General features: G+C 36.4%; 4 protein-coding genes across 4 annotated transcripts; 3 read left to right on the top strand and 1 right to left on the bottom strand.

Moving 5' to 3' along the window:
* The first annotated feature begins 979 nt into the window (after positions 1-979).
* Positions 980-2,657, top strand: LOC117329670 (L-rhamnonate dehydratase-like). The gene has a single exon (XM_033887722.1). It carries the CDS (start codon positions 1,132-1,134, stop codon positions 2,410-2,412), a length of 1,281 nt encoding a protein of 426 aa, XP_033743613.1. The 5' UTR covers positions 980-1,131; the 3' UTR covers positions 2,413-2,657.
* A 2,394-nt stretch (positions 2,658-5,051) lies between these two features.
* Positions 5,052-17,387, top strand: LOC117329669 (alpha-N-acetylgalactosaminidase-like). Its single transcript, XM_033887721.1, has 10 exons — positions 5,052-5,067; positions 6,405-6,453; positions 7,101-7,257; positions 8,045-8,219; positions 9,420-9,594; positions 10,562-10,644; positions 11,376-11,537; positions 12,735-12,932; positions 13,258-13,353; positions 14,741-17,387. The coding sequence occupies exons 2-10, from the start codon at positions 6,441-6,443 to the stop codon at positions 14,903-14,905; spliced, it is 1,224 nt and encodes a 407-aa protein (XP_033743612.1). The 5' UTR covers positions 5,052-5,067; positions 6,405-6,440; the 3' UTR covers positions 14,906-17,387.
* Positions 17,388-50,701: 33,314 nt separating this feature from the next.
* On the top strand, positions 50,702-128,137 carry LOC117329668. The gene is made up of 7 exons (XM_033887720.1): positions 50,702-51,435; positions 106,635-107,190; positions 123,114-123,351; positions 123,994-124,226; positions 125,209-125,324; positions 126,658-126,792; positions 127,128-128,137. The coding sequence occupies exons 1-7, from the start codon at positions 51,365-51,367 to the stop codon at positions 127,282-127,284; spliced, it is 1,506 nt and encodes a 501-aa protein (XP_033743611.1). The 5' UTR covers positions 50,702-51,364; the 3' UTR covers positions 127,285-128,137.
* A 4,359-nt stretch (positions 128,138-132,496) lies between these two features.
* Positions 132,497-141,728, bottom strand: LOC117329667 (tubulin beta chain-like). Its single transcript, XM_033887718.1, has 7 exons — positions 141,486-141,728; positions 136,648-136,756; positions 135,968-136,078; positions 135,167-135,619; positions 133,980-134,222; positions 133,311-133,496; positions 132,497-132,710 (listed from the first exon to the last, which is right to left on the bottom strand). The coding sequence occupies exons 1-7, from the start codon at positions 141,540-141,542 to the stop codon at positions 132,529-132,531; spliced, it is 1,341 nt and encodes a 446-aa protein (XP_033743609.1). The 5' UTR covers positions 141,543-141,728; the 3' UTR covers positions 132,497-132,528.
* Between the last annotated feature and the right edge of the window lie 2,451 nt (positions 141,729-144,179).

Below are 144,179 nucleotides of genomic sequence, written 5' to 3'. Positions count from 1 at the left end.
GGATCGAAGATCATTGAAAACGTACAGGAGAATTATACCAGGTATTCCGCAGGAGTTAGCGTCTTCTGGTTAATCAACGACACCTGTCGTGTGACTCAGGTAAAACTGGGTATGGCATGATCTCAAAGTGAGAATAGAATACAACTCCCAATGAGACCATTGTACCATGGTCCCATACAACTCTCAAAACCTTTTCACCGACAGCAGCCGGCGTCTGTCATGTAAATAGTGCAGAACAAATCGTTAAAGCCAAAAATTAAAATCTTTCCATAGGGAACCAAAGTAGAATACCGACGGAAACGAAACCGAAACCATAATAGCTGGCGGAAAGAAAATCGTTGATATCTCTTTAATTACGTTTGGGAGAGCGAAAAAACAAAACAAATCAGGTATTTTTTAATTCATTTATTCATCTTGAGTTTCAATTCCCGGAAAACTGGACACATACTTTTCACATGAATATTATAGACCCTATGTAATGTTTTCATCTTCAATGACTGTCGACAGAAAAATCGTAACGAATAACGAGCATTTTAGAAGCGTTGGTAGCTTAGTGTATAGTATCAAATTCAAATTGAACCTATGGGGCATTTGTCCATTAGAAATAGGTGTTTTTGTGGGTTTTCTTAATGTCTTCGGTAGAATGCAGAATATACCGAAGTTATTTCAAATGCGTTTTGGATTATAGATTGAAATCATACAAAAATAGTATATCGAAAGTAAAAAATAATCGAAGCAATTAGCTCGATTCACAATTTCAGCCAAAATCTTCAAACTTTTGGTGAAACCATGAAAATTTAATGCGCCGAAAAATACAGTATTCGCAGTATACGGTATGCTATATTACAGTATCTACGGTACGGTATCTTGCAGTATTTACCTAAACGTAATCGTATCGTACCTAAGACAAACAGATCTCATCCACTGCATAATTATTTATATATGTAGGTGCTCAGGTCGTCGAATAGACTTGATAACAGGGTAGCATATTTATGCACAGCCCTTTATCGGTCAAGATCGTTGCTATCTCACGTCTTTCCGTCTAACAACTAGCTCATTCGGTCCAATTTGCCACCTGAGTCACTCGAGGAGACGCCAGTTCGTTTTAAACAATCTACCATCACGGACACAATGAGCAGATCCTTCCCTCGTATTAAGGCTGTCCGAGCGTACGTGTCCGAGGCCAAGCCCGGGGACCAGGGAGCCGACTGTCATGATGTTGACGATAAACATTGGATTAATGGCTACCCAACGCCGGTGGCAAATCCTATGTCTGTCCATCCGCAATACGCACCGTTCCGCAAGTCCTGGGGAATCAACGCCCTTGGTACCATGGTTGTGGAAGTGGAGGCCGAAAACGGCGAATGCGGGGTTGGAATTACCATCGGAGGCGAACCCGCATGTTACATTGTGGAAAAGCACTTGAGTCGGTTCGTTGAAGGCCAGGATCCGCGAAATGTTGAGCTGATGTGGGACCAGATGTTCCGTGCCACGTTAAACTATGGCCGAAAGGGGCTACCGATTCAGGCCATTAGCGCCGTGGACTTGGCTATCTGGGATCTACTTGGCAAACTCCGCGGTGAACCTGTGTACGCCCTGCTAGGTGGGAAAGTGAAAGAGCGACTTCCGGTTTACTGTACAACAGCTCGCCCTGACATTGCTAAGGAGCTTGGATTTGTTGCTTCGAAAGTTCCATGCCCTTATGGTCCAACTGCAGGAGAGGAAGGTTTCAAGAAAAATGTTGAATTTTTCAAAGGATGGCGTGAGAAGGTTGGTCCCGACTTTCCACTCATGCTCGATTGTTACATGGCTCTGACCCCTCAGTATACCGTAAGGTTAGCTAAGGCACTGGAACCTTTCGGCCTGAAGTGGATCGAAGAGTTTCTTCCTCCAGACGATTATCAAGGATACGAAGATGTGCGGAAAGCCATGATGGGGTCGAATGTCTTACTCACCACAGGGGAACACGAATATAGTCGTCATGGATACCAGCTCCTTTTGAATTCCCGATGTGTGGACATTTTACAGCCTGATATATCCTGGCTTGGTGGGATTACGGAGGCTCGTAGAATGGTTGCCATGGCGTCCGCACACAATACCATGGTCATACCACATGGATCTAGCATCTACTCCTACCACCTGCAATATGCATTCTGCAATTGTCCTGTGGCAGAATTCATTAATTTAAGTCCCAACGCTGACAAAATCGCGCCCTATTTCGGAGGACTGTTCCCGGACGAGCCACTTCCCGCCAACGGTTTTATTGACCTTCCGGACAAGCCCGGATTCGGTGTGACCTTGTGTAAAGACACACTAAGACGGCCTTACCAGAGGAGTGAGGACGAGAGCCGTAGACAGGCGGAGCTAAATATCAACTTTAAACCACCCGAAAAAGCATTTATGCCATTTTAGTTCAATCTTAGGGAGGATTATAAGCTAAAAGCGTTGTGCGGTCTATTGATCCGGAAAGACATATTACGGTATTGAACAGTTTTGTACGGTTTTGAGAATTGTTTTGACACTGCGAAAAGAAATATGTCTGTTTTCTTTTGTGATCGCTACATTATCAAGAATTTATTTATTGTCATTAATCAGAAAACATGATTACAGTACGCAAGAGTTAGACAAATATCAAAATAAAACATTATGGCTTTCTATATTGTGTTTCATCTTATGTATCTCATATAATTTTATCTTAAATACATGTTATCAGTCATTGAACAATATTTGCTCTGCGGCCCCACTAGATATGATTCTACCAAGCTCACTGGAAGGTAACGCGTCCATAACTTCCAAACATTTATTGTGACGTCATTATTACTGTTAATACTGATTTGTTCATTCATCATAGGAGCAAAATTCCTGAATATAGTCTTTAAAAATCGTTGTCAAATGGAAATATGAGCATTGAACTGCTAGCGCGCTTCATTAAATTTGCCTTTGTCCTCTTGGCATTCATCAGCCCATGATTTCCAACTGAAAGCAGTTCAATGCTTAACAACACTTGCTCTATACAATCGGAAGTTGCGTTTAGCTCAATTTCTGAGAAACTATTGCAGACCAATTATACCATGATAAACATACACTGTACATAGATCTCAGGATAATCAAATTCCGTTTTCGGTTGGAATGATAATTTTGTGATTTTTGACAAGCCTACCATTGCCAATAATTTTCACTTTTAATTACTTCAAATTTTACATACCATGCATGTTATTTCATTTATACATGTCACTGGCCTGTACTACCATACAATCATGGGTTGTACTGTGTGCAGGCATAGCAAAAGCAATACAGATGATTATAATCTGATTGGCCATACGATACTTCCATGTCCTATGTATCATAGGACACACATGTAATAGTACCACTTTTGTGACGTCATACAATAATGACGTCACATGATTGCCTCAGTAGTAAAAAACGTACTGAACGTATAGACATCCACATCAAGCGACTGATTTGAGAATGGTTGATTTGAGACTGGTCGGTTATATTCTCGTAAAAATCAGTTAAGTGATCTTTCAATCATGTTATTTTGATTTTTGTTTTGATTTGTTATTTTCATTAAACTAGTTATCATTTTATGAACTGATTGCCGGCTAGCTTTATCAATCATCATCATTGAACTCGTGTGATAAAAAGATTATCACATTAATGATCTATATATAACGTACATGTATAGGTATCTCAAGTACTGTATGATATACACTCAAGACATTTCTTATGTATAAGATAATTTATATAATTTCGTCATATTATTATTTTTGAAAGAATCATCATCATCATCATCATCATCATCATCATCATCATCATCATCATCAACATCATCATCATCGTCGTCGTCGTCGTCGTCCTGGACCTCACACACTGATATTTTGCCACAACAATATACGTGTAGGTATTATATCGATTCTAGATACATTCATGTGTTATTGACAAAGTATACGAAGTGTTACCATGTGTTACCATAAAACACTCGATCAGGGGAAGGGAGAACAAGGGCATATATCGCAGACCAGCTGTTATAGACGATCAGTCATACATATTGTCCATGTCCTAGGGCCACGAGGTCATCGGGGGAAAAAACACATGATCGGAAGGTAATTTGAAGTGTCCGTGATAAATAGTACGGTATATCTGGGCCGTGGTTCTGTAAACTTCTTTTGATTTTAATGAGAGATTTTAGTTAGGGAACTTTCCTTGAATTTTCTGATGCTTTTATGGATTTTTTTTAGGATAATGAAGTTCCTTAGTTTTAGGAATATATTGACCAGTAATTGTTTGTAAATAATTTGCGCAACTAAACACTAAAAATATTTTAATGTGACTGATACATATCGTATGTTTTGGAGTCCAGAGTAGAGGATTTATATATCCTGGCCTGGAAAATAAACTTAACTGATGAAACTTGCTCCAGATTTGCAACGTGGGGAATTATGTTGGGTGTACACGTATATTGACAAATGTCGAAAAAGTTATAAAAAAAATCATCAAAATTATGTTTCAAAAAGTCTCATAATTTGTCCTCCGCTTGCATCAAATTTGCTTTGTTTGTACATTGTTGTAAATATTTTTTGTACATCTAAGTCTGTGACGAGAAATAAAATAAAGTTTCAAAGTTTAAAAAAAGACAGACGAGCTCGAGGCGAGTGTTAAGTTGGGAGAGGTTTTCAACTAAGGGGACATAACTTGAACCTATCGAGCTATATATTTCATTATAACTAAGATTTTATTATAGATAACTGACGTTTAAAGTAACTCTGAATAAACTGATATCAATGGAAATAATAGAAAATTAAAGTAATTTAGAGCAAATAACTGTGCTTTATTGGTGCGTTCATGTACTTTCTTTTTTGCAGTATTTTACCAACACCACAAGTCGGAAAGACGCTTCAAAACATAACACTAGTCAGAGTTTGTTACAAGCACTTGCGTGACTAGTAAACATACCGGCTGCTACAGGTACATTTAGAAGTACATCACATGATCAGGACAACGACGCCCATCACCTAGTAAGTCTGCATTATGTGCCTCTATCACGCCCTGAAAGACAGGACAGCAAATGTGGGTTGTGTACTAGGCCTAGCCTCTTGTTCTTCTTAGTAAACACGGACCGGGGGTTCGTTACAAATAATATGATGTGTTAGATGGCGCGCACATAAATACAATGTAGATGTACAGCATCAATACGTGCAGTACATTGTATGACAGTAACACACATTCTGCCGTCTAAAGCTGATGTACTGCAGTATAATTACATTGCACCACTGACACTGTATATACATTGTACTATGTAGGCGTTTATTATAATCTGGCAAATATATTATCGTTAAAATAAAATATCCACAATGTACATTGGATTTTAACTTTGATTGTTAATAATATACTAGCCCGAGATTTCTCTGGCCCTGTCACAAAACTCGGGCTAATAATATACAAGCGCCTGTGATTGCACAGCGGACACTGTTGAAAGAATGTAATGTTAGGTAAAGAAACTTAGGTCATTATTTTATATAGCCTGAGTTTCCTCTGGTCCTAATGTTAACACCAGACTTTGACATTATGACAGATGTATGTACAATTTTGTACATGAAGATGCATCTGTAGATGATACTTTTGTAGATGTCTATATAGCACACAAGCTTATTAAGACATCCTTCTGTCAGAATGTCCGAGTCTGGTGTCAGGGCCAAAGGAAATTCAGGTTATATTTTGTACAATGTGCAACAGTGCATCACAACGACCATTAATTTGTCATGTATGAATGTATATTATTTTGAAAGGTCCTATTTATAGACATTTCTACAGGCATGGTCCCAACACTATACATATTAGATCATTGATGTCCATCGAAAGCTGGTGCTGGGACCAGCAGAAATACGGGTTAATGAGAATGGCTATACCATACACTGTAGCTCAAAGGCAGCCATCGTCCCAATATTGTGACAATATCAAACTATGAAGATAATGCTACTTTGACCCTACATTTTACTGTACAGTTATAAACACTTTTATTGGGAGTTATTTTCCTTGGATCATAAATAATTTGAGATAAGTATTAAAATTGCCTTTAAAGTCCTACATGTATATACATGTACATATAGCAGAGCAGAGCATGGTACAAATAAGCAGAGTTGCATGGTGGAACTGTCACCGAATGTTTGTAGATAAGATATGGCAAACAATGAAAATCGTCACATGATACAACTGTATTGTAACTCAGAAGCATTTGTCATTATCAGCAATTATCTACATGATAAAAACGCAGGGACTTGTATGGTGCTAATTTCCCAATTTCCATATTTGGACAGTGGGGTATAGGGAATATGTGTAAAGTGTCCAAGTCCCTGTGTTACACACTGTAGTCATTATATTGTTACATATGCATTGTGTGGTTACAGATTGAAGGAATTAAGCTGTGAGTCACAGGCTGGACTATGAAAGTTCAAGGTAAGATGGAGACGGTCATGGTTGAATGCTACACGATAATGCTAAAATCATTGATGCATGGTTCCAAAAATGGCTGGGGATGAGGTTGATTGGTTCCTTGATGGAACAATAAAATTTACAAGAATGTGCCAATATTTTCCTAAATGATTTGTCAATATTTTATAATCTGCATATTATAACCAAATTAACACCAACCAGGATGATTAAACATAAAACTGTGGACAAATCCTGCAATTTGTAATGCATCTTGCTCTTTTAATAAAAGAAAAAAAACAAAATGAAAAAAATAATGAAAAAGAAATAATAATATAAGAAAAATTAAAATTTTAAGATTGGTGGAGAAGGATTCCTTGATAGCCTCCTGGATATGGCGTTAACAAAAAGAAACCCGGGAAAAAATTCCAAGTAAAAAGAATGAAAAGAATTTTTTTTATTTGTTCTGGCTGAAAGGGATTTGTGAAAATACATCATGTTCATAAAATGTGTGTGGACAGTGTATTACATTTAGTTCGAGGAGGAGGAAAACACACAGAGATGGGTCCATTAGGTGACCTGAAACAGAATTTGTTTAGAATTTACATCTTTCTTTTAAGTAGTGGATGACAACAGGCTAGGACTTAACTGACACTTGTCAATATTTTTTCCAGGTACAGATATGATTCTCCCACTTCTTGTTCTTGTCATCATCGGCACAGTTTGGGGACTCGACAATGGGCTAGCCAGAACTCCGCCCATGGGGTGGATGTCATGGCAACGATTCCGTTGTATTACTGATTGTGAAAATGAACCAAAAAACTGTATCAGGTAATTAGAATTTAGGTGTTGGTGTCAGGAATGTCATTTTAAAATATGATATTGTTTTTTTCTTCTTTTTTTTAAATTCTAAAATATTAAATGAATTTCTAAAATCAAGAGGCCTGTTCTACTTACAGTTATGATATTTGACCAGTTGCATATTGGTTGAAATGACTGACATTTGTCCAAGTCATTCTGTCAATACTAAACATGTTAGGTTTTATGATCAATACTTGTCTGTAGCAGGGTGGGATGAAGTATTGTCAATCTTGTTTAAATAAGGGCACGTGATTTACCTCCATGTCACATATTGGTAGCAGATTTATTAAAATGAATTGCCTTGATCCTCTTTTGGTGTCATAGTTGTGAATCTGTTGAAATCTTTAAAAAAACAAAAATGAATACTCAAATGCCAGTCACTATTAATACTACTGTAGAATGATTGCTTCTTTCAAAATTTTCCACTGAAAATTTCGAGCAAAAGTAACAGATATATCTTTCATGAAAATAATGAAATTGGCTATAATTTTGCTTGTTTTTGAGAAAAATCTCATCAGAATTTATTTATAATTTTGATTAAATATCAATTTAAATAATGCATATCGAAGATGGTGGACATTATTCTGACATGGTGTGGGAATAATTACAATTGAGCTTCAATTCCTACTTTTATTTAACATGTTTTTCTCAACCATGTGAGGGGCCTTATATGTCGTGAAAGTGTGGCACTGAAAAAAGAAGAAGATATTTTTGAAAAATATACCTGATCTATAGATAACTTTATTTGTGTCTACAGTGAACAGTTATACAAGGATATGGCTGACCGACTGGTGTCAGATGGTTATGCTGCTGTGGGCTATGAATATGTCAACATAGACGACTGCTGGATGGCAAAGGAGCGTGATGCCAATGACCGTCTCCAAGCTGACCCAAAGAGATTTCCTAATGGAATAAAGGCTCTTGCTGACTATGTAAGATCCCTGGTCATTTCAGAACAGATTTAGTTTGGGACTTGACAAGAATTTACAATAACATTTTCTGTCCTTGCATTAAGATCATTTTTTCTGGTCAACATTTTATCTTTGAAGGCAACAAATTATTATACAAAGTTGGGAAAAAACAAACTAGTGTCCCTTCTATGTGTCCATCTGTAGACAGAAGTTAAACTAAAGTAAAACACTTTACTTTCTCATCTAGTTTTATAAAACTTGGTGCACATGATCAGTACCTAAATAGTTGTGCACTTGATTTTATCCACTATAATGATATTCCTGGGAGTTATGCCCCTTTGATTATATATATTTGATATTAAGGGGTTGATATATTTCCATTGTAATGATTTTCCTGGGGGTATTGCCCCTTTAATAATCTATATTTGATAGTAAGGGGTTTATATATTTTCATTGTAATGATTTTCGTTGGAGTTATGCCCCTTTAATACTATATACAGTAAACCTCCGATTAATTTGAACATGCAGATAGTTCGAACACACATTTTTTTCCTAGAAAAACAATAATTTTTCAGATTTACGATGGATGTGTGTTTGTGTCTAATGATTTCACTCTGCCGAGATTTTCGCCGATATTGACTCAAATAGTTCGAACTCACGCTTATTTTCTGAAGCATAATTTTGAATAATTCGAACTGGTTCGTCAATATTTATTTAATTTTGTTCGAACTAACCAGAGGTTTACAGTATTTGAGAGTAAGGGGTCGATATTGCTAGCCGTTGCCTTTTAATGGGATATGCTACACTCCAGCGGAAAAAATTTCAATTGAACATCAGACCCACATTTGAATATAGCTTGTAAAAGTTCTTACCCTCTGTGAACACTAATACATATTTGAAGTAGTCAGGAGACAAGTTGAGCTTTTGGTACCATGTAAATGACAGAGCAGCATAAGAGATAACTCTCTTTTATGGTTTCTTTTCAACCCTATGAAACTTTAGTGGACTCTGCCATTCATTCATCATTTGAAGTCCAATATGGTCAGTAGGGGTGAAAGGGTTAATAGTTGAGATGATGTGCATCAAAGTTTTACTTTATAAAGACACCATTAAACTGGGCTTGAAATGTGACAACAAATTTATCAACTTGATATACTAAAACTGTTTCAGCATAAAATAAAATTTTGATTTAATGTTTTTTTTTGTGTTGCATGATTCCAGGTTCATGGTAAAGGCTTAAAATTAGGAATCTATGAGGACTTTGGAACACACACATGTGGAGGTTACCCAGGTAGTAAGTTCTACATGCAGTTGGATGCTGAAACCTTCGCCTCGTGGGGTATAGACAGTCTCAAACTGGATGGTTGTTACACTGAAACAGCTGATATACCCATAGGTACGTAATTGTGGACTGGTTTACTCAATGTGTGTCTGTGTTATGTGTGTGAAATTTTTCAGTATTGATGCTGAATTCCGCAATTTGGAAATATTTTCCTTGTATGTATATATACATATAGTCTGTTGAATTTTCCCAATTCACCTATAAACATTTTGTACGTATTGCGTACAGATACCACAAATGATCATACTTGCCTGAAAATCACAAGGTAATTGAGGGAAGGATTAATTATTTTTTTTTGTACAGACATTTTAGATGAGACTTGTCAATTCAATATGTCAAATCTGACCGATGATTCCAATTAAATGTTGTAATGTAGCTTTGATAACTTACAGATTCCTATCATGAGTGCACATTATATGCGAATATTTACGGTATATAAGGCCCAGTTTCATCAACATTACTAAACTTGAAATTTTCCATTAAAAATCATGTATAATTTAGGGAAAAAGTTAAGGAATTATCTGTAACTTCTATAATGCTTTCTTATGTAAAAGTTTAACTTAGGGAATTTTCTTAAGTTTAGGCAAGGTAGAAAGATAACCTGGGGCCTGGTAAGTTTTTATTCCTCCCCAAACTGATGAGGTTATGTATCTAGACTTGATTTGTAGAACTGAACTCTATAAAATTATTTTGTTTTTAAGATTATATTACCTGTACAAATTTTAGAAAAACTTGAGACAGAAAGCATATATTAGCCAAAGTAACTTAAAATCTTCTTCTTCAGAACTGCAATCATGATAATTTCTCAGGTGTTTCCTACATAATTTTATAAGACTGATGTTGAAATGTTTCATTATTCCAATGACCCTGGCTGTTAATAGGACGTTAAACAAAACAAACCAAACCAAATTTCATTAACACAGATTAACACATGTATGATTTAATGTCTAGTAAAATATTTCTAAAAATATTTTTATAGTCTAGTAAAATGTCTTCAGACTGATAAAATTCCTATTTACAGGCTACCCCATCATGGAGCAGTTTCTGAATTTGACAGGAAGGCCGATTCTGTACTCCTGTAGCTGGCCAGCATATCTTCAGAAAGTAGGTATAACATTGTACATGTATATGTTACAAAAGAGGAAGTTTCGAGATTCCCTCAAATATATATCCATATCAAGAGGTAGAAATATTCGTTTAGAGATAAACTCCAAGTTATATATTGAAATGATAGATAATGAATGTTTGGAAAATGTCATAGTTGTCTTCTTATTCTGATAGTAGACTTAAACTGTAATATGGTTTTAAAATTCAAACTTCATAATAAATTGTTTTGTGGAATATGATTAAAGGGAGTTAATCCATTTCCTTGCATCATTATTGTATTCTAGAATAATCAAGAATGGACATTTAACATTAAATCACATTACCTGGTATGTTACAAAAGATATTAAAAAAAAAAAAACAAAAAACAAACAAAAAAAGAACAATAGAAATGTTTGTGTATTTAACAAATCTAAGCTTGTCCTGTGTGCTGCTTTTATCCAAGTCTTCTCAAATGGCAGATAATTGATACATGCACTTCAAAATTCTTTAATTAGCATATGACTTAAGTGTATGTACCTGGTATGTGCATTTAATACATAACTGTTTATATATTGGAATTCTGGAAAGTTAAAAGAAAAACACCTTCAGTACAGTTTGTATGTAGGTAAAATTTCATTTAATATATATAGAGGTAATTTAAGACTTCTAATTTTATTGTCTCACATATGGTGTAGTCTTTGATCGAAATTATGAATTTTGTATTACTAAAATGGATATTTTTTTCTCAGCCAACCTATCAGGCCATTGCCAAGAGCTGCAACATATGGCGTAACTATGGTGACATACAAGACTCGTGGGGTAGTGTTGAGTCTATCATCAACTTCTACGGAAAAGATTCTGGAAATTTTAGCAGTGTTGCAGGACCAGGAAACTTCAATGATCCTGATATGGTGGGTTTTGTTTAGAGATTCTTTGATGACTGATGTTTTTTTTTTTAATTTGCCTCATTTGAGTTTGTTATCTTTTTATTTTTCATGATATCTGAATTCTGGACCCATTTTCATAAACTTATATATATATATATATAATGAACTTTCGATAAGTGACATGTTTTGAATGTGTAGCTAGATAGTGCCACGTATTATTTATTATTACTCTGGCTTAACAATTAATAATTTGTGTACATTATTCATGAACATTTAATTTAGTAAATTTATTAAAAATATCAATTTTCATCTTCTCACCCTGATATCTCTACATCTGTCCCTTTTCCTTCCAACTATTTGCTATCTTTCTATATAAATCAATGTAATCATTTTGTGTCGTTATCACACTTTCTGTAACATATATTTGTGGAGAGGGCTTTTCTAAGTTGTAATAACTTGTGCCCGATCCATTTGTTTATAACAATAAAATATTTTCAAATCAAATCATCAACTAATTTTTCTCATGGCTTTTTCATGGGGCTTTTTTGGGCCATTAATGGGCCCATTCCCAATTGAAAATACATGTATTTCATATCTAAGCCAAATTCTCAAACTGTTCAGTTTACTCCTAAAAAATCTTCCCCAATTTACCAATTTTCTTCCTAAAATGAGACAAAAAGGCCCTTTCCCAAATCAGTGAGATAAAGCACTGTTTCTGTAAATCTCAGATTCGGTGATCAAGTTCAGTGTATTTATAGTCCTTGATTCAAGTGATAACAAAAAAAAAATGAAAATAAAAAAATAGTACATTGTGTAATTTTAAAACCAACATTTCTATGCTACTACAGAACTGCTTTATCTGGTAATAAGCCCACGGCAATAAAGGCCCACCAATGCCAGATCAGTGAAAATGCTAGCATTGCTAGCCAGTGCTGTTCCATTGTCTTCACAAAGCCCATCCTGTTGTATTTTCAACACTGTGCTGTCATATTATGCTTTGTTAGATTTCCTTTAAGGCCATTAGCTCATTTTATGGACCAATAAATGTTTCTACCTCTTCATTAATTGAAAGAAAGGTCTTGATTTGCATCTTTCATATTGTTATACTTAAAACATAGATGTATCCCTCTTTAAATTGCCACACCCTTTGTAACGTCAGCATCTTCCTTAATGGTTGGCGGTATAAGGAGATATTACTGTAGGAAATGTTCTATATTACAGCTGATCATAGGAAACTTTGGGTTGAGCTACAACCAGCAGCGTGTTCAGATGGCCATGTGGTCGATAATGGCCGCTCCTCTACTCATGTCTAATGATCTACGAAATATTCGGAAAGAGTCCAAAGATTTATTGCAGAACAAGGGTGCGATTTCGATTAACCAGGATCCGCTCGGAATTCAAGGAAGATTGATCCATACCGTACGTATCATATTCTTTTCTACATAAATTGCCTAACTTAATTTGTTGATAAAGGTGTCCGCATTTTAGGTGAAATAGACTATTGGGTTACAGGTGAAACAGACTGTATTTCTGTGTTACAGGTGAAATAGACTGTATTTCTGTGTTACAGGTGAAACAGACTGTATTTCTGTGTTACAGGTGAAATAGACTGTATTTCTGTGTTACAGGTGAAATAGACTGTATTTCTGTGTTACAGGTGAAACAGACTGTATTTCTGTGTTACAGGTGAAATAGACTGTATTTCTGTGTTACAGGTGAAATAGACTTTATTGTTGTATTACAGGCTGGTAAAATACAAGTTTGGAATAAACCAATAACACCACAGGGAAATTTTGCATTTGCAATACTGAATTTTGGTGATGGAGGACCAGGGTCACTAGTAAGTTGTTTTTGAATACCATTAGTAAAACTTACCATTTTTATCCAGCAATAAGTCCATGTCTGGTAATAAGTCCATCCCTGGTGATATGCCCATACCTGACAAGAAGCCCATGCCTGGTAATAAGCCACTGTCTGATTATAAGCCCATACATAGTATGAAGGCCATGTACAGTCAAACCTGCTCTAAAGGCCACCTCGAATAAGCGGCCACCTCCGTTAAGCGGCCAGTCTGTGGTCCGCCTGATAGAAAACAGAATATAATGAACCTTAAATAAGCGGTCACCTGTCTAACACGGCCAACGGCCACAAAAATCTCCCCCCGAGTCGTTGTATCGTCCTGTATTAAGCAGCCATTTTTTCGGGAAGTAGACATCCGCGATGATCACATGACCAGGTATTTTTATCAAATTCATCAAAACTTTGATCTTTGTTGGTTTTCATTTCAAAATACACTGTACATGGTATATTGTTATCAGTATCAATAAGTGCATTATAATATGATACTTTCAATAAACTGTTGAAAAAAAGAATTAGACATCAGGCCGTTTCTGGCCAACCTGGTTTGAGCAGCCACCTGTCTTAAGCAGCCAATATCTGTCAGTCCCTTGGGTGGCCGCTTAATACAGGTTTGACTGTATATATCAATAAGCCCATGCCTGGTAATATAACCACTTGTCTCTAATATGTCTATTGCAGTTTAATAAAAAAAAAGTAAATGTTGATTCATTGTCTTGCAATAAAAATACCCCCATCTTTGAGTCAAATTTATGGATTGATATGATATGTATTTATATTGTATCTACAATGAGATACAGAGTTATTTATTGACATATCAATATTCAATCAAATATATATACATTTTATTTAATATTCTTAATTGAGAAGGCTGGCTTCAATAGGCAAGCAACCACAGTAGGACATTGGTCTAATACAATGCCAGGTAATGATCTGAGAGGTACAGATTAATCCCTGTCAGTGACAGTTTGTGTTTCTCGGGAAGCTGATATCAGACCATATCTTCTACTGGTGTAGTTGTCCCCATGGTATTATAATGTAAAGACACTTTTCCCTAATTGCTCTGGATGGCATGCAATAGGCATCCTGTATGTTGTTCTTTGAGGTAGCCACCAGCTACTACAAGGATACCCACGTCAAAATGAACCCAACTGTTAACAGGGATATAAGTTCAGCAAGCAAACAATATTTAGAATTTAGAAAATGTAAATTAAATTGTAGAATTTCTTTGGTCGGTAATAATTCTATTTTTATTGATTTCATCAGTGAAAGAAATGTGATAAAAACTGAATTTGATAACATTGAATCTTTTGTTGTCATGCAGTAATTAATGTTGTATAAACACTCACAGTCAGTAAAATACATTGTAGATTTCCGTGAAGGGAGCCACCCTTGGCCTGGTAGATGATCGGGGTTACAACATCACTGATGCCTTCACTGGAGAGTACAGGGCTGCAGTCAAACCAAACTCATATTTCAACCTGACAGTGGTGCCTTCCGGTGTGTTCCTGGGTAAAGCGTACCTCCTGAAATAAATACCATAATTAGACATTTTCACTTAGTTTCCTGTAGAAATTTCTGTTAAGTAGAAATCTGCATAAGTTTGAGACTTAAATTATTTAACGAGAATTAAGATTATTTTGGATATCTTTTCAAATGTTCCTGGTGACTATAAAATTTGTGATCAGAAAAATTTGTATAATTAAAAAATGAAATCTCATTTGATTATGGTATTGATACCCAAAAGTAAAATTGTCCTCTTTTAATGCTAATTGATTTAATTAATTTTCTTCATCTGATAATTTCGTACAGCTACTCGTGAAAAAAAAAAAAGATCTGTCCCTTCTGATTGGCTGTAAATTTTATAAAAAATCCCTTTTTGCATAAGCGATCATTCCTGGTTCATTATATTTGGAACTTCAAATCCACAAAGCTATTTGTTTTGAAGACAATGACATATTGTGTATTGTCTCTTGTTTGTTGTGCAATACAATTTTCACAAATAAAGTCATTTAAGAAGATCTGTGATGACTGAGGCTCAAACGAAGAGAGATATATATACTATTTATCTTTTGTTTTATGTTTTGGGTCAAAGCAACATTTATTACTCGCTTGATATTTTTCACAATGTAGATAATGGGTCTGTCAGACAGATAGTGTGAGATTTTGTCAGGTTTTGCCATATTTGACTTTTCTTTATATAATATATTTATTTTTATATTATGTACCTTATTTGTGAATCAGAAACTTGCAATATGTCCTCATGTAAATCTGTTACTGGCTGGTCATACTTTTTTCCCTTTAGAAGTATTCATTTAATACGCTAATGTTAAACAGTAAGATACATACATCCTGAAAACAAGCTGTAACCTAATTAACACGAAGTGAGTATTTATATGAATGGAGTTGGGGTATAATGATAAACAAACAGTACTTCTAGTATCCGATTTTTAAATTAGTTCCAAAAGAATTATTAATTTTTAGTTAAAATTTTCATGTAGATGCAGCAAAAACCATTTCAGTGTCATCACAGGTATTTCAAATTATTTTGGTTGAGAATTCCGATATCTTAGAGAGAGTTGTCTCCCTTCACTCTGTTCAGAGAAAAGTTCTATCTAAAATTCTTTCTATCAATTATTAATTAATTGAAGCCACACAATTTACAAATATATCAGGATGATTGTGTTTTGACTGTAAAAGCTAATATAAATGATTCAGTAAAAGATATACACACGTGTTCCAGACCAGAAATGGTAAGTTAAAGGGACGTTCCTTCATTCAGACATCAAAAACATGCCAAATTTCTATTGATAAAATCTATGCCCCAATGAGGATTATATGAGTTTTAGTGCCTACCAGTAATGAAAGTAACGCTGAAATGTACAGAAAAATGATGATACGTACACAAGTACTGTCTGTCTTTGCTGTAATAAGTGATATTTCGGGTCGAATTGAGAATTTTAAGGATTTCATACTTGAAGCACCTTGGTCTCCCTTGAGATTAAAACTGCTGTACATGTATTAATGTAAAGATTATAACTTTTACTACTTGGGAAAAATACACATTTCTCATTAAGTTTCATTTTGGCGACCTACACTTTATTCAAACGAAAGAATGCCCCTTTAATGAATGTGAATACAAATGGTATGATTATTTATTGAAATTTACTGAAGTTGAATTTATCCATATGATGATTTATTTTTTGGTGAACCGTTTCATATTTAACAAATAGATAAAATCTATGGCTCTGTCCTCTAGATACAGATGTCTGTGCTCTAGGGGTTTGATAGACATTTGTCAATTTGTTTACTTGATTGTCAAAAGATTGCTTTATTTTAATTATCAATTTCCTTGAATTTTGTCCAGTACAAAAATGTAAAAGTTGTGCATAATCTTTACAAAATTTATCATGGACTGTGATCTGATTGTTCATGTGTGATTATGTCGACTACTTCAGTTTTATTTTGAAATGTTGTTATGGATATGTACTTTTATGTTTGTATTTTCTGATTACACTTCTGAACATTCCAGCAATTGGCATAGTAACTTAAAATTACTGACATCTTGTACTATGAAGCAGACACAGAGAGTGAAAGTCTTCTTATTCTCAAAATGTTCATGAAATATATGTATACATTTATATTTTCTATCTATGTTTACAATGAAATATCTTAGATATCATTAAATCCATTTTGTTCATTTTTTTTTTTTATTTTGTTAGTCTGGTAAAAGAATTATCAATATCTTAAACTTTGGCCTTTTATTAACCTTACTCTAGGTTAGTATTTTAATAGTTGGGTTAATAAAAATCCATGTTCACCTCAACCAAAGATAATAATTGTTTTATGTACCTGCCTTTATTATTTACTTAGTATATATGATCTGGATGTAGAATTTAGATCTGAAAAGAGGACCGTTGGTCCCTTGTATGTGTGGGTATGAGGTAAATAAATTTGTAAGAGATTTAAATCCATATTCTGTATTTTGTCTCCGCAATAAAATAATCTGGAAATTGAGCTTTATAATAGTCTTATTTGTATAAATATGAAAACTGGCTTCTGACTTTTTTCTGACAAGAGTTGTCTATCTTATCCTTGATACTTTAGCATGGTTGCACCCATCATAGGTCAAATACCAACTTCATTATTATAGATTGATCTGTCATTGATCTACCTTCTGTACCCTCTGGACCTCATGGATCTAATATATGTAGAAACGAGGATTTTCCTCTGAACCTCATGGATCTAATATATGTAGAAATGAGGATTTTCTCTGGACCTCATTGATCTATCATCTGTAGAACTATAGAAACAAGGATGTTCATTAGGACCTCATTGATCCTCCTAGGCTCATTGATGTACCTTTTGTAGAAATGAGGATTTTCCGCTAGGCCTCTTACTGGTTCAACAACACAATACTGTCATACAGGGCCACATGGTAGAGTTAATGGTTCACCACACAATACTGTCATACAGGGCCACACGGTATGTCTTTTTGATATAGAAATGATTGGCCGTTTAGTCTACTCTGTGGCCCATTACGGCTCTAGGGCACAATAAAGTCATACAGGGCCATATGATAGTCTTATAGTCCATCAACACAATAAAATCATACAGGACCACATGATAGTCTTATAGTTCATCAACACAATTAAGTCATACAGGGCAACACGACAGTCTTACGATCCATTTACACCAAGTCATATAGGGCCACACAGTAGTCTTAATGGACAATGAACATAGAACCACGCGATAGTCTTAATGGTTCATTAATACAATAAAGTCATACAGGACCACATGATAGTCTTAATGGCTGATCAACACAATAAAGTCATACATGGCCACCAAGTAATCTTAACACGATAAGGTATGGCACGATTGTCTTAACGGACTATCAGTGCAGTAAGATCCTACAGGGCCACACAAGCTTGGCTCTGTATGAACTTACTGTGTTACCATTTGGGCATTTATGACCTTTTTGAGTTGAGGGACAATTGAGACTACTGTGTGGCCCTGTATGTCTACGATGTGACCCTGTATGACAGTATTGTGTGGTGGACTGTTAAGTCTACAGTGTGACCCTGTATGACAGTATTGTGTGGTGGACTGTTAAGTCTATCATATGGCCCTGTATGAAAGTATTGTGTGGTGGACCGTTAAGTCTACCGTGTGGCCCTGTATGACAGTATTGTGTGGTGGACCGTTAAGTCTACAGTGTGACCCTGTATGACAGTATTGTGTGGTGGACTGTTAAGTCTATCATATGGCCCTGTATGAAAGTATTGTGTGGTGGACCGTTAAGTCTACAGTGTGACCCTGTATGACAGTATTGTGTGGTTAAGTCTACCATGTGGCCCTGTATGAAAGTATTGTGTGGTGGACCGTTAAGTCTACCATGTGACCCTGTATGACAGTATTGTGTGGTGGACCGTTAAGTCTAACGTGTGGCCCTGTATGACAGTATTGTGTGGTGGACCGTTAAGTCTACCATGTGACCCTGTATGACAGTATTGTGTGGTGGCCCTGTATGGGTACCGTATGGCCCTGTATGACAGTATTGTGTGGTGGACCTTTAAGACTACTGTGTGGTCCTGTATGACAGTATTGTGTGGTTAAGTCTACCGTGTGGCCCTGTATGACAGTATTGTGTGGTGGACCGTTAAGTCTAATGTGTGGCCCTGTATGACAGTATTGTGTGGTGGACTGTTAAGTATACTGTGTGGCCCTGTATGACAGTATTGTGTGGTGTACCGTTAAGTCTAAAGTGTGGCCCTGTATGACAGTATTGTGTGGTGGACCGTTAAGTCTACCGTGTGGCCCTGTATGACATTATTGTGTGGTGGACCGTTAAGTCTACCGTGTGGCCCTGTATGACAGTATTGTGTGGTGGACCGTTAAGTCTTCCATGTGGCCCTGTATGACAGTATTATGTGGTGGACCGTTAAGTCTACCGTGTGGCCCTGTATGACAGTATTGTGTGGTTAAGTATACCGTGTGGCCCTGTATGACAGTATTGTGTGGTGGACCGTTAAGTCTACCATGTGGCCCTGTATGACAGTATTGTGTGGTGGACCGTTAAGTCTACTATGTGGCCCTGTATGACAGTATTGTGTGGTTAAGTATACCGTGTGGCCCTGTATGACAGTATTGTGTGGTGGACCGTTAAGTCTACCGTGTGGCCCTGTATGACAGTATTGTGTGGTGGACCGTTAAGTCTACCGTGTGGCCCTGTATGACAGTATTGTGTGGTTAAGTATACCGTGTGGCCCTGTATGACAGTATTGTGTGGTGGACCGTTAAGTCTACCATGTGGCCCTGTATGACAGTATTATGTGGTGGACCGTTAAGTCTACTATGTGGCCCTGTATGACAGTATTGTGTGGTGGACTGTTAAGTCTACTGTGTGGCCCTGTATGACAGTATTATATGGTGGACTGTTAAGTCTACCGTGTGGCCCTGTATGACGTTATTGTGTGGTGGACTGTTAAGTCTACCGTGTGGCCCTGTATGACAGTATAGTGTGGTGGACTGTTAAGTCTACTGTGTGGCCCTGTATGACAGTATTGTATGGTGGACCATTAAGTCTACTGTGTGGCCCTGTATGACAGTATTGTATGGTGGACCATTAAGTCTACCGTGTGGCCCTGTATGACGTTATTGTGTGGTGGACTGTTAAGTCTACCGTGTGGCCCTGTATGACAGTATTGTGTGGTGGACTGTTAAGTCTACCGTGTGGCCCTGTATGACAGTATTGTATGGTGGACCATTAAGTCTACCGTGTGGCCCTGTATGACAGTATTGTATGGTGGACCATTAAGTCTACCGTGTGGCCCTGTATGACAGTATTGTATGGTGGACCATTAAGTCTACCGTGTGGCCCTGTATGACAGTATTGTGTGGTGGACTGTTAAGACTACCGTGTGGCCCTGTATGACAGTGTTGTGTGTTGGACCATTAAGTCTACTGTGTGGCCCCGTATGACAGTATTGTGTGGTGGAAAGTTAAGTCTACCATGTGACCCTGTAGGACAGTATTGTGTGGTGGACCTTTAAGTCTACTGTGTGACCCTGTATGACAGTATTGTGTGGTTAAGTCTACCATGTGACCCTGTATGACAGTATTGTGTGGTGGCCCTGTATGGGTACCGGATGGCCCTGTATGACAGTATTGTGTGGTGGACCTTTAAGACTACTGTGTGGTCCTGTATGACAGTATTGTGTGGTTAAGTCTACCGTGTGGCCCTGTATGACAGTATTGTGTGGTGGACCGTTAAGTCTACCGTGTGACCCTGTATGACAGTATTGTGTGGTGGACCGTTAAGTCTAACGTGTGACCCTGTATGACAGTATTGTGTGTAGGACCGTTAAGTCTACCATGTCACCCTGTATGACAGTATTGTGTGGTGAACCGTTAAGTCTACCGTGTGGCCCTGTATGACAGTATTGTGTGGTGGACCTTTAAGACTACTGTGTGGTCCTGTATGACAGTATTGTGTGGTTAAGTCTACCGTGTGGCCCTGTATGACAGTATTGTGTGGTGGACCGTTAAGTCTAATGTGTGGCCCTGTATGACAGTATTGTGTGGTGGACTGTTAAGTCTATCGTATGGCCCTGTATGAAAATATTTTGTGGTGGACCGTTAAGTCTACAGTGTGACCCTGTATGACAGTATTGTGTGGTGGACTGTTAAGTATACCGTGTGGCCCTGTATGACAGTATTGTGTGGTGTACCGTTAAGTCTAATGTGTGGCCCTGTATGACAGTATTGTGTGGTGGACTGTTAAGTATACCGTGTGGCCCTGTATGACAGTATTGTGTGGTGTACCGTTAAGTCTAAAGTGTGGCCCTGTATGACAGTATTGTGTGGTGGACCGTTAAGTCTACCGTGTGGCCCTGTATGACATTATTGTGTGGTGGACCGTTAAGTCTACCGTGTGGCCCTGTATGACAGTATTGTGTGGTTAAGTATACCGTGTGGCCCTGTATGACAGTATTGTGTGGTGGACCGTTAAGTCTTCCATGTGGCCCTGTATGACAGTATTATGTGGTGGACCGTTAAGTCTACTATGTGGCCCTGTATGACAGTATTGTGTGGTTAAGTATACCGTGTGGCCCTGTATGACAGTATTGTGTGGTGGACCGTTAAGTCTACCGTGTGGCCCTGTATGACAGTATTGTGTGGTGGACCGTTAAGTCTACCGTGTGGCCCTGTATGACAGTATTGTGTGGTTAAGTATACCGTGTGGCCCTGTATGACAGTATTGTGTGGTGGACCGTTAAGTCTACCATGTGGCCCTGTATGACAGTATTATGTGGTGGACCGTTAAGTCTACTATGTGGCCCTGTATGACAGTATTGTGTGGTGGACTGTCAAGTCTACTGTGTGGCCCTGTATGACAGTATTATATGGTGGACTGTTAAGTCTACCGTGTGGCCCTGTATGACGTTATTGTGTGGTGGACTGTTAAGTCTACCGTGTGGCCCTGTATGACAGTATTGTGTGGTGGACTGTTAAGTCTACCGTGTGGCCCTGTATGACAGTATTGTATGGTGGACCATTAAGTCTACTGTGTGGCCCTGTATGACAGTATTTTATGGTGGACCATTAAGTCTACCGTGTGGCCCTGTATGACGTTATTGTGTGGTGGACCATTAAGTCTACCGTGTGGCCCTGTATGACAGTATTGTGTGGTGGACTGTTAAGACTACCGTGTGGCCCTGTATGACAGTGTTGTGTGTTGGACCATTAAGTCTACTGTGTGGCCCCGTATGACAGTATTGTGTGGTGGAAAGTTAAGTCTACCATGTGACCCTGTAGGACAGTATTGTGTGGTTAAGTCTACCATGTGACCCTGTATGACAGTATTGTGTGGTGGCCCTGTATGGGTACCGGATGGCCCTGTATGACAGTATTGTGTGGTGGACCTTTAAGACTACTGTGTGGTCCTGTATGACAGTATTGTGTGGTTAAGTCTACCGTGTGGCCCTGTATGACAGTATTGTGTGGTGGACCGTTAAGTCTACCGTGTGACCCTGTATGACAGTATTGTGTGGTGGACCGTTAAGTCTAACGTGTGACCCTGTATGACAGTATTGTGTGGTGGACCGTTAAGTCTACTGTGTGGCCCTGTATGACAGTATTGTATGGTGGACCATTAAGTCTACCGTGTGGCCCTGTATGACGTTATTGTGTGGTGGACCTTTAAGACTACTGTGTGGTCCTGTATGACAGTATTGTGTGGTTAAGTCTACCGTGTGGCCCTGTATGACGTTATTGTGTGGTGGACTGTTAAGTCTACCGTGTGGCCCTGTATGACAGTATTGTGTGGTGGACTGTTAAGTCTACCGTGTGGCCCTGTATGACAGTATTGTATGGTGGACCATTAAGTCTACTGTGTGGCCCTGTATGACAGTATTGTATGGTGGACCATTAAGTCTACCGTGTGGCCCTGTATGACGTTATTGTGTGGTGGACTGTTAAGTCTACCGTGTGGCCCTGTATGACAGTATTGTGTGGTGGACTGTTAAGTCTACCGTGTGGCCCTGTATGACAGTATTGTATGGTGGACCATTAAGTCTACCGTGTGGCCCTGTATGACAGTATTGTATGGTGGACCATTAAGTCTACCGTGTGGCCCTGTATGACAGTATTGTATGGTGGACCATTAAGTCTACCGTGTGGCCCTGTATGACAGTATTGTGTGGTGGACTGTTAAGACTACCGTGTGGCCCTGTATGACAGTGTTGTGTGTTGGACCATTAAGTCTACTGTGTGGCCCCGTATGACAGTATTGTGTGGTGGAAAGTTAAGTCTACCATGTGACCCTGTAGGACAGTATTGTGTGGTGGACCGTTAAGTCTAACGTGTGACCCTGTATGACAGTATTGTGTGGTGGACCGTTAAGTCTACCATGTGACCCTGTATGACAGTATTGTGTGGTGAACCGTTAAGTCTACCGTGTGGCCCTGTATGACAGTATTGTGTGGTGGACCGTTAAGACTACCGTGTGGCCCTGTATGACAGTATTATGTGGTGGACTGTTAAGTCTATCGTATGGCCCTGTATGACAGTATTATGTGGTGGACCGTTAAGTCTACCATGTGGCCCTGTATGACAGTATTGTGTGGTGGACTGTTAAGTCTACCATGTGACCCTGTATGACAGTATTGTGTGGTGGACTGTTAAGTCTACCGTGTGACCCTGTATGACAGTATTGTGTGGTGGACCGTTAACCCTACCGTGTGGCCCTGTATGACAGTATTGTGTGTTGGACCTTGAAGTCTACCGTGTGACCCTGTATGACAGTATTGTGTGGTGGACTGTTAAGTCTACCGTGTGGCCCTGTATGACAGTATTGTGTGGTGGACGTTAAGTCTACTGTGTGGCCCTGTATGACAGTTTTGTGTGGTGAACTGTTAACCCTACCGTGTGGCCCTGTATGACAGTATTGTGTGGTGGACTGTTAAGTCTACCGTGTGGCCCTGTATGACATTATTGTGTGGTGGACCGTTAAGTCTACCGTGTGACCCTGTATGACAGTATTGTGTGGTGGACCGTTAAGTCTTCCGTGTGGCCCTGTATGACAGTATTGTGTGGTGGACGTTAAGTCTACTGTGTGGTCCTGTATGACAGTTTTGTGTGGTGGACCGTTAAGTCTACCGTGTGACCCTGTATGACAGTATTGTGTGGTGGACCGTTAAGTCTACCGTGTGGCCCTGTATGACAGTATTGTGTGGTGGACGTTAAGTCTACTGTGTGGCCCTGTATGACAGTTTTGTGTGGTGAACTGTTAACCCTACCGTGTGGCCCTGTATGACAGTATTGTGTGGTGGACTGTTTAGTCTACCGTGTGACCCTGTATGACTGTATTGTGTGGTGGACCGTTAAATCTATCATGTGACCCCGTATGACAGTTTTGTGTGGTGAACTGTTAAGTCTACTTTGTGGACCTGTATGACAGTATTGTGTGGTGGACCGTTAAGTCTATAGTGTCGCCCTGTATGACAGTATTGTGTGTTGAACCGTTAAGTCTACGGTGTGGCCCTGTATGGCAATATTGTGTGGTTGACAGTTAAGTCTACCGTGTGGCCCTGTATGACAGTACCGTGTGACCCTGTATGACAATATTGTGTGGTGGACCGTTAAGTCTACTGCGTGGCCCTGTATGACATTATTGTGTGGTGGACCTAAGTACAGTCCATTAGGAGCCATGCCTCAGGACACAACCGAATGGCAGTTAACTAACTGTGCTGGTATTGTACTGATAGAGTAGCGGCTTTGCATGAAATCAGGAGCTACTGTTTACCAAAACACATCACTACATAAAGGAGACGGCAAGCCCAAGATCTAAGTTAGTATTGGATGGTGATTGGAAAGTACAAATTCTCTTTAACTAATTTTAAAACAGATCAAGTTTTCATAAATTAAAAAAAAAAATTGACCAAGACAAAATCTAAAGCATAATATTTAATAGAAATCTACGTGCTCACAAATAACATTAGTATATACCCTATGCCTTCATTAGAAGGCTGCTAGGAAATATTAATGATTTTCAAAGCATAATATGTTTCAAGGATAAAAGCAAAAACAATGGTGCTTTGTAAACATGTAGCCGAAACAAATCCTCGTTATAATCTAGTTTCTTGTACTGTTTACAGAAAACTAAGGAATGGGATCAGAGTTAACAGAAAAGCTTCCAATTGAATGATAGATTTATAACACACACCTTAACCATTCCCAGGTGTGCGATATATACATTTATCGTAACACCAACCCAACCGGAAGTTCATTTCAGAATCGTGTTCTACCTGGGAGGGGTAGAGGTTGGAATTACAAAGGGTTTTAGATTGACTGTTTCCTTCTGGGTATCCTGTTTCTCATCTGTAGACTGGCACACCATTAAAAAAGGGCGAGATATCAAGAATTTACCATATATTTAGTTTTTTTTTCTATGTGGAATTCTATTTTTACCTCAAAATTGTTTTTGATGTCTTCAGATTGATTAAAGAAAACAGAAGCGATAATGAATTGTTTTGTTATCAAATTATCTGAATGATTGAAAACGCATTCATTTATTAAAGGATTGAACGCATTCCATACGCATTATTCAGTATTAATCTGGGCAAATTCATGGGCAAATGAAAAATATTCAATTTAGTAGGCATTGAGTGCAACTTCAGTAGAAACTGGAATATTGCATTTTACAATATTTTACAATAACTTGATCAAAAGACATCAGATAATTATGCAATTATTTCTAACCTTGGTAAAGTTTCGCCAAAAAGGACAACGCACCAGCTTCGATGATAAAAGTCAGATTGGAAGGAAGAAAATCAAACAATGCAACGTTACGGAACAGCAACATCCACGTTCTATAGAACTGTTCAGTCGGAAGGGAAGGGCAGTTTCTACCTTCCAAAACAATGGAATCCGAAAATTAGAGGTTCTTAAGATGAAAACGAATAGATCAGAAAAGGGAAGTTATATCAATTTTAACAATGACAAGATCAGAAGTTACTTGTAGAACAACCTGAAACTCGATGGTAACATCCGGCCTCGGTCGATATTGGTCATCTTCGCTCCATAAATCATCATGTTGGAAGAAAAAGTGCAATAACTGTTTAATTGCATTTCTGTTTAAAAGACGAAGCACAAAATGTTGAATGTTACACGACATTTAAACTGCATTTTATTCCATAATATTTAAAACATCGGCATCAATATCACATCTTTGATCAAACATCGCATTGCACTCTCACGAAACTTGGCCAATCTGGTTGACAGGAATTATGCAATATCACAGAACACTCGAGCGTGCAATTCCATGTTTTATAACTGTTGCAGAGAGAAATGTGATATTATATGTAATAACAAACGATCGCACGTGAAGCAATCAACATATGATACAAAACTGAAATTGAACAGAACATGTTACAGAGCATATCAGAGAAAAAGCAAACATAGCACAATAGCAAAAGAAGGGGCGCGACACCAAAGTAATACAATATAAGACAAATAGAACGGGGCGCCACACAGAAGTAACACAATATAAGACAAATAGAAGATGGCGCCACACCAAAGTAATACAATATAAGACAAATAGAAGATGGCGCCACACCAAAGTAATACAATATAAGACAAATAGAACGGGGCGCCACACCAAAGTAACACAATATAAGACAAATAGAAGGGGGCGCCACACCAAAGTAACACAATATAAGACAAATAGAACGGGGCGCCACATCAAAGTAACACAATATAAGACAAATAGAAGGGGGCGTAAAACCAAAGTAACACAATATAAGACACATAGTTCTGAAGCAATAGAGCAATATACAAGGAACACTATCACTTTAACAATATATGAATTTGAATATTAGAAGGGAGCACTTCCTCAAGGTTTACACTAGATGCAAAATCGTGCTGAACTTACTTTTAGTTTGCGCCTCACTAATTTTTAAAACAATTGCAAAGGAGGGAGGGAGTCCTACAGGAGCAACCAAAAAACCAAAATGAATGATAATAAAAAAAGTACAAGATCAAAATTTAAAAAGCAAAGAAAAAATTCAACGTGATTATTATGTATTGTGTCTTTATCTGAACTGACGATTGAACAGCCCACAATGCAATGATGCTGAAGGGAAACTAAGAAAATACTTAACAGATAAATATCTGTCTGCAATTCTTCATCGGTGTATCATTACTCATGTTCACTAGTAAAAATGACACGAGTTCTTTGCATAAATTGGGGGCTGTTTTTAGGAGTTATCAACTCTCCCATCCTGTAACGAAGGCTCCCCCTACTCGCGTCTAATTTACGTTTCTTATCGCCCAACCTTTACCTGCCTCCCGGGGACGTTCTATCAATATCCATGCAGAGGATCGTTATCAGAAAGCAAGGTTTACCTACATATCACGGTAGATAACTCTTAATAAATACACGAGTTCACCGCTAGGGGGCGATGTGGTGAACGCAATGTGAAAATCAAATTACGATTTTCGTCGCTGATTTTGTCGATTTGCCCATAGAAAAGACACCTTTTCTTTGCAAGGTGCGATTTAAGTGTTAAATTTGACACTAGTTTGATGGTATAATTTGCGCATGGTTTGTATTTTACGATGATCAGTTGAAAAAGTTAATGGCAACGAAGAAAAATTCACGTGAGATGTTTTGGGTACCTGTATGATGATGAGGGAGCCCAGGTTTTGCCTGAGAGATAGCAGATAAGTAAAGGATGCATCGATTGCATTACAAATGGCACTGGTGTGTTATCTGTGTAGTTTATGGAGCATGGTGTAATGTCAGGATAATACTCCAAGCCTTCTGGTTTCACATGCGGGCTTATTTCTGTGTGAGAGGGCGAGAACGGCAGAATATATATGACGGGGGTATATATTCCACTATTGATCATATCTATAGTTGTTACATAACAGTTGTGTTTTTAATCAGGGAGATTCCAAGATATACTTTGTTAAAGTCCTCCTCGGTTTTTATCAGATCAAAAATAATGTGCGTATACAATGTATAAAAAACCAAATGACGTCATCACTCAACGATTTCTCCAGAGCGAAGAAAAAAAAAAATATGGCGTAAAATTTTATGAAGATTCATTTTTCCCTTTAACATATATACATGCTATCAAATTTACTTCATAGTTTGAAAAATACACATGTACAAGTATTTAAAATTTTTCAGGCTATGTTGTTTCATTTCAAAGGAACCGTAAATAAAGCTTTTTTATGAGTGTAAGCCTAGCAGTAAGTTGAAAAGAAACAAGAGGCCATATGGGGCTAAACTGATATATGCCATAGAGACAAAAGTACGAGTATACATTTTGTATGCTTAGTAGCAGTATAATGGTGAAAATACTTTTGCAAAACTGTATACCGAAAATAACACTTAATCAGACAACATTGGGATAGTTCATGACAAGTTTCAACTAATTATCGCCTGTGGAACTGGGGAAGTTTAAAATGTGTGGTTTTTTTTTTTTTTTTGCAAGAATGTGGCCATGGCGATAATCTTGGATTTCGAACCGACCTGAAATACAACACTTGGTCAGAACAATATCAGGGTCATTTCTGGCAAGATTTAATCAAATCCCAATGTTGAAATTTGAGAAGAATTTGAAACTGTGAGATGAGAAGTTTACGCCACAAGGCGCATGCCGACATCAATGCCGAATGGCTTTATGTGTCAAATGACCTTAAAACTTCACACGAACCATCCTTACGTTCGTCTCGTTTTCAACGTTCGTGTGGACCGTACCGTCGCCATACGTGTTTTGTACATGTTTTTTTATAAAGACAAAGTGACCGTCATCTTCATCACTTCTATTTAGTCGGCTCCCGGAGGGATGCCAAATCGTCTTCAACATCTTCGTCTTTTGCAACTCCAGAAGCAACACAAAGGTCAACGTATATTAATAAGGTGCCGTACTTGTCCCGAAAGGTATATTTAGTTCGTACATTGAGAGTGCGTCCGTCTTACTCAGGACGCGCGGGAAACCTGCGGCCGACCTGCGTCTTGGACCACTGGGTTTCTTCCCACGAGCAGTAAAGAAACACAAGTTTGACCTTAGGTTGGGAGCACTGCACACCTGCGTCCTTTGCGTTTCTTGGGAAATCTTAATGTATTGCATTGTTGGGCATGCTCAACAGCCATCGTACGTGCCATACGGGTGATGTGCTTGTTAGAAAAATTGCAAAAAGTCCGTGCGAGGCCCGTAAGTTTCTTGGCCTTTTTTTCCCGCATTCACTCCCTTGGAGAGGAAGCACGGTCGGTATTGACTGAGGGTTTTAGCTCAGATGACCCTCAAGGTACCATGGGTTTCTTGTTATTTTAGCGAACTATTGCTGAATAGAATTAAAACTCAGTCCCTAGACATTAAAAAAGTCTATTCCAGGTGTGAAATGCCAAGATGCTCCCAAGGCATCATACAATCAATTGATTCATTACTGAAACACGCATGTTTAGGACAGAACGTCAATCAACTTACGCAAGAGTGCTGACGAGCACGTGCGATAGGCCTGGTTGACAGCGGTCGGATTCAGAGATGCTGAAGGGCCCTACGTCAACTTTGTCTTATCTGGGGTTGCCTTGAAATGTCATCCGTACATTAACGACAAGATATCCGTATACAAACCTCAACTTTGTACTTACCAATATCTACACTGGAATTTACAAATAAACAAACATAGCAAGACATATTATGATGTCTAACGAAACATATCTGGTAATTTCATTCCAACAAATTTTATTACATTCGATTAGCTCAAAGGCGTTGCTCATAAACAGGTTTTAAGTTCATTTCTGTTATCTAATGCTTAGTTGACACATTTAGGTCACACGTCTAAGTTTTATTGAATTTGAGCCGTTGACTTTGCTACTAGAACGCAATAAATATCAAATTAGGTAGATTGGGTTACGGGTGTTGTATGTCCTACAGATATACTTCTATCGTCATACCGAAATGAATATTACAAATTACTTTCGCAGACATCTTTCGCAATAACTTGCGCTGAGATGTTCAGCACGCTCATAAGTCAAATGTCGATTATGACGTAGCATATAATTTGACTAATGAGTGTGCTAAACACTTAAATTCAGGGAAAAGGTCGAATTTTCATACTTTTCTCTTTAGTATGTAAATTATATGGGAATATAAACATTTAAGTTATATGGGCATACAAATATGTAAAATATATGGGAATATAAATATGTAAATTTCATGGGAATATTAAAATGTGAATATGTGAATCCCTGTCCATTATTGTAAATGTACAAATTCGTGGATATGTGAGTGTAGTTATGTGAGTGAAGATATGTGAATGTATAAAAAGAAAAGTGTGGAAGTAGAACTTGACAATGAGTAAAATAACATGAATTCGGGAATTAAGGAAAATACATGTGTGCATATGCAGCATGAAATCAACACTTAACGATGTACGCACAAAATATCGTTTTACTACAAAAACAAGTACACACAATTATCATCATTATAAATCACTGTAGATAGAAGTGATAATGTGTATATACCTCCAATGTTCGTCAGCGGAAAGAACGATACGGACGTTAATACAGACGGACAAGTCCGTCTGATTACAAGTCATTAGGCGGGCGATATAGATGGAGGTCGTGAAAGCCACCGACACGTTCCCTCCAATAGAGGAGTTTTTATTGTGTTTTTCTCCCAACACCCGTCGGCAAGGCCTACTCGACCATCTCATTAGCATTCCAGACGAGACCTCGGCCAATCAAAATGATATATACTTAAGTATAATTTGTCTACACTATTACAATGCAATTTTTTTTCGACGGCATCATTTACACACTCTCGAGATAATATCCTTGGCACTTCCAGATAATAGAAATATCAGTTGAAAACTCGACAGTCTTAAAAAGCGGCCAAATCTACTACATGTACTTGTAAAACAGATGTTACGAAGGGCCCTGCTGCCTTTCCACTCCTTCTGTAGTGCTGTTTCATAAAACCATACGGCTACAACTAATCCACTTACATTGTATATGAAAGGTCTGCTTTTACAAAAACAAAAACAAAAAAAACTTTAAGGTTCTTTCAATTAAATCCAAAGAACAAAGGAAATACTTCAAGAAAAAAGAATAATAATAGGTGTATTGGAATTTACAGTAGATGAAGATTTAAATTCATTATACATGAATAGTAAATAGTATAAATAGAAGGAGAGATAAGAAGAACAATTACATATTTAGATTTAAATGTTTAACGTGTTATTTGGGATAATCTTCACGTTCAGGGATCTCTTATTAAGTGAAAGATATTGAATTTATAGAAAATGTCCAGCGGAGAGTCACAAAGCTTAATGTAGAGGTCATACAACGAGTGCTTATAGAGCTCGTGTTTTTGTAACTTATGAAAAGTAACTAACGAGAGTGAAAGAAATACTATATACAACAACCACGTGTTTGTGTGATCTATTTCTATACTACAAAAGCAAAGCTAAATCTGAGGAGGAATTGAGATGTTTTGTGTCAACGTATATTCTTTTCACAATATTAGGTGGGTTTAAGGATATTACCTAATAAAAGTGAAATGCCGCTAATTAATATCCAAAAATGACAATTTTGCCAATGTATGGAAGCATTACAACTAACTACAAATCATAACAAATAAAAAGCAAGTTTATTCTTTCGAAAGCAATAAAATTGTTAGAAATCTGTATATATATTTAAAAATACGACAAAAAATACTGCGAACTACTTCCTGCGCAAGTTAGTATTTCCGGGACCTCGTGAAGCGACATTTCAAATGTAAGCCAATCAAAACGAAGTGAACCACGTGATTAAAAAATAGTCCCTGTCAAAATTTCCCGTGTTAACCAATCAAAACGCAATTAGCGTCACGCATGGTAAAAACTGAATGTTATTCAACAGTTGGAATGATTATTTCATGCTTTGGGAGTTGGATGACATCCAACCTGAGGTAAAACTGTATCAAACCATTTAATCCCCCAACACTGCCCAACGACAGATCACATAATTTGATCAATGTATTTAAAATTTTAAGTAACATCTACGACAAACGACAATCGTGTCACATTCTAAATGTTTCCGACTGATGCCAACAATAGAGAAAAGAGGCCATACACAGTAACGTCTATTGGAGATAGAAGCTTCCGAGTAATAAACAGCTGGAAGTTATAGATGCCCTTGATCTAAAAATAGAGTTTTATTGGAAATGAAAACGAGGCAAGGTTGATGTAAAGATTGATATGACGAGCCTTCAATTTAAATAGATAATTGCACTCTTTAAATTACCGGGAACACCTCGGTGAATCTACGTATATCTGCGACAATACCCGATGAGTTCAGAATGGACTTTTGAGACTGCCTCCATTATGTATAGTATTAAATTCCATTAACTCGTATTTTTATTTAAGCAGAAATAAAGATTTTGTGTCGAATTTTGGTTATGGCAAATCGAAAAGTGTTTAAAGCGTCGCTTGGACTTTGAGTATGCTACAGCGCCGACAGTCTATATACACTGCAAGCCACAAAAATTAATAAAACTGCACCCATGGTATAAAAAACATTTCAATCGACACCATAACAAACAGCGTTCTGTTAGTAATCGCTTATAAAACCTTAAGTTATAATCTCACCAGGTGACCTTTCGTGTTGACCTTTGGTTGCAGACTACTCAATATTCATGGAGGGCATTGCATGATGCCCGAAACTTTTTACATTGATGGATCAGTTCTGAAGGCTTTAAGTGGTTAAGTCGCTGAATACAGTCGTATATGTTCGAATCGCGAGTGGCCTTTTCCTTTATTAGAGTAGTTTGTGTTGGTGTCTTGTTACTGTTTCAAGGACTGGATCTGTTATTTGTTTTGAGTTACATATTTATAAAGGCACAACGACCGTATGACACATTACTATTTATTTATTTATTTATTCATTCATTTATCCTTTATTTTTTACCGTCTTTGAAAGACCCGTTACATGTTGCCGCTTTTAAGCATCTCGCAGCAATATTGCACAAACAGGGGTATGTGACACTGTTTCTGAGGGAAGGGGGGCGATTTCACATAGGGCGGCACGCGATCTCACAAAGTGTGGTTTGCTATCTCATACAGGGCTGTTCACGATCTCACACGGGCGGTTCGCGATCTCACACAGGGCGGTTCACGATCTCACACAGGGCTGGTTCACGATCTCACACAGGGCGGTTCACGATCTCACACGGGGCGGTTCACGATCTCACACGGGGCGGTTCACGATCTCACACAGGGTGATTCACGATCTCATACAAGGTGGTTCACGATCTCACACGGGGCGGTTCGCGATCTCACACGGGGCGGTTCGCGATCTCACACGGGGCGGTTCACGATCTCACACAGGGCGGTTTACGATCTCACACGGGGCGGTTCACGATCTCACACGGGGCGGTTCACGATCTCACACAGGGCGGTTTACGATCTCACACGGGGCGGTTCGCGATCTCACACGGGGCGGTTCGCGATCTCACACGGGGCGGTTCACGATCTCAAAAAGGACAGTTCGCGATCTCATACAGGGCGGTTCGCGATGTCATACAGGGCGGTTCGTGTGAGCGTTTCACGATCTCACACATGGCTGTCCGCGATCTCATTCAGGGCGGTTCGCGATCTTACACATGGCGGTCCGCGATCTCATTCAGGGCGGTTCGCGATCTTACACATGGCGGTCCGCGATCTCATTCAGGGAGGTTCGCGATCTCATACAGGACGTTTCACGATCTCACACATGGCGGTCCGCCATCTCATTCAGGGAGGTTCGCGATCTCATACAGGACGTTTCACGATCTCGCACATGGCGGTCCGCCATCTCATTCAGGGAGGTTCGCGATCTCATACAGGACGTTTCACGATCTCACATATGGCTCTCTGCGATCTCATTCAGGGCGGTTCGCGATCTTACACATGGTGGTCCGCGATCCCGGTCAGGGCAGTTGGCAATTCGCGATTCCACAATTTTGCTCCGAGTAGGGATTCATTTCTCTAACTGAACAAGCATTAACTATTTACATAACAGTTTTTATTCTCTGTCTTTGAGGGGATACATTAAAGTCCAATACATGTATGTTCGTGTTAAATTTAAAGTTTTTTTGAAGCAAAAAATATTAGGCACATGAAAGTCTAGCGTAAAATCAGTCTGCAAACCAATGAAGCTTCAAATTAGGTGCACGTGACCATGGACTTTACACGATTTGCTTTTTTGAAACCCGTCTGACAATTTCTGGTAATTAATTTTCAAACGTGTCTTCAAAAGTATATATGACATATAGTGTGGTAATCTGAATCGAATGATAATTGAATTTAATTTCACGTTGATTTTTTTTTAATAAAAAAGAAGATATACCATACATCTAATTTAAGGATTGGTGTGTGAGCTCAAGCTGGCTAAATTGAGTGTAGAACGCGGTTTGATATTCATATCTACTTTTCTTTGGGATATTAATTACAGGCGAACTATGTGCATCGATTCTACGTAATCTCTAACTTCAGCTATTCCGTTTCAGACGAACGTCATGTTCTCTCGTTTAAATAAGTTCCCCATTTAACATCGACCGAAAGTCAAGGCGAACTCTCATCTTAACATGATGATCGTCATCACTGTCTCGCTGTAGTTTTTCTCAGTTGTAATTAATCAGCGAGCTCAGACCACATCTTCAAGTAGTAAAATCAAAAGTAAAACCTCTGCCGCGCGAGCTCACGCGGGACATGACATACATACACACTTTCTGTACCCAAACAGACCACAAGGCAAACACACGTCGTTTTTTTTGCACTTTTCTGGCAGGAAAGTCACATAAAATGCAAATTAACGACTTAAAATCCCATCAGTTTAAGATTATCCACTATCTAGCAGCAATAAGCATTTAATCTCCCTCCGCGAGCGATCATGTTCAACATGAATAAAGTCCTAGACTTCTTTGATCTGATGAAGTATTCGCCAAAAAACTAATTTCCAATAGATAATTTAATTTTTATTTTCAATATAAAGTTATCCCATTTTTCAATGCCCTTAGCTATCATTTCTCGATAATGGAAATAAAACAGGTGAATTAGATGTGGTCTTTACCCATTTATTTTACCCCTAACATCACAGCGAGCGAATTCGAAGAGATATAGAAGGGAAGATTGGTTAATAATTTTGTGTGTTTATACTATAAATGACCCCAAATTGTTTGATGATTAGTTAAAGGCGAACGGCACCTTACTAAGAAAGATACCGTTTTTTTTCCAAAAGAGATCAAATCTTTCCCTTCTTCAGTGTAGTAAACTCTGACTGCGTTAAAATTAGTGTAAAACAATGAATAAAGGCTCAGCGGATTAAAAAGCGCGGGAATCGGTAACATAAGGATGACGTCGCCTCTTTTTACCGGAACGTTAACTAGACGGCGCCATTTTCAAAGAACTGATCTACGCAATTTTAGCGTTTTCGCCTGTTACCCGATGATCTCTGTACAAAAAGCTTATGTCATGTGAGTGTTTTGTTAAAGACTAAACTGAAGATTGCGAAAATGAGTGAATATTTAACTTCTCCACGAGGTAAGCTAACAACAAATATTTAGATCTCTTCCTTCTTCAGCTAGTAGTAAACCCTGACTTCGTTAAAATGAACGTAAAGGAATGAAAACATGTCCAGCGGACAACAACAATGGCTGAAGTGTACAGTCCCTATAGAACAATCGACCACGTCACTACTTTATCTGTGCCAATACTCGCTATGTTTGATAACCATACTTAATCTGAGGGGGGAATTGTGGATTGTGAATATATTAATCAATTGAAAAAGTAAAACGTATTTAACAACAATACTGGTGTCTTTACGTTGATTCACCTGGAACTATATTATCTTAGCAACCACGACTGCCGTAGTTACCAACGTCGCAGCATATCATGACATTTATTTTCTTCCTACTGTATTTTAACGATTTGCTTGATGTAAATACAAGCATTGAACGTTTTTTTTTATTGCGTTTACGGTGACATGACCGCAATGGGATACATACATATTCAATATATAGCATGTTATTTACGGTGGTATGAACGCAATGGGATACAACATATATAACGCTAACGCGCTATATAGAATATGTATGTATCCCATTGCGTTCATACCACCGTAAACGCAATAAAAACACCGTTTAATCCCTGTATGAATGCTTGTGATTAAAATGAATTGCTTATGATATGTGTATTATACTTACAATATGCATATAATATTCATATGATATGTATATACTATGTACATTATATGTATATAATATTTATAATAAGTATATAATATATTTATAATATGTATATAAGTGAAAGCGGAGATAGTTAATATAATAGTAACAGCCAGGGTCAGATGAGGACCAATTTCTGGCGAGACATCAACAAAAGAAACTATGAATCGGAGATACTGAATTGGGTCTATAGATAATGTTTGGTCTTGGATGCACACGAAACCATTGCATGCCTGTCGGTGTTTTTCTACATTGCACTAGGCCACGCTTCGTCTTTACGACACGGCTGATAACACTATAAAGAAACAGCAGTATTACCAAGTTATCGTTTCCAGGTATGACATTTCAGTGTGATTACACTATAAAAACAACAATCGTCAGTGGCCTTAACATCAGCGGGCACCTTCTTCATATCATATGATCGTAACTGTTCCAAGGACGCTAAGCCCTAAATAAAACATATCCGACAGCTTACACACTATATCAATTGTAAGGTACCATACACCCTTAAATAAGCGATATGAGTGCTCAAATACCTTCGACGTGCATGCGCTACTGATATTAACACAACCACTTCACATCACGAAAACTTACCACTAACACGTACTTGTTGCGCTAGCTATCGCGCATCGGATTCTTATTCCACAATAGTGAGAAATGAAAGGTCATGGCCAGAGAAAACTCGGACAGCATCCAAGAAGCTATAAAGTGTCCGATGGAATTATATCTTACTCATACGCGAGACTCTGATTATATGTTGATTAAATGTATCTGTCCGTATCAGGTGTATATGTATAGGTATGTATCGCTGTATAGGAGGTCCTGCCCGCCGGCTTCCGTGGTACAGGAGAGAGCGCCACCTGTACACTAGTAGAGCACCCCCTAGCGGGTCAGCCGCTATTGATTATGATTCTCGAGCTCAGATTTATGACGGACTTATGACATAATAACAATGACATTTAATGATATTATAATGTTCTCCCTTTTTAAAAGACATGTTAGACTGGCCTCTGTCTCGACAATATCAAAATTATTAATAAAATTCTGGTCTCTATTATACATCTGATTCTAGGTTTCAAACTTGGGGAAGATTATCTAGTATTTGAATTTAGCATAGCAATTCTAAACAAAAAAACTTAAGGATAGAGGGCAGTCTAAACCTTGTCATGTCTTAAATGTGATCTATTGGTGAGTGATTATTATTTCGTGTGCTTTGAAAAGGAAGTGTATAGTGAAAAAAATACATAAAAAAACTCTACTTCTTTCGGGGAAATGACCCGTGCCCTCTTCACACTCCCACACTTCTTGAATTCCAATTCAACTGACGGACGTGTTTTTTTCGTTCCGTCTCTGATTTATGAAGCACGTGTACACCGCGACCTCTGGTGTCAGGTTAATTTGACCGTTGTTCAAATGTCAATTAAGGGAGATCACTCTCAATTTCAGAAACCCGGTTTACGCCCAGGGTTGGACCTTAGCATTGATAACAGATAACCCATAGCTTATACCATAAGACAGGTCGACGAGAGCTGTTTTTATACGTCCACCAAATTTATTCTTTATCATCTGGTATTCACATTCAACTTTTAAAATAATCTAAACAGACTTCAGGCTGTATAGTGCTGAATACTATATGACCATACTACTGTACTATATGACCACACTGTCTTTTAAAACAATATAGCCATTGATTATAAGTAATAGATTTACCTACTTCTCACAATTTTAAGCTTACCGGGAGCTTTCGACGGTCAATGTTCATCTTGATCAACCTTGTTATTGATGACAATGACATAAAAAAAAACCAACAAACAAAACAACAAACAAAAAAACAAAACACACACACAAAAATTACAATATTAATTTATTTCTTCCATTTCTTTGTAATTGCTCATTTGTTGTCTTGAAATTCAGTTAAATTTTGATATTGTTTTGATATGTAGTGAGACAATAATAATTGTTACAACTGTTAAACCCATCATTCCGGCCAAAAGAAAGGGCAGATATGGTCAACGTATTCAATTTATTAACAAAATTGACATTTTTATCCCGTAATGTCTAGGAAGTTCTGTAATGTTTACCAGAAGTTGATTACGTTCCTAAGTCAACATAGACAAATTTTGACCTGAACACAAATTAATTTTACATTTATCGAAAGGATTATATAACATCGAACCAGTCCGCCATTAACAACTTCTGTCATAACCTTGTCCTAGATTCTCACCACCAGACATTAATGAATTGCATTTATTAATTTCGTAAGAACGCCAATATTACATTGACCTCTTGTGTCTGACGGTATCGAATGTAAACAAAGATGATTAACAGTGCCATTGGCATATCGTTAATAACACGACATATTTCACTTTGATGGAAGATGACTACCATGACCACGTTCAAGAGAGATTTATATCTAGATGTACAACATACAAATCTGTAACAGATTACAGTTTAACAATTATTGATGATGATATCAAACACTGAAACTGTTTGACTTTCTCAAGTTTTCAACTTGCGGTTTTGTTGTTATTGGATTTTTTTTTCAGCTTTACGTTTTATTTTCGTATTTCTGATTTTACTCTGGCTTTATTTTCGTATTTTTATTTTTATTTTCGTACTTTCGTATTTGCATACTCTTATTTCGGCTTGATTTCGTATTTTGTTTTTATTTTTGTGTTTTGACCTGCGTTTCTCATAACGATGTATTAAATATGTTTGCTTTCCAATCCAGTCGGCAGTACGCGTCAGCTCACGAGCGGTACGGGATTATCTTTATGTAGTATGCGAGACTCACCAGTCTACTATTGTATAAAAGGGTATCTGGTTTTATACCTTTTCCTGACGTGTATATTTGTTTTACTGACGAACCACATAAAAACTTATCATGGACTAAAACTAAATCTCGTACTGTTCCTTCGTTATCGCCGAGCTTCAAATCAAACAAACATAATGTCGTTTAACTAGCGGTGATAACGGAATGTTAAGGACCTTTTTTGATAATTAAAAAAACAAAACAAAAAAAACACACACATTTATTTTCAGAGTGAAATTATTTGCCCCAATCGTTATTTTGTGATCTCATCCTAACCATTTTCCGATTAGAAGGATATTTTCACTAAAATATTACGTTTAAGAATCAATATTCACTCGTAGTTACACAAACATTTTTGAGATGATATAATCCCATATTGGCTTACAATGAAAGAAAAACAGTCTCACGAAAATGAGTTGAGTTACAGAAAATGTAAGAAAATGTGTATCATTTGTTGCTAGAAATTCCCGACCTAGTTCACCCCGATAGTCAATGTATCATTTTTGAGATTTTTCAGTTTACACCGGTGTAAGTTCACATGTAAACAAAAGGCGATAAGACCGCCAGGGGGCATAAAGATAACATACTTATATCGCTTTATAATTAGATCATTGTAAAGTGTTTATAGATAACGACTCAAACATTAGGTTATATCTGAATGATACGCCAGTGTGTCAAGGTTGCGTAGTTGCGTAGTTGATAGTATTTAGTGCGTGTACCTATCATAAAGACGTCCGAGGTTCGATCACCCAATCGATATGGAATGGTAGGAGACCATCTACAAAAGAGAGATTTTTCTTTTGGGGGAAAACACGACTTGTTATTATGTTAGTCAAAATTGGGTTTCCAGGGAAGGACTTCAATCCTTCAATTTTTATTTATAACGTCTATTTCAGAAAAAAAAAAAGTTCGATTTAATAAAAAACATTTGAGTAGACTCTATAGGTTTACTGGATGGCGATCTATCGAGGGAGGCGTAGTTGCTTCAATGACGGTAAGAAGACATTTGTTTGAATTGTATATTATCTAGATTGATTACATCGAGGAATGTAAGAAAACCTTGGCCTTTCATTATTTGATCAATGTGTATTCATATCAAGGTTCATTATATGTCAAGCATTTTACAGGGGTGTCCGGGGGAAAAACCTTTTCTGAATATATATGTAAAAAATATAAAATAGAATTATCTCCCTTTGACATAAACCTTTCCGGTGCCTGACAGACCTCTTTGAATGGCTACCGGAAGAAGATAACGTAGGTCGGATAATACATCTACATTAAGCTCCGAAGTGGCGAAGGTGCGATGTGAATCACGATGAATTATGTCGGGAGAATCTAGAACTGGGATATCTAAATTTTAATCAAAATTTCTTTTTTTAAAACGTACAATTCCTAAAGGAAACGCGACATGCACGTCTATTTTCCATTACCCAGAAGATATGAGTGCTGATGTCATTACAGATACTTCGACAACAAGTGGTGTAAATAAGATTAATACGATTATTTTTTTGTATTAATATATTTAGTTTTTATTTAATATAAAAACTGAATGCTTTTTGTTAAAGGGAAGTGTTGATATAGATCTTTCTAGAGTAAATAAATAACGAAATTGTTGGTACGTTAGAACCTAGATATGATAACGAAAAGCCCTTTTCATACTTTGCCATTGAAATTTCTAGGTCGAACGTTAACATATAACAAATTGACGTGAAGTTACACCTGTACGATTTCTCTAAATTATGGAGAGGATTCTGTGACTGTTGAACAGTTTTCAGATTTAGAACCGACATTATTCCTGTACGATCATTAAATTCCATTTTCAGTCTTTTTTTTTCAGCGTTTTAAAACTACACAATATACTTAATATGTACAGCACTGGCACAAACAACTCTCAAAAGAGGATTCAGTTAAAGGACATTTTAGTAACTATATATATTGACCAGTGAGATATAATGTAGCTTTCATTATGAATAAGATTTGATCCTATACGTCCGTTTTAGCCTTGAATGAAGGCCGAAGAATTGGACCTGCTGACGCCACTGCGCGTTTCCTAAGACACGATTCCTAAGACACAGCTAAATTTTGGATCTTATCTTTTCTCTTAATGCTAAACAATGTTTCTTCCTAATATCTTACTTGGCACTGTCTCCCTTTTGGCCTAAGAGTTGAGCTTTAAACCCGTTGAGGAAGGTTAATTAATTGCATTTTACAAGACACACTGTCCTCTTCTTGATGTTCAGCTTAAAAGCTGACGATAATGACTGGGTTGCCCATTGAGTATATTACCAGGAAGGGTGTTAGCTTACTGTGTCCATCTTGGATTGCAGTATGACAACACTATACGTCCGTTAGTGATCTTATCATTCGCGGACATTGTTCTTAAAGCGAGTTCAAGTTTCTGTCTTATTATGTTAATAAGGGTAAACTATTACCAAAACATACCATAACTACCCAATTCCGGTTTTCTACCTAGGCCTGATGCTATTATGATGGTAAACATAACTTTCTATATAACCTTTTAAAATGCAATCAATGCATTAACAAACATTATCACCTAGAAACTTCATGGTAACAAATCACAGGTTTTCCAGTACAATTTTCTCCCTTTATCATCAATTTTAGCAGGTAAATATCTGGTTTCTGATACTTTATCCTTTTGCTCTGCAGTTTCACAAATCTTTAACACACAAACGCTAAAAGGTTTTGAGAAAGAAAATTCAACATTTTTACACACTAACTTGCGGTATGGTAATTACAGCCCTTTGAATTATCATCGTTTTTATGGTAAACCGTATATTTGTTACTCTGTAGTATCAATAAAACACACAAACTTCTTTCTATCAGAGGTGTTTTAAATTTGGATGCTGTTATAAAAAGAAATTTACTACTGTTTGGAAACCAAAACCTGTCGCTACAAGTTAACATTTTCGTTTTTTTTTAATTTGCAGATGCATACGTCTAATCCGAGGAATGTTTAGGGAAAATGATAACAATTTATTTCTGTGAGTTTGTTTAGTTCAGTAAATGTATATAAAATGCCATTCTTTGTGATAAAAAGCGTATATAATTTCTCAATTCATTCTCATGTTTCGAAAATATTGAAAATGAAATCTATTGAATGATAGTACTAATGCACCGACAAGTCCTATAAAGATGAAGCAGCAGTATGATGCAGCTTAATGCTTTTTTTTTGCTTTTTTTTTTTTTTTTGCTTTTTTTTTCTCAGCTGTATCTAACACTTTACTTACATTGAAATGATCAAATATCTTACATGTCTTTTGTGCAATCTTTTGCGATTTCAGGCGGTAGACACCGCTGGTATAGACTTCAGTCCCTAAGCTTTGCCGCATCCAGTTTTAGGTCAATTTTTAATTCACTTAGATAGTGCCACGTTTCATAATATACACATACATTTGACTTTTGAAATTCAAACATTGGATATTATTAAACAAACTGAATTATGCTGCTATTGCATCTTCATACTTAAGATTCTGACATTTTTGCCGACCTGATTTGAGGTTCCTCAGTCGCCTCTTTGATATTAAGTTACTCTATTACATTATATTTTTTGTAATGTCTTCTCTCTGATGTGTTGAAAAACACAAAGAAATAAAATAATCTGAATCTGAAATTTGTTTGCTAGGGGTACCTCCCCATGAACAGTCAGGATCATTTTATGGCAGGTATCCTTGTAGTAGTTGGTGACTACATCACCGAACAACATGCGGGATGCCATTCGCATGTCATCCAGAGCAATTAGGGTAAAGTGTCTTGCCAGCTTCCCGAGAAACACAAACCGTCACGGGTAGGGAGCGTTTCGTTTGGTTTGTTTTTGTTTAACGTCCTATTAACAGCCAGGGTCATTTAAGGACGTGCCAGGTTTGGAGGTGGAGGAAAGCCGGAGTACCCGGAGAAAAACCACCGGCCTACAGTCAGTACCTGGCAACTGCCCCACGTAGGTTTCGAACTCGCAAACCAGAGGAGGAAGGATAGCGTAAAAGTGTCGGGACACCTTAACCACTCGGCCACCGCGGCCCCATGGTAGGGAGCGTCAAACCACGTACCTCGGCTTCTGTCAAATGTATTTGTATGCTTCCTCATGTAACACATATTTTATGTGTCTGAGTGCTGAATAAAAATCTTTGTAAAATCTAAAATCTTGATCTTCACCTGATATTACGTAGCTGGTATGAACACTTTTTAGCACTGATGATCCCTAGAAGGACTGAACAGCTGAACGATGCAGTTTAATTCATTTTTAGTTCTACTTATCTAATTTTCAATTTGTATTGCAATGTGTTAATATATTGCGTGTCTTTCGCACAATCTTACATTTCAGTCTGTATACCATTACAACAAAGATCAGATCTGGTTTTCTGTAACATACGCTGAAGAAGTGTCACAGTATTTATCATAACCTGCCATCAAACGCTTAGATCCCAGATACACGGATCTACTCCGATAAATATTATTAACTCAAAATTGAGATTTGGGGGTCTCAACTATACACCGAGGAAATAGTACAGGTTGTTAAATACCATAACATCAAGAATTGTCTTTCAAATCCATACTCGAGAGGTAATATACTGTTATATATACCATGTCATAAAATCAAGATCTCAATTTCTGGCTTGGTTTATGACGTGTTCGTGGTTGTGAGTGTATTTGTTATGTTGTTAAAACTTGTATCCAACCATTGGAATAAATTTTCTTTTTAAATATGTCTAGCACTATTACATTTATTCGTAGATAGACAAGATCAACACTGCCTTCGCATGAATTCTTGCCACACCATGAAAACCATTACGTATCCGCCACAGATGGTTTGACGAATTTGTCGAAAAACAAAATTTTGACATTGACTTATGTTTTTTCTTTAATGTCCTATTAACAACCAGAGTCATTTAAGGACGTGCCAGGTTTTGGAGGTGGAGGAAAGCTGGAGTATCCGGAGAAAAAACACAGGCCAACGGTCAGTTCCAGGCAACTGCCCCATGTGGGTTTCGAACTCGCAACCCTGAGGTGGAGGGCTAGTGATACAGTGCCCTTGAATATTTTTTTTTTATATTTTCATTTTTTTTTTTTTTTTTACAATTTTAGAAATTACACATTGTGTGATAGTATAACGGCCCATACATTTTATCTTTCAATGACAAACTTAGTCTAAAGACGCCCAAGGACTTCTTAAGATGCCTACATCTGGCGCTTAATGAGAAACTTATCAAAATATACCCCGATTTTATGATTGATCGGGATATAAGAATCGGCTGTTTGCTGATTTCAGGATAAATTGTGTTGGTCTTGAGACGACCCAATCAACATGAAGTCTTAAATTAGAATTGTCTAAAGATAGACTCAATCATCACCTCGTGAAATCAGGAGATCAAGAAGATTCAACCTTTGATTTCCCGCTTGTTATATAGTTTTTATATACATTTATCTATATAGGTTATGTATGTTTATATCAAGCACTCGACATGCATTTATCTGTAGGTATAAATTTGAATACAATTATATACTATGCACTTCTGAACATATTAAAATGTATATCTAGTTAAAAATGAACGTCCATGTACACCGTTGAATAATTATATCTTAATAGGATTGCGTTATGCACCATCTCGAACGTCTAAATACATTTCACTCGGTCAAGTCTTTGAATGGGAACAGGTTTGGCGATTATTCAAGTTACCTTTATTCAAATAAAGTTTTCCTCCAGTAACCTAAAAATAGAAATATTTTCCTTATATGGAACCTTTGGACCTACAGGGGGTAGCTGTACGGTGTATAAACAACGCGATACGGTTAAGTCGTCCAGGTACAAATGCCGTAATGGCGTAATCTGGACACTTGCTTGATTTATAACGTAAATGTATCCCCTATAACGCCATCAGTTTAAATATAATTTGGATTAAAAAGTTTAATGTCTTGGTTAAAAAAGTAGCTGACATTGCATCATTTATGACTAATGCAACTTTTAATATGGATTGATCTTTAATACTACCTTGATGGCTGTGAAAGCCACAAGATAGATGTCGGCAAAGTCACCTCAGATAACAGGAAATTTACTGTGACAGCATGACAGGCCGTCAGGGGCGCTGCAATGTCACTCGAACACCGAAATATGAATCACTCAAGATCACCTTCATCAAGGTAATCACTATTGTTATTTTAAAAGCTCTGTTTTAGCAAGTTAAGGTATGTACAATGCACAAAGCATTATTACGTTGCATAATAGATAGTTTGTGTTTTATCTAGTGGCGTTTATTTGCTCTTCATACTTTTAGACATTTGCATTTATATATAACATTCCGACAAAGTCACAAACCGGAAAAACAAGCAAGATGTATTTTTGGATGAACAAAAAAAAAAACATAAGTATTTATAATTTCATGTATATTAAGAAAAGGTATATGAAAAGACAAAAGAGTTGAGTGCAGGATTCTGCTCTTAATTTAAAAAAAAATTTTATTTGTTTTTCGCGGACAGTTGTTTTTACCCAACATCAATTATGAACAGGCTTGCCCATTGATGTACTGTCGTGCATATAATGTTTAAAGATATTAAAAAAACTGTCGTAAATACAAACATAACTTACCCTAATAGAGTGAAACCTGATTTTACTGACACTGTATGGGACTGAGTCAACTTGTCGGATATTACAGTGTGTCGGTATAGTCAGTGTCGGATATTACAGTGTGTCGGTATCGTTAGTGTCGGATATTACAGTGTGTCGGTATAGTCAGTGTCGGATATTACAGTGTGTCGGTATCGTTAGTGTCGGATATTACAGTGTGTCGGTATAGTCAGTGTCGGATATGACAGTGTGTTGGTATCGTCAGTGTCGGATATGACAGTGGAGTAAGTCGCTGTTCTATTGGATATGTTCAGATTGTACAGGTTGTCGTTATAGTCAGTGGTCGGTAAAGTAAGAGTTTACTGTACATAAAGACCAAAAAAGATTCAAGATAAAATAACCGCGAACTCCATGTTAAAACGTATCGAGTTAGATAAACATGCCTCATTGATATTCTGCGCAATCACCATGATAAAGGCTTACTCGTTTACTGTGTGGCTTCTTTTCTACTTTCTACATTTACATATACCCTTGTGATTTATGATATGTTGAAGACATATACATTTTGTATATCTATCTCCTACAAATGTGTTCTTTTTAGAGATCATTATTACATTTTGGGGTCATGGTTGTACAATTTATGTTGCAATAAATGTTATTGATCAAAATTCGCCGGCGTACTTCATACTACATGGAATGTATGTTACGCATTCGGATTGCCTCTAGTTTTTCATCGTTAAATCTAGGTTTTAAAGATAATATATTTAACAAATGTAAAAATAGCTGTTGTTTAATACTGAAACTAGCTACCACAGTATAGTGTAATTTCTTTATTACGGCGGATAAAAAAAAAGAGAATTCAAAAGTGTACGATTTGTCAACGGAAACTCAAACCTTCAATCTGAAAGTAGACGTTATAATCCTACAGATAAAAAAAGAGAGATGGCGAAATTGTGAGATAACGTATTTGCAACAGTCAATGTCGTCTACCGGGTAACGACTGTGTTCGTTGGTGATATGATTAGACTCTGCACATTATCATCGCCAATAAAAAAATGTTGTTCAAACAAATTCACAATGTAGTAGAGCTGTGCCAACATTATTCCGACATGGTGGTACCAGAGACACAAAAGGTAGCCGTCACATGAAGAATCGAGGATAGACAGTAAACCAAATTAAAGATTGAGGTCACAAGTGCGAGAAAAGGTACAGCGGATCAGTCAAGGTCATTTCACTAAACATATCGGAGATAACAAAAGGAACCTCTTGATTCTACAGGGAAATTCTGGTATCGTACTCGGGATTATAGTAGGGGAGTGAATCAGGGTTGTGATATATCAACTCCACAAGTAGGAGAGATAGGTATGTAAGTAGTAAATTACATCAGATGAAACGCTATGCTAAAATATTGGAAGCAGGTTAAATATTACACAATTGCAATAAACAGATGTTTCTTCATGTAACAGGTCCGCGATAGTTCAGTCGGTTAGATAGCAGGCCACGTAACGCAGGTGAAGGTCCGAGGTACATGGTTCGACGCTCCCTACCCGTGACGGTCTGTGTTTCTCGGAAAGCTGAGAAACAGACCAGTCTGTGTTGTAGTGATTGTGTCCTTGGGCAAGACACTTTGCCCTGATTGCTCTGGATGGCATGCGATGGGCTTCCCATATATTGTAAAGTGAGGTAGTCACCAACTACTACAAGAAAACCTCGCCTCAAAGTGACCCTGGGAGTTCACAGAGCGATAACACCAGTAAACAAACAAACAAAATCTTCGTGTTATATAATATAACCGAAACGTAAGACGCATCTTGCTGAATAATACTCCAGTCAATAAAGAGAAAATAAATAAATAACAGAAAATGTCATAATGCGACGTCAAGAAGTTTTTAAACAATGGTTGCACTAACCAATGTTTGTACTTTTTTTCTAGTATTTCAGCCAATGTTCTTATCACCACCTGTTAACCCAGGGCCACACATATGGACCACCACGAACACCGGTAGGGTGTATAAAAGCGTAATCATGAGCGTTTCCAAGCGAGTTCGAATACCTACTTCCCGGGAAGTCTAGACGGAAATATCAGCCAAATTGTTCCAAACCATGGGTGAAAAAACGTACTATATTTTAGCGACATTCTTTGTCAGGACGTGTATACACGTAGTTAAACTTACAGATGTAGGTTTAGATAAACGTTAAGACCGTCTGTTGCCTTAAGGTGTTATTCTAGCTTACATATTATGCCATTAATGTTTAGAGTTATCCGCCGCCGTTCGCTTAGTTCTAAAATTGTCTTTTCTCTGTAGGTAGATGGCACTTTTGTCCCCGCTTCACGGAGAAGGGGTATGTTTTGTCCTGTCTGTCCTTCCGTCAGTCTTCTATCCATAAAACTCTTTGTCGTCACTCTAGCGATCGCAATAACTGGCATCTTTTCATTTATACACATATATTTGTAACGGAATATCTTCAACAAGTACGGATATTGGCAATGAATGGTTAATGTTACAGGTCATCGTTTCTTAAAACAGACATATGGACATTAACGGTCACATCAGTTCTGAAATACTTAAAAAAAGCTTACGGGTATTTGATGGGATTGTTTTTGTATTATTCAAAATTCTAAACTATATGCCTAAAGGGAGACGTTAGAGGGGAAAGACAAGTTTGGTTTGGTTTGGTTTATTTTGTTTAACGTCCTATTAACAGCTAACGGTCATTTAAGGACGGCCTCCCGTGCGTGCGACATGCATGCGTGTGGTGAGTGCGTATGTGTGTTTGGGAGGCTGTGGTATGTTCGTGTTAAGTCTCCTTGTGATAGGCCGGAACTTTTGCCGATTTATAGTGCTACCTCACGGAAGCATACTGCCGAAGACACGCAGCAGCACACCCCACCCGGTCATATTATACTGACAACGGGCGAACCAGTCGTCCCACTCCTAATATGCTGAGCGCTAAGCAGAAGTAGCAACTACCATTTTTAAAGACTCTGGTATGTCTCGGCTAGGGGACAGAACCCAAAGCCTTCCTCACAGCGGCGAACACTCAACTAAAGGCCAAAAGTGAGGCATTGCCAAGGGAGACATTAGGAAGAAGAAAGTTTTTCAGAAAGAGAAAAGATAAGATCCCAAATTTAGTCGCCTCTTACGATCATGCAATGGGGGCAGCAGGTACAATTCTTACGCCCTACCTGCAGGGTAAAAAAAGATAAGATCCCCCAAATTTAGTCGCATCTTATTTAGAAAGAAGACAAAAGAAAGGGTTCCCTTTAGTCGCCTCATATTAAGAAAGAAGACAAAATATGAGATCCCAAAATTTAGTCGCATCTTTTTTAGAACGAAAAATAAGATCTCAAATTTAGTCGCCTCTTATTTAGAAAAGAAATCAAAAGACAAGTTCCCAAATTTAGTCGCCTGTTATTTTCAAAGAAGACAAAAGATAAGATCCCGAAATTTAGTCGCCTGTTATTTAGAAAGAAGACAAAAGAAATTGAACCTGCTGCCCCCATTGCATGATCGTAAAAGGCGACTAAATTTGGGATCTTATCTTTTCTCTTCTTTCTGAATAACTTTCTTCTTCCTTATGTCTCCCTTGACAATGCCTCACTTTTGGCCTTTAGTTGAGCGCTCGCCGCTGTGAGGAAGGCTTTTGGTTCTGTCCCCTAGCCGAGACATACCGGAGTCTTTAAAAATGGTAGTTGCTGCTCCTGCTTAGCGCTCAACATATTAGGATTGGGACGGCTGGTTCGCCCGTTGTCAGCATAATGTGACCGGGTGGGGTGTGATGCTGGGTGTCTTCGGCAGTATGTTTCAGTGAGGTAGCACTATAAATCGGCAAAAGTTCCGGCCTATCACAAGGAGACTTAACACGAATATATGGCAGCCTCTCACAATACACATACACACTCGCCATACGCATGCACGGGAGGCCGTCCTTAAATGACCTTAGCTGTTAATAGGACGTTAAACAAAATAAACCAAACCAAACATATTAAGAAAGAAGACAAAAGACAAGATCCCCAAATTTAGTCGCATCTTTTTTAGAAAGAAAAAAAATATCTCAAATTTAGTCGCCTCTTATTAAAGAAAGGAGCCAAAGATATGAATCATGCAAATGGGCAGCGGTTACAATTCTTACGCCCCACTCGCACTCAACAGATAGTTAGCATTATTCTTCAAATATTTTTGTTATTATATGAAATAAAGAAGAGTGCATTATACAATGCATATGTTGTCCGCGATGACGTAATTAATGTTTTGCTGTACAGACAGTACACATCCATATATGGTAACAAAAAACACACCCACTACCTAAGGTTAATGGAACGTCGCAATACCAGATACCGTTTTAATAAGTAAATTATATATATATAGCTAGGGTGATTATTTACACATTCATTTACCGGATTTTTACCTGGCGTATCTGTGCACCGAGTGGAGCATGATCATAGTTCGCGGACGGGTGACCTTGAACTAGTTATCTCAAGGTGAATACATGCTAGGCGACAACCAACAATATGATTGTCGCCGAGTTAGGTAAGACCGTTTGTTAAACACAAAACTAGACTGTTTCCCTTATCAAAGTATAGTAACAACGGGGAATCCCCCACTTACGCCTCTCAATAGCAGATAACAGGTCAAACCGTCCAGCAGCGCTGTATATCTAAATATGCAAGCTTTCGAATGTGTGCATACATAGGGCACAGTGACGTGATATTCTTAGAGACTTGTTCAAAACATTTACAAACATAACCAAGCTGTTCAGGGCTTTATTACAAACCTACTTTCGCTCTCACACATATATTAAATAAATGCAGCCATAACCTGTCTATACTAACATTTTCTACCTCCTGCAAACTAAATCATGAGTTGGAATACGCTGGCCGGCTCTATGTGTGCTGTGGTGTAGTATGATGTTATATATACATTAAGTTGTGGTAAGGGGTGTATAACAGTCGTTTACATATCGGTAATATATAAAGTCTGATCATTTTTCAAAGTCTACTAAATTTGTGTTAATCAGAAGTGGAGTAAACATAATTTAACCTCGTTGTGATAACACCATATAGTCTTTCTTTCCTGATTCTATACACACCAGCATCGTTTTCCGGACGGTCATCAATTCACGTCATTTACCCCTTCCGTGTCGGTGAGCTTAAAAACCAGGCTATTTTTCACCCTGTAGTGAGGTTTTAAGAGATGACGGCTACACATAAAGCTTTTATGTTTAAAAACTTAAGGTAATGAAGCAACAATGTGATGATGGTTTACACTTTCATTGTCATTTCCAAAGACGCCGATTTATTCTAACTTGGATTTTAATATTTTGAAGAAAAATTATGAAAGTGTCGATTTCAATTTTATGTTGATTGTTTATCATTAATCCAAGACGCACCAATTCTGTAGAAGAAAGGAGAGTTAATACGGAAGAAAAAATATAGATATTATGTTAATAGGGCACCAATAGCCGTGGAGACTGACTCACGTAGCGAAGATACACTAAAAGGAGAGCGCTAGGCAATAGTCTGCTAAGTAGGCTCAGGAGATGCCAGTATTGTACGAGACCATGGGACACACATTATGGCAGCAAACGCGCACCAGAGCGGTGTTAGAGTTTTACTTCGCGAATTTTTAAAATAAGATCTTCTGTTTTCATCCTTTGTACAGCTAAACGATTTGTATGCAATTTTTGTGTTCCGGATATTCAGTGATGAGAAGAAAATGAAGAACATGTCACAGTTGCTGGATGTTTTGGTGCTTTTTAATCGCGACAAAGTTTCGAGTCTTTATACTCTAGCGGATGGACCGTGTACTCCGCTTAATCGGATAAACTGTCTTTAATACATTGACAAATGGAAATACGAGATGTCAGCCAGGTACGCCTGCTAGATGGCTGGACGTCAACTGATACCTCCAGCCGAAGGTAATTATGGTTTGTTCATGCTTCAATGATTAAATTTACACAATATTTAAATAATAATTATATCATGCTTATGATTTTGACATGTTTTTTCAAATGACTGATGGTATGTTTACACTAAGTCATCATCATCGTCGTCGTCTCCCCCCCCCCCCCCCCCCCCCCCTTCCCCTGTTGTCTTTGATTATGTGTTTAGTTTAAACGTAGAGGATTGGACACACGTTATGGTAACTTACAGAAGCCCTCTCCTCCACAATCTATTTCAGCAATGTGACAGCAACAAAAGACATATATGTACATTATCTACAATGAAACGAAATCGGAAATCATTGGAGTGAAAGAAACGACATATTGGAAGTGCAGGGAAAGGACAATGATATATAAAGCATGTTGATGTGTCTGTTGACATTTTCCTATGTTTACATGAAAAATGTTATTATTACTGATGAGGCAAATAAATAAAGTACCATGTTGATGATACAATTTAGAGCAAATATCTCGTTGTCTCTCCTGAATCTTTCGAAGATATTGATAACCCTTAAGTATCTCACAATATTATCTTAAGATTCAGCCATTGCCTGCCCATTAGATAATCATATGTTTACCATGCTTCCTCCTTTTGGGGATGTCAATGATCATCGACCTACCTCTCCCCTTGTAACACCTCTGATTGTCCTTTTTCATCTATATAACCTTTCGTCTGTGTCTCGAGACATGCTGTCAGAGAGTTGTGATTGAGTGGGATTTAAATGTCAAACTATCATGCAGTTACAATTTTTCAATCTGATGGTACTTTACATGTTATTACAAGTGCATGGTGCATCATCTGTGAACACCAATCGATCAATTAATGAATCGATTGAAAGCCCAATTAATAATACCTGCGATATTAAAGATATTTCTCATGAACGAGCATAAGATATATATTCACTATTACATCAAGGATATGATTACGTCATATATAAGTGTAATTTAAATACAACATACTTGTACAGCGTATCCTTCGGCCTTATTGTTCCAATGTCTAACAACAACGCTAAGTAGAATTAATGTTGTAACATGATTACACAACACTGTGTACAAATGTACAGTGTATAAAACAAACATATCCAGTTGTGGATCAATCCATGTTAAACATATAAAAAGTATGTATGAATATATAAATTACTTATAACATGCTTTTGTCAGCGGGAATCATAACCTCTCACAGTATACCGAAAAGGTTAAAGGTTAACAGCTTTCCAACAGTCTTAATTCAGTCCTTTTTTTGCTAAAACATCAACCTGTTTTTTAAAACTCGCAAATTGCATGTTTTCGTTTATTATTTCTTAAATGGCATTTTGGTTACAAACTTTGTGGGTTTACATATTCATTAACATGATAGTCTGTTAAAATCACCCGATACGCTAAGATATAGGCTCGCCATAATTGTGGGTTTACATATTCACTAACATGATAGTCTGTTAAAATCACCCGATACGCTAAAATATGGGCTCGCCATAATTGTGGGTTTACATATTCACCAAAATGAAAGTCTGTTAAAATTATCCGATACGCTAAAATATGGTCTCGCCAAAATAGCTATGTTTGCAGTATGCAATGATATGGGATTCCACAAGCATTTAATCGTGTATCAAATCTTAACTTTAAACCTGTGTTCCTTGTCTTAAGTATGACAACTTTCTGCTTGTTATTTATCCCGTAGTCGTAATGTGCACCAGGCTGAAATTAGTTCATCCAGGTTCTATTAAGTTAGGATAGGAGTTCATTATAAAATATATGAAAGTGGATTCAGGTGTTATGAGCAATTGCATCTGATTGTTTTCGAATGTAGATTGTATCGAATATATGTATTTCAAATATCTACATCATCTATGATATGCTCTAGATTAACACTTGCGTAAACTGAGGAAAACAGCTGATTTAAGACACCTTGAGATATTTTATAACGGACTAATTATACTCGGAAACCGAACAGACACCTGTTTGTAGTTTGTAGCCTATTAGATATTCATTGAACGAAATTTCAATACATATTGGATGTAATAATGAATAAACGTTCATTAAAATGATATAATTTCCACATAATTTATATCATTATAGTAAATTTTTAAATATATGGAATATGGCCTGATGCATTAAAATATTTAATTTCAATGTAATTTGCTCATTTTATCACCTCATACGAAACTATCATTTCCGTTGCGATTGTGTTCATCAATAATCAGTTTTATGACCATCTGTCTAAAATGTTAAGGGCTTCTTGACCAACCCACATACAGTAAACATTAGAGTTGGATTAAAGTGTTTTAAAACTTCATAAGGGTTACAAAACCAAAAAGGAAAGTTCATATATATCTTCTTCTATGATTTAACAAAAAACTAGGATAATTTTTCATAAAACTGAGCGGATTTTGCCACCGATTTCAAGTGGGTAGGCAAAGTGTGGCACACACTGTGAATGATATATACACAAATATATTTTTTCGGTGTGTCTTTATGGGATATCAAGATGGCTATATAGTTTGTGGCTATCAAAATACGATATTTCATCAAATTCGCGGCTAATGAATTTAACAAATCCGCGACTTTTTAATTTCGCGTTTCCAGTGGAGATTAACTTCAGACTCAAAACGTAGTTTTGTGGTATTAGTTTTCCGCACAGACATGGTTCCCGACTTGATTAATTATCTTAGACATGCGCCATTTTATGTGTTAACGTTTCAACAGCAAAATTCCTCACAAAGCGTAAATCATGCTAACGTAATCTCCTCTTATGTAATGCTTGCAAAGTGGTTTGAAACAGCGCTGCAACACTTCAGTGAAACAAAGGTATATAACTGTAATAAACATTGTAGGTATGTTTGTGATGGCAATGCTATTGAAATAAACAACGATTTTCATTACACCGAGGGCGGCAAAGGCACTTCAGATCAATCTAAGCGTACCCTAAACGTATTAAAGTAGGATTTTAAGTAATTCGATATAGCAATAGCTATTCCGATAAGATTTTGCACCTTTACTGCTTCTTTTGACGTTTCTACATCTTTATTTTGTCTTTGAATCATATTCTTAGTACGTTGAATTTCAAATCCAATATTTTCTTTGTTAACATGTAGAAGATGATTATCGTTAGATAAAAAGATTTAACTAAAGAAGCTATAACGAATTGTATATATAATTTACTTTCAATGATATTGATATGACGTGCAAGTTTTTGCAGGTTTAATTCCAAAGTGAGACTGATAATGAAGCAGATATACAAATATATATATTCGTGATTGACATAAAGTGGCTGAGCTGGAAGTTATGATATAGAATTACCCTACTCCCTCGTCTTTTATTCTCTTTTGTTAAGTAAAACACAACATTCGCTGAGTTCCGAATTTCAGTTATTTCGAACTCAACAGGAGTTTTCAATGGATGATTTACGACTGTCTGATATAATCTCCTTCCAAAGAACCGTTCGACTGTTTTTAATTTTAAGACTAGTATTGTCTCCTTTCATTCACATCTATGTAAAAACTCGCTCTTCACTATATTTATAGGCTAACTATGGTAAATGTCACAATATATGTGCTAGAAATTCAAAAAAGATTAAAATTATATGAAGGATATTATAAAATTTACGGCACTGAATATTGACATTTTAACACTTGCTAGGTGATACATCGTTAATGTCACAATTCAAGGCTCACAGCGTGCACTCAGTGTCATTATAATTTATACAATGCGAACTATAATCATATGTGTGTTTGTTCATCAACGCAACGTTATTCAATATTTGTTATTATATATATATATATATACATATAAATAATATCTTATTTTAAAATTCAAATACTGAATATTTAATGGGAACATTTCCATAATTAGATCCTTTTTTGTGTATATCTCATTAAGGATTACATTTTCGGAACAATCTAGCTCACCGAATAGTTTAAAGCTTAGAGTAAGCAAACCAAGGCAATTATCTAATATTCAAACACTGATTTACGAAATTTTATCAAAATAAACAGCGCACCCGCTTTTGTATTTTAAAATGTCTTTAGCCCATTTTGAATTCCCCGAGTCCCCTTCCTACATTTCTATGCTCTTTGCCTATAGTGTCACTGTCGAGCCCTTTAGGGGAAGGAAATACCGGGTATATGATATTTTATTGTTGATTCATTACACATTGGTGTTTTATGGTGCTATTAACTTCCTTTTTTGTTCATTCCGCGGTCTACTGGTTCCTGGTTCGAATGATAAAGTCACAGGCGAATAATATTGTCACAGGCGAAGGATATTGTAACAGACGAAGGATATTGTCACAGGCGAAGGATTTTGGTATATACTGGACAATATTATAGTCACAGACGAAGGACTTTATGTATTTACTGGACTGTACTTATGATTTCTGGTATCTACTGGAATGCATTAATAGTCACAGTCGAATGATATAGTCACAGACGAATAATATTGTCACAGACGAAGGATATTGTCACAGGCGAAGGATATTGTCACAGGCGAAGGATATTGTCACAGACGAAGGATATTGTCACAGGCGAAGGATTTTGGTATATACTGGACAATTTTATAGTCACAGACGAAGGACTTTATGTATTTACTGGACTGTACTTATGATTTCTAGTATCTACTGGAATGTATTAATAGTCACAGTCGAAATATATAGTCACAGACGAATGATTTCTGGTATATACTGGAATGTACTTATAGTCACAGACGAATGGTATAGTCACAGACAAACGACTTTTGATATATACTGGAATATACTTATAGTCACAGACGAATGATTTCTGGTATATACTGGAATGTACGTATAGTCACAGACGATTGGTTTCTGTTGTATACTTTATTATACTTATAGTAACCATGACAACATTAATTATGTATAGTCACAGACGAATGCTCTCTAATATATGTTTATTGTACTCTAATTAAACTCTGCAAAGCGATTTGTCCAATTTATAAACGTGGTAAAAGGTATCTTTCAACGTAATCCAAATTATGTAATATCTTATGTCATAACATTTACATTATTACCTCAAATAAATGTGCAATTATATTCAAGTAAATCCTTATGATTTTATCTACTGCACACAATCTCTATGGAAATCTACTTTTCTCGACGGATTCGTTTTTCTTCAAAATTATAACGCCACTGTTTCAGCCAATCAAAAGCGACGTTACAAACAACGATGTCATTCTTTACGTAACTGAGTGATAACATTAACGTTTAAGCCAATGAAAATGCTTGTTACAATCAAGATTAAATTCTTACCTTATAGACTTAATATTTGTTACAGCCCATGGTCAGCAATGTCACCATTTAATAAAATACTTTTACTAAGGTTTATTACTATATAAAACTCATCATGACATAATCTTTTGAAATTATAATCATACTAACGCTTTGACTGATTTAGGAGATAAAACAGAATGTCTACCATGTCGACTGTCGAAAATTGTTTTTTTTATGTTTCCTGATGCTAAAAATACTCGAATCAAAAGATTCATATTATATTTTATTAAACATTGCCAGTAAATTTACATTGCTTAATATCCTGTCATGCAAGGCTTGATATTTGAATCTTAATCACGGACTTGATTCAGACATTAGCACCCATAAATTATTATTCCTTCATCAGATAGATCACATGCACTATAGGACTAATTTCATATTGAAACATATTTCTGTCAACAGCCATTGACATGACACCGACACTGCACGTTTAATTGGGGTCAACACCACAACGGCATGTTTAATTATGGCCATTACTAATAGTAATTGAAAAGTACTTGGCTACTTTAGAATTTTCCTGCATACTAGATTTATATATCCGTTTCACGTCTGCGCTGCAGTTATATCAGACCTACAGTGTAAGACGGTTTGGATCGCCTGCATGCAGGTAAAGGCAGATCTACTGTTTCCCGGCAAAGAGGAAACTGGTGGCTTGATTAGCATGCTCTCTCTGATACATTCCAACATTGAAGTTTCATTTAAAGTATCAGTTGTTAATGGCATAATACTAAAAATGATTAATAATTGTTTATAGGCATTTCCTTCATTTCGGCTTAACTACATTCCCCACAAATTAAACCAACTGGAGTTTACCTATTGGTAAAACGACTTCAGTGTTGTTTGGGTGATATGCTACGGACAAATCTCATCTTAATTATGGACCTCGATCGTGTATCTACGGCAGACTTCGTGTCTCTACGGCAGCCTTCGTATGTCTACGGCAGACTTCAAGCGTCTTCGGCAGGCCTCGGTCCCTACGACAGACAAGGGGCTTCGGGATACCTCACGTATATACGTCTCCACTAAGTATGGTTAGAAAGACCTTATCAATTACTTATAACAGGTCTTGATTGTATAAATGTTAATGATGTCACTAGCTATATGTTTCGAACTCTTTTATCTAAATGAAACTTTTTTGAAACCCTCATGGCTACCTTCTTACAATCAACCCTTCCCCGTCCTAAATATGTTTCTACATACGGTCATGGTGTTTCATACGCAAATTTCTTTCTTTGGTCGAACGACATAATTAAACGTCTTAATGCTATCTCCATTGGCAAACTAAAACTATAAACGTATGTTCCAAAAGTCAAATCTTCAAATTCCATACCCATTGTTACCAATGTTATTTTAAAAGTAGGTCAACCCCATTCTATGAATAAATCACTATCACCAAGATGTTTGTAACCTATCAAATAAACATCAAAGGTATCTTTGATGATAAGGGCATGACCATGGGTATCATTACTGTTGTCAGCGTTCTTGGGTGATACCTCATAAAATTCATGTTTCCAAAATGATATATACATCAGTATGATACGTGATATTTTTTTTTATTGTAGAACTAAGACAAAAAATAAGCAATTTTACTTATATGTTTCATATCCATTTTAAGTGGGTTTTTTTGTTAATTTTTTTTCATGTGTATATGTCAGTTTTAAGGACGCAAATTGTTACGTTTTTTCCTATCGCTGCTAGTTGTAACAGCTGTTGCAGTTTAAACAACGGAACATTGTTTTAGCCTGGGGTAAATATAGATCAATGTTCTGTATATAGAACATATCAATTTCACCAGCAATTTTTATGTAACCAATGTTGATGCACACAAGTAAAATAGACGGATGGGAAACATCAATGGCCAGTCCATATGGCACAGTAAAGCCGAACCAGTGCCAGTAGACGGCCTTTGGATACTGATGATAAAGTATATTGTTTATCTTATAACAATTGCGAAACAAATTACATAGACATATATTAATCACTCCTGTTGACCCGGATAGAATCGAGGAGCCTTAATATTGGAGAAAACGGAGAGTCCAAAGAAAAACCCACGTGATCGGGCAGATAACACTCGTACATATTAACATCCGATCGGAGATTTGAACACCGGTCACCCGAGTGTGTTACCACTGCGCAACCAGATCACCTAGATTAGGAGATAGTGTTCTCATCTTTGAATTAAAATTTAGAATCACTACTATCGCACTGTAACATTTTTTTTCTTCGGTGTTTGTTATAATTTCCTTTAATGTGTATTTACTATTTCTAGACGTGTGCTTGCCTGTGTGATTACATTGCCACGCATGAAATATATGGATAAAATATGACAAGTCACAGTCAGAAGTAGGTCATACCGATAACTTTATTCACATCACGTAAATTCCTTTTGTTCTTCTTCCTATTTTTTTAATGTTACCACTCGCAGCATAAGTTTATATTCACACGATAAATGTTGTTTTTTTTCTACAATTTTATGAAATTAAAGACACGGAAATGTATAATAGGACAAAAAGATATTTAAGATATCCTTAATAAGCTTTCCAACTTTTTCAAGGCCATGCTCTTTCTGGTGTGTTACGAAAAAAAACATCAATGTGTAAAGTGAATTTGTCCTGAGTTGGATTTCGGTTAAGATCTGCTTAGCCATTCACGAGAAGGCGTCATGCAGTACCAGAATGAAGTGTATGTCCGTTTACGTGCGGTTACAGAATCTAAGTATCGAGTTTAACAATTCGCTTTCCTTTACTATCGCCGCGTTCGTGAGGTTTTTACCGGTGTTAACTATGCTTTTAATGAGTTTGTCTATCATAATATGGATCTTGGGTTTCAGTGATAACAGATTGGCACCATGACGTCTTCTCAAAATGATGGGAGTGATGGCAAGACGTTTGTTTGGTATCAAAATACACCGGAAACTCTCGTCATCCTTTCCGTATATACCGTATCAAGTAAAACGATTTCTCAAGACAAGTGAATGTTTCGAGAAAAATCTCCATGAAGTATAATGCTTTTACATACTTTAAAATCTGGACATGTTGTTTTTTTGTTTTTTGTTTTGTTTTTGTATAATTCGCAAGTGGTCATGGAATTAAAAAACATCACATGTATACGTTTACTTTCCAATACACAAAACATCTTTCTATCATTTATTTTTACTTGATATTAACCCTCTCGAATCATTTGATTGTAGAAAGTGCCATGGTACATTAATAACAAAAATTGTATGTTTCATCAATATTACATTCCTTCTTATTCATGTGAAACTTTAAATTAACAATGTGGTAAGCTTAAAACACCTTCCTGAAAATAAAAACCGGAAGTGTATGTATCCGGCTCCTGTTATCATTACTAGTCTCCCACTTCCGGGGCATCCTCTTACGTCACACAGCAGACACACAGACAAAACATTCCACACCTATGTTATATTAAAATAAACCACAAAATAACAGAGTTAAGCTATTAGATCAAGGTGTAGACATCATGTGTGATTTTATAAATCTACGTCACCACAAAATACAACAGATAGTGAAATGAAAACAATGAACTATTTATTCATGAATGCACATACATTGTATATATCCCCAACACCATGTACAGTAGTAACAAACAAGCTAGTGGGTCCCTTACATATACCCCACAGTCCTTACAAAATAAACTTAAAATGTTTAATCACTTGGCATAATGGCGAAAGTACATGGTTCCCCTGTATTAGGTCAACCGGTGTACAGGATAAATATACCCTGGAAAAATCTATCCGTATATTGCAGCGATAGGATGAGCAGGATATAACCTGGATCCTTATGGTCACTATTATTCGTTTTGCTATGACTTTTGCTGTTTCCTACTTATCAAGTTATCAGTCCCCTACCGGTGAACATGTTTCCTCTCCGTTAAACGTATACGTATGTATGTACATGTACGTACGTAATGTCAAAGTTTGTCAGCGCTCTAACGAATTTATTTCTTTCGGATTTAGATCGAAATACACACAATGATAATGTATCCGAATCTCGTACAAATTCGAATTTCAGGTATTTGTGGTTAAGGTCAAGGTCACTGTTACTGTTTTTAGCAATATTCAATATACGTATTTATCATATGGTTATTGGTTAATTAGTGCTTCTTGTATTTGATAAAATGAAAACATACCAAACTGTATTTTATTGATTAAAGTAGTTTATACAGTAGACGGAATGATACTCAATACACGCGTTGACACTGATGAAGAACGCAAATGATAAAGAACCATTGCCTCATTCCGCTCATGTTATTACATGCTTGGCGGGGCTATCAAAGAGCAGGCGGTTCTGTATAAAGGAACATACAGACCTCGCTATCTCTATGTGCCTGTTCTTTTCTGGTTTACTTTTTTCCCAATATCACTCTCTTTGAAGAGATCAACGTTGATTTTGTAACTGTTTTTGTGCATATGCCTTGCAAATCAAGACATCAAACAAGCACAGCCTGGAACTACGTAGTGTATGAGGAGCCAACAGGTGAAATAATGATAAAAACCTACAATTGCGACACGGCGATTGTATTGCTTCGTTGTCAAAATCCAAGATGGCTAGTGGCAGACATCTTGTTTCCTGCAAATGCAAAATCAATGAAAGTAACCTGTTAGCCATCTCATTTGTCTAACTAAACATCAAATGCAATACGCACAAGTAGACATCAAGGTAATTTAAGGATTTCTGAGAAAAGCAATACCAAATTCCAACCAAATTCCAAAATGCCTTCTTGTCGACTATCGTGGTATCAGAGCTGCCAGAAAATGTTGTGTCAATAAGGAACCCACATATCAAATTAGTAAAGTATCCTTTCAGTACTTTTTAAGAAATACCACAAAAAACATAAATTAAAAATAATCCAAGATCGCTGCATGTTGGTCGCCGCGGTTTCTTATTGCGCCAAAAATGTAAAAAATAGAACAAGATCCTTTGTGGAACTTACATGTGATATAAGAGATTACAGATTCATGAAACTATCTCTAAAATACCACTAACAAGAATTGTATCAGAAAGGATCACGGACCGAAATGAACAGCATACCATCTGTTTTTCGAGGCTGGATGTTAGAACATTCTACAAACAGGAGCATTTCTTTTTGTGATACATTATTTTTCTTTTGCATGTATGCATTGAGTTTAAACAGTTACGCAATGATCATAATTGGCTTAAGCATGCATACATCAATTTCAATGAAATATGAATCGGCTAACCTTATCATGTGCAAAAACATCCGCAGTGTCAAAATATTTCATTTCAAATTCAAAGGTTGTTGCTCGACTTACAGTAAGACTGGATAGCTGAAACAATGGACCAGGGACGTTTGATAACTGAAACAATGGACCAGGGATGTTTGCCAACAAATGTCGCTCATTGTTTGTTCTAACTGTTTCAATTTGTTAATACTTTTATCTAGTTTCTGTATTCTTAAAGTGTCCATATTGACTGTAACGTACCGATACAGAGGTTTAGTGGAGAACTACACACACGACACTGATACAAAGCAGACTTCTTTTTTTCTGAGCCCTGCTCTTAAGCAGATAAATGATTCAACAAGCAAAAACACACGGAGTTAGGTCTGGATAATAACATGCATGAGGAAATAAATGCACTTTTTGTGATTTAAAATAATTGGATGCAATAGTAACGTTACGGCTAAGGCGTTGCCTTAACACAAGCGCGTACTGTTAGTCCCCGTTTTTTGATGAATTGACAGAATACAGCATATTTTTTTATAAGAACTTATATTAAAATTGATTCATGAAGAAACGGAAGCAAAGAAATTTCCCTTTGGTTTGTGGTCGTTTTGATGTGATATGTCGCGTCTGATATAATTTAGCGTTCTCTACGGTTCATCAAAATGAACCCGTGTCTCGTCAACCGTTATATGATGTGGCACAAATATTTCGGCATGCTTCTTAACATGACGTGAACATCTGATAAGCTTAAGTTTGTCGATTTTGAACATCTTCGTTCGCAACATACGTCCTTGGACAATCTGAACGCCCTACATATTTTGCATGTTTTGATTGAGGTTGAATGTTCTTATCGAACTCAAAGTTGGCTTGCAATGAAGAATTCGCCTTTTAAGCTAGATTAAATTATTCCTTTGTTAAGGTGATAGTGACGTCATTTCCTCAAGGGTTGTAAATGTCTGGCACATGCCATACAAATAACACATTTTGTTCTCTTCACGATAAATTAACCAATAAGACAGTATGGTTTAGTATGACACATACCAAACAATGACCATTGTTATAAATGTGACATCACGATAGCCCGTCAGTATTATCTGTACACGGAAGCGCATTTATAAAGTATTAAATATGATATTCTCTTTTTCTCGGATTGGCCATTTAATTTGTGAAATACACACACTGCCCGTGGCATGTACTGTACTGAATTGTTGTTATAATTCACAGTCCAATCTAGCCCTCAAACATTACTTTCTGCTGTAAACACTTATTCGGCAGTGTATGAAAGTATATATGAATATTCCTTAGACAATATTTCTACAGAAAACTGAGATCCCATAGCCCAAGTCATTTTCCAATAGACCCATTTTGTAAACATATTTGTTGAAAGTAGCATAACTGTCACGCAAACGCTTGCATCATCCAGTAATAACACGCTGTTATGGGTAAAAAAACTATATTGTAAGCTCTGATTTCATATGATAATTTGTCAGAAAATATTGGAATGTTGTTTACATGAATTGTAATGTATGTCAGGACTCAAACTTTCCATAGCCACTGGGGACAACACATGGAAATTTTACATAGACTGACCAGGTTTTCTATAGCCTCTGGCCATCGGACCACCTTTGCTTTCGAACACTGTATTCGCTGGGCATATATTTTCGTGCTAATTCAAAAACAGCGAAATTTAACCCCCAAGAATAATACAAATTATAAAGTAAGAATTATTCAACATCTGTATAGATATATGTACAAAGGATTTATCTCAATGCCTTGATAAAGAAATATGATTGAACTGTATTGATTGTTATGGTTATTTTATCAAATAGATAAACAATTGCCTATTGTTCTATGTGTCATATATTTAAAGTAATGAAAAATATCCTATCAGTGTTCTATTAATTATAAACATCAATTTGATAATTCAATACATAATTTTTCTCTTTTTACCTTTAAAATGTTCATGTTTTCAATGCGCATAAAACAAAGAAAGACAAAACATACAGTGTATGTAAATATCGAAATATTATAATATTATTCAATGTAAAACTCACCAGCGTCCTCTGTGTTGCAATGCGCATAAATACATACTGATGAAAGATGATACTTGAAAGCAACAACAAAATACATAATCATGAAGTTAATTGACATATCACATCTCTATCAACATTTCTCTTGGTATCTACTTGAGTGTGGGCCGTCGGTCAACATCAAAGCCCTAATCATACGTAAGATATTTTCTGTCTCATTTCAGTTAAGGCTCGACCCCGATAACAGATAAACCGATGTATCTTGAGGGTATTAAACATTGACCCATTGTCAAGTACGCTTGATATATTATGTATACCACACTAAAGTGCAGAGAATTCTTATCATTTTTTGGAATGTTTTAGCGTAAACATATTTTCTATCTTGTGATGTAACATAAATGATTAATAGAGGAACTTCAGTGAACACATATTGCATGTGAAACGAGATTCATTCAATTTGTATACAAATCAAATGAAAAAGGGACGATTTTAAGATTAGCTGTAGTGTGTTTTTGCACTAAAAGGTGGTCTATCAGACATTTAGTTAGATGTTTGACGTAACCTGCATAGCATGTTAAAATTCCTGTGAATTCGTAGTGGTATCAGTTCAGAACATATCAATTAAAGAAGGAGGTATCAAATTGTGCTAATCTTCAGATCAAAGTGCGATTTTAGCCAGATCAGTCAGACGATCATATTCTTCTCTATCTAACCGACATCTCTTTTTAACTTGTGGCCTTGGAAATGATAAACAGGAACAGAGGCAGGAGAAACCTAATTACGCAATATAGTATGATCAGTAAACAGGTTGGGAACTGATAACAAAACGTCCTTGTGCATTCATATCCGGGTTTGTGTTTGTACATGTTCTGACGTTGTTGTTTGTTTCACATAAAATTTTGTTTATTTATTAAAAAACAAATATGTGTTTCGCAAGAACTTTTTTATTTATTTATTTTTGCGTTTCAGTTTATTTATTTGTTTTATCCATCAAAATGTTTCTTATTTAATAGAAATTCATTGGAATTTAATGTTAAAAAGGTGAGTTTGTGTCTAAATTAACCAAACACGTATAATTTCTCACACAGCATTTTATTCATCATTGGGATGGGACAATTCAAAGACTCCCATCTTAATTTCTCGAAATATTTTAAATAGGATATATCAATTACCTAGAAAATATATTACATCATGAAAACAAAAACCTTTCCTGTGTCCTTATCTGTCAATTGAAATAATTTCCTTACAACTTGTGTCAAATTAGTTCGTCACGTTTTACTGTTAGCAGTCATGTTCAAATGTGCATTTATTTATGTTGACGCAATTGGGTTGCACAGACGTTCCATCTTTCTAGGAATTAAAGAAAAAAAAGAAAGAATTTGAGGATTAAATAAGTACGCATTTTATAACCGGTTGTCACGTTTCATATGACCGTGAGAATGTCAAAGAATTGACAAAAGTCGTTGTATTTTTTAAAAAGAATTATAGCTTTATCATTGTGAATACACTGTTTAAAAAGCACTGTAACATAAAACTATGTAATTTTTAACCACGTTGTTAATATGATCATATGAAATAAACTTGAATTCAGAAACTTAGGGTATCAAATAGCATCAAGTATTCTACAAAGCACATGCAAATCAATCTTTGGCAAATGAAATTTAGATAGCGATTTTTGTGGTGTTATATCAGTGTACGTCCCAGTCATTTTATCCTTAAATTGATGTAGTGAATGATGTCAGATATTTGTAAACCCAGAAAGTATCCAAAACGTTTGAAAGGGCCGTATGAACGACAGACAAGAGCTTTGTCTGTACCGTAATCCAAACGAGACGAGATAAACTGTTGCATGCGGGTTACTGTAAATCGCGCAAACAATCTTCCAGTAGTGTCTATGACCACCTGCAATCTCAAAGGATTGTACAAAAGACTCATAATAAGCTCTATTATGTAAAAGATATAAGCTCCTGTTAAAACAAATTTGGATTTAGATACCGTGGAGGCGCAATGAATCTGTATTTATATATGATAAACGAATAGTTAGTGGATGACTAGGGATAATGAGTTTGTTTTAAAATGGCAATCAAATTACTGAAATCGCTTAGAATGCCCTCAGAAATAAAACAAATAATTGAAATGATGGCAAGAATGATTTAGTTTTGTAGGATAGCAAGATTTGTTCAATTAATAATTGTGATAAAGCTACCTGGGAGATCTCAAACGGCTGTGTCAGGCATTGGAGGACAAAGTGACGTCCCGATAAACATTTTCATCAGCAATAACAATCATCATTAATTAGGAGTCAACGGAAACAATACAGACTAATGAGACAATTGTTTCGTTAAACATAGGACATTAATGAGCCCTCTCAGTGCATCTTTTAACCCTGATTAGGTACGCGAACGTTCATTAAGATATTTGTCTGTACACGCCAGACTGTCCCTGTCAGACCGTTAACAATGACGACAGACAATCACTACTTATTATATGTGAGTTACTCTATCAATGTACAAATGCAGGAATAGTATTCACTTTCAGGTATAAAAGTAACATGACTAGTGCCTTTTAGCCAACATAATTTTTAAGACTAAACCTTTCAAAGATTGGTTGGCTTAATGCAACTCAACGAAATGATATCTTGCCATCTGGTATATTTGAGCATTATTGCAAAAAAAAAAAAAAAAAAAAAAGTTTTTACGTTCATTATCATTATATGACGGAAACTTCCTCTTTTTTTTTTAAAGATGGTTTCCTTGAAATCAGTTTGAAATTGTGAAACTTAAATGTCGACGATCCTAACTATGCTTAGAATACAATAAACAACCACTTATGGATAAAGAAGGTCGGAACTTTATCTAACATCGTGTAATAAGTAATATACTATTTAGTCTACGAGGAACCAAACAACTTAAGTATATATCTCGAGATAATTACTCCTTCTGTACCCATAAATCCACACAACGCCTCTTCGTTAACTAGTCACGTCAGAGGATAGATAGTAATTATGTGCGGAGTAATTAGCCATTAGCTGAATTCATTATCCTAATTAGAAAATATTATTAAGAATTGAAATAATCAAATAGAGGTACGGGCCCCACAATCACTCTCGTACTAATAGTAGTCCCACAAAGAAACCAGATGTCGCTCGTTAGCGTAAAAGCCAACCGGGCTGGATTATTAAGAAGCGTACATATCAAAATGAATTAACATTTATTCATCATATCGTGTTGTGTCGAACTCTCTATGTATCATCTTTACAATTAGACTTGTAGGTCAACAACACTATCATTAGGAACTATCTCTATTATACAATATTTTCATATTTAACCTTTTCTTGTTTTATAATGGAAATGTTTTGGTTTATCAAATTATTTATCTATTTGGTAATTATGAATAACGAAGTACTGTCGTGTCGATGAAACCTTGAAATAAATTAAACGACAGCAACAGACGCCAAGGCACCATTGAAAACAAGAGGCCCATGGGCCTTCACGATCATCTGACTCTAAATACGTGTACTATTGTAGTATACATACTAAGTAGCAAGTATAGTGGCACTGTTGATTATTGCCGCTATCTTGGATTTCTGACCAACCCAACAAATAACACTTTGTCAGGAACATCTCAGGATCATTTCATGCAAGTTCAAGCTGAATCCCACTGGTGGAACTGGAGAAGTTTGAAATACGTTTTTCAAGATTGCTGCCATGGCTGGAAAACCTTGATTGCGCAATCATGTTGCAAAATGACCGCCATGGCTTCAATGTCAAAGGTGTTTACGAGGCCGTTAGCTTTTCTTCCTTAGCTTCCTTACCGATTTCAGCTAAATGGCACTATTGGAACTAGAGAAGACGTTTAAAATGTGATTTTCAAGTTGGCCGCCCTGGAAAAAATCACAACACTTGAACAGGACTTTCTCGGGATAAAAAAAAGTAAAAGTTTGAGGAGCTGAATCCAACCGGTAGAATTTGAGAAGAAGTTTGAAATTTGAAAAGTTTACGGACGGCGCACGGCCAACGAAGAAGCATTTATGGATATAGGTCATACTGATCCTTCGGGTCAGATGACCTAAAAAAAGAGGGAGAAGAGTAAGACCATGTTTGCCGGAAGGGTAATCATCTTCTGGTGTATCGGGGATTAATCTTATTCATATCAGGGAAATATGATGTTTTTTAAATGAGAACAAGGGCAATAGAAGCACAAGACGGCTCCGTTACCGGGATTCAACCTGAGGACTTTCTTTTTTTGTATTCCACTACCGATATTTATAATTCTAGTGTCGATACTTTTATAAAGGAAATAAAGGGGGAAAATGGACTCACTCAAAGAGTCTGCAACCTATAAATTTTTATATGTTAATTTAAAGAAGAAAACAGAAACTTGAAAGGAAAAATAATTTCAGCCTTATGCATTAGAAAAAAATTGTTGATCCACTGCCTTGCATCAATTACGCAGTGGTTGTTTCATAAAGGCTTAACCAACAACATATTCGATCACGGAAATTTCATTAATTAGGGTCAAAGCAAACTGGGACGAAATAGGTTGGGCTGCAACGTATTTAATCATTCCTATCCCAATGTAACCGCAACTTATATAGGATATCAACTGTTTACTCTATTCGCACCAAGGCGACGTGGGATTTCTCTCATTACAAAATATTTGTTTCCCATTAAGACTGAAAGGGTCAGCCATGATCTGTATATAATTCATTTTACATACTAATTAATAAGGAAATCACTTCACACTGTTTACAAGTATCACTGGAGTATAAGTACAGACACTTAAAACCGTATGTTCTCACTTTGTATAAAAAGCATATGGTACACACTTTATTTTATCTTAAGGTTGTATGCTACCTTACTGTATCATTAAAACAATACACAAAATCAGACGTGTGATAACACTTCATTTAAACATTTAATTTAATAATGCTCCACAATTGAAAGAATGTAAAAAGGCCGGTTTACCATGATTTTTTCCATCCATAATAACGAAAGTTAACAATTACTTTCATGACCGGAAGTGTTATCTATGTTGACTGTTGGTGATCTACAAAGTACAAACTTTCCCGGATATGACGTAACTATGAAACTAAACTAAAACATGACGTTTCCATCAAACCCCAAGACTAAATCTCAGTTGAGATTTAAGAAAGTTTGTCTTGTATCAAGTCTGTTTCATACTCGCTTAAATGTTAATAATACATAGCAACTTTAGTTTTATGGCAATATAAACACAAGTTGGAATAACACACATACTTCAGATAAACGCCATACAGTGGGTCTTCAAGATATCGCTAGCAATTATGTTTGGTTATTCGTTATTTTTAATGTTGGTGTTTTTTCTGATAACAAGAATCGTTAAATGTTTTACACTGGATGCTTCTGCTATGATAGAAACACGAATTCGACAAAACCTCTGTCTAGGATTTCAATTGCAGGGCGGTATATAATAGTGTGGGCTATCCCTTTTATCGCTGGCTGTTAAATCTAGAGGTTATCAGCTTTCGTGGTAATTATGTTACAGATCTTTTAAACAGTTACATTTCATTTCTAGATAAAAACTCGATAACAAGTATAAAACACATATTACCTTAAAGTGGTGTAACTGTTAAAACTCAGACATCAGTAAAGTCATCAACATTGATATGAAATCCATTGAAATGAGAGAAAGAGAGAAGGAGAGAGGGGGGGGGGGGGGGAGATACACTACTTTAAGTTCATATTTTGCACATCCAACATATCAAAAAGTGGGTATTTGTATGCGGTTCTGTTAACAAAAAATTGTAGTAACGTGAGAGCGATATACACTGCTGTTATGTTAATACAGGAGCTTACTGAAGTGTTAAAAAAGCGAGATACCATATTTACACTTAGGAGTACTTGAGAGAAACAATTACCCGGTCTCCAATTTATGGCAATATAGCTAACTAGAGGTGTTTGATTGGACTCAAATGAAGCGAAGTATATGGAAGAGTTTGGTTGATTGCTGGGTTTATCGCCCCGTAAACATTGAGTGTAACAACTTTTGAGGCGGGGTCTCAATGCAGTAGGTGATGTCTACTTCAATGAACAACATACGGGAGGCCCGTCGCATGCCATCCAGGACGATAAAGGTCAAGGACACAAACACAACAACACAGACCGGTCCGTTTCTAAGCTTCCCGAGAAACAAAAATCGACAAAGGTAGGAGTGTTGAACAGCGCACCTCCGATCCTCACCCGTGATTTATTTGCCATCGCTATAACCGACTGAGCTATCACAGCCCCCGTGTAAGGAAGAAGGAAAACATTAGCCTCAAATAAATACTGAAACACTGTTATGATGTATTGGTTTCTTGTTTAACTGATTTGAGGAATACTTCCAACACTGCAAGGGTCCAGATATGGTTACATTGAGATCATTATGCTTACAAGTACATAGTATATCCGTATATAAATATCATTTTTATCTTTTCTATCCTGCAATAATGACCACCACATTGGTGTTTTTCCATTTAAATTACATACGGATACAGCCATCTAGTTAGGCTTGGTCAGGACATTTATGGCGAAGACAAAATTACGTAGGTGTTCGTGAAAGGCGACTTTTGTTGGATATTACGATACCATATCACCTTTTTCTTCTCTTCCTTCAATTACTCTTACATCTCTGGTTTTGACGGTCTGTGCTTTTCAGGAAGCTGAGAAACAGGTAGGTCTGTAGTGTCGTGATTGTGACCATGGCCAGGACACTTTACCGTACTTACTCTCGATAGCATGCGACGGCCCTCCCGTATGTTGTTCAGTGAGATAGTCACCAATTACTACAAGGAGATCCCCACCTCAAAATGTCCCTGACTCTTCATGTGACGATAAAGCCAGCTTTCAAACAAAAAACAACCCCTAACTGGATACGAAAAATACACTAATAAACTCACTTGTTTCGCGCTCTTCACTTTACAACAGAAATATTGAACTGATGTTTGATATCAAAACCAAACATGTGTAAGATATTTGGAATGAAGACTTGTAGTCTTGTACATCTATTGCGAAAATGCATATCTCGTCAAAAGAGCTTACTTGGAATGAAAATGGTGTAATTTTGCAAACTAATGGGAAAATGCATATCTCGTCAAAAGAGCTTAACTTGGAATGGAAATGTTGTAATTTTGCAAACTAGTGAGAAAATGCATATCTCGTCAAAAGAGCTTAACTTGGAATGAAAATTGGTGTAATTTTGCAAACTGGTGGGAAAATGCATATCTCGTAAAAGAGCTTAACTTGAAATGAAAATTGGTGTAATTTTGCAAACTAATAGGAAAATGCATATATCACCAAAAGAGCTTTACTTACAATATATGGGTTAAATGAACGATGATACATACAATAGCGCGAAAGTATACTTATGATAGCATATATATTACCCGTGTGTTTCAGCTCAGCGTACTAATCATAAAGGCACGCACTGCCCTTGTAAATTAATATGTTATAAATCGCTTGCCCAATTACAGGGTTTTTCCAGTCAAAGTCCCTTGTACAATCTGATATGTTTGTTACACTCTGCCAGGATAACTTATCTGTAACACATGAATAATATCTGTACTACGTGTTCCGTCACTTCATATTAGTTTCTCCCGTCTCTCACCAACATTCCTTCAAATCGGACAGCATTTACATCTAGCCCGCCTGTACATCAGACTTAATGTATACAGGGGCTATTGAGGAAGAGAGATAAGATACGAAAGTTTCATATTTATTGGTGATTCATTCGTTAACTTACGATATTTCATGTACATTCGTAGATTTGAAATTTAAGACAAAATATATTTGCCGCGTAAGCGTTTTCATATTTACCTACAGTCTTGTATGACCACTACACCACTGAAAACCAAGCCAAATGTGAATAATATCCTTGAAGATGTAAAGACGATACAATATTTGCAGGACGATGACAAAATAATTGAATTGTGAAAGTGTTTTGTCCTTTAGGACGTGTCGGTGATTCTAAAGGCCAGTGTTGAAAAACTGGAATAAGTGAAGTTAGAAAAGTTTTAATTAAGTCATTGTTTCAATTTTACTCCTCTGTAGTAACAGTCTGCTATGGACATGTTTGAGTGGTTTACTCTCTCGGCATTATCGCATTTAGAGTAAGTTGAACTTTTGACCAATTGAACTTTTTTGGATCCTAAACGTACAAAATAGCAATTGCTTATTACACAAATTCATGATAATATAACTAATTAATTCCTATATAATGTCTCTAAGGACTTTTTGCTCTGTCTACAAATTTGAAAAGAAAATCATTATTTTAAATGACAAAATTTGAGATAAAACCAAAACCGAAACTATCGGTCCATATTGTAATCACCCGTTTGATCACAATCACAGAGCCTGTACTGCTATCTTCATTGAAATAAATAATCTCAGAAAATAAACTATTACCCGAAGACAAACATTCAAAGACAAAGATTTCTGTATATGGTACTGCAAACGTGGAAATTTACGCGAGGGAGAAATTTACGCTAATTACACGGAGTCCTTTTGATTGCGAAAATTCCCCCCACGCGTATCATTTTGATATCAATTTGCATTACCTCGAACTACAAACAAAGGTGGATCGATCGCGAAAATTACCCAAACGCGTATAGTTTACATATCGAAATCGCGAAATTAACCCTCCGCGTAAATAACCACGTTTAAAAGTATTCTGATAGAGCTGTTACAAAAGCCACGTTTAGTCTGTCCTAGATCGTTCTGTGATGTCACTTGCTTCTTCATATGACATAATAAGTAAAGATAACAAACAGACATGGTTTAGGAACGTTTATTCTTTTTGTTACATATTCATTTCCGGTTCCGGTTTTTTTTTTAAATATCGTGAAGATTTGATCTACTGTCTGCTAACGCGTATCCCAGGATTAGTTGCCTTATTCAACTTATACTAGGATAATAAAACAGCGATCACCGATTTGTTTAGATGAATTATTAGATTAATAATTATATTTTTGTGTAGATGGTGATATATTTGTTTTCTATAAATTTGAAACATTGTCGCAAAAAAAAAAAAAAAAAGTCCGCGAATATTAAGTTAACTATAGTATGGCATTTTGCATTATACAATCATGAAATATTCCGTTCACATGTTCACAGGTTTCGAAATCATTGAGTGGTAACTTGTTTATACAGTAGGAATGCGGTAATATACACAAAAACATCTGCCTCAGCTATCGTCATATTATCTGTTTTCAAAATATGTGAATAAGCTGCAGTTAAAAATAGTTGTGGATAGCACAACTCCATTTCTTTTAATGTTTTTCACTTACATAATTATATTTAGGGTTTCATAAATAAGATTATGATGGACACTTTCTTTGAACACAGTTTTATTTTTAGCCCTCCACATAGCTTCTTAAAGTTATATCAAATATTATAGCATCTCTTCTCGACTCAAGAACATCAAGTGACATGCACCATATGTTTGACAAGTAAGTATTCAATATATTTAAGTATTACCAGTGTGTGCGTTAGATTTATAACTAATGATGTAAACATGTATAGTATAACTAAAATCATCAATATCCCTGTAAGTGATAAGTAAAGAATCCTCTGCGGTTTTTCGGTAAAGAGGAGGCATGCTAACGCCGGCCCAAAATGTAACAGTTAGGCAATAATTTAATACTATATTATAAGGACGTTTTGAGGGACTTACACATTATATAAACAAATCAAATTCCATAGACTATGGGGACCTTCACCCCTGTACTCCATGGCCTCGACAAGGACATCTTGGCATGACGTGTCTAATCAGTGTTAAGGTAGGGCAACCATTTGCATAAGAAGTCGTCTTCAAAATTATAAATACATTCAGGTAAGATAAAACAGACGGCCCCTATCTCCTCTCGACCTCCCTTTCTCACCTGTCACTCCATACTATAACCCTTCCTCTCATTTTCTATCTTTTTTTGTCGACCGAAAGACCGTAATAAAGGAAGCTAAACTCGTTGTTATTAAGATATCGATATGTGTTTAACTAACATGAAAAAAGTAAAAGTAATACACTTAAACACAAAAGACCATAACTTATAATTAGCTTGGAAAGGCAAACCAGAATAAGAGAGTGATTAAACCTAACGACGGGACATAAAAAAGAAATAATAATAGTAATAAATCAATTTCTTAAAGCTTAAAATTTCAACAACTTGCACACAAAACGGCAGCGTCTTTTTTAAGTTCAAGCCTACGTATGAGTGTGTCTGCAAACTCGCTCTGAAACAATCACGAACAATTCTTAAACCAAAACAGAAAATGTGATCTATAATTTTTTTTAAACTGTTTGACATGGTATATAGCAGTCTATATTAGCTCTCGAGTGTAGCTTGGAAAGACTTTACATTTCATTTTTTGAGGTTGTGGTATTTAATAACCTGTACTATTTCCGCAGCGTAGAGTTGAGGCACCGAAATCTCAATTTAGAGGTATTATATTCGCGTAACTGAGACTAAGCGTTTGATGGCAGGTTATGATAAATACTGTGACACTTCAACGCATATACACACTTTACTTTAGGATTTTAAAAAAGATACAAACGATATCAAATATATTGCAATACAAATTGAAAGCTAAATGCAATATGGCAGGTTATGATACCTACTGTGACACCTCTTCAGCGTATATTACATATAAGATCTCATCAAAATGAATTAAACAGCATCATCTAGCTTTTAGGACTCGTCAGTGATGTTAGGGACATCATACAGCTGTTCTGTCCTATTATAACTCGTCAGGGATGTTAGGGACATCATACAGCTGTTTCGTCCTTTTAGGACTCGTCAGTGGTGTTAAGGACACCATACAGCTTTTTCGTCCTTTTAGGAAATTGTCAGTGATGTTAAGGACACCATACAGTTGTTTCGTCCTTTTAGGACTCGTCAGTGATGTTAAGGACACCATACAGTTGTTTCGTCCTTCTAATAGTCGTCAGGGATGTTAGGGACATCATACAGCTGTTTCGTCCTTTAAGGACTCGTCAGTGGTGTTAATGACACCATACAGCTTTTTCGTCCTTGTAGGACTCGTCAGTGATGTTAAGGACACCATACAGTTGTTTCGTCCTTTTAGGACTCGTCAGTGTTGTTAAGGACACCATACAGTTGTTTCGTCCTTGTAGGACTCGTCAGTGATGTTAAGGACACCATACAGTTGTTTCGTCCTCCTAATACTCGTCGGTGATACAATGTATTAGGAACACCATACAGCTGTTTTGACCTTTTAGGATTCCTCTGTGTTGCTGAAAGTCCTAAAGTGACGATACCTAGGAGGCTTAAATAGGTCAAAATAAATGCCTCCATTTAGATATAGTTCAGGAGGTGCAACATTCATCTGATTAAATAAACATCTCATTCAGCATTTCTAGCAATACAAAAACCTTCGCTATTAAACTTTGACCACTACGTAACAAAAGATGGTAAAATGTATATAATCCCAATATCGCCCAGGAAAACACTTTTATATGTAATCTTTATTTCATTGATAATGTATTTATAGTAACAGTGACATGATTTGCTCCCAGCTTGAAGAAAGGCGAACTCGTCTTAAAATGATAGTTGTGAGTAAATGCATGAAGTTTCATGGAAATCGGATCATTAATGAAGTCGGTAAAACGATGACGTCGGACTATATTTATAGTATCAGTAACCCAATTTTTGACTCACTGGAGTTGCCACGCGAACTCGTGTAAAGATGGTGGTTGTGAGTAAGTGTTTGAAATGTCATGACAATTGGATAAGTCGATAGAACAAGAATAATATTAATGTCATTTGGTACGTACATTTGTACTACATAGTACGGGCCGATCCCTATATCCCTTCGCCAACTAGTGATGATTAATTTGAACATGGCATACGTGTTACGAAACATCGGGGACTAAAGTCCACTAACATCTGCAATCTCAAATGGTTGTACTAAATACACAACAAATAAGCAACTTTCAATACAAATTAAGGGTTACACACACCAGAGACAAAATTAATTGTACAGCATCATACAGATGTTTCTGCGTTCTAGGACTCGTTGCTGATGCCAACCAGAACTCTATTGTGATACATGTACCATGCTTGTAATATAGACAGGCATTTCTTCAGCTCATATTGGACACATCGATATACATTTGTCATGGAATGATATAATGTAGACAAGAATTTCTTCATTGCAGTTTGGACACACCGATATTTGTTTTTTCATGGAATTATATAATATAGACAAGCATTTGTTCACTGCAGATTGGACACACCGATATTTGTTTTTCAAGGAATGATATAATATAGACAAGTATTTCTTTAGAGCCAAATTTGAGACACCCAGTGGTGGACTCGAGGACATCGACAGCTGTTTGAAAGAGATGCCAGCATATCATTTAATACAGTTATGATATAGCTAATATACATTCCACTTATTGCGACGAATAACCAGTGTTATGTGCAAGAAGAACGAAAAATGTATTAATGTTCAATAAAAGACTTTCTGTTTTATATAACATACGGAACAATTTCGCCAGCATATATACCAGGTGTCTCGTCTACTACACGTGGGTTTGCCCGATTCTATGTGAAAGTCTATTAACTAAATATCATGGTACATAGAGAACATATCTGGTCTACAGGGAAGAAGGGAATCCGATTTCGAAAACGGTGCCAAGGAAAATATCTTGAGCCATCATTCAGATGATACCATATTCTTGATATCAGTAACCATTCTACAGATAGTTTGTAAAATGTCTTAAGACCATAAAAAATAAGTAAAAAAAATTAAGCCTGCTGCGTTTTAAAGGTTATATATACGGTTCAAGCCCTCAATATAAAATCAAATATATCTTCTTCAAGAGGGAAAATAGGAGGTGATTGTTTACTACTTTTTAAGACATAAAATAAAACTGAAGACAGGTTGATGACAAGCATTGGGAATGGATGGTCGCCATTATGATCGCATTGATAAGTTTTAAATTTACTTGTGAAGTAATACGTGTCCGTGTCCAAAGCTCGTTGATATACAGGGAAGTTGTCCCTTGACCGATGTTTCCGTTTTCACTACCCCAGGTTTTATTTTGGGAACTTGACATTGTCTGCATTTTACCATAATTTAAATGGCCTGTCTCGCCTATAAAGCAGAAGACGTTTACCCATCTCGAACACCTGGTCCAATTTTCTATGTGCTTTATTACAAGGGTCTCCGTATAAAGCTATACATGTCAAGTTTTTGGCTTTTGTTCATGAGTTAAAAATACAATTTCATCCACACGTTGGTATTGTCATGTCCTTTTTATACACAATAATAAAAGAAAAAGAAAAATCATCACAAAAAATATCACTTTTAGGTTGGTTTATGATTTAAAATACAATGTCATCCACACGTTGGTATTGTCATGTCTTTTTTTTTACACAATAATAAAAGAAAAAGAAAAATCATCACAAAACATATAATTTTTAGGTTTGTTTATGATTTAAAAATACAATTTCATCCACACGTTGGTATTGTCTTGTCCTTTTTATACACAATAATAAAAGAAAAAGAAAAATCATCACAAAACATATAATTTTTAGGTTTTAAAAACAGTATAACGACGCACAACGGTGACATTCTTCTTTATCTTTAAGTGAGCATTGTTCTATAATGACGCACCTCGTCTATTAATAATTTAAGTTTACATTACTTATCTGTAACTGCGTAGTGGAAATGTGTGTCAACCTGGGATATGTCTACACGTCTGTGTGTCTAGTTTATTAAAACAATTGTGCAGTCACTGTAAAATTTACTGCATATTCAATTGAAGATTAAGGTGACCTTGTGGCGTCTTTTTAAGCAGGATGCAATTTTGACAAGCTTTGATATTATATATTACGTCAAGTGACAGTTTAAATTTTAATTTATTGGTATTTAAGTACAAGTATTTTTGCATACATAAGGGGTTGGTCGTCCTGAATGAATGGCATGGCTATTTGGTAAGAGAATTGACGAGTATGAACATATAAAGTTGATTACTGTAAATCACTTAAATTTCGCGAATACTTTATCTCGCGGACTTACCTCTTCACACATCTTCGCGAATACATTGTTTCGTGAACGCTGATCTAGAAGTGACATTTAAGTCGCGAATGATGAATTTTTAGAGTCTGAAAGACTTCCATATCGGTAATGTCTAGCTTGGTCGCCATCTAAAAAGGATTTGAATTCTCGATTGACTCTCATCCCATATTAACGCGAAAATAATTCCCACGCAAAATATAAGTGATTTACAGTAGTTGATACTGCTGTGTATAATACAAACGTATTTATACAACCCTAACTTGTGATAATCGATTAAACGAGGACACAATATGAGTAAATAAAGGATTCAAAAAAAATATACAGATCTGTTAAAAGGTACACGGCGTTCCGGAATGGTAAGCGGCTTCTGCTGCATCAAAGATGTCCACCTTGTAAATATATGTCAAATCTAAATAATGGTCCGTTCTCAAAGTGAGAACTGAGGTAATAGCCTCAATCTATAAGGATAAACACTCATTTCTGTATAGAGTATTGTATATCACTCGCTCTTCATCATGAGAGGAAATCTACAATAATAATGAAGACAATATATATCAATCATTAGTAAACAATAAATACATGCTTCTTCAATGTATTTCAAATTTTCTCGGAATCACAAAAAATTGAAAGTGAATGCATAAATTTTGCGAAATTACGAAAAAGTTTTAAAATAATCATAAGTATTTTTTTTTATTTTTCGCGAATCAAATACACGAGAAAATAGTGAAATAAATATACAAATCCTACCAACTAAACACATTAACATAATGTATTTGTGTCAAAAGCATTTTAAGTTCTGACTAATAGCTCATGGGTGGCGGTTTTTCACAAAGGACATCATCGAAGCTGCCTTAAATGATAATAAAACAGGTGGTATATATTTCAATATTAAACTACCCAGGCCGAGCAGTCTTATATAACACCATGGGAGGCTTTGTAAATAAACGGCAGATGCTCTGTTTCATCTGTTCTTAGTCATTTAGATATCTTTGCGGAGTTAGCCAACGTTTGGAGATATTAAGTTATTTCTGTAATATTTGATTCTTAGGTGATTATTTTGCTTGTGGGTATATTACAGACGAGTTAGCAGGAGTAATTATCTATGGGCCGATGTATGTTTATACAATCGCTTGTCTGTCTGTTTCTCTCTCTGTCTGTCAGTCTGTCCGTCTGTTTACACATCTATTTTTGTCTGTTTGTCAGTTTGTTTATTTGTCAGTTCGTCTTTCATTCTATCTCCCTGATATCTTCTGTTCATACACAAATGCTGAGTTAAAAGTAAAGAACAGTTGGTAAATTTTCCAGGACAAATAATTTCGTTATATTAAAGATAACGCGAAAACAAATATCGAATGTTTATATTAAAAGCTTGAATTATAATTTGCATGAAATATAGACATATGATATATCTCTAATGTGTGTGTTTACAACAAGAATTGAAAAGACGGCGTTATGTTCGACAATCTGATGAAGATGTTAAGTTCTGTCTTCTGGCCGAGACACTCCCGCTTTGGGAGTAGTCAGACTTGTTGTCAGTATAATGTGACCGGGTGGGTAGTCCTGCTGAATTTCTTCAGCAGTATACTTCAGTGAGCTAGCACTATAAAGTCGGTATTATTTCTGCTCTATTACAAGGAAAATAACACGAACACACCACAGCCTGTCAAAATACGCACACAGTCACAACACACATAAGATTTAAACGACCATAGTTGTTGACGGGAAGTTAAACACTACAAAACAAAAGTATCTTCAAGCCATGTCATGCTAATATTATCGCGCGTGAACTGTTAGCCACGCGAAATGAAACAATCACTCTGTATCTGTATAGCGATATCAAGACAGGTCATCTATCATGAGGAGCCAATTCACAAGAGTCCCGACACTTTATCACTTGCCCTCCACCTCTGGCTTTCGAGTTTGAAACCTACGCGGGGCAGTTGCCAGGTACTGGCCGTAGGCCGGTGGTTTTTCTCCGGGTACTCCGGCTTTCCTTCGCCTCCAAAACATGGCACGTCCTTAAATGACCCTGGCTGTTAATAAGGCGTTAAACAAAATAAACCAAACAAAACAAAACCATATATCACGATGCCCTACCTATCCTATTCCCGGTACAGTACCCGTCATAGGTCTGTAATCCACCCTATTTGTCAGAATTTGCCTCTGTTTTGACATTGACGATTGACTTTTGACCATTCCTACTACAAATTTTGTCACAATCCGGTTCAAAATAAGACGATTATCAAACAAACAGAGATACAAATATGAGCATGTGATTGTACGGAGAGGGTGTAACTAAGGAGCATGATATCCCGAAAACAAAACAGCACACGGCGGCTTTGGGTTTGTTTGTTTGTTTGTCTGTTTGCGTATTCCGCTTGTTATGGGTCTATCCAAATCATCATTGACTTCGTATCAATTTTCATATGCTTTCAACAGTACTTGTAATTTTAGAAAACAGGTTATCTGAAATTGATAGTCATCAAAAATGTTTTTACTTGATCTTTCAGAATTTTATAAAATATAAATATAAAATATCTTATTTTTTTGTTATTAAATGTCATACATCACAGGTATAGTACATGTAAAATGCAGGTGAATGTATCTGAAATCGATAAATAACCATATGGACTCATAACTGCACGATTGAGCACCGTTTAAACACAGGAAAAATATGTGAAATAGATTTGTAAACTTAATTTTGCCACGAATGGAAAACAAGTCATATCAACTGATATTAATCACGCTTGTTGCTCTGGATGGAAGCACGCGCGGGGTCTTACTGTGGGAGGAAACCGGAGTGTCCGGAGAAAGCCCACGTTGTCGGGCAGGTGATCCCATACCTTTTAACGTCCAATCTAGGAATCAAACCGCGGTCACCTAGATGTTACCACTATGTCACACTACCACCTTTGGTTTCGGTTTGATGAAATGGACTATAACTTTGGAACCATAAAGATGTGAGGAAATCGAGTTACAACCTCTTTATATGTTATCATAAGCTACTACAGGTACAGCACCGTTAAACACATGTGAAATGCAGGTGAGCTTATCTGAAATAGATTATAACCTTGGAACTATAAAGTTGTGAGAACATCGAGTTCCAACCTTTTTATATGTTACCACCAGCTACTACAGGTACCGCACGTTGAAACACATGTAGAACACGGGTAAACTTATCCGAAATAGACTATAACACTATACTATAAATCACGTACATTTCAGTGGGATTTATTTAGTTGAAACAAGAGGAAATATAAGAGAGAGACTTTAAATCCTATGTATTAGCTCTGGTGTCAAGAAAGTAAACACAGCTGACAGAACAGTCCCTTAAGTTAGTGTAGGAGTGCCTCGGACTAATGCACTGTGTATCCCTGTACGATAACAACTGTCTGTTGGAGTGCAGCCTTTTGAAATCGATCGACGGTCTTTGTCTAAGGACAGTTTGTCGACACATTGAAATAGAGAAGGGGATCAAAGCTTTTCTTACTGGGACATTCAAAATGGTGTGAATGATATTCAAGGTAAACCCCGCCGGTCTATACTTGGTACTTGATCAGATTAAAATGACAGCATTTCTGTTTAAGGGTAATGCCAGGGACAATATATTCCTCTCGGGATCTTTTAATTCATTCATAAATCTATTTATAATCATAAACAACAAGGTACGGCGTGGGTGGGTGATTACAGTGGGAAGGATTGGTGGTGGGTGAGGGGGAGTACGAAAGGGTCCTCTGAAGTCAGATGGTATCGCTGCGTGCAGACACCGTGACGATCCCAATGCATTTAGTAAATTTGAATAAAAAGACGTTATCATTTTGTCGAAATGACCATAAAATGACGAATGAAACTTTACACTACTATTACCAAATTCCTTAAATATTAAGTAAAAAGGGGGAAAATGATTTAAATAATGCATTGGTTAAAATTCCCACGGTTTATAGCAAATGTTTGAAGCAATAAGCGTTACTTTCCCTAGATATTATAAAACAGTCCATAATTTTCTCTAGGAATACTATTTTCAAAATATCCTTTCAACACCATTTGATCATTTAGAAAAAAAAAATTGGCAACACTGAACAATTGCAAACCAGCAAACAGCTATATACATCTATATTGATCACGCTCGTGTCACACTGTGGACGGAAACATGGCGAATCTCGCGTGCTCAGGCAGGTGACCCCATACCTTTTCACGTTCGATCGGGGAATCGAACCCTTACCACTTTGGTAAAAGGCGAGTGCGCTTCCACTCTGCCTTCCGACTATCATTTCCTCACAAATAATGGAAAGTAGAACCTTTGGAAATAACCGAACTGTATAATAGTTGATATTGTTATGGTTTTGGAAGCACACAGAAGCATAAGATAAAAACAATCATGCTTGTTTTAACTATGAATGCAAGAAAGCTTTAGAAAGAGGACAATACCAGAAAAGATATTTGTAAATATCTATTCAGAAACAAACACAATGAACAATTTAACTTAAAAAAAACAATGAAATACAAACATCTCTATCTGGAGAAAGTAAGTATTCAACCAGAATAAGTCATCATAGATATATACATTCATACCGTTTAGGTTGTCATAGAGTATTCAAACCCCAAATAGATTCGAGTATTCTTTGGGAAATAAATTGAAGAAAGCGTGAAAATAAAAATTCTTTATGCGTGGTCGTTCCGTTGTCACCAAGCCAAAATAGGAAGAACAATATAAGTAAAAGAAACATAATAGCTATACGTGATGGGTAATGGTCTTTTGCTTCATCAACGACATTCGCCATACAAATCTAGGTCAAATTAGTGATGAAGTCACATTCTTAAATAAGAACTATGGTGTTGACAAGTGGTCCATTCAGATGTCAATATTTGCCGGGAGAGATATCATACAAATATGGCTTCGATACGACATTTCAGGGTATTAGCACTAAGCTACCCTAGGCTTTGCGCTTTCTAAAATCGTTCTTTCGTTTCGTATATGTGTGGATAGGATGAAAAACAGCCAATCAGGTAAGGAAAGGAATGAGCGTCGCTTTACGTATTTAAAATTGTGTTTAATAAAACAAAATCGAGTACCAATGAAATGTAACAATTCTATAATAATTTCATCAGTGTAAAAAAAAATATGCATGAAAATTGCTACTGCACGAAATAACCTCGGATTAGGTCCTTCTTAGAACCAGGAACGATGAGTTGTCGTGTTTGTTTCGGGGGGTATGCGCTGTTCATTTGATAGGCAATCAATCATTTTGGAAATGAAATTATCCGGGTGCAAATTGCAGGAGAATTTCTACGACTCTTTCCAGGAATGCAAATACTTCTAGAGCTTAGGAGTGCTAGTCGGGGCAAAAATGTGTACCCGTCTCATCCCGATTTCTTACTAAACTTGGTATCTTTATATAGTCTTTAAGATGACTTTAGTGAAAACAATTTTCTTGAAAACTTCTCAGTAACCTTTATATAAAGATATACATGTATTGTCGAATTGTTATCTAAAAACCATGACAGCACAGCACTGTCGTGAATTTTTCCTTAAAAAAGACACTTTACCCATATTGCTCCGGATGGCATATATTAAGGGCCTCCCGTATATTGCTCAGTGAGGTAGTCACCGACTACTACAAGGAAACCCCGCCTCAAAATGACCTTAACTTGCTGTTCACGGGCTGATAAACTAAGCAAGCAAACAAACAAACACCATAAGAGGTCGAGACAATATTTTCGAAGGTGTAAAAAGCGAATATATTTTTGATGAATTAAGTGGTATGAACACATAGTAGGCAGATTGAATTATAGCATTAACGCAATGGGATTAGGAAACTTGAGACACAGTTGTAAGCAACAGACAGGAATTATATCTACATGTAGGTCTAAAATAACTGGGGTTTTTTAATTTAAATTTTTGTTTATAATTTTATTGGTTTATTGATTTTATTTCATATTTTTTTATTTTTTTTTTTTATTTATTTATTTATTTTATTTATTTCATCTTATTCTATTTTTTTACTTTATTTTTTTTATTTATTTTAATATTTTCTATTTTTGGTAAAATCGTTTTTATTTATTTTTTATTATATTTTTTTTAGTGGGTATCGACGCATAACAGGTATTGTTTATGAATTATGAAGTACTTATTTTTCCGGAGAAGATATTTTCTGATTCCGCCTCCTGTTAATTACATTTGTATTTACGTTAATGTGATATGATGATGCGTAAACTTTTGTTTTGTGTTTTTGCTTCCCTCAGCATTTGTAACTGAGTGAGGATACGAATGTACCAGAATGCAGCTATACTACATCCAAACAATTATTTACGACCTTTCAACTTATCCACACTTTCAAAACGGCAGACTTAATGTAGCGGATATTGCGTCATAACAGAAAAAAAAATAGAAAAAGTAAAAAAAGACAATGTTATGTGCACATCAAAACGTTACAAGTGTACGTGACTGTATGCACAGTAGGCTGATGGGTTATGTGAATTCCCTTCAACAAGGACGTTTTGTTTGCAATCGTTTTGTCATTTTCTCTTATTGCACTTGATGACAGTCATGTTTTATGATGTTCTCCTGAAAAACATACCCACATTACAACATGTTTTATGTCTATCGTTCAATTACATATCTTTTTCAGTTGTATGTTTTTTTAAGTTAATTACGATCTGACTATGAATGATTATTATGTTTTCATAAACCCTGTGATCCCAGACTCAATCTGGTATATCTTGACGACGACATTTTGTTATCATCAACAATATCTAAAATTTGATGTTTTCCATTGATTTCTTTTCGTTAATTTTAAGCGTTTCCCATTTTTCATAGCCCCAAGAATTCCTATTTAGTCCCAGACAAAAACCGTGTCCTTGTATCTTAATTACGTCATTGTGAAAGCTTGTGGAAATGATAAACAATTACCTTTGTGTGTTTATACATGTATGGTTTATCATTACCTGTACAATTAACATCTTGCTATGTCAGTATGCAGAACAACAATTAAAATATTAATGGCGTTTTTGAATGAAAAATAATCGTACTATGCTAAAGTAAAGTTAGAAAAATGTTTGACTTTTTTGTTTCATATCATTTACGCATTCTCATTGGGCAATAAGGCCACGCGTGATCACATGGGGAAAAAACATATTCGCAGAACAAACATTCGTATTAGTTTTGTGACGTCACAGTGAGTTTGAGGTTAATACAACGCTTAAATCATCGGCAAAGCATCGTGCATATTAAGCGTCAAACTGACCACGATTCCAGTTGAGATGTAAACATGGACGATCGTCTGCGCTTTGCAGTGTTAAATGAACAAGAACAATTTTTCGCTTTCCAAAATGTCTTAGTTATAGTTAAGTATCAGGAAGCAGGGTATGAAGAACCTCGTGTGATTATGCTGAGAATTTATTTAACAGAAACATAATTTGGTGTTCAGTGCGTCCAAGAGCGGACGACAATTAACCTGTTGGCAATGTGGTACATTTGGTTTGTTTGGTTTGTTTTTGTTTAACGTCCTATTAACAGCCAGTGTCATTTAAGGACGTGCCAGGTCTAGAGGTGGAGGAAAGCCGGAGTACCCGGAGAAAAACCACCGGCCTACAGTCAGTACCTGGCAACTGCCCCACGTAGGTTTCGATCTCGCAACCCAGAGGTGGAAGGCTAGTGATAAGGTGTCTGGACACCTTAACCACTCGGCCAACGCGGCCCCGTGGTACAGTGGAGTAAATCTACCTGTATCTCTCATACGCAAGCATGTTATGAATGAGGTCTCTCTGATTTTATCGATTTCTGGCCATAACCAAACAACAGCTCCGTTGTGTGGGTAATAGCAGAAGAATGTTCGATTCTCTCTGATGTTACCAATCGTATTATGTTTGCAGTTAAGTTCCCCATTTAATGTACCGATACGAATGGTGACATCACAGGTTGCAGGCAACCAATCACTGCTATAAAGTATGTTAGCGAACCAATCAAAGTAGACAGACTATTTATATCAGTGAGAACTCCCGATATGATTGGTACAGCAACCAGTTATAAAGCTTCTATCCATCATCGGCATTGTAGCAAATCTGCTGCTGTTAGACTGCTAAGAAAATATCCGGGGGTTATCCTGACATGACTGTTCAATATGTTAAGTTTTTGTTTTGTTTAAATCATGCTTTTATCAAGGAATATCTTATTGTCCAGTTTTCTTTTCCGATAGAAGAATAGTAGAAATAAATCCTTTGTATTTTATCAATAAAAAACCGTTTTATTGCTAAAGATGAAGCTTTTTGCCTTGGATTTGAAAACAACAAATATCTTCGAAAAAGAGAACCGGCAAATTTGATATTATTGTATATATCTTCTTTATTCTCAAAAGATTTAAACAATCAACAGGCTCGGGGATCATTAATTATATAATTAAAATCCAGGTTGTTTGTGAATGTAAAAATAATTGAGCAATGTGAAATCAACTGTGTCGTTCGTTGGTTGCTACTATATCACTATTATTTCATTTGACAAGAAAGTGATGCTCAATTACATATTTCAGTTTTAGTACGTTGTTCATTCACGTTTGTGTATTATGACCTTAACTTGGTTCTTAACAAATACAATTGATACAATTGAACATACGTTGACGTTAATTTGCTAAGTTGATACTGGGGCCATCCATCGTTGCTAATTATACAGATTTGGACAAACTCAAGCAGTAGTGCAATGCAAGTAAGCTTCATATATGTACTTGATGGCATAAGTGAGGATCATTTTGTTTTTCTTGTTTTTGCTTGCTTGCTTGCTTGTTTGTTTGTTTTGGTATGAACTTGTCGCAACACATCTACCAGTTAACGATAGGGCTCTCATACGCAAAATCAAAGTGAACTTTAGCAGTTTATCATTAAGAGCACTGTCAACAGCAATAGAATTAGCCACACTGATAAAATATTAAATGTTTAGACACACCTGCCGACATACCACTATCTATAGTACTTCACACCAGAATCGTGTAATCATATCCTAGGTATTACATATCACACGAATTTTAAAGAGGATCAATATTTCTCCATTGGTCTGACACTTCAAATGCTTCATTTGTTTTAAAAATCAATCACGATTTTGGTTGGTTGAAAGCGTGAGAGAAAAAACATTGTGTACTTCCTGTTCAGTATATGCTCCCAGAAGACAAATGAGCGTAGTCCTTGTTTTTCTTTTCATTTTTTTCTTGTTATATAAACACAACCAGAGAGTATTGACAATCTAAACCGATAACTCAAAATCGATAAATAAAACAAGGCCAAAATATTGATGTATGTGGAAAACATTAAATAAGATAAAGACAAAACGGACCAAGTATTCGTGATGGATAAGCGCTAGATTATGTTTCTGCTTCTAGATCAATTCTAGGTTACGTCAAATTATCTGAATGAAAACCAAGACAGTGACAATGGAGGCACAATGCATATCAATAAGCACTGAACACGTTTATCTTTATATCCAAATAAGATATTTCCTAATAAGTCCATGAAACCCGAGAATAAAGCTTCCTTAATATCCAATTACCCGCACCTTCTGAAACCCTCTATTAGCTGGTTTATTACTAGCTCATTAGCGACTAGATCTAGATCTACATTTAATAGATGGACAAGAATTCACTGTCACAGTATTCCTCTATGATATATTATTCTAATCAGGTCGTGAATAAACATTAGTTTGATGACGTCACATAAGGTCATGAGAGGTCAACATTAATTAATGTTGTAACATCGCTATTATATTATATTATATCAAGAATCTGGCACTTTACCAGCGTTATATTCTGATGTTTACGGTGTCTTCCTAACATTGTAATATTACATTACACTTCACACAGTAGTTTAACTCACTTCTCCCCAGGCGTTAACTGCCATAAATTTAACCCTGTTGTGATGCCTTACGAAAGTGTTGCCAAGTGAGTGTTCAAAGTCTCTAAACAGGTTATTTGGTTTAAAACACAGAAGACGATGCACTGTAAAATAATCGTTAGATGTCTCTAACCTTACATCTAACCTGTGTGTGTTAGTGCTGCGGTAAACATCTATTTGAAGTACAAAGGAAAACAAATTTGAGATGTCGCATTACACTAATGTTTTGAAGATGATTCTTTTCATCAATTCAATAAAAAATACGATTTCTTTAACTTTGCTCTTATTCATACTTAAGATAGCCTCTTATCTGTGCATTTTGCTAATCCCATAAGAGCAATGTCACAATCTAGCACTACCGGGATTAAACGTTTCATACATTTATTTATATATATAAAGTCAAGTTGCTATTTAAAACAATGGGCCTGAAATTACAATGGGTGGAACTACATGAACATTGTCAATGTATAATTGGTAAATGTCTACAGTTTTATACCGCGGGAGGGTTTTCGTTGATTTGGTGTTATTAATGTTCAACCCGTCTTTCCACATAAACGTATGATTTCTTGTTTATCTTACCCAAGGTAACCGACACGTGTACAGTATGTGTCTGTCATTGCCATACTTACCTGACACGAGCAGTAGCCGATATATCTAATTTGGTCACCTGAGAATGAATAGTGAATGGGTTTACATTCTACAATGAACTAAAGTGTTGTCCATCATAGCAACAAAGTGCTGTTTGAATGAGTAAAACAATCTCATGTCTTACTACTACGGCTTCATTGACTTTACTATCCAACTTTCCACTCATACATCAAGATAACGTTCTTAAAAATTGTAAAGTACGCTCATACCCTTTAACCTTTTGCCTTTCAGTATTTCCGAGGGATATCAGTTTGTTTTTCCGTCATATTTTTGTAACTTAGAACGTTTTCTGAAAATGGAGAAAAAAAAAGGTCATTCCCCTTGGTCATTTCTCGCTCACACATCCAGACGTTACTTCCTGCTAGACACAAGTTGAATCATGACAGACGATATCTTTTAGGGATGAGTCCTACCTTTAATTAGAAAACTGGCGGATGTCTACAAGTAATTAAAATGTGATTGTAAATGTCCATCGGTAAAAGTACATGCATCATATGTAGAATGACAAAATTTTATACACACAAATACGAAAATTAAAGACATATATCATTTAGATAACTAATGTCTTAAGTTGAAAATTAATTTCGATTCACCAGTTCTTTTAATCAACGCTGCGACTATATTTGATACATACGTGAAATGAATGCGAATATCGATATATTGTGGAAAAAGAGTCAATCATACCAAAACTGCGAAAACAAATATCCACAAAAAATAACAGAATAATAGTATGCAAGAAAAAAATTGTTTAATCATTTCTCGGCTCCGCTTCATAGAATGGAAACTTATTTTAAAATGTATGAAGGTTTAACACCAAAAGAGAAAAACATCTAGGTTATATAATTTTGTTTTGTCTGCTTTTGTATTGTTTAACACGATATAATAACAAAATACTTCGAGAAAAACAGCAGATTTAGTATGTGTCTCTGTATAATCTCGAAGTTAATTTTAGATATTTTTTCTAAGTTTTATCCGTCGCAATGTGGAGGTCACAATTAGCACCAAAAAATCAATTAGAATCAATTATGTTAATACTTGTATTAACTGTATTGCGAAATTCATATACATATAACATACGTAGTTTTCTAATATTATTATAAAATTGAGAACGTGATTTAGGCGTGTCAACTACTGCAAATATTTAACAGACAATCTAAATTACTCATCCTTTATTGAGAAATACTGGCCTTGGTGATATATTGCCTTACTTTAAGTTATAATTACAAACTCGTCTGCAATATCGATTTGAACCCCATAAGCTAGATTTTGACCCGAGTGACGTACCAGGGTCACACTAACCTCGACATTTAACGCTCTCCACACCAGAGCATTTATTATACGGGTCTTTTGTCGAACTGTCGTCACAAAGTTCACCTACATGCACTATAAGTGCCCCGTTGCTTCAGTTGACATTTCATCAGGAGCAGTCTATAATATGTACGTGCATTCGCTCAGGTATCGCCGAATGCATTACGTAATGTTTTAAATATAGGTTTAACGCGAGATCGAATACCGAGGAAGGTCACTGTCACTAAATCAATGGTAGATATATATGTGCGCGTCGACACGTGGGCAGCAGTTTGATTCAGAACATTGTATCTTTACTTACGATCCAGCCATGTGTCAAACAGCTTACATCGTTATTACGGAACGCCCCGCTCAATCTTTTCCCAGGTAAGTGTTAGCAGGTAAATTTAATATAAATGTTACTTTTTTGGCTTTTTAATATAATTATGTTGAATTATACATATAATACAATATTTTTTTATCAAATTAAGATTTTATGCAATATGTTACAATATATAAAAATATATAGGCCACTCAGATAACAAAGATATAGGCTTATATTTAGATATGATAATAATATGTACTTTGGACGAGCCAAGTGCTTGTTTAACCTCATTGTTATCCATTTAATGCATTCTATGAGGATCACATTTCTATGCTGAGAAATAGTTTAATATTTACTAAGCATTGTTTTCAGTAGAGCCGAAATAGTTTTAATCAATTGTTCAAACTTTCGTTATTGTTACGTAAACTTCAGAGTAGACAACGAAAAATCGACAATAACGACATCAAAAGAAAAGAAAAAAAAGATTAAAAGGGGGGATACGAAACAAAGTACGAAATTCTTTTGAAACTGTTTTATTTCGATTTAGTTTTAATGTCTGTTTGAGGAAAGGTCATTCAAGTTCGGCAATAATCTTCAATGTGTAACATAAAGTGCTATGAAACAGTTATACATGTAATGGCTATTATAAAAACTAGAAATATTTATTGATGTATTAGCATTCAGATTCGAGGATTGGAGAAAAGAAAACGAATACCGTTGTTTAATGAACTTAGAAGAAATAACAGGCGTTACTTTTACTTGAACTCTGGATATGTGGCCATCTTGAGAAAAATATCTAACCTGAAAAACGAACTTTAAGTGGGATTTAATATTTACTTTCATGTTTGAAAAGTTAAATAACAAATTCGAAACGTACAGCTCAAAGAACTTCATTTTTCTTCTGCCGATGTGACGCAATAAAGCAACCTTGGAATACTAAACCCTTGTTCCGGGAAACTAGTCACCCCGAAATAGAACCTTCTTATCTTAAATTATTAGAAACCGTTTTAAACCGTTTTTCCCAACAAACTAAGGTTGTTATCGGTAGACTTTCCAGGAAAAGCGTTTAATTTTCGTTTTTCGACGACCAAATCTGAACATTAAGTAAAACATGTTTCAGGAAACTATTGTGAAATATGGAACCCTCCCTTGTCTAGTCACTACATAGGTACAATGAAAATTTAACAATGCATTTTAGTATATTATCTTTCCCGATAACTGTATGGCAATTTACAGTTATATTTGATAACATTTGCAGGGGATTTAATTTCGCTGTATTCGCGGTCGTTGAATATAGCGCGAAAACTAATACCCACGAAAACAAATGAGAAATATTAGACCCGCGAAATAGGACATGCATACAGTATTGTTTCTTGACTGTATTTCAATGCTGTATATGCTCAGTTTTACAACCTTCATCTGTACTTTCGATGGGTTATTTCACGAAACCGGTCGTCATATGAGCTGCAGTTTTGTATATTTTTATTTCTATATTATAGCATGGATTTCCTCGGTGTATTTACCGACACATGTCGTTATATGAGCCAATTATAAGCATGTCCTCGATGTATTTGCCGACACCTGTCGTCATATGAACTAATTCTAAGCATGTCCTTGGTGTGTTTGCCGACACCTGTCGTCATATGAGCTAATTCTAAGCATGTCCTTGGTGTGTTTGCCGACACCTGTCGTCATATGAGCTAATTCTAAGCATGTCCTTGGTGTGTTTGCCGACACCTGTCGTCATATGAGCTAATTCTAAGCATGTCCTTGGTGTGTTTGCCGACACCTGGCGTCATATGAGCTAATTCTAAGCATGTCCTTGGTGTGTTTGCCGACACCTGTCGTCATTATTGAATAGTTTATCCTTCTATAGACATCTTTTTAGTGTCTTTAATATTTGTCATAAGGCTCAGCTTTTCTTTCTTTCTTTCTTTCTTTCTTTCTTTCTTTCCTTTGTGTCGCCATATGACTGTCTGCCCTGCAGACATGGCGTAAGAATTTACTTGCATTTACCTGCTGCCGTAATTGCATGATTCGTAAGAGGCGACTAAATTTAGGATTATTTCTCTTCTTTCTAAATATCTTCTCCCTTATGCCTCTCCCGATACTTCTTTATTTCTTACCTTTATTTCTGACCTTTATGTAGACGTTTGACTCTTTAGGGGAAGGTTCTGACCCCGCTTATGACAAACCAAAGCCTACAATATCGACACTACTGCTTTCTGGTTCAGCATCAACGTTTCCGGTAATGATTGTTTCGACGGCGTTAGAATGATGTCACAGTGTCATGTGCCACGCTATCATATCGGGGTTGGACATTTTCAGCGTAAAGTACAATAAAGGCGTCTGCAAATGGCCCCATCATTCGTCGACACAGTCCTTGAACCGGTCCTAAAGTGTCTATAGACATACAGCAATATCAAAGCACACCAAATGAAAATCATATGACCAAGATGTGTTTCTCTATTTGTATACTTCCCATAAAGCTCTCTCTTAACAACAGAGGCATTGGTTTCCGGTTTACCGGTTTTCCGTCTCCTTTCACGGCGGAAGTTGTGTTCAGATGACGTATAGCCAGCAAATGCCATACGACCTATAGGTAAATACACTTTGTCTCTTCTCCGATTGAGCTCTTTCCATAATGTCGCTCTTGGCAACAGTCGTCATGGAATCTGCCATTTTCTAGTCCTTTAATTCCGTCAATATCTTGAGATATCAAACACGGACATATGTTCGTAGATTTGATTGGCTGTAGAGGTACAGACATGGGTGTACTTAAAAACTTTGAGACAGTTGGCTGGTCGAAAGCAAACAGGGGCACCCAGAAACCAAACTATCTCGAAGACTTGCGTTTCATTTTTATACTAGAGGTGCTAGAGGCATTCAGCAGTTTTATTATTAATTACTCGTTCATGTTTAAGAAGACAAAGTCAATATGCATTCAATGTTTATAATTATCTGGAGCGTCTGCACCAGATTAAAGATAAAATATCTGCCGAAAATGATGGCTGCTGGTTTTGCCCGTATACTGAGGATATATAATCACCAATTAGAGGATGTCTGCCAAGTACAGATGATGAAAACTTTATACGGTGCATAATGATATTAAGCTTTAAGGAGAAAGAACTCCTCAGAGTTAACTAGTCCATATAAATACTTACCTATAAGCTGTTGACTGTGGCTTACTTGCCCTATCTATCACATTTTTTTTTTCTGGCTAAGCTTTGAGATGATATATACTTACAAAATGTATCACTGCTTGTGCACTCTAGCGGAGAGCAGCAACACATGTGTAAAAATACGCTTGATTAAAAGTGAAAACTTCGTTTTCTGGCAAGATTGAAATCTATACGAGCGTTTTGTAATAAAAATTGTTGTTTTGCGCGGTGTACATGTGCATTTAGTATATATAATGACAAGACATTTTTACTTGATACGAATTTCATTCAATAGCATTATAAATAACCATAGCAACAACGCCCACTCACAATAAAAATCTGACCCGGAAGTTGAAACGGAACTATAGAATCTGGGGGAAAAACGAAAGACAACATGAATTAATAAAAAAAAACAAGAAACGGAGAAGTAATAAGGTGTTGCGGAAAGACAATGGTTCCGTGTACACCACGCAATTTAAGATTATTGTAACTGATGTTGTGATCCTATATTAACAAAAGCTTACAAACCTTGTTTTAGATTTGTAAGTAACAGTGATCGTGCGATCTTAAATACTTTTGGTAAAACTCATTATTCATAATTACACTTTAAAGAGATGAAGTTTAGCTGTGTTTTGTTATTTTGCTCTCCTAATATATGTTAATAAAGACGTTGGAATAGAGGTGCTGTCAAAATAAGTTTCTTGACGTCACAATACTGTTCACGTGACCATAATGGCGCTATAATCTAACAACACATATTGCATATATTATACATCGCAATGAAAGGATGCAGAAAAAAATGTAAATATTTTCATCTTTCAAAAAATAAACAAGAATACCTTTTTCACGATTTCCAGTAAGTTCTGTATCGTGGATTGCATACATTTATTTTTTCTATAGATGCTATTTTCATGAGGGACATCTGTGGGTTATGGAGATACTCTCTTTAAAATAATAAGTCCCTTGACTTATCTTTATCATACTTTTGTGTGTGTGTTGTACTATGTGTATTATATGTGCTATAAATGTAGTTATGTGCGCAAAATGTGTAAAAATCTGCTTTCTTTAGTCATTTTAGTTTACTGTTCGGCGTTCCTACAGACATCGTAGATATCTTAGGGATTGTACCGTTGTTTATATAAAAAGGCCAAGTATGCTTGTCTGCCGAACATGTGGTCGGTCTCGTTGATACAGACGCTGGAATGCAGTGCAGTTTTGCACGCACATGCACGTGTACAAACGTCAATGGAATGTGGGTCACAAACTGGGAGGTTTTATCACAGAAAAGGGTTTCTTGTGTTGTTTTCTTTAACACAGTTTTATCGTGTTCTGTGATTCATACAAACCCACTGGTATTTAGATAATGCGTGTTAAGGTGTAGATTATTCGCGAGAGAAAAGTTCAAAAAGTGTTGCAGTACCTGGCATTTTCAGATTATGCAAACATATTCTTATACTTCGTTAATATAACGCGGGCGACACTAACATGCATACACTGCATAATTTTACATTCCGGAAATATGGCTTAATTCAGGTAGACAAATCGGCCCTCTACTGTTTACTTAAAGTCACAAATTGATTTTCAGACCAAATACTTAAACATACTCTATCAAAACAGTCTGATTATACCAGATATCCGATACGTTTAAAAGTACGTCAAATAGATGCTGTCCTTTTAAACATCTAACACTACTCATAAAATATAACACCGGAAGTGAAATAACTAAACCGGAAATGACATTACAGCACCAAGGCGTCATTATTTACATATGGATATGTTTCATTAGTAGCTTTGACAACATAAATGATCCCTCTTCTGTCATACAAATAGTTTATCATCGCTAGAGTACATGTCCCTTCATTTTCAATGTCGTTAAAAGTACATGCCAAAAGTTACAAAGTTTCTTCAGCTTCGATAAGCATAAGACAGGCAGAACTAATTCCTGATTTTTCTTGATTAAACTTTTCAAAATATCATACATCATAATATTAAAATAGGTTGTTATTTTAATCGAGGGGGATGCCTTGTTTTTAAAATGGTATTTGGACAAAATAATATAAAAATTAAATCGGCGTATTACTATAAGCTGAAAAATCTTAACAAAACTAGATTCCGGTATTGAGAGCAAGCACACAAGTTCGTAGACATAGTTTTCAATCCAAGTTAAATAAACACGTGCTTGATCCAAAATGATAAGAACAGCTTACAAAGTGGACAATACAATCTATGATTTGATAGCACGGCTTGACCAACCGAGTGGTCAGTCTCGCATACAGAAATATTCACTTATGTAGGTAAATTTCTAACGCCAGCTAGGTTTGTTGTTGACCACTCAATGGGTAAGTACGCAAATGTATGTTATTGTATTTATTTTTAATTTGAAACAAATGCCTGAAATCTTAGTTTTTCATGGCTTTTCGTCTAATGACAAGTTTACTCGATATTATGACATTTTTGAGCATATATATCTGAGCATTACTAATCTTTTGGTCGCACAATTACAAGTTAAACATAACATCCGAATTAATATATGTACTTGCTGTGCAAAGTTTTGTTTAGCCTTGACCGCGAATTCAAGATTGGAGTGGCAACCTATTCCGGGAAAAGAGGTGCAAGTCTCGTGTGAGGCATCACCAGGCCAACACATTATTTGATTTCGTATATTTGATTTGGCACATTTTATAGACATTTATGACATTACAGCTTACAAGAATATACCTGTCGCTTTATTTAACCAAACCGCCGTAGGTATTAGCACACGTAATGTAGTTAGCGAGTTCTGGCTCGTTTAGTGATATTGATATGGTATTTCTCTATTGACAAATATTTGATGTCGCTTCGTGAAGACTTCCCACCATGTCGAGTCTCACACATTCCGAAAGTCTGTGAATCCCACCACACTATAACCTTATCACATTGCAATGACCTCGTTATTGAACGACGTCATTCTGTGTCAGCGAACTAGACCTACCAGGCTAAGTCGCCGTGGGTACCTTCTATCGCGCGATGCACGTGCGCAATGCAGTCCCAGATAACTGGTTTGCATCAACAAATTCTGCAAATCAAAAAAAGGAAATGTAAACATTGAATTCTTTATGTATATACACAGTACGATGCAAAGTAGTTTTATCGGATTCTTCGGGAGAAAAAAAATCCCGTTCATACCATGTGGAAATTTCCGCGTTGTGTGTTATTTGAACTGTAACATTTTGATGTTCACACCAGTCGAACGGAAGAATTTACGTGACCAGGTCATGTACCACTAAGGTTAGCAAAGTCAATGAGAGTGCTAAAATGTTCTACGTTACAAACATACAAGGGCTAACAGTCGTGGCACCAAAACACTTAAAACGATAGCAATGGAAAACGGATAAGATCTCACAGTATTTCGGATGCTTGTTTGATATCATTTTACGTCAGTCTCACGTAAACTTTTAATATATATCTCAGATTACTAAACTTCGTGAGGCCATCACATGGGCAAACGTGGTCAAAGAATTTTGTACATATCACATTGGCCTCGTGCACATACCCCTTGTTACGTTTTTCGCTACTTAGCAAACCTTTATCAAGAGTCGGTTAAAGTTGCCGTCAATGACGTAATCAAGTGTCCTGTGTTGTCTTGCCGAGATACATCCTAATCGCGACCGGATGCCACTGCGGACGGTCTATATAGTGTAGACATGTATTCACGTCGGGTATCTTTTAAACGTTATCGTGAAAACTGAACCTTGTATTTTTCATCTCTTCACATAAAGCTGCAAAAATCTCGACATGATAAAACAGACAGAGATACCACTAAGCATTCTTCGTTGAATGATGTTATCGAGCGCTTCTTCCCAAGACGGTGCCAGTCTGTCACATGACATGAAGCGCCCTCTAGTGACTCGTTGTGTCGTCTGCTCTGTATCACTGTTAGATAACTAGCCATTTTGTAATGTTATACTTATGAAAGAGATAGTAAGCTTGTTAAAACTGCTTTTATTGAAGAAAATTAGTTCAGTTATACAAGACAAATATTAAGATATATATACATGTATATATGAGTGTTTATTCGTTAGTTTGCTGGGTGTATCGCCCCGTGAACAGCCAGGTCCATTTCGAGGTGGAGTATCCTTGTAGTAGTTGGTGACTACCTCACTGAACAACATACGAGAGGCCTGTCGCATGACATCCAGAGCAATATTATGGCAAAGTGTCTTGTCCAAGGACACAATCACGACGGCACAGACCGGTCTGTTTCTCAGCTTCGCGATAAACACAAACCGTCACGGATAGGTGTCGTCGAACCACGGACATTGGATCTTATGAATATGAGGATCGTTTAGTTTCATATTTTAACAATTAAGCGTTTTAAGATTGTTCCAACGAAATATCAGATTTCACAAAAAAAACCAACAGTAAAATGCAGTAGTAAAATTATTATTGTGTTGTTTGTTGCATTAGAGCTATACATTTCGTGTGAATATAACGCGATTCCACTTCAATGTCCAAGGGTTTACCTGAGCCGCGACGCTACTGAAAATAATGAACAAGGTCGATCAGTTTAGTATATTTCAATCTATGAAATATCTGTCATTCCTGTCGGAAATTTGTTTTAAGTCGGACGAGACTTGTGCTGCTGTTTACGATTTTTTTAAATATAGGTAACAATATATTATACAAATTACATATTACTTTCGTATAATGTTACAATATCGAACTATTAAGATTTAAACCCAATGAACTGATTTCGTTTGAGCAAGTTGGAAAATAATGTATGTACATAAATTATAAAAAAGAAATACATACCTAATGTATGTTTTGTTCAAATAGGAAATATGACGGACATATAAGTAAAGTGAAACCTATAAAGCGATCTAAAATGAATATTTTGGGAAAATTCTTTGCCGAGTGCTAAGTGAAAACGAACATTAAAACGACAGCGTATCGAGTTGAATAGCAATCTGTGCCAATATTTTGTAGCAGTAGTCGAAATAAGTTAGATACCGCTAGAGATAATCAAATGATATCAGATTACGGATTGAATTAAAAACGGCCACTACAAGCATATTATTTTATTTTTATTTATCTATTTATTATCATTTTTTTATTTATTTATTTTATTTTTTTTTTTTTTGAGAAAGCAATTTCATGAATAGAATGTTTTCACAAGTCTAGAATATGACGTAATCTATTTTCATGATCGTACGACATACCATGATTGTCACACCACAGTATGGTCTCAGGGTGTCATTTTTCTTTGCCTTTGAAAACAAACACATAAATCTGCAATAAACATTTCTTCAAATGCACAGCTTTTCTGTGTTCGCTTTATATGGGATTACGGTGACCAGGTTAACCTGATTTCCTGTATACAACTTCCGGTCGAGTTTTCTAGGTGACTGCAGTGCAATACAAGCCACAAATACACAAACGTGTGTGTATATCTGCATGTACCATGTTGATATCGTCGGCGAGTAAGATTCTCGTTACCAGAGAAGTTCGCCAATATACTGACAGTCGCACTTTATATCAAACTTACATATTGCATCATGCATCCCCGCTCTTTTCACCTTTACCATTGATACATGTAATTGGTTTCGACAAATGAAATTTACATATGCATAGTACAACATTTCCATTCATGTTCTATGTACATTACGTATAATCCGATGTCCTGTAAGGCCTGCGTTTATACGTTAAACAGCTTTGTATGACAGACGCGGGCTATATATACATGTATAACACAAAAACGGTAGCAGTATTGCATCATCGCGTTTGTAAAACAGTTACGTAGGATGGTGGCGGGTGTGTGAGACGTTCACCAACCATAGCGGTCCAGGTTTTCAGTACTACCCTAAGGTAAGCCATACTTTTATACAGGGGAAACCCCCCTCTTATCTCGACCCTCCCCATGCCGTGCCACATGTAGGTATGTGAATACGTACCTGATATAGATAGCAGACTTATATAAGAATCGCTGGGGTCTGATATTAACTATAGTAAATAAGGTTGATTAGACAAAGTTGAATCGAGTCCAAATTAGTGGACGATTGTTGTGTTAACAGCTTACACGTGTCTCGCTTTACGACGTCAAGTTTGCAGTATCTCACATAATAAACTATAATTAACGTGTCTTTCTTCATACAAAAACATGGACGGCTGTCTCGTTGTACACGTTTATTAATTGTCTGTCCACGTATATTCCAAAACTAAATGACAACGTTTCACTCCCGTGTCTCACTATCAACATGTTGAATTGCAATGACTTTAAATTCACATATCTTGTTTTATCAATCGTATAAACACTGTTTCAGTATAACGACCATTTACCTACATATCTCGCTATATTGAGCTGATATCAACATGTCTCGCTATATTGACCTGATACCTACATGTCTCGCTATATTGATCTGATATCAACATGTTTCGCTATATTGATTTGATATCAACATGTCTCGCTATATTGACCTGATATCAACATGTCTCGCTATATTGACCTGATATCAACATGTCTCGCTATATTGACCTGATATCAACATGTCTCGGTATATTGACCTGATATCAACATGTCTCGCTATATTGACCTGATATCAACATGTCTCGCTATATTGACCTGATATCAACATGTCTCGCTATATTGACCTGATATCAACATGTCTCGCTATATTGACCTGATATCAACATGTCTCGCTATATTGATTTGATATCAACATGTATCGCTATATTGACCTGATATCAACATGTCTCGCTATATTGACCTGATATCAACATGTCTCGCTATATTGACCTGATATCAACATGTCTCGCTATATTGACCTGATATCAACATGTCTCGCTATATTGATTTGATATCAACATGTCTCGCTATATTGACCTGATATCAACATGTATCGCTATATTGAGCTGATATCAACATGTCTCGCTATATTGATCCTATATCAACATGTCTCGCTATATTGATCCTATATCAACATATCTCGCTATATTGACCTGATATCAACATGTCTCGCTATATTGACCTGATATCAACATATCTCGCTATATTGACCTGATATCAACATGTCTCGCTATATTGACCTTATATCAACATGTCTCGCAATATTGAGCTGATATCAACATGTCTCGCTATATTGAACTGATATCAACACGTCTCGCTATATTGACCTGATATCAACATGTCTCGCTATATTGACCTGATATCAACATGTCTCGCTATATTGACCTGATATCAACATGTCTCGCTATATTGACCTTATCAACACGTCTCGCTATATTGACATAATATCAACATGTCTCGCTATATTGATTTGATATCAACACGTCTCGCTATATTGATCTGATATCAACATGTCTCGGTATATTGACCTGATATCAACATGTCTCGCTATATTGACCTGATACCAACATGTCTCGCTATATTGACCTGATATCAACACGTCTCGCTATATTGACCTGATACCAACATGTCTCGCTATATTGATCTTATATCAACATGTCTCGCTATATTGACCTGATATCAACATGTCTCGCTATATTGACCTTATATCAACATGTCTCGCTATATTGACCTGCTATCAACACGTCTCGCTATATTGATCTGATATCAACATGTCTCGGTATATTGACCTGATATCAACATGTCTCGCTATATTGACCTGATATCAACATGTCTCGCTATATTGACCTTATATCAACATGTCTCGCTATATTGACCTGCTATCAACACGTCTCGCTATATTAACCTAATATCAACATGTCTCGCTTTATTGACCTGATATCAACATGTCTCGCTATATTGACCTGATATCAACATATCTCGCTATATTGACCTGATATCAACATGTCTCGCTATATTGACCTGATATCAACATGTCTCGCTATATCGACCTCATATCAACATGTCTCGCTATATTGACCTCATATCAACATGTCTCGCTATATTGACCTCATATCAACATGTCTCGCTATATCGATCTTATATCAACATGTCTCGCTATATTGACCTGATATCAACATGTCTTGCTATATTGACCTTATATCAACATGTCTCGCTATATTGACCTGATATCAACATGTCTCGGTATATTGACCTGATATCAACATGTCTCGCTATATTGACCTGATACCAACATGTCTCGCTATATTGACCTTATATCAACATGTCTCGCTATATTGATTTGATATCAACACGTCTCGCTATATTAACCTAATATCAACATGTCTCGCTATATTGACCTGATATCAACATGTCTCGCTATATTGACCTGATATCAACATGTCTCGCTATATTGACCTGATATCAACATGTCTCGCTATATTGACCTGATATCAACATGTCTCGCTATATTGACCTGATATCAGCATGTCTCGCTATATTGACCTGATATCAACATGTCACGCTATATTGACCTGATATCAACATGTCTCGCTATATTGACCTGATATCAACATGTCTCGCTATATTGACCTGATATCAACATGTCTCGCTAAATCGATTTCATATCAACGTTTTTCATTATTTCTTATCTTATATCAACTTAAACATAGACATTAAACATTGTCTATCTATTAATGTGTTTCTCAAGTCAATGGTGTCTGTCCGCATGCCTCACTGTTAGATATGCTAACACGTTTTAAATAATTCATCTTAAAATTTCACACTGACTTAGTCAGACTGCAGTCTTTTATATTCACGATATTGCACACCCAATTTAAATTTGTAATATTTCTCTTATATGTCAGACATTCATATGTAAATGTATCCTCATTTTAAAATTAAATTTCACTCACACATATTTATGAAATACTACAATCCTTCAAAACAAATTTATATTTCAGCAACATCTATTACAAAGATCACGCGCTGCACTTGTGGGGGGTAAACTAGAACGCGGTGGGGTCAACTCGATTGACTGCTACAATTAACACGGCTTCCGCACACACGTCTGACGAGTGACAATCGGGGTCGGGGCAGAGGAGTGCGAGCTCCTGTAATCGGGGATATACAATTATATATAGATAAGGTATATTATCGATATCCAATACGTCAGAAGTTGTTAATATGCATCATCACATATAATAAAGTAAGCTAAAATGACATATCAACACGGCATTTAACATGGAAAATTACTCTGAACATTCATTGATCAAAAATAGCTTCAACAGCTGTTAATGTCACTGTGAAGTAAACACGCCCATGTGTCACACAGTGTGATCTGAGGTGAAGATGTGTGGTTTACTGTTCCCATAATGCTTTTCCTATTATGGACATTTTATACGCTACGATAGATACGCAAAAATATATCTATATGTCTATTTAAAGGTGTCATATATTTATAACATAGTAATACAAATGACGAAGATAACTTCATGACTCGTGCCCTGACGGGGCCTTGAACTCACGATTTACAGCATCCAATCGGCTAGCCAGAAATACCCGCAGCGTTAACCACTGCGCCACATCTGCATTATAAAAAGAACGTTTCAATAGCGCAGTGATGGTTGGCCCGATACACTAACATGATCATAGTGACAATCGTCTATTAGATAATATGGATACCTGGATCGCAATGAATATACATACATGGATGCGAATTGTATACATATTGTAAATATTCATTACAACACAACTACGACAGGAAATTCAAATCTTTACCTTTGGATACATCGGACAACATTATTCAATGATATTGACATCTCTCCCTTCTTCAGCTTAGTAAACTATGACTGCGAATAAATAAGCATATACGCAGTGAAAAAAGGCTCAGCGGACTGATAAGCGCGGGAATCGAAAACATAATTTAAATGATACACTGACAATTGGTAGTTTACATTGACACAGTGCTTCCTACGCGCCCGATTAAGGAAAACACGGTACGTCAAAACAAAAGAATAAAAAAAAAAAAAAAAATGAAATGTTACTCACAAACGGGAAAACAAGGGAACAGTATGACATAAAGAAAAACATTCAAACGAAGATATTAAAAAAAAAAAACAAGCATGCTGGGTATTGTTCAAACAATACATGCCCCATATACGGGTCATTACTAAAAATAGTAACAGTGACCTTGACCTTGAATCTCGAACTTGCTCAAGATATTATGGTCCTTTATCATTGTCTGAAGTTTGATCAAAATCCTTCAAGGAATGAAGCCGCTAGAGTACCGACAGCCTTTGGCGTTACATTAATACGTACAAGATGGACGATGAGAAAACCTATAGTCCCCAGGGGACTAATAACAAGTCGATAATGTCTGAAGGATTGGTATCACTTAAAATTATAATTCATGTTCTTCCAAAATTTTAATATGCGGGTTTCAAACGAACTTGCTGCACCATCGCACGTTCTACCATTGAAGCATTTTAATCTTCCCGTAAAAGCATTTGCTCTATCGGACTTCGAGCTCATTTGTCACGACGGAGTAATGAATTTCCCGTACATTATGCACTCAAGCACACCTCAGGAATTTGGTAGCAAAGCCCTACATAGGACGTAGCTGTTAGCACGTCGACAGATTACGGGTCAAGGGTAAGGGGTATCTTTAAGTAAATATCGACTCCAAAGGTCTTTCAGGTCATATAGGAAGTGCTCCCACACTTGTGTTGCTACAGACTTTATGATTGGGTAATCCCTTTAGTTACGGTCGTTATGACTGGATAATCCACTGATTTAGGCTACTTGTCTAGCCAATATTTAAATTTGACACAACTTTATCCCTTCTGTTATTTCAAAAGATAAAATACACGTACATTTACGCTACAACCGCTATAACTGGTGATTGATTTCGACAAAAAATCCCGTCTACTCTAGAGGTACTGTATTTAGAATTAACGAAAACTTAACATTCTTATCGCGCAAAACTTTACTTAAATACTGTAAGTCTTAGGAATAGAATGCGCCTAGTGTTATCAGCTGCTTTTGCGGAAGAGGCGACATGTGTGACAATGCCTTGCGGAGTTAGGGGTTTCCTGTCGTACCGTCCGTTATGGGACACTAAAGTGACCCAAATTCATGCTTTATCAATTTCAACATTTAATTTTTTTATGATATATCTACAAATATTGTTTTCTCTTTACTTCTAAACCACGCTTTTCTTTCCTGACGCCTTCCACATATGACAATACATCGCATTGTGGTCTTAGAAGGAAAACCATTACCAGACAGCGATACATACTTCTCTGGCTCTTATTTTTTGGTATGACATTTCAGTGTGATGACACTATACTATTGTCTCTCACTAGCCCCATCATCGGTCAGTACCGTCTCCAATAGACCTTAGTTGTCGTAAGGACGTCAAGATACTGACCAAATCAAATCCTATTCATAGAACAGCCTTTCACGATGAAAAGAATCGCACTGCATTTTTAGTGATTTCGGTAAAGATTACTTCTCCTCCTCACCCCTTCCCCCACCAAAACCACCATCACCATACAACACACACACACACACACCCCCCTCAGCGCAAGTAATACTTATTACATTATTAGATAGTACATTGTAGACATATTTCTGTACAAAAATATTCACTTGTCCATTGAATAACCTACCAGCTACAAATACAAACTCTGGCCAAAATATTCGTTTATACCTAAAATTTATAATTAGTTGTTGCTTTGGAGAAGATATCAGACTATATATATATATATTTATCCCAAAACGCCAAGACGGGGAAAAGAGCGTATACATAACTGTCTATCCAGAGTTGTCGTTCCTTAAATTCTATCCAGAGTTGTCGTTCCTTAAACTCTGTCCAGAGTTGTCGTTCCTTAAATTCTATCAAGAGTTATACATCAAGAACGACAACTCAGTAAGAGATTGTAAAGCACCAAAACTTGATTTATGTGTCTGATTGATTTATAAACGGCAGCTTCTGTAATTTGGCCAAGTAAGTAAAAAGATAAATCTGATAAATATGTAGATACCTTGCCCTCACTTTTTATCAAATATACATACAAGACAAAAATTATCGTGCTAAATATTCCTCAGTGTCCTTTATATTTAACGTTTTATAGCCTGGCGGGTGTCTATTCCTTACTACTACACTTACGTTGAAAAGCAATTTTTTTTGGACCCAAAACAAGACAAGATGATTCACCACAAGTATTAAAGACGATCGCTACCGTTATCTCTGAGATCGCCAAACATTGCCAACAGTTTTATTGTTTACTCATCCGCAATCGTGATTTTATTCCATCATAGAATACCGGTATAACTAAGATCTTAGAATCAAATTGTAACATCAAATTAATTTTCTTATGGATAAAAAAGCTGGTTTGGGACGAGAAGCAAGCAGACCGGTGCGTTCGTGTTGAGTTTACAAAGATATCTGATATTACCGGAGCTTAAGGAAGATGGCTTCAAACTATACGGAGACCCATACAAAAACAGTTTCCGTTAGAAATTTTAGTATGATAAATGGCAGAGGTCCATCAATGATTAAGTGTCTGGTAGAACGCATGTTTGGGATATACAGCTGGACGGTCGGAAGGAAATAGCCAGATTCCCGCAAGTCTTGGTTAAAATGTTTTCGAGGATTGCGTGGAACTTGTCGTTTGTATCCAAAGGTGTCTAAAGTATGGTGTTGTTCCAGAAAATTCATTCATCTGTTTTTTTCGACTGAAGAGCTGGAGTTTATTGAGTGATAACGAACTGCTATCTTTGATTTTCACGGTCTTTGGACAAATATCTTTATTAGAAAAACATTTTGAGGTATTTAAAAAAAAACACGAACCTTATAATGTCTATAATGTTCAAATGTTACTGTTTTTACCAAACTTTCTTACAGATCATTTTGATTCCAAGGATGCATGAAGACATTTCGGCCAATTATGTTTCATCACCTAGTACTGTTCTATAAACTGCTTAATTCTGAGGGATATATTTATTTTCGCGGTACTGTGTACGTTTAATATCTGACCAAAGAGAATTACTAAAAATACAAAATTTGTATTAAAGTATTTTGTATAATATAGAGTTATATAAATATGCCCGAGGAATAGCAGCGTATATGATTCTTGATCGACTGCTTGTTAAACGAATTAATTCTCGCGTAAATTATGTCTCGCTAAATATAATTGTTTCACAGTATATGTTTATTTTATTTGAACACAACCCGCAAAAATGCCTTGCCAATACTTCATACTATCCAGACTATTATACAAGATATATGATACAGTATATAAACAATTTTAGTTTCATTTCAGAACGCGAAAATAATATCTCATCAAATCCAAGTGTTTTACAGTATGCTCATTTTTTTTAAATTTATTTCACGTTTGACCTTTAACTTTTTCTTATTATTGTTGTTGTTTGTTTGTTCCAGGGTCAAAGGGGTCAAAGACCAGGGTACGCGTCATAATAGACCCCCACAGGAACCACGCTACGCCAAGGACGATCTAACTCTTGTCAGCCCTCCGTATTCAAAATACCTGTGTCGGACTAACCAGGACGGCCGCTGTGGGACCTGCTGGAGTAGGGACCAAGAGAAACTCGTCCAATCTCAATACCCCTCCCACCACGAAGATAGTGGCGATAATATACTCTGCTATAGCCGTAGTGATCCGACTAGTTCTCTAGCTGGGTATTCCCCAACAACCGGTTGTGTTACCACCTTTCCATATACTAATAATACGCCTCAGCCTCCCAGTCACGCCTGGAGCCACCCGTGTAATTGTCAAAGTCAAGCACTGTGTTGGTGTGGTAGTAGAATTAAAATGTTCCGGACGTTAGGGAGAATGCTATTTTTGTGTGTACTTGTAACGTGTTTTGTGTACATTGTTGGATTAAAAAAAGCGAAGTTACCGCCAGATAGTGGAAATTCCGAGGATGGAGATAGGCCGGCTAGTGTACGTCTCGGAGGACCTGACCGTCTGCTGCTGGTGAGTCGATTAAGTTTTGTGGTGTCCCGGGGGTCCCGGGGGTCCAGGTTCAAGCCTAGGGTAACTGTGTTTATCTACTGCACACTATTCTGGTAAAGTACCAGTTTTGTTTACGATCCCGGAATGAAATTTATACAAAAAGTACTTTAAATGCCATTTTCAAAATCCAAGGGTTTCATCACGATGTACCTGGTCTTGTCTTCACTCATGGAAAATGTCATAGCAAAGTCGAAATCTCAAGAGTTTGCCAATCGATTGGTTCAACAACAAAAAAAAACAAAACAAAAAAGATGTCAATGGAGTAACACGCAAAACAGGTATATGAAAAGTGAACCCTTGGATTTTGAAGATATCAAGATATAAAATGTTTCGAAAGCTTTTGATAATCACCATTTTACCCATACATGTATACACAAATTAATGGTGCCAATCGGTGGTATTCAATTTTTAGAAGAATCTCGCATATTATCGTATATTATCTTTTCTACACAGACTGTAGAAGAAATTTAGTGAGCTCTCATCTTCATAGTAAACATATAATTATTTTATTAGTTAGATCATATCATTCATTGTTTTTATGACACCATTACGATTTGGCACATTATCACTAGCCCTCCACCTCTGGGTTGCGAGTTCGAAACCTACGTGGGGCAGTTGCCATCTACTGTCCGTAGGCCGGTGGTTTCCTCCGGGTACTCTACAGTATCTTTCCTCGACCTCCGAAACCTGACACGTCCTTAAATGATCCTGGCTGTTTATAGGACGTTAAACAAACAAACAAAAATCAACCAAACCATTACGTTTTGGCAAGATACTTGTCTGTGATACCCTGTAAGAAAGACATAGTAACTCGGAAACGAAGAAAGAACACAATTAAATGAATAATCAGGATTTTTTTTTAAAAATTACATTTTATATATTATATTATTATGAATTCACCAGGAGTAAGGAGTTCATCACTGGTCCCATATCACCTGCCTAATTCCTACACACGTATGTGTTTAGTGTGGGTCCGTTCTTTTAACGACACTTTTTTATAGTGCGATACTACTGAAATGTTTTAACACTGATACCGTAGAACCCGTCCAGACTAGTCTGTACTCCGCCTGGGGTATTTGATCGACAGCGACTTGATATATCGCGTAAATAATCGAAAAATCGTTAATGCATTATACAAAAAAAAAAAAAAAAAAAAAAAAAATCTGCCCAGTTGTGTGAAAGCGAGTAAACACTAGTAGAAATGCGAAATAAAAAAAAAATTGGAAAGATTTCAAAATTCTTTTTGCGGAATTATGTGTACATAAAGTGTGTACAACGTGAAGTTATTTTAGTAGGAGTGAAACTAAGGCTAGAAGTTTAGATATGAAAAATGTTCAAATCTGTTTCGTTCATCTTCGATTTCGGGGAAATTCAGGCACATGTGCTTGCAGACATTACCATCTTATATCGTAAACTTCAGTGTAACTAAGGTATTAAAGGGGAAAACTTAATCTTTTTGGTACTTATTTTAACTGCAGACAAATATATAGTCGATAACCTTTCTATAAATAACAAGGTAAACAATTTGCTTTGACGCTGACAAAACAGTTTTTCTCTCTCTAAAACCTGTCGTTATATGTCATTCAAGATAAACATTTGACAGGAAGTTGACAATATTAAGTCAACAGGTTGCAAGAGGGTAGGATGTTTAAACACTTTTAATGTCAAGTTAAACTATGGTTTTCAAAGAAAAAGTATTAGATGCGACCTTCAAACACTTAGCCATTCACTCTCCTGGTATGTGAAGGAAGATTTACATTGTCCGCGTCTCATTACTACATAAACTACGTGTATACTCAATTCATCATCTAACGTGGACTTTGACAAAGTACGAGCAGAAGTGACAGTTTCGTCAAGTACGTCATAAATCACCTTAGCCTCTAGAATCTTTGTTAAACAGCCTGGGTTATAGGGTACAGAAACGTTCTCTTCCGGATGACTACGTTTGTTAGATTGCACAATTTGAAATATATCCGACCAGGTCAAAATTTGACGTGGCTCCCGCATAACCCGTTATTCGGATCTCTGTGAGTTTAATCAAACAGAAGATGTCTCTAATGGCGAGGAAATACAAGTTAAAGTACAACTAAATCGTTGAATATCATGTTCTGATATCAGCGTGTGAAAAACGCGAATAATTTATTTTTCAACACAGGGTTCTGGCACTAATCTCCCAACCAACTGTCAATATATATGTATTATAGTTGGACCGTCGGTAGGAGACAAGTCCCTGTTGTCTTAAATATAAACAAGAATTGTCAGAAGACAACATAGTCTAAAAAGGGGTTTAAAGTCTGAATAAGTGTTTTAAAAATAGGTCAAAGGTGACGGTCAAGGTCAGCAGGTATATATATAGTATATATAGTAACACAGTCTTGTCCCAAGGAACGCACATGTCAAGTATGAATGCCCTATCTCATACGGTTAACATACTGTTGCCAAGGTTAAAGTTATGTTTAAGTAGGTCAAAGTTCACGGTCAAGGTCAGCAGGTCCGCAAATGTAGTACAGTGCCAATGGAAAGTTCTTGCCACATAGAACTCACATGTCAAATACCTAATCTGTATCCTCATAACTATTGACACAACACTGTTTTATTAAATTTTAACCCATAGCTGTCTACGGACGACGCCGACGCCGACGCCGACGCCGGCGAGCTATGATATCAACTGTATTTTGTCATTGGTTGGTTACTTGAATTGGTCCACATTTAGGGTCAATTTACAGTGCGATTTCACCGGAATACCATATCAAAGGCATATGCCATATCTCCTGGACCTTTATACTAACACTGGTATGGGCCATTTACGTTTTAGTATGAATCCGTTTCAGTTATAATCCTCAGGCAATGAGCATAAGGTACCATTTTGAAAGACTTCCGTACGTAACTGCCCGGGAACTAAACCCAGCGCTTTTCTCACATGGCTAGGTCAAACGTTGAATTCAAAGGTCAAGAATAGGGCAGTGCCATTGAAGAAAATGTTGAAACGCTCATCTCCTGGTCGTGGTGAGGCAGTATCATTGAAGAAAAACTTAATTGTTTAGAAAAAGAAAAGAGATTTAGTCGCTTCTTACCAATCATGTAATGTGGAAAACAAGTACATTTCATACGCCAAACAACATGGATGTGTTTGGTTCTACAGCAATGTACTGACTTTATTTGCATTACAGTATAGAACAATAACTTCACATCTGGAATCTCGAGATGAGTGGAGAAAAGGTTGTCCCGGAATATAAACAAATATGCGTGATTGTTTTGGCCTCTCTCTATAACAGAGCATACCTAAGCGCTAAAGAGAGCCGCCACCAGACATTCCTGGTCGGTAAGACGCTTGTCAATGTTCTTGTAGTTAGTAGCGCACTGAAGCGGTTTCTATTACAAAGCTGCCACGAAGCATGTTTGTTTGTACTAGTAAAAAAAATCAAATATTAATGATAGGATATATCACACACATCTCATAATACTTGGTAACAAGACCGTCATCTTAGAGATATCTGTTTTCTAGTGTTAATTTGTCGTGGAAGCCATTCCAATCGTGTTCACACACCACGACAGTTATTGTGTACATTCCGTTCTCGATAGTGAAATGTACACCGCAACAATACCACATGTGTGATAATGAGCAACAATTAGAAACAATAGACATAAGATAGGTATATACATAAGTATCGTTATACAACAATAGATTTATCCGTACCGACTCCACAAGAACACTCACACACATATATTATATGCGTATGAATTATACTCTATCTAAACTTCATAATTGCATGGATTTATTTCATTCATTAGGATTTCAAAGCTCAATCTGTTGTTGAAAAATTAAAGGGCATTTCTTCAATTGATTTTAATGTATAGCTCTGTACAGATATATTTTTTTTTTGATATGATGAATAGACCTGCTTGTACTTAACACGAGAAGTACGCGAACAAACAAACCAGACGTCTGTCGCGCGCGAGTGTGTCAGTCACCATACGACACCGGTGACACTTGCATAAGATCTGCCTGTCATGTCGATTATCAGTCTTGGTTTAGACAAATTGATGATATAACAACACAGAGGGTTATATATTCATAGCTAGACGGAAATATACTATCATGAGCAGAAAGTGTTTAATTTTTTATCAGATTAATTTGGTAACCAATGACACAGTCTATTACAGGTACATGTAACCAATGACACAGTCTATTACAGGTACATGTGGCCAAGGACACTGTCCATTACAGGTAGATGTAGACAAGGACACTGTCCATTACAGGTAGATGTAGTCAAGGGCACAGTTCATTACAGGTACATGTAGCCATGGACACTGCCCATGACAGGTACATGTAGATAAGGACACTGTCCATTACAGGTACATGTAGCCAAGGGTACTGTCCATTACAGGTACATGTAGCTAAGGACACTGTCCATTATAGGAACACATAGCCAAGGACACTGTCCATTACAGGTACATGTAGTCAAGGGTACTGTCCATTACAGGTATATGTAGCCAAGGACACTGTCCATTACAGGTACATGTAGATAAGGACACTGTCCATTACAGGTACATGTAGCCAAGGGTACTGTCCATTATAGGTACATGTAGACAAGGACACTGTCCATTACAGGTACATGTAGACAAGGACACTGTCCATTACAGGTACATGTAGACAAGGACACTGTCCATTACAGGTACATGTAGACAAGGACACTGTCCATTACAGGTACATGTAGACAAGGACACAGTCCATTACAGGTACATGTAGCCAAGGATACAGTCCATTACAGGTACATGTAGACAAGGACACAGTCCATTACAGGTACATGTAGACAAGGACACTGTCCATTACAGGTACATGTAGACAAGGACACTGTCCATTACAGGTACATGTAGACAAGGACACTGTCCATTACAGGTACATGTAGTCAAGGGTACAGTCCATTACAGGTACATGTAGACAAGGACACTGTCCATTACAGGTACATGTAGACAAGGACACTGTCCATTACAGGTACATGTAGCCAAGGACACTGTCCATTACAGGTACATGTAGCCAAGGACACTGTCCATTACAGGTACATGTAGACAAGGACACTGTCCATTACAGGTACATGTAGTCAAGGACACTGTCCATTACAGGTACATGTACAGTAACCAAGGGTACTGTCCATTACAGGTACATGTAGCCATGGACACTGTCCATTACAGGTAGATGTAGTCAAGGGTACAGTCCATTACAGGTACATGTAGACAAGGACACTGTCCATTACAGGTACATGTAGACAAGGACACTGTCCATTACAGGTACATGTAGACAAGGACACTGTCCATTACAGGTACATGCAGACAAGGACACTGTCCATTATAGGTACATGTAGCCAAGGGTACTGTCCATTACAGGTACATGTAGCCAAGGACACTATCCATTACAGGTACATGCAGACAAGGACACTGTCCATTACAGGTACATGTAGACAAGGACACTATCCATTACAGGTACATATATACGAGGGTTCTGTTTATTACAGGTACAGGTGTATGTAGTCCATTCTCTGCATAGTGATTTTTGTTTGCCTTACCCGATTGACTCTAGTGCATTACATTGTACGTACAGTATAAGTGTAAACCTGGTCACTAATATCACAACAGACAGCGTGGAGGTTAGATTGCATTGTAAGATAATAATTTCGCATGATTTTGATTAAATCAAACTGATACGTCAATATTACTCATTTCATTAATCTACAGTTTTCCGCTTTCGGTGAAATATTGATATAGAGCAATGATACTCCTGTGTAAAACGAGAGAAATGCGGATATATATACGATTCCCGGTGTCACCAGTTTTTCGACATAGCCGTATAATTTTCTTTTAGCTCCGGATATGACGCGACAGGTGGCGTTACTGGTCAAGATGAAGTATGTGATTGGTCAATGTAGCGGTAAATGCAAAATGCAGATATGCAGTTAAAGACGAAACAAAATTAAGATTGAATGCAAGCTGAATAAGTGAATGTATCTATTCAAATGACACATTAATTATATTCCTGATTCAAATGCAGTTTTATTATCACCAAAAATGATTCAAACTGATATAATTTTGTTATCCGTGCTGAAACGCTTTCATTGATTTATTTCACCAGCAGTTTTACATTATAACCACCAGCATTAAAACTATGCCGTTTAACTTTTTCAAAGATATTTCTTGTTAAGATTTGAGTAAAGTTTCATAGTGTCGCCAGTCTGAATGAATGGAGTAGTCTATCCGGTGTCACCAGTTTTATATTAATGGAGCATTAATACAGTACAGCATTGATAAATGAAGTACAAAACGTATAGTTTTCCAGTGTCACTAGTCTTTACGAATGGAGTATAGTTTCTCGTTGTCATCGGTCTTTATGAATGGAGTATAGTTTCCCAGTGTCACTAGTCTTTATGAATGGAGTATAGTTTCCCAGTGTCACCGGTCTTTATGAATGGAGTATAGTTTCCCAGTGTCACCGATCTTTATGAATGAATTATTAGTTCTCAGTGTCAACACTCTTTAGCAATGTCACTAGTTTTTTTTTTTTTTTTTTTATAATTTGAGTATTTTTATATGTTCCGTTCTACTTTCATCATTTGTCCCACTGAAATAACACCACTAACCAATCTCAAATCAGTTACCGTAGTTAACCACTGAAATAACACCACTAACCAATCTCAAATCAGTTACCGTAGTTAACCACTGAAATAACACCACTAACCAATCTCAAATCAGTTACCGTAGTTAACCACTGAAATAACACTAACCAATCTCAAATCAGTTACCGTAGTTAACCACTGAAATAACACTAACCAATCTCAAATCAGTTACCGTAGTTAACCACTGAAATAACACTAACCAATCTCAAATCAGTTACCGTAGTTAACCACTGAAAAACACTAACCAATCTCAAATCAGTTACCGTAGTTTACCACTATAAAACACTAACCAATCTCAAATCAGTTACCGTAATTACCCACTGAAAAACACTAACCAATCTCAAATCAGTTACCGTAGTCAACCACTGAAAAACACTAACGAATATCAAATCAGTTACCGTAGATAAGCGCTGAAAAACACTAAACCATTTCAATTTTGTTCCTATCGTTCACAAGTTACGAAAACCAAGCAATCTTATAACTATGTTACCATCGTTAACCAGTGACAAACGTTAACCAATCTTATAACAAGGTTACCGTCGTTAACAAGTTACAAAAACCAAGCAATCTTAACCATATTCCAATCGTTAACAAGTGACAAGCACTAACCAGTCTTAACCATATTCCCATCGTTAACAAGTGACAAGCACTAACCAGTCTTAACCATATTCCCATCGTTAACAAGTGACAAGCACTAACCAGTCTTAACCATATTCCCATCGTTAACAAGTGACAAGCACTAACCAGTCTTGACCATATTCCCATCGTTAACAAGTGACAAGCACTAACCGGTCTTGACCATATTCCCATCGTTAACAAGTGACAAGCACTAACCGGTCTTGACCATATTCCCATCGTTAACAAGTGACAAGCACTAACCGGTCTTGACCATATTCCCATCGTTAACAAGTGACAAGCACTAACCGGTCTTGACCATATTCCCATCGTTAACAAGTGACAAGCACTAACCGGTCTTGACCATATTCCCATCGTTAACAAGTGACAAGCACTAACCGGTCTTGACCATATTCCCATCGTTAACAAGTGACAAGCACTAACCAGTCTTGACCATATTCCCATCGTTAACAAGTGACAAGCACTAACCAGTCTTGACCATATTCCCATCGTTAACAAGTGACAAGCACTAACCAGTCTTAACCATATTCCCATCGTTAACAAGTGACAAGCACTAACCAGTCTTAACCATATTCCCATCGTTAACAAGTGACAAGCACTAACCAGTCTTAACCATATTCCCATTGTTAACATTTGACAAATACTAACCAGACATAACTCCGCATGTCAGAAGCTAAAAACAGCCCAGTACCAACATTAGCCGGCGATAACTTTACTGTGATAGGTTAATCAATATAAATTCGTATAATAATAGCAGGTTACATATTAATATTGAAAAAACAGCTCCAGACGACGTTCATTTTCAAAACTACATTACCAACATTATAGAATCTATTAGAGTACGGTCCGTAATCACACTCAACACACTAACCACACGCGCAAAGCACGAGCACACTGCTGCGCGTTATAATATAGTTACGCTGTCTGATATGTAAACCCCGATACAGCCAGACAGACCAGCAGGGAAGATCGTAGCTTTCTATGTGTTCGGGTTTTCCTTTTTTTATGACGGACCAAGATATATATCTCCAGTTAAATAGACCTCTGATATTCTCATAAGTTAAAGATACGAGACAAAAAATAATCTAACATGATTTTATGAGTTTATTGGGTTTTTTTTATCTAAAATATTTATAAACTGAAAAGATGTAGCTATGAAATATGGTACAACGCTCCCTTTAATTATTACCGCCGACAGCCCCTTTTTACGAGATTGAATTTTTTTACTAATGCTGATTTTTTTTTTATTTATCATTTTAGTATATCATTTTTTTTTATAATCTTTTTATAATTGCGGGTCGGGCCGGGGGGTGTAGGAAGGCTTGTGTGGGAGAGGGATAAATTATAGAGTGAATCATATAATTTCTAAATTCTTGCTACAGTTACTGAATAATTTAATGTATGGAGATTAATACATCCGAAAAATAGAATAGATTGTTTACAAAATGACGCTCAGTACTCAACGATTTGCTTATTCAGAGTGTCGAAGTTACTTGCCTTCGATATCGGATTTATTTATCTATTTCATTTATTTATCTATCTTATTTATTTATTTATTTATTTATTTATTTATTTTCAAAATACTGTATAGTGTTAGCAGTATGTCCGTATGAAGCGTAACAGCTACAGAAAATCCATACTTGCATTTGCAGTGTGATCAGTACACATGTACTTCTATAACAATAGTGTCACTGTGAATGCTGAACTAGTTAACCCCTTTTCCATTAAAACAATTATCTCAACAAAAATTATTAATTTTGATAAATATATATCCAGATTTGAGTTTTTATATTACTAAAAGAAAAGAAACGTAAATTTTGATATTTTTGAATTATGTGGAGCCAAACTGGATCTGTAACAAGGGGACAAAACCGGCAGTAAAATTGCTATGATAAATATCCAATTGAAATATTTCAGACCTACCTAAAATGCACTAAAGTACATTTAACATATAAATCTCTCAACGCAGCTGAGAGCCCTTCAGTCACGTAGGATAATCTCGTGTGATATCGATACATTATCGGTCTTGTTTACATAATGTAACCGTCTACAGAATTTTAAGTGTCATTTTTAAATTTTTAAAGTCAATTTCAAAGCAATTTTATTTGCAATGTACACAATATTTCTATTTGTAAACAAACAAACATGAGAAATATAATCAGTGGAAAACAGGCAAAACTCTGCTATGCATTCCTTTTTCAAATAGATTTTCTTTGTGATAATAAAATTGGTCCTTTGCATGCTCTCAAAGATACATTTTACGTGGTTTTTCGATTGGCTTTTCGCCATGTCTAGTTGGCGCGTGATAGATTTCTAAGCTAGAATCAAGTACCCATAAACACCTGGACATTGATGGTTACAATAACCGGGACTTGAACTGTAGATTCCGGAATCTTGGTTTTTTTGTTAGACATTGCCATTATATATCTAATGAATGTTTGAATCAGACGTGAATCAGTGTGAAGATAATAGACTAAGAGAGACCGAGTTTTAACAGTGCAGAAATATCACCTCTGATATTTTGTTTACTGAAACATACCGCTTGCTGCATTGTAAGCATTTAAGAGAGTTGACTTCACGATGGTTGTAAGAGTTGAATACTTTAATATACATGTAGTGTTAAAGTAGAGAGTATAGGTCCTAGCGGTAGGGTGTCAGCTTGGGAGAACGAACGGTCGCTACTTCAAAACCCAGTTAGGGCTGGGCATTTTTCACAATTCATTCCTATTATAATAACAAGATATATGCAGTAAATATTATGCCGTCGTTTGTGGAATTTTATAGAAATGTAAGTCTTACAAAATATACATTTACAGCATGGTGTAAAAAAAAACCAAAAAAAAACTAAACTTTCAAGTTGATTTTTTGGTTTGTTTTTTTGTTTAACGTCCTATTAACAGCCAGGGTCATTTAAGGACGTGCCAGGTTTGGAGGTGGAGGAAAGCCGGAGTACCCGGAGAAAAACCACCGGCCTACGGTCAGTACCTGGCAACTGCCCCACGTAGGTTTCGAACTCGCAACCCAGAGGTGGAGGGCTAGTGATAAAGTGTCGGGACACCTTAACCACTCGGCCATCGCGGCCCCTCTTTCAAGTTGAATAACCCTTCGAAATATCAAATAAATACTTAATAGCTTAATGGCCAATTGATGGCTACTAGAGTTATCAGGTAATTTACTGAAGCTCAAAGCTCGCGGTAACTTCTGTAGCTTCACGTTGTCCTCGTGTAGAGGAAAGTGGCAATGATTTCCACCGAGAAAACTTTCTGAGTAACAGTTTGCACCTCTGTTGGAAAAAAACATCTCCCCCAGAATGTTCTATTAGAGCAAAAGTCCCATTGAGAGAGGAAGTACGCTGCGCAATAGAGTTTATCTTACCTAACGTAGAAAGTTTATACGAGAGAAGAGGTGAATGTTGGGGCACGCCAGTGTTGATAAGACTTCATATTCCAAGGACGCGCGGGGGTCTGCACGGCCGATAGCACGCGCTGTTATCAAAACCATTTGACTGGAAGGGTAAATATTAAGAGATTAGCTCTTTCAATAATTAAAGCATGTTGATTTGGTTTCTCAAAAGAAAACATCACTCGTTAAAGGTGGCTGTTCCAGAACCACTGTCTGAGAGGAAGGCAGTGTAGATATGATGTATATTCCATTTATCATAAAATAAGCTTTAAATACATAGGCAGCTAAAATAACAACAAAATCATGAATAGAAAAACATATTTTAGAGATCGGAAATCTATTCAACAGCAGCCGTAACACGCTCAGGTGCATATTGATTTTTTTATTTTAAGATAAGCCTGACATTCGTATTTCTTTAAATAATTTTATGAAGGGAACATGCCCTATATAATTATATAAATCAATATCAAATGTTTCTCACATTTGTTGTACTAGTTGAATTTTATTATCCTTGTTGATTTCACACAATAGAAATGAAGAACAATGAAACAAGCCTCTCATTTCGTTTACAGACAACAATATCCATTTTAACTTTTGTTCAATCTTATTCACCCTCTTTATATAGCCAAACCGTCATATAATGCCAAATATTGTAATTATATAGCGGGATTGATTTAGTTACTCCCTAAAAACTAAGTACATGTCCTGTTATGCAGCAGTTAAGAGGACCATGGGCCTTAAAGGGGTATTCCTTCATTCGCACATCAGAAACATGCACAATTTCTGTTTATGAAATCTATATCAGAACGATGATTTTACGAGTGCTTGTGCCTACAAGTAATGAAATTAACACTGAAATGTACAAGAAAAAGGCGTATCGTATACAAATACCGTATGTTTTTGCGGTAATTGGTGATACTTCGGGTCGAAATGAGAATTTTCAGGACTTGATACTCGAAGAACTTCGGTTTATCTTGAGAGTAAAACTGCCTTGTTAATGTAAAGATTGTAACTTTTACTTTTTTACATATTTCCAAGTAAGTTTAATTTTGACGACCTTAACTTTATTCAAACGAATGATTGCCCCTTTAAAGATCATTTGACAAAATGAGTGTAGTACACATTTCACATAGTCCGTAGTAGTATAGTGGTACATGTAGTAGTATTCAACGATGTCATGGTCGTTCCTGGCAGATTTCAAAGAAATCCCATTGGTAGAACTGAAGAAGAAATTAAAGATGGCGGTCGTTGCAGTCATCTTTGATTTCGGTCAAACCCAAAAAGTAACAACACTTGCCCAGGACTATCTCAAAATCATTCCTGGTGTGCTTCATATAAGTCCCGTTGGTGGAACTGAAGAAGCTTAGGATATATGTGTGGTTTATGAGAACAGTCAATGTGCATGCCAAAAAGAACCATCGTAAAACAGTCATGATGGAATTAAGACCGGTTCGAAAGATAATAACTGTTGCTCAAGATCAGTTCTTGTCCATTCCGGAAAACGTATCTTCAAAACCCGACAGGTGGAACTGGAGAAGTTTTCAAATTTGCTTTTTAAATGTTCATGACGGCTATCTTAGATATCGTACAGAAAAATAGAAATACTTTGTCAGGACATCTCGGGATCGTTCCTGGTCTTTTTTGCCTAAACCAAACTGTTGGAAATTAAGAAGAAACTTAGGATGTTTCAGTTCTTTATGAAAAGTATGATTGCCCAATTATGTCACAAAATGGCTACCGTAGTACCGTAGCAGCCAACTTCGACATTATACAAGTTCGAGAGATAACAACATTTTATCAGCATTACAGCAGGCCCATTACTGATTTCCACTAAAATCCCGAAGGTGTAGCTGAAGAAAAAAATGAAATATGTTTTTCAAGAGGGCAGCCATGGCGGTCATCTTGAATTTCGAACTAACACGGTAGATTACGAGATTTGAACGGTAACGTCTTGGGATAATTAATGACAAGTTTCAAGACAATAATCCAGGCGAAACTTGAGAAGTTTAAAACATGAAAAGCTTGCAGTGAATGACGAAAGAAAAAACAGCATTTCAACATGTAATCCTTAACTGATCGCTCTAAGGTCTTTGATAAACTCTCTGTTCATATTTGCTTTCAACTAAAGTGTTAGTCCAGTAAGATATCGTCACAATTCGGCATTCATTTTTCTGGTCGATCTTTTGATAGTTTAAACTTGCTTGTAACAAGCATTCTCATTGGCTTAAAAATATATCATCAGCCAATAACGTAAAACATGACGTCACCGTTGTAACGTCACGTTTGACTGGCGGATAAAACTGCGTAAAAGAGTCCGTCAATAAAAATTAATTTTCCACGTGGATTGTGAATAGTAAATTGAATTATAAGGATGAACATGAAAATGATTTTATGTTAAGAAGCTATTACACAAAAATCGGAGTGTATTCTCATCATAAACCGATTAAAGGTTTATTTAGAGTACGCCCCGTTTTTAGTTATCTCTTCACAACACACACACACAAAAGTATTCATTTTAATCCTTAGATATCACTGAACTCGGTAACATCATTTTTAAAATTATAAACGTGTTTTATAGATTGCCAAATCTACAGTGAAGTGGTTCGACGCTAAACATTTGTGACGTTCATATATTTTAATTTGTTAATTTCTCCAAAACATATTCAGATATGAAACGAGTGTTTGATTTAGACAGCTATCCACGAGATCAAAGTCAAAATGTCATCGTCCCATTGTAATGAGGAAACAGTGATTGATTTTACGGCCTTTTTAATGTATATCATCAGAACAATTCAGGCAATCTCTTGATACCAAGGTGCGTCTTAAAATATTCCATCTGCAACATAAGCTCAATATATGTCGAATTCGATAATACACGTATTCCATTAGCTATCAATGTGTCATTTCTGTTGATAGAAATGGAATCGGGGTTATGACGTTAAATCGAAAACCAAAAATGTATAATCGGTAACGATATCTGACGTTTGTAGATATTAAATAATGCAAAGATGTAATTTCCTATTCGTATTCTGTCTTTTAATTAATCAACACAGTTTTAATTAATCGTGCATATACATATTTCTTCACAAAATTATCATGAATATGGATTGATGCAGATTTAAAGGCGATGACGTCGATTCAGTTGTTTTTTTTTTATTTCTGATATGGGCGTACGTTTGATATATTAATATACATGTAATTTTATGGTTTTTGAAAACATTCAAATGCAAATGTACAATAAAGTCCTTCTAACTAAATTGCCACGGATCTGGCCGGAAAACACAGGCATTCGGACAAAATATGTATGCAGATAATGTTGATCAGGTTGGGAATTCCTTTGGAAATCCGAAATAACCGTTTTTCGCAAGGGGAAAAAAGCCCAAGAAATTCGTCGAAAAAGAACTAAAAACTGTTCAAATAAAGGTTAAGAAAAAATGTGCGGTTATCAATCTTATATACTAAAATCCAAAATTTTGACGTCTTATACTAGGTCAGCGCACTAAATCGTAAAATACAAAGAAATCTCGCAAAATCGACCTCACAATCGATACCGATTTCTAGCGGGCAAAGCCAATGACAAACGCTCCACAGTATGACGCTTAGTGACACATAAAAGATATTACATGGACAATTCAGATAACAGACATTTGATGTGACGAAAGCAATGATATTATAAAAATTCTTTGACGGAGTACGGTTATAGCCGATATACAATTGAAGAGGGAAAAACAGATGTCGCCGACTACGACTTAGCGGCATAACAATGTGGTTTATTTGCTAAGGACCATCGGACAGCAAGCTAATCAATTAAGATCATCATTTCCTTCACATGCATCTATATTGACATAGTTCTAGATATGTTGATGACAGTCTTCAATCATTTTTACGTAACGTATTGAAGGACCATAGTGTACTGTCGTGTGACGTAAAAATAAGGATGGTTACAGCGGATGCCGGAGGTACAGATAGAGTAATTCCCCCTTAAAGCAGCAAATACTTGCATGATTCCGTCTTATAATTGATCTAATTAATAGGATGGCTTTGTTTGTTTGTTTGTTTGTTTGTTTTCTGAGTTTATCGTCCCGTGAACAGCCAGGGTTATTTCGAGGCGGGTCTTCTTTAAGCGTGTAGCCGTCGTTGACTACCCCAAGGAACAGCATACGCCATGATATATATGTGTGTGTACATGTATTATGTCCGTAGGTTGGATATGGTCCGTGGGTTGGAAATTATACCAAGTCCATGTGATATATGGTCCATGGGTTGGGAATTTATACCAAGTCCCTGTGATATATGGTCCATGGGTTGGGAAATTATACCAAGTCCCTGTGATATATGGTCCATGGGTTGGGAAATTATACCAAGTCCCTGTGATATATTGACCGTGGGTTGGAAAACTATACCAAGTCCTGTGCTATATGGTCCGTGGGTTGGGAATTTATACCAAGTCCCTGTGATATATGGTCCATGGGTTGGGAATTTATACCAAGTCCCTGTGATATATTGACCGTGGGTTGGAAAACTATACCAAGTCCTGTGCTATATGGTCCGTGGGTTGGGAAATTATACCAAGTCCCTGTGATATATGGTCCGTTGGTTGGGAAATTATACCAAGTCCTGTGATATATGGTCCGTGGGTTGGGAAATCATACCAAGTCCCTGTGATATATGGACTATGGGTTGGGAAATTATACCAAGTCCCTGTGATATATGGTCCGTGGGTTGGGAAATCATACCAAGTCCCTGTGATATATGGTCCGTGGGTTGGGGAATCATACCAAGTCCCTGTGATATATGATACATATTTTATCACGAAACATGACATTGAATACTAATTAATATTTTCGTGCAAGAAATCTTCGTTTTAACAAAACTGTAGTATGGCCATCCATTTTCTTCGAAATGTATGCTTTAAAATGATGTGGTACATGTATAAGAGGGTCAATAGAACAAACATCGTTACGATGATTGAGATGTCTACATCGTTACGATGATTGAGATGTATACACTTTGGCAAGTTAAAGCAGTTTTGCTGAATAATGAGATCGATTTCAAAGCAAGAGTGTTTATGTTTTTATCTATTTATTTAATCATTTATCTATCTATTTGTTTTCGACGACGACAACGACGACGATGATGGTTATAAATGTAAATTAATATACTTTCATCTCTTTACAGGAACCCAACATATACAAACCAATTGCTTTAGAAGAATTCGAAAGAAATATACTAGACTTGAGGACGCATTATGACGTCATACGAATGTTTCTTGTAAATAGGAGCCTATCAGACGACGCTATCACGAAACTGATTGATAAAGAAGAGAATTCTGACGTCATTGATGACGTAGGATCACAAAAGAGAGACTATGATTATTATAACGACGAATGGGATTATAATGATGAAGAGCGCGTAGGTAAGTCGACCACGTGGTCTAACATTATGTAAATCGGTTAGCCATAATTATTGACGGCTAATTTCTATGTCATGTAGTATTGTTTGACTTGACATTGGTGTCGTGTTGTTTGACTTGACATTGGTGTCGTGTTGTTTGACTTGACATTGGTGTCGTGTTGTTTGACTTGACATTAGTGTCGTGATGTTTGACTTGACATTGGTGACGTATGCGTTTGACCTGACAATGGCGCCGTGTGTATCTGATATTAGCGTCGTGTGCGTTTGACTTGACATTAGTGTCGACCGCGTTTGACTTTGATGTCGTGTGCGTCTGACATTGGTGTCGTGTACGTTTGACATTGGTGTCGTGTGCGTTTAACTTGACACTTTTGTCGCGTAAGTTAGACATTGGCGTCCTGTATGTTTGGTTTTGATGTCGTTTGCGTGTGACAGTCAAGTCGTGTGTGTTTGACATTGATGTTGTTTATGTTGACCTTATGTTGCTCGTTTGACATTGACGCCATGCATATGTGACATTGAATTGGGATTATTTCTATGACCCTCATGCATGTTTGACCTTGGCGCTGTGTGTATGATGTTGGGTCTTTTGCGTTGGCAATTGTCATTATATGTATTTGACAGGGTTTTGTATATTTAACAGTGATGCAGAAAGCCTTGGACCATTATGAGGAGATAAAGACGGGACCATTAGGCGAGTGCAGTCAACCCCGTCCGGAAATAGTACGGGTCAGAGATTTCACGGGAGACGCCCACAAAATGTATATCCCGAAATTTACAGTGATACACAAATGTCGAAATGTGACAGGATGCTGTTGGTTTGATTCTCAAGAATGTCGTCCGCTTAATGTCCAAATTGTCTGGAAACCTTTTATCGTAAGTAATATCACACTCTTTAACTCCGAGTTGATATATTCTGTAACAGAAACCGGAAATTAATATGAGATGACTGATTCTCACAATTACCATTTGACATTTAATTATGCAGCTCATTAAATTAAAAAAAATAATATTTTTGAACACGCCAACGACAAGGTAAAAATCTGTGAACACTTGATTTGAAGCTAGATCTGTTCTGAACTGATGCAAACAAGCAATGGAACCCTTTATCAGTAGTTGGTTCATAGTCCTCGTCGACTAGAATTGAGGGTTTTATTCTGTATCGCTTGTGCGTTACATACCAGATTTTAAAAGCGCTGCAACATATATCATTTGTGAAAAATCCCTGAACCTTGTTGTGGGTAACTGTTTATTTTGTATTCTAGGGGAAGTAACTCTGTTAGATATAAAACTGTACCGAATAACTTGAGAACTTTACACTACAGAGTAAGGTGCTTGTCCGCCGTCTCTCACTCGTCCGTCTTAAATTTGTTTTTTATTAGATTCTACTATTTGGCGGCCATATTATATGTATTGTTGTAGTACAAATTGTTTTCAAGAACCACGGGAATTCGTGTCATAATAATTGCATATTGACCTTCTTGCGTAAAGAGTTTCCACTTGTGTTTAACCAGATGACTATAGAGATCCCAATTTTCTTTGGGTGATATATATATATCTAGATATTCAAATGACACAGAGTCTATGTGATCACGTAATATCATCCAAGAGGGTAAACTGGTATCCGATCTGTTTCTTTTATAATTACATCGATGGTTTTGTGCTTTGTTTATTTATTTAAAATGGTTTTTTTTAAAGGAGTTATGTATTGATAATAATTACAATGTTGATTCCATATTACTTTCCAATTATTGAATGACGTTTTTATCTGTAAATATTGAATAAAATCTTATGAAACTTAAAAGATCACGTGATATCAGTTATAAAAGTAATCAATAAAATTTGTTGTTTTTTTCAGACGGTAAATTATAATATGGATGACGACACGGTAGAAAAAAGCACGGACAGCGTCGAGTGGGTGCTATTTGAAAATCACACCCATTGTTCCTGTCAGAACCTCAACCCTTTGCCTGAGTAAGTGTTCGTTAACCATAACGCCGCGCAAATGTCTACCCTACCCGAGTTAGTGACCTTAACTATTACGCCATGTAACACCTACCCGAGTTAGTGAACGTTAACCTCTACGCCGTGTAACCCCTACCCGAGTTAGCGGTCGTTAACCATTACGCCATGTAACCCCTACCCGAGTTAGTGGCCGTTAACCATTACGCCATGTAACCCCTACCCGAGTTAGCGGTCTATAACCATTACGCCGTGTGACCCCTACCCGAGTTAGCGGTCGTTAACCATTACGCCATGTAACCCCTACCCGAGTTAGTGGCCGTTAACTATTACGCCGTGTGACCCCTACCCGAGTTAGTGGCCGTTAACCATTACGCTATGTAACACCTACCCGAGTTAGTGGCCGTTAACCATTATGCCACGTAACCCCTACCCGAGTTAGTGGCCGTTAACCATTACGCCATGTAACACCTATCCGAGTTAGTGGCCGTTAACCATTACGCCGTGTAACCCCTACCCGAGTTAGTGGCCGTTAACCATTACGCCATGTAACCCCTACCCGAGTTAGTGACCTTAACTATTACGCCATGTAACACAGACCCCGGGCGAAACACGTGCATTTAGAGATTATAGTGATATTTAAATAGAGCATGGCGATGGATAAGGTTAGGAAGTGGCACTTGAATGAGTTACATATTCCAATGTGACCACCCCATGACGTACTCCCTATTCTGAAATTGTGCTATATTATGTAAACAGTAAAACCAACACCCCTCGCCACAGATCGCACCCGTAACACTTCAACAGACGCCACAAACGGCTACCATACTACAACAGGTTGGAATTCCCTCGGAAAGTCGACTCTATCTCGACTTACCGAGGAGTTCCCCAACCGTACAAGTGTGCCCCGATTTTATCATGCCCAACACAAATAGTGAGCCTTACCTGTTAGACACGCGCCACTCGAGGTACCGGCCCGTCACCTTCTTCCGTCCTTCATTCTATCCAGGATCATCTAATATTACACATTTAAACGTTCTTGGTCTCGCGAGTCGCTCGTGCAATTGAATGGACGTCACATATTTTGTACCGTTAGGAACACCTCGGGCGTTTTCTCCCATGTCTGTAGTAACCAAACACATTATTATAGTAACTTTTGGCTTTGTAGAAGACATTTTCTTATTTGTTTAGATATTTTTATTTATTTATTTTTTTAGCTATTTTTATTTATTTATTTTAACTTTGAAAATTTTATTCATTTGCATTGATTTTAGATGTGTAACTGTATCAAATGTTGACATACCGTAGATGTATCGTTTACTTACTAGAACTACCTTTTTGACAGATGCACAGCCAGATGTCCACACCCGTTTTTTATGTCACGGCCTCACCAGGAATGTATCTGTGACTGTAAGAAAAACTCGATACACTGTAACAAGATCAAGTACGGCATGGCACCCCTAAAACACAGAGAGTTTGAGTAAGTAAATACAGTATACTTTTCATTTCATTTATTCCGAAAACAAAAATTGAAGCAATTTGGAGTTCCAGTGACACCGAGAAGCGTGGATGCGAAATTGTATCCCTTACCCGAATACGTGACGGATTGAAACATTGACAACTTGTTTTCCGTGTATAAACTTTTAAAGTTCTGGCATTATTTTGTTCTATTATTTTTAGATTATCATTATTGATTTTAGAATTAAATTATTTTTTTTTTTTTTTTTTTTTTTTTAATTATCAGCGATTTTTTTTTAAATTTCATTATTATCATTTCTTATTTTATGTTATTTTATTTTCTTTTTTCTTTTGAAGATGTGTCAAGCGGAATGAATGTATGCAGCCGTCCTGTGCGGGAGGTCGTTTTGACATGAGAAAGGGATTTTGTGAAGGAGTTGAAAATAATGATTTGCCTATACTTCATCTACTGGAGGAAGAACGTCACAGTCCGAGGTACCCCGGACGTCGGTAGTACTCGCACCTCACACCCCAGAAGTCCGTCTACCTCATCATCCATCTCCGAAATCCAAGGGTTTTACCTTCGATACACTTATCTTTCTACACTCATGGAAGGTTTTATTTTTAAATCCAAGGCTCTATGTTAGATATTTGATTGGGTAGATATAAAAAAAAAATGACCAATTGCCTAGACGATACCAATCTCTTAAATGTTGTAATTCATATGTACAAGTATGCTGTTGTGCGATTCCATTTGTCTTTAACAAAGAGACAAAATAACTAGTCAAGTCGTGTCAATGTGTCGCGTACGGGGCATCTATACACACAAGGGTGCAGTTCAGATAAGGTATATATAGAGATAAACCCTTGGATTCCGAAGATGCCAAACACCAATCATTAGCATTGTGACATCGTATTATGAAGCATTTACTATGTATGTGTGATGTCTTGTGGCTTACAGCCTGTTAAAACTCAACATGTGCTATATGTCAAGTCAGTCGATATTTAATATGAAATTGTGATTATGAAACATTTAATTTATTTCCTGTCAATATCAATCAAAAACAAAAGTATAGATTTCTCCTCGTGTTGTTTTTGTTGGAGAAGTAGTTTTGGAACAGTCTTTCATAGTTGTCTCCCCTGACGAGATTCAGGAATTAAATGACAACAATGCTTTCTATTGACAAATATGAAAGTGAACTTGCTTTTGTTATCGCGATTTATAGACAAACATTAACTGGTGTAGGAGAACATTCATCAATTATTTTAGAGAGTTGTCGTTCACTAACGGTTGACAGTGGGGTTTCTCCAGTTACCTCCCCTTCGTAGGCGATATTAGACCCACAAGATCCCCCCCCCTCCCCCCCCCCCCCAGTTTTATTCTAAATCTTTCACACCATGGAGCAGTACTCAATGACTGTAGTTGATGAACGCATTTACATTTTTTAAAACTTTATTTGAAGAATAAATACGCTATGTATAATAAGAAAAAAAGGAGTTTATGACCTTTTTAAGGAATGCACAGTACAGTAGCAGTACGAACTCCATATGATACATCCTACCGTCGTCGGTCTAATGAGAAGTTAAGGGTGTATGCTACCTTTCATGCATAAAGACACGTGTTTCCTTTCCATAAGCCTAACACGTAAAAAATGCATAGAAGGTACAGTAAAACAGATATCTGTTAATGTATTCATGAATCCTGTCTAAAATTAGTAGATAATATTAATTTAGATAAAATGCCAAGATAGGTAACTCTTACACAACAATGATGGTACTAGGTATCATTTTATATTAAATCATTTTTTGTTGTTGTTGTTTTATTATTATTATTTTTTAATTCGCAACATTTGATTCAACGAGAATTCAAAATGATAATTAACTAACAACTACCAGGAAATACTCATATTATGGTTTGAACAAATACGAACTTATGTAACACTGACGAAAGCAAATTCGAAGAACTTTTGTCCTTAGCTGAATATAAGTTATACCAGTTACGATAGAATACTTAACACATATAAATATATGGGTCAGTAAACAATGTGTTGACATTACAGCTTTGTTTACATCAAACTGTTTGTTGATATATCATCTGTCGTTTAACCTCTAAAACACGTTTTCGTTTCATTATGTTAATTTATTTTGTTTGTAACGGAAGTGTAACTTTTTCCGGAATATTATTTTCTGTGGCATTGTTTGCCTATAGTTGATAATATAACGCAAATGACTTATGGTTTTTTTAATGTTTTTTTTCTTTTTTTTTTCGTTTTTTTTTTTTTTTTCGTTTTTTTTTTTTTTTTTCTAGATTTTTGTTTATGTTGCTTGCACTGGCCATTAACTGGAACAAATGCCAGAGCCAGACCCCCTACGGACTAGTCCAACGTTAACTTATATGTGTGTGTATGTTGTCAATGATTACTAGGATTATGTGTGTAAATTAAAGTTTTTAGATGCTGATAGTGTATAAAGAAGAATTCGATTTGGATTCTTTAAATGTCATGTATTTAAGATAATGACGTCACACAGCATAACAGAGTGATCACGAAGACTTTAAGTTATGTAGGGTTGATCACGTGATCAATTGTTCTGTCCATTTTAGTAGTTCATGTTATTTTCCTCTTTATTTCGGAGTCGTTCGATTTGTCTGGATTTTTTTTCAAATGTATATAAAACACTCTCCTAATTCTACAAAGAACTCTGTATCGTATGAAATCACGAATAAATTTCTTCTTTATTCAAATATATCGTAAATATTTATTCAAGCTCATTTAAAAAAAAAAGGAAATGTATATTATCATCGTTCCTTTCCCGAATTAAATTCTCAGTTTGTCGTTTATTGCTAAATTTCGAGGTAATTTATAATTAGCAGTATTTTTAATGGTTTCATTTGTTCTGAATTATATCATTATTTAATTATGCATACATAATTATTACTGATCATTAAAATACATATATAGACCTGTGAAAAATGATTGATTAAGTTATATCCCATCCAAAAGGATGACATATTTGAGAGAATGGTGTGTAGGAGTTTGCTCTGAAACCGTAAAATTCAATAAAATTTAGCAAGTGTATATTTATAATTTTTGAATCGCAATTATTCATGGTCATAGGCATTTATATGTTTGTTTCACACTATAAGTGCCAATTTCGCTCTAACAGTTGAAGATATGTATATTTATATATAGAAATATGACATGGAAAATGTTATTTAATTATATGAAAATTCAATTTACATCGACTTTGGTATTATGATATAAATACTTGCTCTTTGATATTGTGATGTCTAGTTTATTCACGTGTATCCGTCATTCGAATCTCTATCATACATATACTGTGTACGGTGTCATTTTCGTGGAGTGTATTTTCGCGTTTTTGTTTTTGTTTTTGGTGGGGTTTTTTTCGGTAAAAAGAACAGGCCGCAACACCAGAGTGAATATCACTGCTGACGTCACACTGCAATTCGTAAAATTCCCAAATCGAAATAATTCAGCACAACACAATTATATTCTCAAACTGAAGTAACCGCGAAAATAAAATCTTTGCGAAATGACAGCTGTATACAATATACCAGTTTTTTTTTAAATATAACTCATAATGAGTATGATAATATTGGACCAAACAGCATTTCATGGTAGCATAAAGTTGACGAAAATCGACGGGTTTTAATGAAAATTCATCTCATTGTATTTATTATCAGATTTTGTTTATTAATGAAATATGATTTTATCCTTAAACATGAACAATGTTAATAACGTTCATCATACTGTTCATCAGTTAGCACGGGCTAACACAATAAAAAAAATTAAGATTGGCTATTCGTTAATTGTTATTTTTTCTCTCTTCAGATACCTTTACATTGGTTTGAACAATAATCTTCAATTATTTATCTATTGCATTTGGCATTGCTTTACGGTCTCATCAACTATATATTGATCTGGACTTTATTCAAACAATGATAGATGGCTTCACTCGGAACACCTCGGCCGATTCTAATCTCGGATGTATCACGGGCGTCGCCATATTGGAAATACTTTAAAGTTCGGGGAGGGGGTTAAACATGATGGAAGGTACGGAATCGGCCGAGTAGTTACGAATGAGATGGCTTCAGACCACAATCATACATCCGGGTCTATGTACAATTATACTTCCGGGTCTATGTACAATTATACTTCCGGGTCGCTGTACAATTATACTTCCGGGTCGATGTACAATTATACTTCCGGGTCTATGTACAATTATACTTCCGGGTCGCTGTACAATTATACTTCCGGGTCTATGTACAATTATACTTCCGGGTCTATGTACAATTATACTTCCGGGTCGATGTACAATTATACTTCCGGGTCGCTGTACAATTATACTTCCGGGTCGTTGTAGTCAACTGTAGAAAAAAAAGAATTTCAGGGCTGTTGCTAAATATTTTTTTCCTCACATAGCCATGGCAGACAGGAACATAATTTTAGCATAACTTTGTTTTACAGTATTTATTCTAGTGATATAATTTTGTTTTGACAACGTTTTCGCGTTTATTTGTGCGGCAGGACACATTTTGATATGTAGCTTGCGTATTGATATTTTGTTATTTTCCTTGTTTTCCCACAACATAAACCATTTTTTTCAAAAAAAGTAAGTCATGAAGTACTTTACAGCATTCTTTAGGTCCAGCACGGATAGCTGTAAAAATAAAATTTAAACTAGACTTTTACAAAAAAAAAAAAAAAAAAAACGAAATCAAAAACAAAACTTTGTATAAACCTTTTGCAACATTAATTGTGGTTTGAGGCCTACATACTCTTAAACACATACGGCAATAATACGACGCCATTTTGTTGCCACGTTGACCTTCATTGCCTCAATGCCTTGCACGTCGCTTCAGAAATTATCATTATTGAAATGTAGTAAGAAGCTTGTATTTGCATTTTTTACGAAGTGACATATCACTAGAGGGAAAACAACAAATACAGAGATACGTTTTTAGAATTTGACCTTTAGTTGAGTATTCGCCCCCTACGAGGAAGGCATTGGATTTGGTCCCCTGATCCAGCCATACCAGTCTACGAAATGGTAGTTGCTTATTAACGCTCAGCATTTCTGGAGTGGGACGACTGCTCGTTTTCAGGATAATGTGTGTGTGAGGCGTCCTGCTGGATGTATTCAGTTGTATGTTTCAGTGAGGTTGCACTATAATTTCGTCATCAGTTTCGCGCTATCACAAGGAGATAAACATGGTTATGCAGCAGCCTCCCTAAACACACACACGTATTGCACATATGTATCTCGCACACAGTAAGGTCGTCCTTAAATGACTAGCGGTTGTTAAGCATTAAACAACACTAAACCAAACCAAACTAAGTTTTAGTGTATGGTAACCATGGAATCGGACTATGTACATATTATGCGATCAATGTTTAGACGAATAAACAGTTACTTCACCGATTGGTTTTGGATATCATTCACGTGTCAAAATCTTCAAATAAGACAGGTTTACCTCATGAAACCACAAAAAAGTAACAAATAAATTCATATATATCTTAAATATTTATTCTTAAATTCAAATTACAAAATTACAAATAAAGTAAAATATGTCATTGGATTTTCGTTGTACTGAAAGGTCAATTGAACGCATAATTATAATAAAGTCATATTCACAACATCAGATTTTCATAATTGGACGGAATATGTTGTTGATTGTTAATCAGAATTATCATCACATTGGTGTATTTTATTAAGTCTTAGTTTCGTAAATAAATGGTTAGGCGCCTTCCTCTTCTCCTTCCTCTTCCTCGAACTCTCCTTCTTCATCGGCGGTGGCATCCTGGTATTGTTGGTACTCGGACACCAGATCGTTCATGTTGGACTCGGCTTCTGTGAACTCCATCTCGTCCATACCCTCACCAGTGTACCAATGAAGAAAAGCCTTTCTTCGGAACATGGCTGTCGAAACAAAATTTATCAATAAATTAGCAACGTTATATTTAGTATGACTTCGAAACAAGTCAAAAGAAGTAAATGAATTAGAATTTTGTAAAAAAAAAAAAAATAAAAAAAAAAAAAAAAAAAATAGTTTAGCTTTTGGATCACATCATAATGAGGGAATACATTTTATACGAAATGAACGTGACACATTATTGCATAAAATAGGCGCGCTAGGTTAACTCGAAAGATGTACTTTTTTGCTAAGAACAGTCAAAGACTAAATGTTCTGCCAACAGATATATACAGTTCAGCAACACTTGCAGTTTAAAGACGAAATAAAAACAGCATTGGGTAATTTGACACTTAATATAAATCCTGAAATATTTGTGAAAAATGACGTGTTAAATTCAACCCAATGTGTCAACAAGAGAAAGAAGTTCTTTGTCAAATAAAGCTTACTGTCCGAGACTGGTATCATCTTACCTGTGAATTGCTCGGAGACACGTTTGAATACTGGTATCATCTTACCTGTGAATTGCTCGGAGACACGTTTGAATACTGGTATCATCTTACCTGTGAATTGCTCGGAGACACGTTTGAATACTGGTATCATCTTACCTGTGAATTGCTCGGAGACACGTTTGAATAACTCCTGAATGGCGGTGGTGTTTCCGACAAATGTAGCAGACATTTTGAGACCACGTGGTGGGATGTCGCAGACTGCCGTCTTGATGTTGTTTGGAATCCACTCCACGAAATAGCTGCTGTTCTTGTTCTGTACGTTCAACAGCTGTTCATCTACCTCTGTTTAACGATATAGAGTTACATTTCATTAACACCGATTTATTTTTACTGTGTAACATTAAAGAACAAGCAAATCACGATGAAGTGCTGTTCTTTAATACATTTGTACTTAAAAAACAAACAAACAAACAAACAAAACAACATATTGGACAAAATGTTCAAAATATCAAAGACGTGAAATAATACCAATCAAATGAGAGACACAAAAATAAACGACAACATCAGGAACAGGGGAGATACCAAAAAGAAACGGAAGACAACATCAGGAACAGCGAGACATCAAACCACGAAGAAAACTTAACGAATATCCATTATAACCTATGACATATTGTTGGTATTAATTATGACGTTATCACAGTTTCCAGATCCACAGCAAAACGATGAAACAAAAATAAAAAAAAAACGATGGTGCACTCGAATTAGCAAAACTTTTCACTGGACATTTTCATTTTCAAGCCTCACTAAATGGTATAAGCTTGCTACCTTTCATGGACATCCTGCCCCTGAACAAGGCTGTGGCGGTGAGGTAGCGACCGTGACGGGGATCGCAGGCAGCCATCATGTTCTTGGCATCAAATATCTGCTGTGTCAACTCTGGAACTGTCAGAGCACGATACTGCTGGCTCCCTCTGGAGGTAAGGGGAGCGAATCCAGGCATGAAGAAGTGGAGTCGAGGGAATGGCACCATGTTGACAGCGATCTTTCGTAAATCAGCATTAAGTTGGCCTGTTGTAAAAATATACAAATTAGCACTGTGATGATATTTAGTTCAAAGAGACTGTGGTAGGTCAGACTAATATGGTTTCTAACTACATTAGCAATGCATATATGATCATTTTGCAATCTAATGGAGATACCTTAGATTAGACTTATTTGATGATATCTTAGTTAATTTTCATGGTGATATTTCACTCTTCTTAAGGCAGTGACAATGTGATTGGTGACGTCACAATAGTTGTCACATTCCCAAACGATGTTACAATCTCGCAAGTTCTTTTTAAGATAATCGATACAAAGCAACAGCAGGAAAAAATAATTTGAATAACGGCTAATGAACTAGTCTATTGACTGAGATGTTCAGTTCATTTTAATTTGGTTTTGTATATATTTCTTTCGCTGATATATGGCATCTTTTGATTGAATTCGGCAGAAGAACGAATAACAATTTCAATTTCATAAAATATATATATATATATATTCTTTCCACATTCCCCCATTACAAAAATCAGGCAATGTAATACTTGTTGTAAGATTTTAAAACCATTTGATCACGTGACTACTATAATGATGGCATCTATCTAACATCGCTAAAATTACTGTTCCAAGAACGTCAGAAACCGAGGTCTGGGCCCAGTTGCTCAGAAAGTGATTAGCTTAATCACTTTAATTGTGAAAATCTCATTTCTCCTTTACTTCAAAATCTGTGTACATGTATATTCCTTAAAATAAGCAGGCATAAAGAGACTGGTGAGTGCTATAGTTTCATATTTTTTTGTCAAATTAGTTCTACCAGAAACGATTTCATAAGGATTTTAAAATTGTTGCTAAACTGTGATTAGCCTAATCACCTTTTGAACAACTGGGCCCTGGTAGCAAAATGCCTCGAAAGAACAAACAATTCCCAAAAGAATCGTTGATCCCCACGGTTGGACCCTACTGCATATACTTACCTGGGAACCTTAGACATGTTGTCACTCCGGACATGGTGGCGGAAATGAGATGGTTTAGATCACCGTACGTGGGGGTCGTAAGTTTTAATGTCCTAAAACAAATATCATAGAGTGCTTCATTGTCAATGCAATAGGTCTCGTCCGTGTTCTCCACGAGCTGGTGGACGGAGAGAGTGGCGTTATAGGGCTCGACCACAGTGTCCGATACTTTTGGAGACGGCACTACGGAAAAGGTGTTCATGATTCTATCCGGGTACTCCTCCCGGATTTTGCTGATAAGCAGAGTTCCCATACCGGCTCCCGTACCGCCACCGAGGGAGTGAGTCAGCTGGAAACCTTGGACACAATCACAACTCTCGGTCTCTTTCCGAACGACGTCGAGAACCGAGTCGATCAGCTCAGCGCCCTCTGTGTAGTGACCTTTGGCCCAATTGTTTCCGGCACCACTCTGGCCTGTAAAACCGGATGAATGTACATATAATTTAGAAAAATTCCGTTTGAAAAAATATCAATAGTCAAAATCGAAAACTAAAGAATAAAGAACAAACGAAGAGAGTTAGAAAAATTAACAAAAGAAGAAGAATTGTTTTTTGGCTAGGGACCCTTTGTTGTGAAATGGAAGAGGCAGTGTTCCTTATTTCTTAGTTAACAATCAAGTCACGATTCAACAGGCAGTATGATCGATGTATGTTGATCTGGAATGCTGTTTTACAGTTTAAGGCTAACCTTAAATAATAATGTATACCAATTATATAATAGAATACAGGTTATGTGTCATCTTTGAATAACAATAATACCAACCGAACACAAAGTTGTCGGGGCGAAATATCTGGCCGAATGGCCCTGACCGGACGGAATCCATGGTACCCGGCTCAAGGTCAATGAGGGTAGCGCGGGGAACATATTTTCCACCTGTGACGAAAACAACAGCATATAATGCATTAACAACAGCATAAACAACAGCATAACAGCATAAACAACAGCACAAACAGCATAATAAGCAACAGCATAAACAACAGCAAAACAACATCATAAACAGCATAAACAACAGCATAAAAAGCATCATAAACAACAACATAAACAACAGCATAAACAGCATAATTCTATGAACAAATCATATTCAATACGCCGTATGAAATGTAATATTGAAATTAATATGCTTTATCATGTCTTACGGGATTGTACAAAGAACTGCATGCTTGAATATGAATTTAATTAAAATCTTTCGCTTACAATATTTCGTGGAGGTCTTAAGAGTGGACGTTGTAACACTTATTGGTTAGTCTTATTCAGCATTACCAAACGTCTTTTAAAGTGATTAGGGTTAGGGAAAACAATATGTAAGGGTACGATGAAGAGAGAGTATTGTTTGCAATATTCAAAAGGATATTACCTCTCCTTCAGTTGGTACAACAAAATTGACTTTTTTCTTTCTAATTTGTCATTAGTCCTCAGTTATTATGATTTAAATGTTTACTTACCTGTAGCCTCGTTAAAGTAGACATTGATACGCTCCAGTTGTAGATCGGAGTCACCGTGGTATGTTCCTGTAGGGTCGATACCGTGTTCGTCGGATATCACCTCCCAGAACTAGTAAAAAAGATCAAACAAAAATAGATCAACAAGCGTTAACGATCAAGGTTGATAAAGAAATTCTAAATCCATAAACAGGAAAAACGGGTTAGGAGAGTTTAAGACAAAATGGACCTAACGAGATAAAAACATGACATCCAGCCAAATAGATATCAAAACAAGAAGACTTCAAAAGAAAATGACAGAGGGCAAAATAAAAGGATCAATACGATGGAAAAGAATTACGACATCCAAATGAAAAGATATCATCATAGAGAAAGGAAAAAAATCAAGTGAGAGGCATTAATAGAAAAAATAGTACACCAAACGAGAAAGGAAATCAGCATTGAGTAGTGGAGACAACAAAACAACGGGAGACATTCGTTAGGTGAGGGTAAGCCAATTTGTGAAAAGGGCGAAATTCTAAATCTGAACAAAAAAAGAAGTTCGATATCTTTAAACACAATGATTATATAAGTAAAACAATATTGAAGATGACGGGAAATGAAGACATCAAACACAGGGGGAATACGATAAAAACTGACGCCATCAAATAAAGAAAGACACTAACTAAACAGGAAAGCAACATTAATAACTCCAAAATAGGAGACAAGTCCTAAAATGACAAGTATTTGCTGCACCAATTTTATTGAAGCCTCTCCATCAAAAACTGCTTAGCTCTTTCTAGATAACCCGATTTCATAGAAGTAACCTGGAACAGCAAATCAATTGCGACATGTTAAAACATTCAGCAAACCGAGGACATAATCATCAGTAATGACGGACCCCCGTAACTTAAAGAAGAAGCATTTGGTAAGCTTGCATACTCCTACTGATAAAACGTCGGTTATAGGTGAAGAAATTTAGCAAAGTGATGGACTCTTTCAAAATGAGTTTATAAAAGCCACGATATGTCCATAAGATGAAGTAGACATCAGACCACCGTTACTCTTATGCTTTTACACTTCATCTTGTTTTACTTATCAATGGGGGAAGTCCTTAAACATACCACAAAAGAAATCGTTAATAATTTGGCATTATACAGATGGCGAGAGTTGTCTGATTTATTTGAGCACAAACCTATTTTTTAACGCAGCGTGATAACCATGATATTATTGTTTCGAAGCAGGACTGGAGTTGGAATGTTAAATGAATATAAATGAAAGATAGTAAAAGATGCATTGTGATATCGAGCAAAAACAGGTAAAGAAGAAAACTAAATGAAACCTTTTAAATGAAATTAAATTCAACAGATACAAATTCCGAAAATGAAACCGGATATGTCCAAAATTTAGTTGCAACTTTTTAAGTGGTGTTGATTCACAATCAGTGTCACATAAAAGCTTGTATTATCAGTCAACATTAGCAGACAATTTAAACATTACACGCTATAGTCCGTATTTGGATTAGAGTGATAAAGACTAAGATAGGATGTGATATTGGGGTCTTGGGATCAATGACACTTTTAGAATAAATTGGAATTTACAAGAGTGAACATTCTAATTATATCGCCTTTTAATGTAAACGATAGCTTAATCTGTATCAAGCTGTCAAAATTGTTTAACATTGTTTGATATTTAAAGTTTTATTCATTCTTTTGTAACAGCACTAGAGCTATACAAAAATCGCACTAGGGTTAATCACACACAGGGGAACTATTGTAATAAACTCTATATAAATCAACACGACCTGTTTCAACATTTACATCCGACATGTCTCCCATTATGATTAAAAACGAGCAAACAATCAGCTGATTTCTCAAACAGAGATATGACAATAGAGTTCTAATATTTGATCACGTTCTTGAGTCCACACATGACCTGGAATACTGTGGTGGCACAGTCGTCCTCTCATACCAGACCCGACACCTTCACATCGGCACACAAACAGCCTCACCAGAAAATCCACTCACATTTATACAGAATTCAATAACAGGATCAGTGGGTTTTATTTTCTTATCGTTATAAGGTACACCGATTTGAACTGTGAATGTGTGCAGATTAAGACATTAATAAGTAATACAAGATAGTAATTTTGAAGATAAACCGGAGGAAATCTTGAAAAAATCCTTTTAAATCATTTAAGCTGGTTTAAATTCATCTACAGCCAGGTCCTAGTACATCAGAAAATAGCAGCATGCCTTATCAGTGGTAAAAATATCAAGAGAGTGTTCTTAAGTACTCCGGCTTTGATTGTAAAATACAATATGTTACCAAGAAGAAATGGGGGCTTTTAGAACATAATAATATACCTTGGTTTTATTACGATTGGAAAGACATTTAATATACTTTGGTTATAGAATCATGGGAAATATTTTAAAAATGCTTGTAAGTTGAATATTTTGAAGAGCTTCTGTTTCGCTATTTCGGTGTATATAATGGAATTGCAAGAAGAATGTAGATATAACATTGAAAATAAATTTGAAAGATGAATTAGTTAAACGTTCCATAATTTTCTCGAAAAAAAATGTAAAACCGCGAAAATTTCAATATCGAATATGGCAACCTTACAGTATCTGGTATTTCGATTTTGATTTCATTTTGAGGCTAGCCTATTATTTTCCTTAATGTTTACTTAGTCTTATCGGGAGAGAGTGTTCCGAGAGATACTATTTTATCTGGTTATAACAAGCTTTTGACGATAACAGGTATTTGTATAGACTGTGAAAGACAAGTATGCTTAAACTGACATACACAGACTTCGAGAAACAAATCAAATGTATCCAGTCTGATTTGAGGTTATGTTCGTTAGAGTGAGTTCCAACAGTTTAAATTACTACATCGCTACTTTACATCAATGGTTTATGTTCTACTATATCAAGCTGCCAAAACTAGATTTTTTTTAAATACTGTAGCCCATTTGTAAAATGAGAACTTGAGAATAGGCAATGTTGTTGTAAATTAACCACAGTTTAAAGTAGTCCCTTAACAGAAGCAATTCAGCCTCTTGTACATGTACAAACATCGTCTCAATTTTAAAGTGGATGGCCATTTTGTAATGTATCGGAGAGAGCAGACGACACTAAAAAGGCGCATGGACTGCTTTCCTTGACGAAAAAAGTAGTTCCCATTGTTACCTGCGCGCAAGGTTTTTTTTTTTTTTTTTTTTAATCTTGGCCGGAAATTGAAATGCATAAACATGCACCTACTAGTATCAGAAAAATAGCAAACATTGTGAGAGAGGTTGTTATCATAGTTCAAAGGAAATCTGCGAAAGTGTCATTTTGCTTATCGGCACTTGCAGTAAAACCATTACTCATACCACCTTCAACTACTCAAAGTATGGTTAAAACAATTATAGACTAGCAATGAGAAAGCAAAAAGTTTAAAATATATAAAACATTTCCATATTCTTTTTCACGAAATGATGAAGATCGAATTTCGTAAACAACTCAATTGAATAATGTGCTTATCGCTCGTTTGTAATATCGGGTTTATTTAAATCTTCGATAATTCAAAACTGTGATTACGTTTCTTTTTGTTTGTTTGCTTGCTTTTTTAGGGTTTTTTTCGGTCTTGCCTAAGAATAGACAAGGAGCTAATATTACATTTTCCCTTACACCTCATAAATAGTTCAATAATGTAATATCCATTTAAAATCCGTTTAAAATTCAATCGTGCATTGAGCAACCGTAAAATGATCCACGTGTTATTTTACTCTTTCTGTAAACAGTGTTAAAACGTAACTGCTAAGCTACCCACTGTATATCATATCATGGTGAATGACTTATCCGGGCCCTTGCATTATCTAAATTTCATGTTGTGTTCTTAAGTAATACTCTCGTAATCAGAAATGGCCATTGAATTCTTTACAATGCTCTTAAACATATATTATAGTTATCACGTTATTCTCGATATTCTAGTATTCGTGTTATCTTAATCACAACGATATGAAATCTAAACCAAACAAAATCCCCTTACCATCTGATTTACAAAAAAGTGGACTTTTAAAAGCGTAGTTCATATATGCAAATAACACAGGCGAGGGGCTCTTTGAAAATCCGTAATGAACGATTTTATCATGATTTACAAATTATTTAAAACTGAATGGTTTTCTGAAGTATTAAGTAACCGCCTGAGTTATATTACTCCGGTAAATATGTGCATACATCTAAATCAAATCGTAAGCACCATCAAAATGTAGTTATCAAAAGCAGGTCCGTACATATTGTTCAGGCATGTTTATAGCGAGGCAATAAACCAGTTGTTATTTTGTTTATTGCCCTTTTATTGTCGACGTATTTCGAACACATAGAGATTATGGATAAAAATTGCTTGACATCAATGACATTGCAAATCTGGGCATGTATTATCAGTAATCAAAAATCGTTAAAGGTTCATAAGTGAAAATACTACAAAGCAGATATTTCATGAAGAAATACTGAATACTGCAGTCATGACATACAGTATACGTGACATAACAGTTTTACCTTCGTCAGTCAGATAAGAAAAAAAATTATCTGCTCAGATTCATTTTTGTATTCGACAACTACTGATTATCAGTGACACTATTCGATAACACCATACCCTAGGAGCTAATAATAATAAAATGCAATTTTTAAAGCATAGATATTATTCATTTCATTTAATTGTATATCATGCATTTTTATCAAAATCTACAATCTATATATTTATGTATACTTCCTTTTCCCTTATTTGATTTTTTGATTAAATTTATCAATATAATTAATAAATATTGGTTCTTAAACTACTGTAAATATAATTATAATAACGTAAAAGAAATTTACCTTGGCACCAATTTGATTGCCACACTGGCCTGCCTGCATATGAACAATTTCCCTCATGATGATTTGTGTGGTGTTTCCGGCAGGTATTCCTTTATTAGGCCCAGTCAGCCTTTACTCCTCATATAGAATGTCTAAGACAATGTTGTCACGTGACTAGAATATATATCTGCAGAAATCGACCAATTACACCTGTGCCCTTCCGCCCATGTAGTTCCAAACCGATCGCGTCATGTGTCAATGTTGATGCGCCCCTGAGTTGGACTATGTTTGCAAATATTTAAATGACAATGTTCTGTTTATAGTTACGACGACAGTGCTACTTCTTTTCAATTTCTGAAGCGGATGGATATCGGCACACGACAGAACCTGAATCGACGACACATAGTTCCTCAGTAATCTTGACAACAGTAAACATTTAAACACAAATTATAAACTATCCCGGAACACCTTGTTGCCAGGAAACTTTGAAGCATTATACTACCAGAATTCACGCGGAGGGTTTATGTTTAACATTTGTCTAGTGTTACGGAGTATTTTTATAAGTTTAAGAATTCCTCATGTTTGCTAGTTTTCTAGATGCCAGTAAATTTGACGTTTTCGTAATTAATGTACATAGTGAGAAATGTCATCAATCATTCCTATTTCAGGTGACATCATTTCCAGTATCGTCACTTAGTGACTTATTTCATCTCGAGTTCACTATTAAGTCTGTTCAATTATAACTGGAATGGTATATATTACAAATCATCATATATCTGAGTTGACTAATGAAATTATAATTAAATTGTATTTTCCTTCTTAGATGGACAATTTGATAAAAACACAAATTGCTATGATCAATTTGGAAATATAGAAGACTTGATTTAGCGACCTCAATTAGTTGTTTGAACATTATCAAGGCTAATTCTAACGTTCTTTTGAAACTTGAATACATGATACTGTTTATTCCACATGTTAATAATATTTCTAAAGTTTTTCTGATCTTTTAATTAGTTTCGATTATAAGTGAACTTAGTGACATCATCATCACTGTTGTTGAAGGTTGATATTAATACAGCATTGCTTGGTTTTGGTAAGTGGCTTGTTCTCCGTTTTGTTGGTTGGGAAGATGTTTGATGTTTTTAAATAATGCAAGGAACACTGTTATTACCCATTCAGTTAACGACATATCTGTCACGTGACGGAACACCATGCAAACTGTTACCGAAGAAATAAAGTTTCATCAGATAAAGTATTTTAATACTGTAACATTCTAGGTCACCAAAGTGCTTTTGGTATTTGCTCAATTCAAGCATTTATGTGAACCCGAATCAACAACGTTCAATACAACAATGAATTTATGTGATAACACTATGTGATATAAAAGAAACATACCGATGTCTTTACGGTTAATTCAGCATACACAGCACGAATTTCATTGTCCGGGTTTATTTTGAAATCAACGGGGCAGGGTGGGGAGGGGTGTTGGAATAGTAACAACAGCCTGTGACGATGCCTTTTACGAGGGGATATGCCTGAGCCTACATACATCACTGGACAATTACGATTCATCAATACTGATCCGTTTCGGAAACTATTTCCTTACTGTCATTGTATGTGCACCATTCTACCACACACAATATATGAGTTTGAATCATGCATGGAATATATCTGAATAGACACACCCATTTGGAGACTTTACATAAGCTCTAAACAATCTCAAATCCCTCCCAAATACTCATGTTGTATAAACCATATATAGTTAAATTATATGCAAAAGTGACGAAATGAAGTTAACCCGATACTTATCATTCACAAAAACACGTTGATAGGTTACGTGTGGGATTTGGAGTTTAGTCCTCAAGTCTATCCGCAGTTACATGTACAATCTAAGGGTGGTTGTCATTAATATAAGTACACGAAAAAATTTTGGAAAATATATTTTCTGAAATGTGTACCATGACAAGATACAAATTTACATTTTAAAAAACATGTATCAACGGTACCAAATATATAAGTATGGGATGTTTCAATCTTTATAACAATTTAATTTATATTTTGTTATAAGACTGTATTATTTTATTCAAAGTTACATAGTAACGGTAACTATACACGACAAGTAAGGGCTTTACAGTTCATAGATTGGATCCCTGGGGAGCTGGTTCATCGGGTCACGCGAAGGGAGCCATTGGTGTTCTTTCATTTGGGTATTAATAGGATTATCGGGGACATCAACTGTCAGATAACGTCAACAGAACACGAATGCTTCGATGAAGATTTACACACATCTACTGACAAGAAAGTTAGACGATTCATCTACAACGATGATATATCCTTTCAATGATTTCGTGAAATTTTATTTTTCATGTGAAGCGAATGATTCTTAAATTTTAAAGTACACACAACCGATGAGATTTGAGGTGAATATGGGGAATATGTTTATATATAGGGCAAAATCGGGGATAAAATCATAAATCAAACTGTAAAAATGGCGATTGGTTATGAGAGGAGACATGTTATTTTTCTTCGTCGGCATTTAACATGGTTCATCCGTCATGGATGCTTTATTTATATTCTATGTAGTATGAGTTAATATTATTTGCCTGTCCAAATACGTTAAATTGCTCGACGAGGACATGCTTCTATTCCGCGCTCACCTAAGTTACAAAGATCATGTACAATCTTGCATTTTAATCTTAAAGCAACCCTTGACGC

This window comes from Pecten maximus, chromosome 6, assembly GCF_902652985.1.
Source record: "Pecten maximus chromosome 6, xPecMax1.1, whole genome shotgun sequence".
NCBI classification, from domain to species: Eukaryota; Metazoa; Mollusca; class Bivalvia; order Pectinida; family Pectinidae; genus Pecten; species Pecten maximus.
Note: the sequence above shows the minus strand (reverse complement) of the source record. Positions and strands in the feature narration are given on the sequence as shown.

What these genes read in the sequence shown, in the direction of transcription:
- LOC117329670 (XM_033887722.1), top strand. Translation starts at nt 1,132, where the DNA reads ATGAGCAGATCCTTCCCTCGTATTAAGGCTGTCCGAGCGTACGTGTCC.
- LOC117329669 (XM_033887721.1), top strand. An exon ending in GAACCAAAAAACTGTATCAG is followed by an intron (nt 7,258 to 8,044) that starts GTAATTAGAATT and finishes TTGTGTCTACAG; the next exon opens with TGAACAGTTATACAAGGATA. An exon ending in GGCCAGCATATCTTCAGAAA is followed by an intron (nt 10,645 to 11,375) that starts GTAGGTATAACA and finishes TTTTTTTCTCAG; the next exon opens with CCAACCTATCAGGCCATTGC.
- LOC117329668 (XM_033887720.1), top strand. Translation starts at nt 51,365, where the DNA reads ATGGAAATACGAGATGTCAGCCAGGTACGCCTGCTAGATGGCTGGACG. An exon ending in GACCTGACCGTCTGCTGCTG is followed by an intron (nt 107,191 to 123,113) that starts GTGAGTCGATTA and finishes ATCTCTTTACAG; the next exon opens with GAACCCAACATATACAAACC. An exon ending in TAATGATGAAGAGCGCGTAG is followed by an intron (nt 123,352 to 123,993) that starts GTAAGTCGACCA and finishes TATATTTAACAG; the next exon opens with TGATGCAGAAAGCCTTGGAC.
- LOC117329667 (XM_033887718.1), bottom strand. Translation starts at nt 141,542, where the DNA reads ATGAGGGAAATTGTTCATATGCAGGCAGGCCAGTGTGGCAATCAAATT. An exon ending in CCCCGACAACTTTGTGTTCG is followed by an intron (nt 135,620 to 135,967) that starts GTTGGTATTATT and finishes CCGGTTTTACAG; the next exon opens with GCCAGAGTGGTGCCGGAAAC. An exon ending in GGGCAGGATGTCCATGAAAG is followed by an intron (nt 133,497 to 133,979) that starts GTAGCAAGCTTA and finishes ATCGTTAAACAG; the next exon opens with AGGTAGATGAACAGCTGTTG.